Source organism: Culex pipiens, chromosome 3, assembly GCF_016801865.2.
Source record: "Culex pipiens pallens isolate TS chromosome 3, TS_CPP_V2, whole genome shotgun sequence".
NCBI classification, from domain to species: Eukaryota; Metazoa; Arthropoda; class Insecta; order Diptera; family Culicidae; genus Culex; species Culex pipiens.
In genome coordinates this window covers 78,647,904-78,763,251 of record NC_068939.1, presented here as the reverse complement: position 1 = coordinate 78,763,251, position 115,348 = coordinate 78,647,904, and the positions used below count along the sequence as shown (strand labels likewise).

The 115,348-nt window shown below is 37.4% G+C and overlaps 11 protein-coding genes and 1 long non-coding RNA gene across 16 annotated transcripts; 2 read left to right on the top strand and 10 right to left on the bottom strand.

Moving 5' to 3' along the window:
- Positions 1–2,688: 2,688 nt before the first annotated feature.
- On the bottom strand, positions 2,689–4,245 carry LOC120424803 (clavesin-1-like). The gene is made up of 2 exons (XM_039589017.2): positions 3,062–4,245; positions 2,689–3,005 (listed from the first exon to the last, which is right to left on the bottom strand). The coding sequence occupies exons 1-2, from the start codon at positions 3,788–3,790 to the stop codon at positions 2,751–2,753; spliced, it is 984 nt and encodes a 327-aa protein (XP_039444951.1). The 5' UTR covers positions 3,791–4,245; the 3' UTR covers positions 2,689–2,750.
- A 5,153-nt stretch (positions 4,246–9,398) lies between these two features.
- LOC120424809 (clavesin-1-like) lies at positions 9,399–11,107 on the bottom strand. The gene is made up of 2 exons (XM_039589026.2): positions 10,101–11,107; positions 9,399–9,966 (listed from the first exon to the last, which is right to left on the bottom strand). The coding sequence occupies exons 1-2, from the start codon at positions 10,791–10,793 to the stop codon at positions 9,709–9,711; spliced, it is 951 nt and encodes a 316-aa protein (XP_039444960.1). The 5' UTR covers positions 10,794–11,107; the 3' UTR covers positions 9,399–9,708.
- Positions 11,108–22,429: 11,322 nt separating this feature from the next.
- Positions 22,430–35,869, bottom strand: LOC120424802 (alpha-tocopherol transfer protein-like). Its single transcript, XM_039589016.2, has 2 exons — positions 35,076–35,869; positions 22,430–22,875 (listed from the first exon to the last, which is right to left on the bottom strand). The coding sequence occupies exons 1-2, from the start codon at positions 35,856–35,858 to the stop codon at positions 22,591–22,593; spliced, it is 1,068 nt and encodes a 355-aa protein (XP_039444950.1). The 5' UTR covers positions 35,859–35,869; the 3' UTR covers positions 22,430–22,590.
- Positions 35,870–44,886: 9,017 nt separating this feature from the next.
- On the bottom strand, positions 44,887–63,963 carry LOC120424793 (clavesin-2-like). 3 transcript variants are annotated; one of them, XM_039589002.2, is made up of 2 exons: positions 63,055–63,963; positions 44,887–45,286 (listed from the first exon to the last, which is right to left on the bottom strand). In XM_039589002.2, exons 1-2 carry the CDS (start codon positions 63,760–63,762, stop codon positions 45,020–45,022), a joined length of 975 nt encoding a protein of 324 aa, XP_039444936.1. In that variant the 5' UTR covers positions 63,763–63,963; the 3' UTR covers positions 44,887–45,019. The 3 variants fall into 3 exon arrangements, with proteins under 3 accessions (XP_039444936.1, XP_039444937.1, XP_039444935.1); XM_039589003.2 differs by lacking the exon at positions 63,055–63,963 and adding an exon at positions 57,790–58,597; XM_039589001.2 differs by lacking the exon at positions 63,055–63,963 and adding an exon at positions 50,736–51,580.
- On the bottom strand, positions 63,799–66,201 carry LOC120424786 (clavesin-2-like). Its single transcript, XM_039588993.2, has 2 exons — positions 65,489–66,201; positions 63,799–63,822 (listed from the first exon to the last, which is right to left on the bottom strand). Exons 1-2 carry the CDS (start codon positions 66,188–66,190, stop codon positions 63,799–63,801), a joined length of 726 nt encoding a protein of 241 aa, XP_039444927.2. The 5' UTR covers positions 66,191–66,201.
- A 25-nt stretch (positions 66,202–66,226) lies between these two features.
- Positions 66,227–67,444, bottom strand: LOC120424787 (clavesin-1-like). The gene is made up of 2 exons (XM_039588994.1): positions 66,743–67,444; positions 66,227–66,244 (listed from the first exon to the last, which is right to left on the bottom strand). The coding sequence occupies exons 1-2, from the start codon at positions 67,442–67,444 to the stop codon at positions 66,227–66,229; spliced, it is 720 nt and encodes a 239-aa protein (XP_039444928.1).
- An 86-nt stretch (positions 67,445–67,530) lies between these two features.
- LOC120424788 (clavesin-1-like) lies at positions 67,531–75,366 on the bottom strand. The gene is made up of 2 exons (XM_039588995.1): positions 74,734–75,366; positions 67,531–67,551 (listed from the first exon to the last, which is right to left on the bottom strand). The coding sequence occupies exons 1-2, from the start codon at positions 75,364–75,366 to the stop codon at positions 67,531–67,533; spliced, it is 654 nt and encodes a 217-aa protein (XP_039444929.1).
- A 165-nt stretch (positions 75,367–75,531) lies between these two features.
- On the bottom strand, positions 75,532–76,433 carry LOC120424789 (clavesin-1-like). Its single transcript, XM_039588996.1, has one exon. The coding sequence runs from the start codon at positions 76,303–76,305 to the stop codon at positions 75,532–75,534; it is 774 nt and encodes a 257-aa protein (XP_039444930.1). The 5' UTR covers positions 76,306–76,433.
- A 1,970-nt stretch (positions 76,434–78,403) lies between these two features.
- LOC120424790 (retinaldehyde-binding protein 1-like) lies at positions 78,404–79,150 on the bottom strand. The gene has a single exon (XM_039588998.1). It carries the CDS (start codon positions 79,148–79,150, stop codon positions 78,404–78,406), a length of 747 nt encoding a protein of 248 aa, XP_039444932.1.
- A 2,634-nt stretch (positions 79,151–81,784) lies between these two features.
- Positions 81,785–112,200, bottom strand: LOC120424799 (retinaldehyde-binding protein 1-like). Of its 2 annotated transcripts, none has more exons than XM_039589012.2 (2): positions 84,282–85,151; positions 81,785–82,345 (listed from the first exon to the last, which is right to left on the bottom strand). In XM_039589012.2, exons 1-2 carry the CDS (start codon positions 84,975–84,977, stop codon positions 82,088–82,090), a joined length of 954 nt encoding a protein of 317 aa, XP_039444946.1. In that variant the 5' UTR covers positions 84,978–85,151; the 3' UTR covers positions 81,785–82,087. The 2 variants fall into 2 exon arrangements, with proteins under 2 accessions (XP_039444946.1, XP_039444945.1); XM_039589011.2 differs by lacking the exon at positions 84,282–85,151 and adding an exon at positions 111,347–112,200 and having other exon boundaries at positions 81,798–82,345.
- On the top strand, positions 92,518–93,420 carry LOC120424801 (uncharacterized). Its single transcript, XR_005606432.2, has 3 exons — positions 92,518–92,753; positions 92,815–93,093; positions 93,157–93,420. It is a non-coding gene; the product is annotated as an uncharacterized LOC120424801 (long non-coding RNA).
- Positions 93,458–94,940, top strand: LOC120424800 (uncharacterized). 2 transcript variants are annotated; one of them, XM_039589014.2, is made up of 4 exons: positions 93,458–93,785; positions 93,842–94,040; positions 94,103–94,234; positions 94,292–94,940. In XM_039589014.2, the coding sequence occupies exons 2-4, from the start codon at positions 93,908–93,910 to the stop codon at positions 94,399–94,401; spliced, it is 375 nt and encodes a 124-aa protein (XP_039444948.1). In that variant the 5' UTR covers positions 93,458–93,785; positions 93,842–93,907; the 3' UTR covers positions 94,402–94,940. The 2 variants fall into 2 exon arrangements, with proteins under 2 accessions (XP_039444948.1, XP_039444949.1); XM_039589015.2 differs by having other exon boundaries at positions 93,842–94,031; positions 94,292–94,939.
- Positions 112,201–115,348: the final 3,148 nt, after the last annotated feature.

Genomic DNA, 115,348 nt, shown 5'->3' with positions numbered 1-115,348 from the left:
ATGCTTCAAAACATTAAATCAGCACTTTTCCCTTGAGAAATATTTCAAGTGGCGCACAGTGATGGTCCCGCCCGTGTGGATCAATCGGACCGCGCACTGGACTCACAACCCAGAGGTCGCCGGTTCGAATCCCGCGGCGGGCGCTCTAAAATTCTTTGTGTAAATATGGGTATTCGGCGCCGTCGCTCCGTGCCATACTTTCATACACTTAGAAGCCCAGGGCGGCGAAGTCCTTGTAGATAAAAGGAAGACACTAGTGGTTGGTACTAGCAATGGTGGCCGACAGCTATAAAGTCAACTTCGCACAGTGATGCTGATTCAATGCCTCACTGGCTGGGGGAAAAAAAGGACAACTAGCTGCTCCACACACTTGGTGGTGGGCCTCCTTTGTTTTTTTTTCTCCTGTTGCGTGTCATGTGTGAGTGTGACACTTTGATGTTATTCTTGCATTTTTCTCGTCGATCTCCAGGATGCGCGCCAGCCAACTGAGGTATTCTGAAATAAGTGTTTGTTTTGAAAGTTTTAATCGATGTGGTTGATGCATTCATCGTTGAACATTAAGGAAGACTTTCTTTCTGCTGTTTCGAGTTTCTGGTTCATGAGAGAAACCCGTTGTCATTGCGTTGAACGAAAATTATTGACGAATCACTCAGCAAATTGCGGCCATCCAGTCAAGTACAGTACAATCAATTACGGAAGGCTTGGGGTTAATAGGGACAAGTACTGGCTAACGGCTAACGTAAACTAGTTGGTGGTCTACGGTTGGCAAAATTTCACAATGTGTATTAGACTTCCGGAAAGCAGCTTATTGCTTGTAAGAAAAGTCATTCAATTTACCAGAGAACTTTTGATAATGTCCTTTGTCCTTTGGACATATGTCTTGAAAAATTTGGCTTAATTACAGGCTGCAGTTTTCCACAAAAAAAAACAAAAAAAAAACACTTCAATCGGCGGGAATTGAACCCAGTTCACGCAAAATTAAAACTTATGCACACTGGGGGAACTGCGCCTTAGCCCGCTCGCTTATTAGAACGGTATGAAGGGAGGAGGATCAAAGTCAATAAGAGCATGTCTGGCTGTAATGTTTCCCGTATCGATGGGTTACTTTGTTGATAAACATCAAATGCTTTGAAGCTCATTTTCAAGGTCGTAAATGGTGATTTAATGCCAGTTGTAATGCTGCAAAGTTTTGGTACTATGAGGCATTCGCAAAGCTTATTTACTACTTCAAAACATTCGAGTGCTGATTTAGTACTGAATTAATACTTCAATTTAGTGCTTGTGGTAACTTGGGAGTACCTCTAGCCAGTTTGTGACAACTTTGAACTTCTGATAACTTCGTTTAGTTAGTTTTTATTAAAAATTGGTTTGAATTTAGTTTTTTAAGTAAAACTTATCAAAACATTAGTTTATAAGCAACTATTTTTATAAAATTGCTATTTTATGTTGTAAGAGTCTCTATTGAAAAAGTTTCAACAATATTTATTCAAAATATACATTGTTTTCATCTTTTTTATTGATATTTTTCGACCAAAAATACTGTTTCAGAACAATACCGTTAAACAATCCGGATTGTCTTGGAACCGGTTTAACCTCTCGGGGGGAAATTTTGTGGTGGTCAGATAGAGGACAAAAAACCCACCTCTTGCAATTTGAAGCATCCAATTTCGTCCAGTATAACCCGATTACGAGTCCCTAGTCTAAAATTTGAAATTTTCACTTTTCGTGCTGAGAATTTCTGTACCGTCCTGGGTCAGAATGTTTTGCTTGGGGAATTGGGTCCTAAAATGAAGCTTAGATTGCTGATATTATTCTTTACAACGATAAAGCTTATTTTTCTGAGTAAAATAACCCTTTGAGAGTTTAAAATGGATTTTTAAATCAATTTTGAAAAATTAACCTCGCGGTCCTTCTTGACAGAAAAGGTCCTACTTGATAGCTCGTTCCAAGGGGACCATAGTTGATCCATCGAAAAAATGTTGCATAAAAATAAAAAAAAGTGATCAGAAATGGTTTTTAATCGTGTTTTTTACCGTTGTACATAAAAATTTACATAGGGTTTTAGTACCCAATTTGAAAATTTCAAATTTCAGACTAGGGACTCGTAATCGGGCTTTAGTGGACGAAATTTGGTGCTTCAAATTGCAAGAGGTAGTTTTTTTTTGTATTTTTGGTCAAAAAATGTCAATAAAAAAGATGAAAACTATGTATATTTTGAACACATATTGATGAAACTTGTTCAGTAGAGATTCTTACAAAATAAAATAGCAATTTTATAAAAATAGTTGATACGGACAAATATTTGACTCACTGTAGTTTTGAAGCTGGATCTCGAGCGTGTAACGGAAAAATATCAATGGTCAATTTAAGCCAATCCAATCATTTTTGGTGTTATTTGAAATAGAAAATTCATAAATTGTCTTATTCAAATATTATGTGTTGAAATCTTACTGAACTAATCACTCCAAAATTTAGATTTGTATTACCCCGATTGGGTCCAAACATTAGGTTTAAATTGTTGTTTTATTGTTCAGAACGATAAACCTTATTTTTCTGATCGTAATATGTTGTCCCGCGAATTATTTATTTTCATATTTTTTTTTTTAAAGCTGTCGCCCTTTTGAAAATTTACTCCGGAAGTATTTTCTCACAAATAATCTCAGAATCACAGGTTGAGAACAATCCATCTAACATTTGATGATCTTTATTCTCCACTGCAATCATTACCACGCACCCTCAAATCGATCCCCCTAATCAACCTGCAGCTTTCTGAACGACCCAATCGCACCCGATTCCAGCTCGAGGTCCGACGACTCCTGCCAGTACTCGGAATCCTTCGTCACTTCCAGCTCCATTTCGTCGTTCGCCAAAAGCTGCGGACGCAACTCCCGGCAGCGATCCTTGAAGTCCGCCACCAACTTTTCCATTGGAACGCTTCCACCGTACTCCTTCGGCAGCAGGCTCTTGTCCACCCTGGCGTACAGCTCGTCCCAGCTTTGATGGAACTGTGGGAAAAGTGAGTTATTTAGGGAGTCTAAGGGTGGAATGTAAGGGCACTTACGAAGATTCGATTCCTTAGCTTTTCGCTGGTCAGCTTCATCACCAAGTTGATGGCCGTGGTCAGCAGGGATGGGGCGTTTATAAAGTGCATCTCCTGAGCCCGCACGGGAGTGGCGTTGGCCGAAACGTTCACCTGCAGCCGGATGTCGTTGACGCCCACCAGGTTCACGTGGGCCATTGTAAGTCCGCTGAAGTCGAGCACCGACACGAACCCACCGCACTGAAACTCGTTCGAATCGTTGAGGACTTCCATTAGCAGGAAGTGAGCCCGGGACAGTTGATGCACGGTGAACCGTTCCGCGTCCACGTCTTTGGCCGTGGAGAAGATCACCGTGCGTCCCTTGGCGTCCCGTTCAGGCATGGGGACCAGAAATCCCGATCCAATTAGCGCTCCAAATTCCGGATCTTCCACGTCCAGCCGCTCGAAGTACTTTCGGTGCAGCATTCGAACCGCCAGGTAGCGTTCCAGCTGCTTGGAAGCGTTGATGAAGTTGTACTTTTTCGTCCGCAGGAAGCGCAACAGGAACGGAGCGTCCGTACGTACTCGCCGGATGTGGGGATGTTTGGCGATCCAATCGCGGAGTTGGGCCAACGACTGCTGGCGCAGGTCGGGCGTTTCTCGGATGTACTTTTCGGCGAGACCACGGAAGAAGTCGTCCATTTCGGCCAGATCGTCGTCGTACTTTGCGGGGGCTTTGTCCAGCCAGGAGGTCGGAAGTTCCTTCGGCATGGTTGCGGTGTGGTTCTGTTCTGATGCTCGACACTGACTGAGGTGCAGTGTGAGGAGCTTGTGGCTATTTAAAAACGTAAAGTTGGCGAAGATGTGAGCCCTTTTTACAGACGTTATTTGGTCGAGTCATGATCTGGAATTTCTTGTTAGAGTTGTAAAGTTTTATAGGCTTGGGTGCTGCACCGATATTGTGTAATTTTGGAGTTTCAAAATAATAAAAACACTAATTACAATATTTCATTTTCCAAACGAAGAAGATACGTACTCCACTTTTGCACAGAAGAATTTTAGATGTTTAATAAAAATGTACACAAATTATCAAAAAATACAGCCAAACATGAGTCGGTTAACTTCTAGTAAGAGCATCAGCTTCCTATATCTGAAAAATACTTATATTAAATTATCTGGATATACAGAATCACAGCTTAAACCTAATTTTCTTATGACAAATTAAAAAATGTTTGTTTTTTTTTTTCACGTAAACTTCGTCTAGTATTTCAGGGTTGAGGCTACAAAAGCGTGCAGAGAGACTGTAAAAAAGATTAAAGATATCTACTGCTGCTGTGTTTCCCCTTCTTTTTACGCTATCACGAGAAGCACTAAAAGTTAGCTGAACTGTTCTAGTAGTCCTTTTTTGTTGATTGTTTAATCTTGTGTATATAAAGTAGCCGGTTTTAGTCTACTTCAATGTCAGAGAAAAAAAACGTTTCCGTCGAGATCCTTGTAGCTGTTAATTTCCTATTCCGTTAGTTTTAATTCATTCAAGCTATTTGAAATTTTTGTTTTTGCAGATTTGCAAAACATTTTTTGCTGAAGTTTTTTTTTAATTAAGTACCAGTATTTGTTCCAAGAATGGATGACACCATCTAGGCCCTTAATAACTTGAGCTACTGTACTGGTCAAACGTTTATGACATTGGACGATTTCTTCCACCTCACTCAACGTTCAATTGGCTGGCGTTCGCTGGGGATTTGACCAAATCCTTTGAAATGTTAAGCATAAGTAGTCTGGAAATCTACTATCAAATGTCTTTTGAAAAACTTTGGTCAGCTTTGAATATCAGCGTTTTAAAGAAATAGTATAGTTGTTTTCCTCAACACGCTGAATTTGTGATTTTGATTTATCTAATTTTGGTTTGCTCAAGAAAGCTGATTAAAGAATATTTCTTAAATTATTTGATTAAGATTATTTTCATCTGCAGGTCCTACCCCCATTGTCCACTAGGCCGTCCCAAAAAATGAAAAGTTGTCAAATCTTCGGTGCTCACCCCTAGAATGATAGATTAGGATGTCAGGAACAATGTTTTCATACAACAAAAAATTCCCAAAAATGGTTTACAACTCGCGCGCGGAGCTTGAATGAAAAAAGTGCATTTTTCGAGTATTTTTCAGAAATGCGCGTAACAATCATACTAAAGTCATTCAAATTTGGTCGCCTTGGGCTTCAAGTGATAGTTTAATGTCCCCTGAACAAATTCCTGTATAGACACAGTCCATAAAAGCTTTCAAAAATTACTCCCCAAAACCAGCAAAAAAATGTTGCAGCTAAAACTAATGCATTCAGCTTATAGGAAATTTGACGGAGATCATTTTGCTTTTTTAACATTCAATTTATGTCCACGCAAAGTCGAGATATTTGCATTTTAGTGAACAAAAAGTGACGAATTTTCAAAATTCTTGCTATATAAGCGTTTTTAGCATAAAACATTGGCTACTATGATTACAAACGAGAAGGCATATATTTTGGATATATTTATTTTGTTCGCTCAAAAACGATATTTGTTAAAAAAAATTCATGAAAAAACATAAGATTTTCTCACAATGTGACGTAAACGACATCTTTAAAAGTACTGCTATGTGCGCTTCTAGATATGAACAAATAAAGCTCTAATGGGTAACTTTTTTTGAAAAATAAGTTTTTGATAAATGAATTTGTTTCATTCGAATGTACATACATAAAAAAATCACGTTCACAGCATGGAGAAATGAACTTTAATAAAATTAATTTTGATTTATGATTATGTGTCGTTTACGTCACATTGTGAGAAAATCTCATGTTTTTTCATGAAATTTTATTAACAAATATCGTTTTTGAGCGAACAAAATAAATATATCCAAAATATATGCCTTCCCGTTTGTAATTATAGTAACCAATGTTTTATGCTAAAAACGCTTATATAGCAAGAATTTTGAAAATTCGTCACTTTTTGTTCACTAAAATGCAAATATCTCGACTTTGCGTGGACATAATTGAATGTTAAAAAAGCAAAATGATCTCCGTTAAATTTCCTATAAGCTGAATGCATTAGTTTTGGCTGCAACATTTTTTGGCTGGTTTTGGGGAGTAATTTTTGAAAGCTTTTATGGACTATGTCTTCACGGAGAAAAAAGAGTTCCCAAAATCGTGAACAAGCGTTCATGAAAATGGTAACCACGAACAAAGTGTTCAAATTTCATGGTACGTTTTTCAAAATCGTACCATGGGATTTGAACACTTTGTTCGAGGTTCCCATTTTCATGAACGCTTGTTCACGATTTTGGGAACTCTTTTTTCTCCGTGTGTACAGGAATTTGTTCAGGGGACATTAAACTATCACTTGAAGCCCAAGGTGACCAAATTTGAATGACTTTAGTATGATTGTTACGCGCATTTATGAAAAATACACGGAAAATTCACTTTTTTCATTCAAGCTTCACGCGTGAGTTGTAGACCATTTTTGGGAATTTTGTGTTGTCCACGCTCCATACTATTTTTTGTTTTGACAATTCTAGAGTTTTTTTAAAGGTTCTTTATACATATGAAACACAATGGCTTATAGGATCTTTAAAAAACTGTAGAATTGTTCAAATGGTTTAATTCTAGAATAACGTGTTTTGTTACCTTGCAAGGTTTGTAGAGCAGACTAGAACAACAATTTTGATGTTAAAACATTTAGGGTTTGTTGATAAGTTATCGGAATTTACGTAAACGTTTTTACAAGTTTTTTTTAAAGGTTGTTTTGGCAGTTTTAAAATATGATTGAAGTTTTCACCCCTTCTCTCAATTGTAACGAAAAATGGCTGAAGTTTTAAATTATTAACATTATTATTTTCAGAAAAAAAAACTGTTTAAGGATTAAATCCCAATTAAACTTCAAGAACAAAGCGCTGGCTCTTATTGCATTCAATCAAGTACATATTTGAGATTAGGACTTGGTACGCCCACCGGAGTCATTTTTTTACATTTTAATAACAATGCATGAGTAATTCTCTGAGATTTCATTCATTCGATGTTTTTTTGTATTTTTTAATCCGACTGAAACTTATTTGGTGCCTTTGGTATGGCCAAAGAAGCAATTTTTCATCATTAGTTTGTCCGTATAATTTTCCATACAAATTTGGCAGCTGTCCATACAAAAATGATGAAATTCATAAATCTGCATCTTCTGAAGGAATTTTTTTATCGATTTGATGTCTTCGCATTCAATATTGCGTCTTTTTGAAGTGTTAGTCTTGAATTAAAAAAAATAGTATACTATTTTCAGAAAATTTCACGAATGTTTCATATTTTAGAATTGAAAATCGGACCATTAGTTGCAGAGATAGCGACATTAGAAATTGGCTACAGGCTTGCCACACGTACAGATATTTTTGGCACATACCAAACACTCAATCAAGTATAACTTTAAAGAAAAACTTTTTTATCAAAAACTAAACAAGTAAAAAGATGCAAAAAATGTTTATCTTTTTAGTGCAGTTTACAAAAACTACTCAAGTGTATTTTAACTGTAAAAATAACACAGTCCAACAAGATTTTGTTTCTGAGACGAGTATAAGTGTTCCTAGTAGAATTTTGCCTGCTGAATCCGAATCCGGGTCCAGAATTGCTCCAAATGGTCTGGTTTTGGCCTAAACTAACATTTCAAACGGGTGTATCTCAAAATTGGGACCATTTGGAGCAATTCTGGACCCGGATTCGGATTCAGCAGGCAAAATTCTACTAGGAACACATATACTCGTCTCAGAGACAAGAAACATTTGATTTTTTGTTGAACTGTGTAATTCGTTTGAGTGTTTGGTCTGTGCCAAAAATATCTGTACTTGTGGCAACGCTGATTGGCTTGTTGTTTGGGTGAGACTTTAGAAAACATCATTCTTTTTAAACCTTTGCATGGCAATATCCAAGCAACTAAGGGTCGTATCAACAAAGTTAAAAAAAGAAAAATGTAGACAATTTTTTCAGCTTTTGAAAAATATTTTTTTTTAAAGTGGGCAAACATGTGCACTAATTTAAAAAAATGAATAACTGCAACTATTTTCAAAAAAATCACATAAAAATGGCTGAAACATATGCGTAGAAAATTGCTCACATGCGATTAACGAGGCGCTATTAAACCTTTTTGCATACTTGCACGAATCAGTGATATACGGCTGAGAACCTCTGTTTTAAATGCGTTCATTTAGTATTAAAAAACGTGTGGACTATTGTTAGGCGTTTCAGACACCTCAAACTTGCAGATAAAACGAATTGGTAATACAAACTTTAATTTTTTATTTGAAATTGAGTAGTCTTATAAGGTAAGAATTGCTATAATTTTTGTCAATGGTCAATAATACAGCCAAATACAGTCTAATATCGATCATGCGAAGTTTTGATTATTTGATGGTTTGTATGGGACTTCGTATAATCGAATCACGAGCAAAAAAGTTTTTCCGTATATTTTTATTTCCTTGCTTTTAACATGAAACTCGCACTCTGCGATCAATTTTCAGCAAAATTTTGTTTACATTTTGAAATTAGGCGAATATCCTGCGAAATAATAGTTTAATATTTGTCCGTTTTTGGATATCTCGTGACGGAGGGGCGGTGTGGCCCCTTCCATTTTTAAACATGCGAAGAAAGGTAAAACAATACTTTGAGTCTGAAATGGTATTGAGATGGACATTTGGTATCTAAGGGACTTTTATGCAAAAATTTTTTCGTTCTAAAATTTTGTAGAACATTATTACACTCTGAAAAATAACCCTGCAAAATAAGAAAATAACACGAAATTTAAAAATGGAATATTGTGATCTAAATGAAAAACCCTACCCCACCCTACCCTTATGGGTTAGAAAATTCCATTGAATTTCCCTTAAAAGCACACGTTCCATTTTTTTAACAGTTGAGCAATGAAAAATGGCAGAGTTTTAAAAACTTGTTTTGTGTTTTTTCGATGAAAAAATACGATTTTTTTAATTCGTTTAATTTTACAAAAAGTCCTTATGTCCCTATATCTTTGAACGAATTCATTACATTCATACCCGACCTCTTTATTCTTTCGTAGGAAATTTAATAAAAATCAATGCTGTCAATTGGAGCGCGTTTAGAGAGCCCTTATTTGTAATACCTTGACGAAACCTGAAGTGTTTACTGACATCAACTCCAAAAATGTCGTGTTGTGTTATCCAAAGCGATTTTTGTAGAATCCTTCGTAAATCTAGTCCAGACTGTGCACAGAAAATCGGAACTCGTGGTGTAGTGTTAAGTGTGGCTGCCTCTCACCCAGTCGGCCTGGATTCCCTCAACAATCAAGCTTTTGGAAACCTAGTTTCGAGAAGGAATCTCGCAAACGAGAACTCCAAGGCGATGCTGTAGAACGAACAATTTATTTATTTTTATTCATCAGGTTCACATTTTTACACATTGTTTATGTAATATTAATCCAAATCGAGAATATTCAACCAAACAAATTTTCAACCTTCCCAAATTCAACTTTTTTTTCTGTGAAGGTACATAATTTTTTTTCAAAACAACCTTTTCCAAATAGGTATCACTGCTAATAATAACGCATCTCAATAGTCTGCACATTGTTCTATTTTATCAAGACAATGCTATCCAACTGATAAGATAACCCATATCACAATCTTCCGCGTGGTGCGCATAAACAAAATCTCATTCTAGTCAATTTGCAGCTTCCGAAAACTCCCTACGGCTCCAGCGTCCACAATGTCTTTTCCACTGTGGGTTTGGTCCGTAGAGGAACCTCCTCCCAGCACGATTTCCATCCGGTCCAGCGCCAGCAGCATGTCACGCTTGGTCAGCAGATACTTTTTGAAGATTTCGTTCAGCTTGGCCAGCGGAACGGTGCCACCGTATTCCTCGGGCAGCACGGTGGGTTCGATGTTTTTACGCAACTCATCGATGCTTCGATGACACTGAAAGTTGATAAGGGAACTGGGTTGAGATATTGGGTGCTGGAGTTGAGTGAATATTTTTCTAATTGTCAACAACATTTTGACCACTTTTAGGTTTTGTCGTGGTGGTCCAAAATAGGTTTGTTCCCACTTACAAATATCCTCGACTTGAGCTTTTCACTGGCATACGACAGGCAGTACTTGCTGACTTGCGCCGCAAAGCTGGGCACGTTCACAAAGTGGTTCTGCTTAAGCCGTATCGGAACGCCGTTGGCGATGCTCCGCAAATATCCGCCAATGTTCTCCAGCGTCCAGCAGGTCACGTGTGCCATAGTCATTGCACTGTTGTCAAACACGTGCGTGAAGCCGGCAATTTGGTTTGCCTCGTCGTCCAGCAGGGCTTCCGTTACGAGCATGTTAAGTCGAATCATGTCGTCGGAGCCGTGTCGGGTCGCGTCAAAGTTTCGAACCACGCCCATGACTACGATTCGACCGGAGGAGTCTCGACCAACGGGAACAAGGGCACAGTAGTCCAGCAGGGCACTTATTTCGGGATCCTGTGGGTCTAGCTTCCGGCACCACTTCGGATATGTTTGTCTCATGGTGAGATACTTTTGCAACGTTTCACAAGCCCGAACCACGGAGAACTTTTTGGTGCGCAAGAATCGCAACAGAAACGCATCGTCCGTGCGACAGTTCTTAATCCGCGGGTTCTTCGCGATCCACTCACGCATCTGTTCCAGCGATTGCTTCCGTAGCTGGTCATCTTCGCGGAGTTCCGCCCGAGCAATCCGATCTAAACAGTCCGGAAGTCCCGGGAACTCGTACAAACTACCGGCGTCACACATGGTTGATTCTCGACGCAAATTTAGCTGTGTATAAGCCTTAATTGAAATCAAGTGGTGACTGCGACCTTACGCGAGATTCACTCTTGCTCTGGAAGATGTTTGAGCACGAATGAGGTAATAAATACCCGGCCAGTGGTGCGCCGATTGTCTAAGCGAAACTGGTTGCTCCAGCAGAATAGCAACACTACAGAGCGGAGGAGACGACTTCGGGAACTCGAAAAATGTTTATCACTTTCGGTGGGAACGGTGCGAGAAGAGATGGCTGTTTAGCAGGAAATTTAAAATTTCTTATCTGTTGAAATACAATGAAATACAAATAAAAAAGGCTTACATTTTTAGAGGATCTCATTTCTCTTTTCAAGTGCAATAAAGCATATAGTGATAGTTTTTGCTTCATAGTTTTGATAATTTATATTTAAATTTAAAATGTTATTCTTTTGCTCCTCTCCTCTCCTCCTCTTTAACCTTGACCAATGTCAAGTGACATTTTTGAAAATAAACTTTAACGATCAAATTCCAAAAATCTCACTCTTCTAAAAAATCATTTATATGACGCACCGCCTTTTTTCTATCACCAGCAATTTGAGAGTCAATTACTACGTTCATTCTGCCAAACTGATAATAGTGTTCACTGTGGTGAACGTGTGTATTTTTAATATCTAGGTTTACCCTCCAACCAAGTGGGGGTGATTATCAGCACATTTCTAAAGCAAATTATATTGGTTCATCAGTGCTTCAGTTGCAGAGTGATACGATCGGTGATGATGATAATTTCCGTGCGTCACTGCATCTTAGTTTAGCTTCTAACATCAAATTTTCATTCCAAAATTTCATAACAAAAAAAAAATGTCCGGTCTTAAAGGGTAAAGGGGAATGATGGAAGTGAATGGCATGAAACTCAACTCGGTTCTGCAGAAACTCGTTTCCATCGGCTCTCTGGTCCATTCTGGAATAAAGTTTACGAGCAGAATTCAAATATTGGACAAAAAAGCTATGGCGAATTCAGTTTAGTTCAAATAAAGCAAAAAAAAATCAAACCCATGTTACTGAATGCTCTTAGCAGAGTGACGCAAAACAAAAATACAAATAGCATGTGCTGCTTTCAAACCCTCAATTTGTGTTACGAAATTAATTACTATTGCCATTTAAAGCGAACGTGGTGTGGCTTGTTGATTTTACAACGGATTAGCACAGAGTAGTCGTGAGAATTTTGCAGTCACGTGCGATGTGCAATGTTTTATTTACATTTTTTGTGAAATACTTTGTTATACTTTTACTTTCGAAAGAATTTACAAAGCAATTTTTCAGCACTCTTATACAACAATATTATTTATAATTTGAACATCAAAATCCTTATAACGTTCTAACTTCGGCAGCGAATGACCAAAAGGTTAAAGTTGCCTCAAATAAACGAACAAACAACAACAACTTTCCAACTTTATTTCAGGATTGGGTTCGGAGTGTCAAATAACGTTTAAAAAAAAATTAGAGTGGTAATGAAGTGTATGATGATGATTTATTTAAATGTAAAAGTAAAAGTACAATCCCCCGGGACGCTTCAAAACAGAGAAGTCAACGCGAGGTGGATTGTTTGCTAGTCTAAGTCTGAATGTTTAATGAACGCTAAAATAAATTCGGCTTCCTTGGTAAATTTTTCCACAATGTATTTCTTATGTACAGTCATCCCTCATATTCGGAACAGTTTACAGATCGGCCAATGTTCAAAAAATCATAGAAAATCAATGATTTAACCTCATGATTCGCTTTTACCTTCATTTGCAAGCTTTCCTTGCGATCTTTCGAATGCTGTATCGAACAACTGCAAATTTTTACTTTTATATCAAGTATTTGAAGAAAAACTTTGACCCTTGAAATCCACAAATTCGGAACACTTTTTTCTTACGGATGTAAACAAACTTTGGTTCTCTCCATGAGTACATAATTTTTACAAAATAATGACTTCAGGCACGAAACGAAACTCATGCTTAGTTATGTTATATGAATGGTCTGATAACTTTTTTGTAAAAATATCAGTTAAATTCAGGTGTTCCACAATTGTGGGAGGCACAATAACATCCCACAATTATGAAACAGGCAATTTGGAGGCAGTGTTTTGCTGCTCTGGATAAAATAGTCTTGAAAAGAGGTTTTTTGTTCAAAAAGTACTACTTTTACCAGTGAAATAGCAAGAGAATGTCCAAATGAAGGTCCTAAAAATAGTAGGGTCTACAGAAAACCTGCATTTGGCATGTTATTGACAAATTACCACAAAAGTGTTCCGAATTTGTGGGTGTTCCGAATATGTGGGATGACTGTACCGAACTGTAAAAAACTGCTCGACGGCGGGTACTCCATTGCTGACCTGGTGTTTGACAACATAGGCCGGGAGCGAGTTGCGGGTGCGGGGGCGGACGGAGAGATCTGTTGATGGTGACGATGTTGGTGGTAGAACTGGAGTCGGTGGTGGCGTAGCGCATTTCGTAACTTTAATTTTGTTTCAGATTTTTTGTTTAAAAATTAAAAAAGAGCAATTTATGTTTGTTTTATTACTTATTATATGTTAAATCGCACAAAAATAGACTTTTATGCAATATTTATGATTTCCATAATACAGTAGGGTAGAGAACTGCCGTTTTACGGCGATATGATGTATACGCCATTGAGGTGATTTTGCTGTAGACACGATTTTCTGTTTTTGTTCATTTTTTCAATTTAAAATGACTAATTTAAGGTCTGCTCTGTAGAAACTGTTAAAAAGTACAATAAAAATGTGGCCCCTACAAAATTTCTTGTTTTTTGCTATTCTCTACGATTTTAAACCACAAACATCATTTGGCCGAAAAAATAGCAATAAAAAATCACTACTTTTCCTTCCCAATGATGTATGTATACATTGCTCGATCAAAGCAGGCTATATTTTTTGTGCCAGCTATTTTGACAGCTGAGCGGATCCCTTAATGAATTGTCCACGTGGATACTTTAAGGGGGGGGGGAGGGTATTAGGGAGCGTTCGTTTATTACGTAACGCAGTTGGGGAGGAAGGGGGGGTCGGAGGCCGTGTTACGCTCCATACATTTTTTTTAAAATTTGTATGGAAATTTTGGGGAGGGGGTCTAAAAATCCGATTTTTTGCGTTACGTAATAAAAGAACGCTCCCTTAGTGATTGTCTACGCTACACACGGAGAGACTGTGCCCAGAAATTTTAACAATTAAAATTGTTGATTTTACTTTCGTACATTTTAACAAAAACGTACTAGTTACTGCCAATTTTCAGTTAAATTAACCAAAATTCAGTATTAATTTGATAACCCGTTTGTTGAAAATGCTAGAGGCAAAAAGCTAACAGATTTCCCGAACTCGAATGAACGTGCTCGACTGTTAGCTTTGGTTTTAGAAAAATCAAGAATTTTGTTGGTTGAATAGAATTAACAATTGGTTGAATATTTAAAAGATGAACTTGGGTTTGTTTACGTCTGTCATTTGAAGTCAGGATTCGAACGAGAGCGGTCGATTTGTTGAGTTTGTGTTGTTAATTGTGAAGTAAGAGGATGTGAAAGGTGAAAATCACACTATTTGGCTAAGTTGAAGTGGCAAATCGTAGTGCACACTGCTGCAACTGTGGAGGTGCAATTGGTGAGTAAGTTTGTTGATGATTTCTTTGCAGGTGATAAACTATGAAGTGCAAGACGAGGACATTCGCAATGGGGACCTCTGATGCGAGGGGACTTTATGATAATGTTTGGAGGAAAGAGAGGGGCAGTGGAAGGAAGAGGCGGGCCAACTCTTGCACGACAATACTTGCACGGGCAAATTTAACAAAATGTTGGTTAATCTAAGTAAGTATGGGTTTAATTTTACACAACATTTTATTTATTGTGATTTTAATTAGAAAACTGAATCATCAAAAACCTTCGTGCTTACGATGGATACAATTTTAATGAACCATTATTTTTTCAGAATCATCAACCATAAAATACATGGAAATGCGTACACATAATATCAAAAATTCGATGATGGGAAATGTCTAAAAAATAAAATTTATTAAAGATATACAAAAGAAAATATTAATATTTTAAAAATGCTGTTGAAAAAGACTGCTCAATAAACTGGTAAGTAAAACTCAAAATATTGTTTTCAGGAATCGGAGTACGTTGAACAAATTGAATGAAATGCAATGAAAGTGTGTTGCCAAAAATAGTTGTTAAATTATTGCAAGCTTGGTAAGTAGCATTATTGATATTTCTTGTTAATAATTACTTTTATTTACGTTCCTTTTATCAGTTTAGAGCCGAAATTATTCTTTTTATTAAATTAATAATAAATTTCATATGTCTATTTGCAGCAAAAGGTTCGCTTTGGTGTAAATTCTGTGTCCAACCACAAGAAAAATAACTAAACATGAGATCGTTGTAGATGATGACGACTTATCGGATGATTTCACAGTGATGGTAAGTGAATACAACACTTAATTGTAAACAACATAATAAAAATATAAGCTTAAAACTTGGTGAAAACTTTGCTCGGTTTTCTATCTTTAAGAAATTCACGAGAAATTAAACATCTTTTTTAAATATGTTTAACAAAATTTGTAAAATGCTTTTTTATTATAATTTTTAAAAACATTAATCAAACTTTATATTTTTTATAATAATAATAAAAAATACAAATAAGTACAAGTACAACTAATTGATTTGTGAGGCATTATTATAAAATTTACTACAAATTCAATAAAAATATTGCTAACAACAGCTAATTATCGACTACATGTACGAATATTTTTCTGTATTCAAGTAAGACATTAGTTAAAAATATAGCTAAAAATTCGGCCCAGCCTGTATCGTTAAATAATTGAAGAAAATATATATAGACACTAACATAAATTATGTTTAATTAAGAAATGTTTTGTTATAAACCACTAATAATTTGCTGCATGCAAAAATATTTCAGTTGATACAACAAAAAAAATGTCAAAAAATAGTTGAAAAATATGATTCAGCTTGCTTTTTACAGAATATTCCACAATATTTTAGCTGAAAACAAAAAAAAATGTTAATTTTCTGAAAAAAATATTCTAGCAGTCGACTGCTAGAATTTTTTTTCGGTCATTTAACCAACAAAAATGGCAATTCTAACTATTTTTTAGTTACTTTTACCTACTGGTGGTCAGCAATTTCGGGTTAACAAAATCAACAATCGATTGTTGAAAAAAAGCTGTGTAAAAAATTAACCCATACTTTTAGTTAAATTAACCAAGATTTTCTTAGATTTGCCCTGGCCGGTCTCTCCGTGCATTAACACATTTTTTGCATGAACAATTGTCCGCAAGGGAGGTGGGTCTAGAATTTTCAAAAAAGTGTCTACGTGGATGTGGATTAGGTGTCATCCATTAAGTACGTCACATTTAGTACGTCAGCCAAAATTTACTCCACCCCCCTTTGTCACGATTTCCCTATGCTTTTAACACGCAATGTCACGCTTGCTCAAAACCCCCCTCTTCCCTCAGAACGTGACGTACTTTATGGATGACGTCTAATGAACGTCCCCTTAATAATTAAGTCGAAATAATGTAATACAATATTTCCCAGTCTTGATTTGGTCCAACAATTCAACATTCAAACAGTATTGAATTTGACTTCTATCAATTCTCAATGTATACATACATCATGATCAGTAAAATTGGCGTATACATCATTGATTGTTTGCTTAATAAAATGGGCCCCAGAGCAGTTTTTTGAAAAATTCATTCGTCAGGGGGTAGATTTTAAGATTCTTTATCAGACTGTACAATAAAATTGAAAATGGCGTATACATCATATCGCCGTAAAACGGCAGAGAAGCCGTCAATGAAACACGGGGAACAGTGATTAAATGGTTGTAACAAATCGTAGTTTTATCCAATCAGGCTCATACTTGAGAGAAAGCTGTTTCTGGTTATGGGCGCTCCCTTGCAAAGTTGTTCATAAATGTTTGATTCTGGGGTGTTAAAGTAAACTATGACTAAAAATTACATTTTCACTCATAGGCTGCCATTAGCACAAAAACTACTGTTTCTCCAAATTTCTTTCGTCATTTCTTTGGGCACCCAGAATCCAAGGATGTCTCATTGTTCCCCTCTTTTTTCAGCCCATGGGTAACAATGAGACATTTTGGTTTTTCTTTATCAAAATATTCAAAATTCATGGCAATCTTTCAAAACATGCATTCGTGATGCATGCGTAATTTTTGGCACATTTATCGTGTTTCAAATTCATTTAACCAGAGATTTAAAGTTATTTGGTATAAATATAAGGTTTTTATATAATTTAAATACTTTTCAGGTTAACTTTTATTAATTGGAGTTTCAAGTTGGCAAAATTACTTTTGAATGTCCAAGACAAGTCACCTGCAATGATACAACACAAAAACATGATGTTAAGCTCGAAAAGTATTGCTTTTCGTAGAATGTCTCATTGTTCCTGCCAAGTGCGTCAACAATGAGACGGTTGAATAACTTTGGTTGTAGAGGTCAGATCAATCTCATATTTTGGTAAATGTTAGAAACCTTTGATAGAATGGAGATGCAACAAAAAGCTCATTATAATATGATGATGAAAAAATACATAAATCATTGAATGTCGAGTCCTGCGTGATTTTGTCTAATTTATCGTTTTAAGCTAATTCGTTGTGTAAACTCCTTTAGGTAGGCAAGATACTGAGAATCAATAAAAGTTGCATACGCACAGGCGGTAACAAAGTCGAATAGCCTGAAAATAATATGATATAGCTATTTTCAACAGCTTATTCGGGTATAGAGTTATCTACGTGCGCATGTATTGCGTGTACGTACACGAAAAAAAGTGAGGTTAAATTTAGTACCCGCCAGCAAAATAAATGGCGTGCTAGTGTGCGTGAGATCGTACCTAGATAACTCTATTGAGACAGCTGTTTTAGCCTTGTTACTGTATGATATTTGGATATTTTTTATTGGTTTCGGATAGAACAAACACAAATTAAAAAAATAGTCCTTCGATTTCCAAATTTCAGGCTTATAAGTGCTCTTAAACCTGCTGCCCCTTTTCAGACTGTAGTCCTGACGGTACCATTAAGGTGATTTTTGTTGGTGGAAATCATCAGTATGCAAACTGAAAAACTAAATTAATCCCCCAATGTGATTGGTGCCTTCCTCACTCTTTACCAACAATTAATGATTCGATGGGTTCGGACACAAATTTCAACTAGTAGTTTTTCTTAAAATTCGCTATAAAAAAGTACACAATTATCAAGGGAATGATGGAAAGAGAGGAATCACAAATCCGTATAAATAATTTCAAGATTGTTCAGGTGTAAACCGAAAACGCGATCAAAAATTAAAGTGGAAGAATAAGGCTTTTAACTGCTTATTTAATTGTCGGTGTACAGGACGCCGCACTGTTTAATCATTTTCTGGCGTACATTCAATTTTGCAGTCCAAAACCAGTCATTGAATTGGAAAAATAAAATTCTTTTTCAAATTTTATTTTCTTGATTTGTGTGCACCTACGTCGAAGACCAAGATTGTTTACTTTTTGCTCTTTGGTCTGACAGTCTTGGTCTGACAGATTTGGTCTGACAGCTTTATCATGGATTTTGGTCTGGTCTAGGCGAGGGATAGGACACAGCACCTTCCTGACAAATATCAAATAAATAGGCATAACACGAGATTGCCAGATCTTCAATGTTTTGGACTCGTTGGAAAGGTTTTTCGATTATCTAACCAACATGATGGTATGGTATCTAACATCCGGATGTATACAAAAAACACATTTTTATACCGTCACCTGGGCAAATCGGGACTACAGTCTGAATAGGGACAGCAGTTTTTAGAGCACTTAAAATCTTGAAATTTGGAAAACGATGCAATTTTTTAGATGTTCTGTGTCCGTTCTATCCGAAACTTATCAAAAATATCCAAATATTGTACAGTAAAAAGGCTAAAACAGCTGCCCAATTCGCTCCAACTACTTATTGAAACTTTATAAAAATCAATAGGTACGTATGGGACCTTAAACCAAATCGAATCCAACTGGTTTGACAAAAATTGGTTCAGCAAGTAGTGCAAACTTGTGGTACGTCGCTTTTTGACGTTTCGAGAAAACGAGTGTTAATGTTTGACCTTGAATAAACAAAAACAAGAGCACGCAATGTAAACAATAAAAAACACGTTTTGTGTGGTTGACCATTATATGCATTATCCTGAAGTTTGGTTGAATTTAGTTGTTGGAGTCCCGAGTTATAACTGAAAATGTTTACGGTAGTCGAGCTCGTTCCTGTGTCAAACGCAATCTGACCTGAAATCCCTTTGGCCAATTGTCGCAATTAATTTTCAGGCTGTGTCAAGATAGCACGACAAGATTGAAACTTCTTTCATATGAAAAGTGACTAAAATGCATGGATTTTTTTTCGGTTTTTATTGAATATCTGAGAATTGAAATCGAATTTTGGGGATCTGTGAAGGTCGAAAGGTGAGGCATTGTGAACTGCACAAAATGGCGCTCTTAACTCAATTTGGTCCAAAATCGACATACGACAAGTTAGCACGACAGCGACCAAGTGCTGAGAAAAATCAGGGAGAATTATTGTCTTATACACATACACACACATACACACACACACAGCCATTTCTTCAGTTTCTGTGAAAAGTTCATTTTTAGAACTAGATTATAGCCTTACCTCAGTGAGGAAGGCAAAAGGGCAACTATCGTAATTTAGTGAAAGGTTAACATTTCATTCCTTTAAAATTATCTTTCTATTGTTACCGTTGGTTCCAATCCTGACGAATATAAGCTTCGCCACAACACTTTATTTCCCATATTCACCACATTACACTCTACGCCAGTTGCGAAGGGGCGAAGCTTATAGTGTGAACGAGGCTGATGCCCATCAATTTCCTGTGGGGTAGCATGGCGGCGCCCACTTACGTCAAACGGAAATTGGTGGGAAATCATGGACTCGGGAATCAACAAGAGAGCGCGATTTGGGGAAAATCGGCCTCTTTTAATCAGGCGTCCGAGCAGTTCGGATGTGCTCCAGCGGAGGGTAGCCAATCGCCCTCGCCATCGTCGGAACCCGGAGGTTCCGAGAGCACCCGCTCCGTCTCGGATTGGTCGGCCTAGGCTTTGTAAGTCGCGTTGCGCATCTGCCTACGTCTAAACGTAACAGGACCCCAACCCGTCGTCTGGCGCCTCCCCGCGCCATAATTATCAAGGACGACCACCCTCAGGCCGCTGGCCTTCAACGTAAAGGAGGGACCCCTCTCGGCGAGCCCAAATCGGTGGACTCCGGGGCTTGCCGATTAGTCAAGGAGGGAAGACGCCTGCCCGTCGGAGCCAGCAACGCCCGCTGGTCGTCCATCAACCCAGAACCGGCACAAAGCCGTAGAATCGAGCCGCCTACGAAGGTCGGCGAACGAAGCTGCATCCGGCAACCGAAGGACCGGAAGAACGCAGCCAGGAACAAGCCGCCGCAGCCAGCAAACATCCCCCCCCCCCTACGGGGGCGTCGCCGCAGAGTCGAGGCTGGAAGCCACTCTGCCGGCCCGAACGTCGCCGGCGCGCGATCATCAGCTGAGTTTGCGCGGTAAGAACAACCCCTGAACGACCCACACTGACATACCCACACACCACTTCCAACTTCCCAAAGATCCCGCAATAAAGTGCTGTGAAAAAGTTTAAATTCGTGGTTTTCCTGATTGTCCGTCACCTCCCCTGAATCACCGAGTAGCAATGCCGACCCTGGGACTACTCGGTCTGAGTCTCTTGCTCTGTGCTGGCCAAGCCAATAGTTTCACTATACTGGTTAGAAGTTCGGTGTAAAACGAGTCACCTATAGTTACCGGTTGAATGCTCAAACGGTTCTTAAGCCCACAGTAATTTGGAACCCCGCGTTGAACTTGAAGTCCTGTACGACCGGGGTTTCAAATGAATTTGGTCTTAAGAACGAGTCCACGAGCAAAGCATACCCATCTCGCATTGACCTCAACAATCTGCCTAAAATTTTGTCTGTTTGTACATATAAAACTTACATCTGGCCAAAATATGAGCACTTTAGGTCAATTGGGACAAATCGGGACACAATGTTTTATAGTTCAAAAACGTCAAAAATCTTAAAAAGGCAAAACACAATGAAAATTCAAAATTCATAGTACATCTGAAAAGGCTTAAAAGTGAAGCATCCCAATTGGTAAAATCTAAAGAAAGTAATTGGCATTTTAGTGAAAAAATAGCAAAATTTCAAACTCAAATAAAACAAACAACAAGATGGATGATGACTTTTTTGTTGGAGGGATTAAATTTGCCATAAGTGGGGATTGAGATATGTTATTAGCTAAATTAGGTTATTTTTATTAACTAGATTTAATAAGATTTATCTGAATAAGATTCAACTCGGAGGCTAGCAATGGGAAATAATGTTTTTGCCTTTCTTACTAATTATTTAATTTGCCTTAACTTGTATTTGAAAACAATGACGATTGTGTTGGGTTGACCCATTTATCGAAATTTCAAAAACAAGTCTTTTATTTTCATATTTTCATTTTCATATTTTCGATGCATAGCGACGCTTGAAATCAGAAGCTATCGGTATCGAAATGGTATGTAAAGCATCGATGTTGTAACTAATTCGTCAGCTGTGTGCTATCTTGTGACATAGACCATTTTGGTCGAAAATGAGTTAATGATGACGTTTTGCTATACTTAACAAACACTACAAGATGCTTAAACCCGATTTTGGGAACTCGCTTCCGTTTCCCGGATATCGCAATACACACTTGTGACATAGACCAATTTATCATCAAAATGATCGTGCACACTTGTGACACGTCTTACATGTTGCTGGAAAATGTGGAAAATTTTTCTTGTTTTTCACAAATTTATGTACACACACACTTTCTAAAGGCAATGCAATCTTTTGTTTTTGAAAATATACTGATTAAGTCGGTTAAACTATTAATTTAAGTCCATTTCAGTTTGTATGGGAATTCTGTGCACACTTGTGACACGTAGTACAATTTTACTTTCTAAACATACTTGTGACACGTGCTTTTCAGATTTTTGATTACATTATTTACTGTATCTTTTAACTGGTGTAACCAAATTAGTTGAAACTTGGAGCGTTTGTTAAGCGATAGTATACGAACCGATTGATTCAAAAAGTTTGGCTCTATCATTCATAGTTTTAAAAGTATTTCTCATCAAACTTTAAAAATCGATTTTCTCGAATAGTACTAAATGGTCGTTGTCACAAGATAGCACACAGCTGACGAATTGATATCTGATGAACTTTTTTTTTCTTTCTGAAGGACGAATCATGTTTATAATTGTTTTTTCGAATGTTTTCTTTATTTTATACACCTAAATGTATACAAACTTGAAATATTTCACACGTGCTTTCTTCACATCGCCAATAAAAAATCTTTCAAATCTTAAATTCTAATTCAGTTAAAAATTCGTAAGCTGTTCCACGATTCCAACTCGGGCGCGTGCGTCCACTTTCACATAAGCCGGTTGAATTCTGGTTTTTCCTGACCTTCCTCCTACTAAACGTTGCGCTTGCAAAACCACATCTTGTGCCGAGGCGTCGTCTTCTGCGAGCTATTTCGACCGGTTTCGAAATTTCGTCGGTTCACTAACCGCATGTGCGTAATGCTCTTTCGAAACTTGTTCAAAAAACGCCCCTAATTAATCATACCTAAGCCTAGATTGATGTGAAAATTCTGAACACACACAAACTTACTGCTAATACCATGAAAATCACAACACTTCCCACTTCCAAGCGGGGTCTCTAATCGATGTTCAGCTTCCGAAAGCTGCCCACCATCCCGCTGTCGATTTCGCTGGCCTTTCCGCAGCCCCCGGCGGCACTGGCCACGTGGTTCTGGTTCCACATGGCCGAGTACTTGGTCACGTCAATCTCCATCTGGTCGAGCAGGGCCAGCTCGGCCTGGGCCGCAAACACCTTCTTGTGGTACGCCTCCGACAGCTCCATCGAGTCGTTCGTGCCGTTGTACTCCGATGGCAGCAGCGACTTGTCCAGGTGCTTCTTGGCGTCGATCATCGTCTTGTGGAACTGGACAGTTAAGATAAAGAGATGAAGACAATAATCAATATTTGTTTTTGGAGGTAATGCACGATCATTAAGGCGGTGTTTGCTTGAGGCATTTTTGTTTTGCTTTTTTATGATTGAAGCAGACAAAAAGTGAGCGATCAATTTTGTTAGCTTTGGTTGCTCATATTTGACTTCGAGATTGTCAGCGATTACATGTTGGTCAACGTGTTAATTTGTTTGTTTTTGGATGATACGAGCCAAATGACAAATATGAAAAAAATGTTTTATGACTATATGAGCCGTTCTCCATAGAATACTCTTGTGTAATTGGAATCCAAATTTTGACCTACCGTCAGTGGAGGTGACATTGGATTACGGATTTTACCATTCCTATGTTTCCACTCACTGAAACTAAATTCTGTTAAAAGGGTTGTGTAGGGTTGTTTTTGGCAAAAAATTACCTCTCGAAAAATCACTTTTTTAATATTTTTGTTAGAATTGCTCGAAAAGTACCCAACTGTTTGAAAATCTCTATTTAAAACATTGTAGCATGTCAATACGATTCCCACGAACAAGAAACACTGTTGGATGACTTGTTTTTACCCTATCTTTGTAATTGAGCATCATTTCAGTTTCGTTTGACCCAATGTCATCCCTTCCAAGGGGTCAAGTTAATAATTTTTTGTTTGAAAACATGAAAATTCTTATGTTATATTGTTTTTCTTCTATTCTGATTATTTTAAATTAATTTATTTTATTCAATCTCATTACAATTTTCAATTATTATATCTGATCTATTCAGTGTTTTTATTTTTTTCATCACGAAGGCTAATGCAAATACTTTTTCAAGTTTATGCCTCTTTTAAACTTGGGTGAAAAAAGTAATGGTAATTAAAAAATAGACTTAAAATTATCAGTGAAAATAAAACTCATTCAATAGTTTGAAAGAAGCAAAGATCTAGCAATATTTACCTAAATAAGCAAATTCGGTTATGGTCACATTTTAAAGTTTACGATCAAAATCTTATTTTTCCTTCGGCGTTTATCATTAGTTCTGTTTAACAAAACAAAAAATAATAACAATTAGTTTAGTTTATTAGTTGATCCATCAAGAATAATTTTTTTTTAATATATGTAACAACATAATTTACCAAAAAAAATCATATAACATGAAAACTGTTCACTTTTTCAAAAATAGTATGAGGTCATTTTCGATTGCATTTAAAAAATGATTTTCTGAATAATTTTGTATGAAATTATGTTGATTTCCAAAAATCAAAATTTTACAAAAAATCGTCTCCAGTATCAGATTTCGCACTGAAGCGCACTTAGTTCCATAAGGTCCCTCTAAAATCGGCCTGAAAAATCAGGAGGCGGAAAAAATATTTTTTAAATGCTTCAAAATTTAAAACAAAATTAAAATGTAATTAGCTAAAATCAATTTGAAATGCATTCCCCTCCTTTAGAACCGTTTTAAGCATGTTCGAATTTATAATAAAAAGAATGTTGATGAATTTGTAATGCAAAGTAAAAAGTAAAATTATGAAATTCTGGTATGTAGTTTCAAAATTTATATTAAAGCCAGAGCCGAAAGACGAAAACTTTAAAAATTTGAATCGACTTAAAAAGGTTAAACCACAATAAACAAATTAAAATTGAAAAAAATATGGAACTATTACTGAAAAAAGGGCAATAAAAATCTCGAAAAATATTGATGAAATAGAGAATTACACTCCATACAAAACATATTTTTTGTATGAAAATTGTCCACATGGTAAGAGGGGTGGCAATTGTTTTTTTTTTAAATAATAAATCGTCTATAGCTTGCTCAAATCATCTAATATCAGATGAAACTTTCAAACAGGATAAATAGATCAATTTACAGTCAAGTGAAATGATTAAAGAAACTTTGTTTAAAAAACTTCAACCCTTTAAAACTAAATGAATTCAAATAACAATGTTAGATTTTTATACCAAACCAAGGGTGGTATAAAAATATTTGTGTATGTCATGGAAAAGCATTGCAACTTTTGCATACAAAATCATTAAGAGCATTTCATTTAACGGCGTAATTTAACCATAACCTATGCCACAACCCCGAAAACGAGACAATTATTCACGAACCGCCTGCGTCACAGTCTGGCCACCATCCACTATACATCCCGAGGAGCCAGCCAGCCAGCCAGGTCAAGGCCGGGACAGCAACAGCGGTACCACTGACGAAACCTGTCTTCAAAAGCAATTGCAGCAAGTACCCGAACAAGCGGGTAATTTTCGCCCACAGGTGGTTTCGTTGCAGAACCCGTCCGTCCATGCATTACGTAACGCTCTGCGCGCCGCGTAATGTTTTCATGACCGCTTTGGACCTGCGAGATTGAGAAGACTCTCAACACTGCCACTAGTGGCCAGCGGGGATCTTACACATCGGGGCTCATTAGAAGAGTCTGGTTGGCCGCTGGCCAAATTTAATTTTCAAGTGCCCAACAAGTGCCACACGCAACAACAACAACAAACGCCGATGCTGGCCAATCGATTGGTCTTGTTGGGGTTGTATTTTGAGGGGGGGCCCGACATTGACCCACATTCCTACACAATACGGTGGTGCGAGAAAAGAGTGACAGATTTCAATCTGGGCGGACGAGCCACGCCAAAGACTGCCCAGCAATGGTCATTCATCCCAAATGGCAGAGCATTTGCAACAAAAGAAAACCACCTCAATTCGAAACGGCTTCTACTGGCGGTCAACTTCCACCAAAACTGATTGACTCAAGGGAATACGCCTCACGTAAGCGCGTCCGCGCTTGCACATAATAAAATCTCTAGTTGCAATACTGCCGCTGTTCGCATAAATGTCCCATATGAACTTTCGTCACTTTTGAGTTAATGATGCAGTTTTGTTCAAAATCCCGTGCTCTTTCAGAAAAGCCCAAAACAGTACTTGCTATTTTGCATTGCAGGTTTGGTCATCAAGTCTCCAATTTTGGCAGCTATCCAAACAAAGAGCCTATATCATATTTTTTTGTAATTCCGCTGTCAACTTTTCCTGTCCTTCTGGAGAAACGAAACGGCCTACTTTTCCCTACCAAAAATAACAGAATGGAAAATAAATATCTCGTCAGTTGTGTGCTATCTTGTGACAACGACCATTTAGTACCTTTGAGAAAATCGATTTTTAAAGTTTGTTGGCAAATAATTTCAAAACTATGAATGATAGAGCCAAACCTTTTGAAGAAATCGGTTTGTATACTATCGCTTAACAAACGCTCCAAGTTTCAACTAATTTGGTTACACCAGTTAAAAGATACAGTAAATAATGTAATCAAAAATCTGAAAAGCACGTGTCACAAGTGTGTTTAGAAAGTAAAATTGTACTACGTGTCACAAGTGTGCACAGAATACCCATACAAACTAAAATAAGCTTAAATCAATAGTTTAACCGACTTAATCAGTATATTTTCAAAAACAAAAGGTTGCATTGCCTTTAGAAAGTAGGGGAGTGTGGGGTAATTTGGACACCCTAAGGAAATTGCTCTGTTACGGGCTGTATGGATATTTTAAAGGAATGTGGATGACACCAGAGGATAATAGAGACCATATTTGATGGAAAAATGTCATTCATTTCGATAAATTTTGATGAAAAACCCATTTTTATCGCAAAACTTAAAAGGTGTCCAAATAACCCCCACATTTTTGTGTGGGGGTAATATGAACACCCCTATGGGGTAATTTGGACATGCCTTGTGGGGTAATTTGGACATGCCTTGTTGGGTAATATGGACATACCTTGTGGGGTAATATGAACACCTTTTGTGGGGTAATTTGGACACATGTTGAAGAATAAGTTTAACATTTGATTTTTTGAGCATGTTTTTTATCCTTCAACCTGGTTTTGTAATTGCTTTATATTTTGAAGTGTTGCTCACAATATTTCATCAAAGGTTTAAATAATGATTTTGTGATAGAACTATAATTCAATAGGAAGATAACAAATAGTTCAGTGTAGTATACATAATTTAATCATTAATACTGAAATGATTTAAACATTGATTCTGGATCAGGCACACTATACTTGCTTTTAGTGATTAAGGTATCGTTTATGTTTATATAAATCAATCTTTATATAGAATGTATTAGCCTGAAAATATCATATTTTTTTTAATTTTACATTCTGTACCCCTTCAAATTTAAATATTATTGTAAACCAGCATAGAAATTAGAAATGTCAAAGAAATTAATTAGGAGCAATCAACATTAGAGTCTTGTTGAACGCCAAATGTACAGTAATCAGATTTTCATCAATTCGAATATTGGAATAAATTTATCTAAATTAAAAAATAGGGGTTTTGTGAAAGTTCTCATTGCTCACATTCATTTTTGATTGTTTTGACATATTAAATCCCTCTAAATTTATCTAAATCCCTTTAAAAACTCATCCAACCATGAAAGTTACTTTTTTGTTGCCTGACAGGTAGACCTTCAGGTATGTCCAAATTACCCCACAAGCCATGTCAAAATTGCCCCCATAGCATATTCTATCATAAATTGCGATTTTTGATGATGAAAATGGATAAAATGCATAATTTTTATACGTACATATCTCAGGCATCGTCCAAGCATCCCCCTTAAACAAAAAATGTCCACTTTTTTGCCATATAACTCCTGCAAAACCTTATTTCCTAACCTTCAAATATTAGAATTTAAGGCAGTGCCAACCGGCCTTTGGAAACTTTTACATATTATACCAAAACTACTTAACCTATTCCAACTTTTTTGGTTTGTCCATACTCCTAGGCCATTACTAGTACTAGCCTTATAACTTAAATTGCCGTTTTCACTTTATATCCGAAGAAAACGTGATTTTTAATGGGGTGTCCAAATTACCCCCACTGTCCATATTACCCCAAACTCCCCTATGTGTGTACATAAATTTGTGAAAAACAAGAAAAATTTTCCACATTTTCCAACAACATGTATGACGTGTCACAAGTGTGCACGATCATTTTGATGATAAATTGGCCTATGTCACAAGTGTGTATTGCGATATCCGGGAAACGGAAGCGAGTTTCTTAAATCGGGTTAAAGCATCTTGATGTGCTTGTTAAGTATAGCAAAACGTCATCATTAACTCATTTTCGACCAAAATGGTCTATGTCACAAGATAGCACACAGCTGACGATCTTTCAATAGCCGTGCTAAAAAGTTTTACTTTTTTCGAAAATCTAAAAAAAAAGAATTTTGGGAAATTGAGTTTTTGTGGAAAAAAAGTTAATAAAAAATCGAAAATTTTTAACTCAGTACCTATTTCTTTCTGGATATTCCTCAACAATAAACATAAACAATGATCAGAAAATTCATTCAAAAGTTACAGATTTTCGAATATTTACGTACCATTTTTGTATGGACAGCTGCTAAAATTGTATGGAGACTTGTATGGGTGAACCAATGACACAACATAGCTTCTGGTCATAGGGAAGGCCCCCAAAAAGTTTGAGCCAAATCAAAAAATACAAAACATAAAAATGGTCGAAACCGGCCGATTTCGTAGAGAATCGCTCATGTTTGAAGTTTTCTTCTGCCGTCGTGGGCCGGATGATATAGCTCAACGGGCCGAAGGTTGGGTTGCCCTGCCCTAACCCTAACCTAAAAGAACGCTCCCTTGATAACTTTTTCCTAATTTTCACTTTTGGGTATGATGTAAGTAAAACACCAAAAAAAATCATCTTTTGAGGAATAACAGAAAAAAAACATTTTCCAAAAATCTCAAAGGCATAATTTTTGGAAAATGATGCACAATTTTTGTCATTCTGCTTCTGTTCTATCCAAAACTATTACAAAAAAAAAAAAAAAAAACAAATATCCGGCAGTAACATCCTTAAACAGCTGCCCCAAGTGTGCTGATTTGCCCCAGATGACGGTACTTGTCCGATAAAATGAGACATTTTCAATCCAATTGTACACCTCTAAATTCACACGATTTTTTAACTGGGTACATAGGTTTTCTACAAAGTTTTGATGGTTAGAGGGCAGTGCAGAATATAGAATGCACAGCAAAAAAAAAAGTTTAATTTTGGAATGTTGAAAATTTGGTTGGTTGAATATTACTCATTTTTTGAGTAATATTACTCATTTTTTGAGTAATATTACTCAAAAAATGTGAACCTGATGAATATTGCCTGATGTAATATTACACTTTTTTTTGCCACAAAATCTGTCACCATTTCCTGATGAATATTACCATATTTTTTTTTTCTGTGTGCGCATGAAAAATTTCTAACTTCCCGTTAAATAAATTTTCAAAATTGGGAAAATTTGCAGTAAAGAGTTGGTCACATTAACAATTGATTTTTGCAATCAGCCTGCACAAATCAAATGTGGAGCCTCTATGTATTTTTCGGAAAATCTGTAAACCCTAAACCTCCCTCATTTTGAGCAACTTTTGTATTTCGATAAACTTTACTTCTCTTGTTTAGTGTTTTTCTTGTTTTATTTTTAGTATCGTATCGTTACCTTTAGCCTATTTGGCCTATTTAGTTTTTTCATGTTTTTACAGCCAAGTTCGCATGTTTTTCATTTTTTTCATTAAAGAATGATACCATTATCATTTGATTTGTTTAAACATGTGCAGAAACATAGTCTGGGACATTAAAAAAATTATTATTTATTTTTACATATAATATAGAAAATGTTAGTGAAAAACACAAAGTTGACCCCAGAAAAACATGGACTGCAAAAAAATTGGCAAAATCTGATAAAACAGGTCAAGATTTTCTTAAATTTCTTTTTCCTATGGTTTTTTTTTCTTTCCAATGCTTTTTAATGATCAAAGATATTTGAATAAAGGGGTTGTTGGTGATTTTTTAGATCGAAGTAAGGTTGGGTCGTAGAGGGTTGATGAATAAAACAAAACAAAACTTTTTTGCTCAATATATGATCATATACTTCATTATAAGTCAACGTAAAAGACATTGATCTGCATAAACTATTTCAAAAAATTCATAACAAGAAGTGTTTTTAATATCCAAATAAGAGTGAAGTCATCCGGTTTGAGGGTCACTCAAATTTTCAACGGTGTTCAAGATGAACCATACAAGTCAGCTGAAGGTCAGCACAGCACAGTTTGGCAACAATGAGCTTGATTTATTTTGTGTCAGTACTCCGTGTAAAGTAATGAACGAGCTGTTTTTGAAGCGTGATGTACCGCCGTATGGAGGGGGTCAGAATGTTGTTTGATCTTTTTGCGATTTGGGTTCGTGTAGGCGACACTCATTGAAGTTGGTTTGAAGAGAGGGGTTCACTTGTTTTTTTAAAAGGTATGTGAGGGGTGTGAGGTTTAAGTTCAAGGAGGAGTCGCGAATGGTTTGACTCAGCCATGAAGTTAGAAGAGTATAATGAAGGCTGGCTTGTTAAATGTCTTTTGAAAAATCTTTGGTGACGCAAAACAAAACTAGTCCTAATTGAATTATATGCACCAAACTAATTCCATTTTATAGACCTCCCGAAGTAACAATGAAAGGGCTCGTTTTGATAGTTTGAATGATTTTATTTTATCGCGGACTACGGCTCTCTTAACGAAGGGTGCACTAAAAAGCTGCCTTTTGAAACAAATATAGCTTAGTATCTAACACTAAACTGGTTTGTAAAAGCACTCAAAAATATTGCGCAAACAGTAAGAGGAACCACGAACATACTTTACGCAAGAAAATGCTACGTATTCCAGTGAATGTTTGAATTAAATGCTGTTAAAGCTCAGCAACAACTATACACTTTGCCGAAAATAACCAACCAATCAGCATTTCCTCATTCAGACCTTTTCCTGATGTCCGTTGGATGGAAACATGATGAATGCATTCTATTTTTAAGTTTGCCTCGATATGCCAGGAATTTTGCATAAATTATTATCTCGTTATCAGTTTTTTATTGCCCAAGCGATTCTTCTCAAAACGAAATGTTCCTGGAACACATCTCATCATCTGTTAATTGCTGCGCCTTATGCTTGAAAAATATGTTTTGGGATGGTTTTATAGCGTACCAAAATTAATTTGGAAGCTTTTTTTTTATTTTCATCCCGGGCAAACGGTAATAACAAAATTCATGCCATTTCAATAACAAATACTGTTAAATTAACAGAAAGTGTTAAGGAATCTTCGTGAAAAATCCATTTTTGCATAAGAGTTTAATAACAGTTTATGTTATCATAACAAAATTTGTTATTGTTCTGATATTGGTTGAAAGCCAAAACAACTTTGGAATAAAAAAATTTGTTATGGAAGAATACCTCCAACTGTTATTGGGATGATCGGATTAGTTGTTAAAATAACAAAAAATAATAACAAAGATTTGTTCGAAGAACAACTAAAAGTGTTATTAGTCTGTTATTACAATAACAATCCAATAACAAAAAAAATCATAACGACGAATAAAAAATCTTGTTATAAAAAAACATAAAATGTTATTGGCTTGGTATTTTCAAATATCAAAAAATGTTATTTCCAAGTTATTTCCGTCTGATCGGGATGCCTTCCCAAGTAACATTTTTTTCCAAGAGTTCTACAAGAGCTCTTCAAGATAGCTACAGCATAGCAGTTTGGACCGCGGTAGGATAAAATTCTCTTCAAAACTTCTTCAAGAGTTTGGAAGAGTACTTGAAGAGAGTTTTATCCTACCACGGTCCAAACTGCTATGCTGTAGCTATCTTGAAGAGCTCTTGTAGAACTCCTGGAAAAAAATGTTGCTTGGGTTATGACACTACCATCAACTGGGGCCAATCGAGACTACAGTCAGAATAGGGACAGCGGTTTCGTAGCGCTTAAAAGCTTGAAATTTGGAAAAAGATGCACTATTGTTGTTGTTCTGTGTCGCTCTTCTAGAAACAAATAAAAAATATCAAAATGTCCCGATTTCCATAGTAAAATAATATTTATAGTTTAACAAATCAAATTATCACTGAACATTTTTGAGATCTTTGCTACAAGTAGAGGGTGACGAGCGGGAATTCCCGGGAAAAAATTCCCGGGAAATCGACCATTTTTTGATTTCTCGTTTCCCGGGAAATTTGGTCGGGACTCCCGGGAAATTTTAAACTTATGAATATCGAAGCAAAATTTTATAAACTAATCAGAAAAACAATTGAAAATTTAAATGTTTTCTTACATAACAAAAATCTATTAACAAGTTCATGCAAAAAGTTTGTGCAATTTGAACTTGAAAAATCACTCAGTGCGAATTAAGATTCTTTAACCATTTTAAACTACAATTACAACACATAGGTGGAACTCAATTTCAAAAAGTGAGACACGTACAGAACTGCCTCTAGCGGTGGAGAGCTGCAACAATTAGACAAGATTTTCTGCCAGATGAGATCGAGGAGTTTCAAAACCGTAATTTTTTCGTTTTTACCAGTATAAAACATTCGGATTTCAAAATCCATACCCCTCGTATACTGCTGCCCGGTGAAACTCTGGTATAAACCTGTCAAAACACAATCAAAGTTAATCCATGGCTGAAACTAGGACAGTAAATCAAAACAATTGTCAATCTAATCTAATCTAATCTAATCTAACCCTATCGCAGCCAGTCTTTCGAGGGCATCCTGGAGAATGCCTTAAGTTGATTGACGCCTAGCATCTTCTTGTCATTATCAACATTTGCAGTGCGCCATTGCATTAGAATGCATTGAAACATCACAAACGTCGAAGCCGCCAGGCCAACTGCGTAAAGTTAACCGCAAAGATGATTCGTTAAAATGTATTGCGTTTGAGCACGAATGTTCAAACAACAAAACATTTAATGAATCTACAGGGGAGGAAGAAACGTGGGGATCCCCCGCTCACGTTCCTGGTTATTAAAGCAATGAATCGTTGGGAGCACCACGCTAAGAAGTTTTGGTGCCCCGGGACCTTCGAGGATGGGACACTGTATTTCCACAGATGCCCTGGCCCTTTTTGCCGTGGTTATAGCGCCACAACTCGCTCACTGTGGGTAGGTAAACATAGATGAGTATAAATTATAAATACAATTAAACATTCTAGGAAAATTTCTTAGACAGTATAGAGCAAGAAAGTAATGCTTAGAATCAGATCAAATCAGATTAAAAAAATAAAATAAATAAATACAATGCCAACATACCTTTTAATATTTACAGTTGAGTGTGCGCTCAAACTTACCTGAAAACAGAAAGAGCTTACCTCAAGTGTGATGCCCTTTGACCCTCTCTGCATCTTGCAAGGTTCATTTCAAAGATCGACTGTCAAAGTCAAGCTGGTGAACTCCGCGAAACTTTTGAATATTTTTGATCTATTTATTTTTTTCCCCAAAGAACCAAAACAAATTGTCAAAATAAAAAAGAAATTTTCTATCTGGTAAAATGAAATTTCTTTGGTCAAAGGATGCCATGATAATGTCGTGGACAAAATCCTGATTATACCACTAGCTAAATCTTTCCCGACCGACTTTTTTAGCGCAAATTTGTACGGAGTTCCACGTATGTGATTACAAGTCACAAAAAGCTCAAGAAACGATCTTGTATTTGAAGATTCAGAAAAAAATTAAAAGGTAGGCAATTCCCGAAAATAATGAGGCTACTAATTAACGTTTCATTTAATAAGAATGAATCAATTGTAACAGAATTCATGGAAAAGAAACACCTGTATTACTTTTATTTATAAATTATTGGATCTATTGGCATAGTTAAAAAAAAACTCCCGGGTCCCGGGAATTCCCGGGAAATTGCAAAATTCAACTCTCGATTCCCGGGAAATTGAAAATCTCGAGAATCGTCACCCTCTAGCTACAAGTTTCAAAAAAAAAAAATTAGATTAAATCAAATTCATATAAGAGAAATCAAATTTTAGCCAGGTTTTCAACCTTCAAATTTTTAAATGAATAGATATCCTGGATAGCATGTCCCAATCGGTTTAAAACATTGAGGGACTTCGAAATAAAGGATATGCATTTGTTTAATTTTTCAAAAAAGATAAATAAATGACGCTATCAGTTTGCATTAAATTCGTTGTAAACTACATACATTTCCTGTCATTCTTGAAAGCTTTTCATCGCAAAAAATAACAGTACTGAAATTAAATTTTTAGCATCCATTCGATTGTATCGAAAAGTAAAAAATGTCTATGCTGTATAGGAGTTCTGACACTTTTACTGAAAACAACGTAGATGTTTTCTACACAGTAAAAAAAACATGGTAATAATACATCAGGGAAGGGGTACATCTTTCATGTCACGAAAATGTGTAATTTTACCTCTAAAAATGTGTAATTTTGTACTTTTCTGGTGTAATGTCACATTTCCATTCAAAATTGAGGTGAAATTACATCATAAAAGAGATAATAATAAATCTTCTAAAATTACACCTTCCAAATTTAAACAATTTTTGTGTATATTTTTGCAAAAATGTTGTGATCAACTTGTTGCTAAATTTAATAATAAAATTATTATTGCCACCTGCTTAAAAAAACTTCTAAAAACCCTTCTTCCTGGACTTTTAAATAATTATGTAATTCCTATGCATCCTCTTCAATTCGATTCGTCAATCTGTTTAAAGATGACGCATTGAGTTGAAAACAACAATTTGTTTCTACTCGTCCTAAATGACGTCAAACTTTAGAGGAAGATAAATCAATCAATAAACCACTAATAAAGTCACATAGTTTAAGCTCTTCTCTATCTACCAGGTAGATCATTTTATTGTTCTGTACTTAAGGGTCACCCAAGGTTTTAGCAAACAAAAAAAGGTTGAAATATTCACGAAAACAATTATTTCTGTTAGGGACCATCCACAAACCACGTGGACACTTTTTAGAAATCTCAGACCCCGTGGTTTATGGATGATTCCTTATCAATTTGAAATTAGCTATACGGTCGTTAGGAACAACACCAAACTTTCTTCTGGAAAGAATTAGCACAAATTGAAGTTTGTAGCTTATTTCTTTTAAGATAATTAAAAAAAAATGCAAAATACAAAATAAATATAATGGGAGTTTGTTTGGGAATCCAAAGAGATACATAAACTACACGTAATAAATAATTGTGCTAACCTAGTAACCTTCTGAACATTGCACATGATTGTCCCCAACAATCCTTACGGCAATAAATCTTGTCCTTTTCTTGCACACGACCCCCTTTGTGCGTATCGCACTGACCTTTTGGCCAGGGCTTGACGACCCCATTTCAGTGGACAATAAAACTGGTGACACGGTATGGTTACTTACGAAGAACCGTTGCTTCAGCTTGGGACTGATGAAGGTGAGCAGGATATCCACCAGGGTGACGCTCATCTTGGGCAGTCGAATCACGTGGATCTCCTTGCAGCGGACCGGGATCAGGTGGTTAATGTACGGCATCATGTTCTTCATGTCGGACAGGTTGAAAAGGGTAAAGTGCATCATGGTGGTGTTGAAGCAGTCCACGACCAGGACGATTCCCGCGACCTGGATGCGCTCGTCGCTGGCCATAATTTCGGCGTACATGTGCAAATAGCGCATCAGGTGAATCAGCGTGAACCGTTCCACGTTGAAGTTCTTGGCCTTGATCAGGATCACGATGCGTCCCTTTTCGTCGAATCCTAGCACTTGGAAGACATCGTTCGAACCGAGCTCCTTCAAATCCTCCTCATACGGGTCCAAGTTCTGGAACCACTGGGGAAACGTCTGACGCATGGCCAAGTAGCGCTCCAACATTTCGCACGCCACCGGAATCGAAAACTTGCGCTGCCTCAAGAACCTCAACAAGAACAACGAGTCCGTCCGGCACCGCCGGATGTACGGATGTTTGGCGATCCAGGCCCGCATCGCCTCCAGCGCCTGCTCCCGCAGCGTGTCATCCTCCCGCAGCTGCTCCAGTGCCAACGCCCGATACTTGTCGGACAACGAGCACCGGTACTCATCAAACCGCGCCGGACACTTTTCCACACCGTAGGTCACAGTCATCTTGACGGGGCAACGCGCGAAACTCAACTGGCCACCAGCGATCGATACCGTTTCCCAGCAGCGCATAAAATCGGCAAAGAAGTGACCCCCACCACCACCACGTTGAGACGGGACGGCGGATGTGGTAACGCCGTCGTCACTTTCGGACCGAACTGAACAATCAAAGCAAATTTGGCTAAAGAGAGTAAAGAGCTGTGCGCGGGGTTCGTTTCTTGTTTGGCGGCATTCAAGTCTACTATAGTCTAGTTGCTGCGGGGATGAGTTCGTTGAGAATAGCTTGAAGTTGGAGGTAAGTACTTGCTGGTGCACTGTTGAATTGAGCAGCTTTGGGATGTTTGCAAAGGCAGTTACACCGGTTAGCTTTCACCGATCGGGAAACTTGTTAAATAACTATGATATATAATAGAACTTGCAGTAATTCTTCCAAAATAAATTATTTCAAATTATTTCCAATGAAACAAATGTTTACCTTCTCATGTTTTTTCAAAGTCAGTCTAAATTTTAATTTAACTTCCAATTACCAAAAAACTAATCTGTTCAGGAATACAGTTCCATCTCGATTATCCGAAGCTCTTCATAGAAACCTCTGATAATCAATTATTGGAAAATACATTTTTGCTTCTTTTTTAATTCTTATTTTGTAAAGGTAAATTCGAGTTCAGTAAGATTCGAGTGATTGATAACCTCAAGTCATCAAATAAATATTCTCAATAGTCCTTGCATCCATTTTGGATCAGATAGTCGTATCACTTAAAAGCACTTTTTGAGTCAAAAAAAATAAATAAAATAAATAACAAAATAGACAGCTAAAATTTATTTTTTAGTGGTTCGTGGTTCAAAATTCAATTTTCGGGATGACTTTGGATAATCTAGCCTGAACGAGTGCGATCGGCCATCTTTTCGTTTAAAATTTCTATTTTGGTTCGAAAAGATAGAAGAATAAAATGCCCTGAAAAAAGATTAAAAGCAACACAAAAGCCTTTGACAAATTGGTATAAACTTATGCAAAATTGGACGAGCTTTCGTGTAAATATATTGGACTTACGACAATGGTCAATATGGAGAATTTTGGGATTTTTGTATTTTTTTAGGAGAGACATTCAACATCTTAGGCTATTTTAACAAAACAAAAAAACCTTCAAATATGACATTTAAACTACGTTTTTTTTCTTTCAGTGTATTTTTTTCAGAAAGCTCGTCAAATTTCATACAAGATTGTCTTTGACCACATTTTTATACGATGCACAAAATTATTTAAATAACTATCGCCTTTCTCAAATGTCACATTCGAGTGTCACTGGCTCCATATAAACACAATAATGGCTCATACAAGCGTAGGATAACATGTCTACAAAGTATCATTGATATCTGAGAGGGTCGAGTACAAAAGTACCTGAAAAAAACCTGCTTTGGGCTGGATTGCTATATATCAATATCACTTAAGGGGTAAAATACATGTAAATCGACAAAAATGTAAGAGGTTGGTGTGAGCACACACTTAATTTATTTCAAAATCTGTTTTCAGGGCATTAAAATATACATTTTCATCTATTATCAAAACAAATTTGAAGACATTTGGTTGTATCATTGCCAAGATATAGCTATTTGAAGTTAGCAGTTTCAAAAAACGGGTGCCACGATATCTCAACACTGCCTTGACCAAATCGGCTCAAAATTTCGGTGAAGACTCGTTAAACCAGTCTTGTGTGCATGACGAAGGCCGATTTTCAAAAAAAATATTTCAACAAAAGATAAAAATAATTTTGTGTTTTTCATGTAAAAATTAGTCAGTTTTTGATTTTTGATTTTTTTAAAAAGCAAAATTTCAAAATCGGACTTCGTCATGCACACGGGATATGTTTTGGGAGTCTTCACCCCGAATTTCAGCCAATTTGGCCCATCCCATCTCGAGATATCGTGGCACCCGTAAATCAACTCGGTGTTTCGAGAAAACACTCAGAAAGTTTGACAGTCCGCTTTGCGCACGGCAAATGTTGAGCTTAAAATCGTCTCTAACTCAGTTTAATCATGGAATATCTTCATGAATGTTTCAGGAGTGATTGAAAATCATCTTTTTGCAATTCCGTCGTGAAACTTCTTATTTTTCCTGTCATTCTCAAACGATGAAACAGCCTACTTTTCTGTACCAAAAATACCAGAATCGAATAGTTACCCTTTTCAAAATAAATACTGAAAAGTTCTACTTTTCAGCACTGAAATGGGTGCTGAAAAGTTGAACTTTTCAGCACTTGTTTCGAAAAGTAACACTTTTCAACACTATTTTGATTTAAACGATTTATTGAAAAAATACATGAAAATTTTACTTAAAATTTCACTCAATGGGTGTTTTTACGGAATTGCAAAAAATGTTGTATGGAACTCGTTGCAAAACTTGATTTTTTCAGCACTCTTCGTATTTATCCAACTCGGTGAACCTCGTTGGATAAATGTACGACTCGTGCTGAAAAAATCCTCTTTTTGCAACTTGTTGCATAAACTACTATTTTAGTGGATTCAATAAATTTTCTGTGATATGAAATTTTGTGATTTTCTACATGTATGTAACCCCTTAAGGCCGTTGCAAATATTTTTTGAAGTTTATGTCCCTCGACTCTGGTCGAGATCGAGAGGGGGCAAAAAATAAATAAAAATAAAAATGAAATAACAAGCATAAACTTTGAAACATATTTGCTACGGCCTAAGTGGGCAAATCTTGAGACAAGGAGACAGAATACTTTCAGACGCTTTTTAAAGGTCTTTACTTTTTTATAATTTCTGGCCACTTATGTAACATTCGGGATTATGCGAAAACGCATTTTGATAGATAACTTTTTAACTTTTTAAAGAAATTTCAAACAATTCAATGACGATGTATGGATTTGTATAGCGATTTCTTCGATGAACAAACCTACAAATAGATTAACTGGACATAATTTCATTCAAGGGGGGAAAAACAATCAAACATAAAGGCAGATTTTTATTAGTAAAATGTTAGCTAATTGCTCCGCCGGTAGTTTAGTCATTCAGCAAGATAAAATTAATAAATAAAACGACATAAATGAATGCATGTGACATTTTATAAACTATCAAAAACATTAAATAAAGCAATCACCCTTTTGTCGTCTAACACTCTCTTTCGCAATGACGAAATGGCGATCTCACATCGAACTGCGACTGTTACTTTTTTTCCAAACCGACCTGTGCCTGTCATCTGTCGCGAATTTCTATTGCCAAAAGTGCTCTAAACTGCCAAAAGCTTGGCGTCGTGGGGTTAGCACTCTGAGAGATGCCCAGATGACAGTGGTTTACCTTGAGCTACTAAAATTTCCGAAAACTGTCCATTTTTTGTTTCAGGGGGTTTTTGGTTTTTTTTACAGCTTTGTTTATTTCTGGCGATACACCAAATTCCGTTAGAATTTGGTCGGTTATTGATGCGTCAGTTTGCGGACAACTTGTTTGTATTTGTTATATAATTATTGGAATTAAATCCTTCGATTAGCAAGATCTTCAATGGTATTAGGAAATTAAAAATTCAGTTAGCAATTTGGAAGACGATTGAAAACTTATTTAAAATTTAAAATTATTTCGTGTTCAAAGATCACCGAAAATATTCTGATTTTTGGCGACTCACCGCGAAGGTCAATGGTTTCAAACTGTTGTGTAACAGCCCATGTGCGATTTGAAAGCCGGCTGTTTTATCTGAATGGCCAAAACTTGCTGAATTAATTAGTCAACGGCGGGAAGATCGGCCAAGCCTCCTTGAAAACGCATGAGATGTTTGGTGAATCTTTGCTGTCAAACCGGTTGTTTCGCGACTCAAATTTGGTTATTTTTGGTTAGTTTCTGCCGTGAGAGATCGAGATCAATACCGACATCGAGAGCCAACATCCGGACAATGGGGTGACTAATTTGGGGTTTGAATAGTGAAAGTTTTCCCCACGATTTTTATGATCTTGTCACAGAAAAAAGTGTTAGACAGAAGTAGTATCAAACATAACGATACGAAAATGTACTGCCCTAAAAATATAGGGGCAATCAAATATATTTAAAAAAAACATAAAAAAAATTAATGGAATTAGCCGCGCAATCAGCTGAAATCAATTAAATTTGCATTTTTCTCCATTCACAATAATATGTATTTAGCATTCTTGAACCAGTTTAAAAAATCGTTTATATCGATGCCTCTGTGCTCTCTTATGCTAACTAAATAGGAAAACCAACAAGCTTAGAACAAGAGAGCACAAAGGCATCAATATGCGAAAATCAAAAATTATTTTTTTCTGAAAAATTGGTTTCTTCAAATCATTTTTTTTGTAAGCTGATGATTGTAAGCCAGATTTTCTTGAGCTCAGGCATGTGTTTAAAAATTTAAATTTTCTGTTTTTGGCCCTCCCCTTTCGACTTCGATCACAATCAAGAAACGTCAATTTCGAAAAATACTGGCATCCTCCTGAGGCGTTATTCACTAAAAGATAAGTTCGTTTATTACATTTTCAGTTTTTTTTGTATTATTTCATAAAAAAAGAAAAGTAAAAACATTTCAATAAGTAAATTTTAATAACAGTCCAGACATAATTATCCAAATTCGATTATCCGAATGTTTGTATGGGATTCAGATAATCGAATCATGGAAAAAATCGTTTCGTATTTTATTATTTTCTAACTAACTTTCTAAATACTAAGTGTTTTTTTTTCTCAATATTCCATCACCGCCAATTAGGCTGTCATCTTGGATTTTAAAATTCTATACCCTTTTATCTACTAGGTTTAGAGCTCGATAATCAAACATAAGACAATGAAGGCCTTCGGATCATTCAGTCTTGACTGTACTGAGTAATTCGTTACGTTGTTTCGACTTTTCTTTGTACTCACATTGTATACACATTTAAAAATGTCAAAATTAAGTGTTTATTAGAAAAAAAGCAAAATAAAAGACAAACCAAACATTCAAAACAAAAAAAGGATTTTTACGTTTTCCTATTTATTTCCTGAAATGACATTTTTTTTTCTTTTTTTTTCATAAAATTATTTCCTGAAATGACCTTGGATAATTCTCCGCCAACTCACACAGCAGTTGCCCCGACCCCTCTTCGATTTGCGTGAAACTTTATCCTAAGGGTTAACTTTTGTCCCTGATTAAAATCTCAGAAAAATCAGCCATTTTCCGTTACTAAACAGTAAATTTTTTAGGAACATGTCATCACTGACGAACTGACGTGCCACCAGGAACAAATTTGTCGATCATTTTTGACCGCACACTGTTTCTTTTTCTTTGTACTATTCTCTTCTTCGGCGATTGTCAGAATTCGAGTTTGACGTTTTGTCACATCAGCTGCTTCCTTGCTGTGAAGAATTCTGGAACAACATGTGAAAATGGCGGATAAGAGTTGAAATGAAATGTGAGGAAAGTCTAAAACAAGCCTGATTTGGAAGTTTAACGCAATTTGTTGCCTCATTTCCCATTACAAAATGCAAGATTTGCAAAATATTCACTGTTAAGTTCGGAATTCGCAAACGCTTTTAGGTTCCAATATTTTCCCCCCATTTTCATTTGTTGTTCCAGAAAATTTCTCAGCGACTGCAGATGCGCATCTGTCAAATCGTCTGTTTGACAATCGCTGATCACTGAGGGTGAGTGAGAAGGAAGATAGAAAAGTGCGGTCAAGTTTGAATTCGGGGTGGCACGTCAGTTCGTCAGTGATGTCATTTTAAGGGAAATTTTATGTACTTTTTGTATCTACATTAACCCAGAAGGGTAATTTTTTCAATTAGAAAAAAAATTTTGCATTTTAAAATTTCGTGTTTTTTCTAACTTTGCAGGGTTATTTTTTAGAGTGTAACAATGTTCTACAAAGTTGTAGAGCAGAAAATTATATAAAAACACAAGGGGATTGCTTATAAACATCACGAGTTATCGCGATTTTACGAAAAACAAAGTTTTCAAATAGTTGCGACAGACACGGACGACGAAACAAAGAGAAACGCAAAATGTAACTTTTTCAAAACTTTTTTTCGTTAAATTGCGATAACTCGTGATGTTTATAAGCAAACCCTTTACGTTTTTATATCAAATTTTTGTAATTGTCTGCTCTACAACTTTGTAGACCATCAATACACTCTAAAAAATAACCCGGCAAATTTAGAAAAACAGAAATTTTAAAATGGAAAAATTTGGTTTCAAATGAAAAAAATACCTTTCTGAGTTAATGTAGATTCTAGAAGTACATAAAATTTTCATTAATATGACTTGTTCCAAAAAAAACTTATAGTTGAGTAACGGAAAATGGCAGGGTTTTTTAAACTTTTTTAGTGTTTTTTTTCGATGAAAAATTTGTTTTTTTTTCGGATTTTTAAGGACGCCATCAAATCGGGCGTCCAGTTTTACATAAAAGTCCCTTTGGCCCAAATTTCTATCTCATCACCGTTTCAGGCTGCAAATTATTGAAAAATACCTCTTTTTTCGCATGTTCAAAAATGGAAGGGGTCGTACCGCCCTTCGTCACGCGATATCAAAAAACGGATTCGTGTTCAGGGACAAAAGTTACCCCTTAGGACAAAGTTTCACGCAAATCGAAGAGGGGTCGGGGCAATTTTTTCCCGATTTCGTGTGAGATGGTGAAGAATTTCCCCCTTTCTATAACCTACAACTTTGTAGGAGATACCAAATCTCGGCAAAGTTTGCGAATTCCTAGAGAATTGCTCTACTGCAACTTTTTTCACGAATTGGATTCCACAAAGCTGTTCCAATCTGCATCAGTTACTGTCAACATACAAGGGCAATTTTAGATCACGAAACCAGGACTCATTTTTCGATATCTCGTGACGTAAGGATAGTTTCGTCACTCAACTGTAGCGACTTGTTATTTTATGAGAAATTTTAATGAATTTTTCGAAAAAGAGCATCGTCATTAGGGTTGGCATTGGGTTCGGGAGTGAATTTGGGTCATACAAATTTCTGCATTTTTGTATGACCCAATCTCACCCCCCATACCCAATGTCACCCCTGTCGACAGTACTAAAACATCACCCATTTGAATTTAACTTGGGAGAAACTTTCATCTATCGATGTCTAACAAATTCGTTAAAAAAACGTTTCCCTTCAATTTTTGTTCAAATCGAGAAATGTTGAGTCCAGAATTGTACTCAGTTGACATGTAAATATATGTAATAGGGTGGGTACGGATTTTGAAAAGTTCTCAGATCAAGTTCTGGTGTGGTTCCCCTTGTAGGGAATACCCATAGGGACTCTCACGCCAAATTTCAGATCATTTGGTTGAAAACTGGCTTGTCTCAAGCGGGTTCAAGTTTACATGGAAATTACTATGGGAAATTTTGAATTTTCGTTCATTCGCTCCTACAGGCCTGCGAAAAAAATGTAGAAACTTCTAGGATGGCCAGAAATGAGCGGAATCGTCTGGAGAACAACTTTTCCTAAGAGACCAGGTCGATTCGTTCAACCCTCATCGAGCTCAACGGCAATACATCCGGGGTTTTCGGAACCAACCGTTTTCCCCAGAAAAGCATCAAATTTTCCTTAGCATGCAAGGTTGAAAAAAATCTCTTCGAGCGAATAATGATTGTCTGAAGAAAGGCCCTCTGAGTATGCTTTGATCTCGTTTTTCCTGACTGCTACTTGATCGCTGGGTGTGGCAGAGACGAATAAAAATTTGAATGATTGGGTTTAGTCATCAACTTGCTGCGATCAAGATCCAATCCTGCCCCTTTACTGCCAGCAGTCATGGGTTGTTACAATCATCGACAGCACTTTTGACGAATGACAGCTAGTCGTGGCAATTTGAGAATAAAGATTATTCTCAGCAGTCTTATTCGTGGGGTGTAACAGGCAGCGATTATTCGCAAAATTAATCATAGTCGCCAGATTTTCAACACTGTTAGCATGCTATGAATGATTGATGAACACCGTGACGCCACATGTCAAACAGCTACCACGTGATTGTAAAATTTGCACCATAACATTTTTTTCTTATTTGGAGGTTTAGAATACAACTAAATAGTATCAGGATAACCAATAATTGTAATTCTATAGTTCAAAAAATATTTTTTTATTTGCGATGCTAGTCCACGTGGTAGCTGTTTGACATGTGGCGTCGCGGTGTTCATCAATCATTCATAGCATGCTAAGGAAAATTTGATGCTTTTCTGGGGAAAACGGTTGGTTCCGAAAACCCCGGATGTATTGCCGTTGAGCTCGATGGGGGTTGAACGAATCGACCTGGTCTCTTAGGGAAAGTTGTTCTCCAGACGATTCCGCTTATTTCTGGCCATCCTAGAAGTTTCTACATGTTTTCCCCAGGCCTGTAGGAGCGAATGAACGAAAATTCAAAATTTCCCATAGTAATTTCCATGTAAACTTGAACCCGCTTGAGACAAGCCAGTTTCCAACCAAATGAGCTGAAATTTGGCGTGAGAGTCCCTATGGGTATGCCCTACAAGGGGAACCACACCAGAACTTGATCTGAGAACTTTTCAAAATCCGTACCCACCCTAATATGTAATCAATGGAGTTGCTTGCATTCATATCGAGTCATCATAATTTAACGAAAAGTGGTATGTAGAACTGTTTTTTTTACCAGTTTTCAGGGTATTGGTATTTTAAAACTAAAACAACATTTATTTCTTTGTCTTACTGTTATTTATAAATGTTGAAAAAAAAAACTTCCACTGGGTATTGTGTTTGTTGACATTGATTTTTATCAAATGACAACGGTATATATCAATGGAATTTAGAACAATACTTATGCATACTACTCACCATAACCAGTTGATATATTAATTATTGCAGAAACGTTCTAAAAAATGATCTAATCATTTCAGTCGTGCAAAATAAACTAGATTTTCTGAAACGGTGTTGTTTCCAAATATATGTTTTTTTTTCTGGTGCTTAGGGTTGCATGAATTGTTTACAAAATGTCGGAGAAAACTATGCTTTCTCATCTGAATATCAAAATATGACAAAGTTATCATTGGAATTTTGGATTTGGTTTCCTCTTTCCTTGTGCATCATGTTTTTTTTCTGCTGTGGTAATTATTCGTACGATCTATCACAATCTTTTTTAGCATGTTTGAACCATAGTTTGAAATTTAACAAAACTTTATTAAGAACCAAGGTTGCAACGTTCTTCCTATCACAGCACGTTTTAGCCATGAATCCTCCTCTCATTCTCTCTGTCCTGTTGACATTCAAAGTTCTCACTGCCCTCTCTCAATCAATCCACGTTCAGCTTCCGGAAGCTGCCGATGACGGACTCGTCGGCGACGCTACTCTGGAGGGCCGCGTTGGCATTCTTCGCGTTCGGCGCCGGAATCGACAGGTCGATGTACATCTCGGCCTGCTTCAGGAATCGGTCCCGCTGGGACAGCGCTAGCTTGTGGAACTTTTCGTTGGCCTCCTCCAGCGACTGCTTGCCGCCGTAGATCGTCGGCAGCACCTCCGGGTCGATGTCGTCCTTGAGCGTGTCCAGCGTCTTGTGGAACTGTTTCGAGAAAAAGAGAGGGAGAGAGAGAGGAGAAAAAATGAATGAAAACAAATAATTAAAACGGCTGCTTGCAGTTTAATTATCAACAATAGACTCAATTCACACAGGCACACACTTTGGCGTAAGGTTTAATTAGTGTGACTGCCGTGAGCCGGCAAGCCGGCAGTAGCAGCTGCAGCCGGGTGTTACTTCTATGCTGGCGTGAAGGCCTTGCCATGGACTTGACCGTCAACGGAATGGTGGTAGCTAATCGTTTTCCCTCTAAAATGCACACCTCTTAGTTCAAGGTAACTTACTAAACTATAACTCCCTGCTAAACTGTCTAACTCGCTACAGATTGGCGTGGATGACGTTCAGATCTAGCAAGTTGGTGAGAAACATCAGTAGTGCGTAAAGCCTTCCGGGTTTGATTTGTAATTTTTGATGTCAATCGGAAATCTGATGACCTATGTTGCAAGAGTAAAATATTAAACCAATCAAGAATAAAGAATTCTGCGTAAGGATTCGTTACCAAATTTGAGAAATATCTATGTTTAACCAAGCATTATTGATTACTGAGTGGTCCAGAGAGCAAACTCGCTTAGCAGCTCTTTAATCGCCCCAGCAATATATCTTCGCTGTGAAATGCTAAGCCGTTGTAAATCGTCATGTTCAAGCTATCTTGTCATACGGCTCAATTAAGTTAAAGATGCCATTAAATGCAACATTCAATTCCTCACTGAGGCATTGCCTCACTCCCTAGCAACATTTTTAAACACACAGATTGGTTCTGAAAACCCCCATGCAACCTAAATAGGCTTTTAATGGCCTGCTTAAAACCAAAAATGTTACAAGGGTTTTTTGACCTCCATGATCTATGGAACTCGTCAGAACTCAATTCAATTCGAAGATTTCAATCAACAACCATAAAAATCCCGTACTTGCTGCTTTCATTTAGAACAGAAGTATTTATTTTAAAATATCGTGTTTATTTATACTTTGCAAGGTTATTTGTGCAGGTTAGAGTTTATAATTGTTCTAAAAAGCTGTACAACGTCAAAAAATAAAAAAAATAACTCGTAATAGTTTCAAGTATACCCCACACGTAAAAATAAAAATCTTGTATGCGCCATCAAATCGGGCGAGTAAATGATGCAGTCTGATTCAAAAGCATGCAAACATTAAGGAAAAAACACAAAGAGCTAAACAAATCATTCTGGAAAACTCGTTAAAACCCATCTCCTTTCACAAAATTTTACACAGTAAAAAATTGTGTAAATTTGAGAAGGGTAAAATTATTATCTCTTTGATTATATAATATTACCATAAATTTAGTTTTTTCACATCTTTTCTGAACTATTTAAGCAAAAAAAAAACTGTAATACGTAGTCGGCTGTGTATTGCTCCATCTGCCAATTAATTCCAGCCAAACATTTCATTAGGGCTCAAAAACAAAAAAACCGCGATTGGAGAAAATCACTGGCAAAAGGTTGAAGATTTGTTTTCATTCCTGTTTAAAAAAGAAGCTTGACTGATGTATTTTTTTTTTCGATCATACGATAAAACACATCATTATCCTCAACTCTGCTTTAATGTTTCTTAATTTATGTTGATTTTCGCAATAAAATATATATTTTTTTTAAAAAAGGTCGTTATTAGGCCCTTTTATTAATCAACTGTTGTTCATAATGGGCCCTTTCTGAATGCAATTTCGAAGAGAGCTGAAAGGGCACTAAAGCGCTGTCACCTGATTGCTGTTTTGATTGATGTTTATGGGCCATTTCATTTAGTTAGAAACAATGAGGAATTCAGTGGAAATTTTGATAATTTGTGAAGTTTTGTGATAGAATGTCGTAGATAAGGTATGTGTACAGAACACCAGCCGCGGAAGCAAATAAAATTGTGTAGTTCGACGAAGTTTTTTTTTGCAGAAATTATTTATGAAAAGTAAACCAAACTTTGTTTTGAAGTGAATTAGTGTTAAGAATGTTTAAAAGTTCACTTTATAACACAAAATGTTCCTCAACTACGAAAACCTAACGAAAAAGAAAAGGGCACAATTGAACTTATTTTTTTTGGTTGGTGTGAACATTATGAACCTTTTGTGTTTTCGATTATTTCAATAGGAAATTGTTTGCTATCAATCTGCTTCTTGGAGGGTATGTAGGGAGTGTACTAATGAATGGATTAGTGGAATGATCCCGAATGTTTACGTTTTGGTTTTGTGCCCTAATGAAATGTTTGGCTCGAATTTTTCAGTCCCTTCAAATAGCATGCTTTGATTTATCGTTCTATAATTGGATACCTCTCGCTCTCGACGGTCCCTTCAATATCGACACAGAAAAAGTTCACTGTATTGTAAATTTTTGTCTATATTTACCTCATATAATATGTAATTTTTTCCCACTATTATTAAGGTTATATCACATCATGAAAGAAGTGAGTAATTCTCGCTGAAAGTGGACCACTATTTACACAAGGTGCTCAAAAATCAAAAACAATGTACTTTTCCAATAGCCCCCACCAAGTTATGAACGAAACCATGTTTGGTTGGTTTAATTTGTCCTCACCTCGGCGCCACGAAGCTAAAACATTTTTTTAATTTGGTAATTTTTTGTCTTAGGCGCGTCTACAAATTTGCTAATAACTTTGCCAAACTTCAACGAACCCTTGATGTTTATGGGTGTTTTGGAAAGGAAATGGGCAGAGCTTTCGAATGCACTTGTCAGAAAAATACCGTTCCATACATTTTTTAGCCACAATACACCAATGTATTTTTAAAAGTCATTTTTGAAGGCCGGCGCCCCGCTTTATCGAAAAACTGACAAATCCATTCGAAAGCTGAGACGATTTCACATAAAGGACCAATAAATCTAAGGTGTATGTTCCTCCTATCTTTTTTAATCTAATTTTGATTCTGCGAGCGCAGCGCTCCGTTCGAATTTCGGGCGCCCAAAATGTTGAAATTTGCTTGCCCCATTTTAAGGTTTTGTCAAAAAATATAGGTGCTCACTTTTTAAATGATAGTTTATTGTCCAAGGATCAAAATGTACTTTCGATAATTGACCAATATTTATGTTTTTGGGTTCTTCCAGGCAGTTCAGTGTCGTAAAATTGTTTTTTTTTTTTACTATTTTTGTAAAATGCACACTTACAATTGGGTGGACTTTTTTTCAGTAAAACTAACGAATGTAGCATGTAGGAAACCTCACCACGAACATTTTTCTCTAAGAGAAAACGTAATTTCGATACTCCAGTGCCAAGATATTTTAATTTTAGTGAGAAAAAAAAGTGCCAATTTTACAAATTTCTCAGAATTAACAAGCACGGCCTATTATTTACATACTGCATATGTTTTGGAGGCCAGAGTATGGTTTCTTATAGTTGTTTTGGTCGCTGAATTCGGATCTGGAATCAAATTTCAGATAACCAGTTAAATTTGGAGCCACGCCCAAAAGTTATTTGCGATAATATGCTGTACTTTTAATCGCTAGTGAATTCGGTCATATTTCATCTTTCGCTCACCTTTAATTGATATTTCACCCACGGATTTTTTTATGGAGAATGTTTTTTTCAACTTCTGATTGTGTTGAGAGGCCTCGTGGCGCGGTTGTTAGCGGCTTCGGCTGCCGATCCCTAAGTGGCTATGGGGAATATACGCAAATAATATTTGAGCGTGACTATAATATCACTGTTCACTGTTTATCTGAAATTTGATTCCAGATCCGAATTCAGCGACCAAAACAACTATAAGAAACCATACTCTGGCCTCCAAAACATATGCAGTATGTAAATAATAGGCCGTGCTTGTTAATTCCGTGCAATTTGTAAAATTGGCACTTTTTTTCTCACTAAAACTCAAATATCTTGTTGTTGGAGTATCGAAATCACGTTTTCTCTTAGAGAAAAATGTTCGTGGTGAGGTTTCCTACATGCTACATTCGTTAGTTTTACTGAAAAAAACGTCCACCCAATTGTAAGTGTGCATTTTACAAAAATAGTAAAAAAAAACCAATTTTACGACACTGAACTGCCTGGAAGAACCCAAAAACATAAATAATGGTCAATTATCGAAAGTACATTTTGATCCTTGGACAATAAACTATCATTTAAAAAGTGAGCACCTATATTTTTTGACAAAACCTTAAAATGGGGCAAGCAAATTTCAACATTTTGGGCGCCCGAAATTCGAACGGAGCGCTGCGCTCGCAGAATCAAAATTAGATTAAAAAAGATAGGAGGAACATACACCTTAGATTTATTGGTCCTTTATGTGAAATCGTCTCAGCTTTCGAATGGATTTGTCAGTCTTTCGATAAAGCGGGGCGCCGGCCTTCAAAAATGACTTTTAAAAATACATTGGTGTATTGTGGCTAAAAAATGTATGGAACGGTATTTTTCTGACAAGTGCATTCGAAAGCTCTGCCCATTTCCTTTCCAAAACACCCATAAACATCAAGGGTTCGTTGAAGTTTGGCAAAGTTATTAGCAAATTTGTAAACGCGCCTAAGTCAAAAAATTACCAAATTAAAAAAATGTTTTAGCTTCGTGGCGCCGAGGTGAGGACAAATTAAACCAACCAAACATGGTTTCGTTCATAACTTGGTGGGGGCTATTGGAAAAGTACATTGTTTTTGATTTTTGAGCACCTTGTGTAAATAGTGGTCCACTTTCAGCGAGAATTACTCAAGTGATATTAAACCTTCCAATTTTACACCTCAATATTTAGTTTTTTTTAATGTGATAAAATATTTAAATTTTTTAAACCTGTGTGAAAAAAATATCTCACAGTTTTTTCTCAGCACTGACTGAACCGATTTCAACTTTTGCAATTGCAGTATTTTTGACTTGGTTTAGGGTCCCGGACCAGAAATCGTCTCAAATACCATCATAAATAATTGGATATACTGTAAAAAATCTTGGTTTATTACATCTATTATCGTCTTGTGAACAGATTTTTGGCAGACAAATGTGTGATTTTGCCTCTAAAAACGTGTAACAGAATAAAACATACATTTTATTTAAAAGTGACGCATTATGCGTGGGAAAAAAAACTCTGGACACTTCTGCTTCGAATTCCGGACACTAGTTTTTGCTTATGAATTAAATCAAAACCATTACCTTTGAAATATTACAGTGAAATGTTTCACTTGTTTTGTAAACATATATTTTTATTTTATTTAATTTTTTTGGCATTTACTACAGCGTCCAAACAAATTTTAAATGAAAGTTGGTTTTAGAATTCATCAAATAACACAATTTTGACATTTATTATGCGAACTTATATCCGAAGCGTCCGGGAATTCGAAGTGTGACGTTAGAGATACACGTAATACATTCAAAAGACAGTTGCAGAAACCTAAGTGGGTTGATGTGGAAAATAAAATAGTAACTAATGTTACACCCATAGTCGAGAGAATCGGTAAGAAAATCTTGGACATTTCATGTGAAGTGGACCACCCCTTACCCTGATCCGCTGCTGCAACTTGGGCGACAGTGCCGCAATGCAAAAGTCCGCCACCATGGCGGCAAACTTGGGCAGCTGCACCAGGTGAATCTCCTTGACGCGAAATGCCAGAATGTCGTCGGTGGCGGACATAACCAGCTTCAGCTTGGGCAGCGTCCAGATTCCAAAGTGTGCCATCGTGGCGGCCAGAAAGTCCACGATAAGGACGATTCCGTTCACCTGGAAGCGTTCCTGGTCCAGGTGCGTTTCCATAACGGTGGCAATCAGCTGGGACAGTTGTTCCGCGGTGGTCGTTTTTGGATCGAACTCACCGAACCGGATCGTGACCAGCAGCCGACCCTGCTGATCTTGACCCAGTGGAACCATTACACGGTCGCGGATTAGGGGCGCGAGGGTTTGCGGGTCAAGCTTGCCGAAGAAGTCGGATGCTGTTTGCAGGGTTTCCAGGTACCGTTCGAGCATTTCACAAGCTGCCAGCACGTTGAACTTGTGACGGCGAAGGAATCTCAGCAGAAACAGTGAATCCGTGCGGCAGCGTACGATCTGGGGATGTTTGGCGATAAACTCTCGGAACTGGGCCAGCGCAGGCTCCCGCGTGTGGTCATCTTCGTGGAGTTCCTGGCGAGCCACGGCCAAACATTTTGCGTCCAGCGTGGTTTTGTACGAGTCGTACGACGCGGGACGTTTCTCGACACCTGGAACGGACACCATGCTGAACTGATTAAAGTTAAGTCGTGCGACGAACTAACTGGTCCAGTGTCCAGTGCACGTTATTCGCAAGTGCCAGTAGGTAGCAGTCGTAACTCATCTTGGCCGTGCACTAAATGACTGTTCTGTATCTGGTAGAGAACGAGAACGGAGCCGGGCCCGGCCTTAGAACGCGCTACATCAAATCTTGTGCGTTTGTGTGTGTGTGTGATGAATAAATTCGATCGACGCCAGGCGATACAACAGGTACTTTTCCGTTGATATGCAGGTACAGCGTAGTTTTGTGCCCATTGCACAACACACGGTACACTCAGTTACTTTGGAAAGACAAAAATTAATCAATTTGACAAAACGGTTGTATGTACTATACAGTTGCTGTTTTTGCACGTTGAATTTAAAGTTATAAATCATTTTGCAATTTATTCGAATATTAGAGAAGTGTTGGCAAGATTTTAAAGATGAATCTGGATAACGGAGCTCTGTACAGGTCCTCAAAGTTATACTTTTTTAAAACGGTCACGATCGTGGCGTCGAATGGACAGTGGTCTGTCTTTGTTGTTTTTTGCCGAATTGCCATTTTGAAAAAATCTAGAAGCTTTAATGTTGAAAAATGAAAATTAATCGTTAAAAATCTGATCTACACATTTCTTCAACAAAAAGTATAAGTACAAATTCAAGTTCAACAAGAAATTGTTCAATTCAATTTAAAATGTTCAGCTTTTAAATGGGGTGGAGTGTAGTGACCATATTTATAGATTAAAGTTGCCCTCTGGACAGTGAACAGTAGCAACGCAGTTATCAACCCATCAAGCGCCAAAGTAACGTTTTAATGAACGTCAGAGAAATTCCTAATTCATATTATCCAATCTAACAATGATAGTGGCATTGAATGATCGCTAATGTAGCTGGTCAACTTCGTAACATCATAATACACCTCCAATAGGCTTAATTACCTCTGACATCATAAAGCGTTTAAGTAAATCACTCGGCACTTCGTAACGCGAGTAAACAAACTACTTGGTTATTCCTCGTGAAGGTTCACCATTTGGAGACAACTCCGCCGCAGCAACAATCCAACAGGGTCATCTGGGGGAAACTGGTTTTGAGGAAATGCATTTGCACGCACGAGTACTCTGGGGTGGAATATCTTGATTTGGAAGCAATTTATAGCAATAAAAATGCTGCCCAAGTGCGTCCAGTATTAAAACGCGAGGGATGTAGTGGAGATTAACGAAAAAAAACTATTCGCGGAAAGGGTTTATAGTTCTCATCATCATCTTATGATTGATGTGACATGCAGTGCGTGCGATTAATTTGTACACGAACTTGTAGGAAAATTATGCACAATATCCTATCGACTGTTTATATCAATCAAATAATGGAAATTTTTAACACTTTCTCACTGTAATTACACATTCTGGAGTCTTAGTTTGCTATCAAGCTTCCATACATTGTGAGGGAGCTGCACTTATCTTTTATAATATCGACGTGATCATGTTATCTTGTCGCACGTCGCTTTTTGTCGTTTCGAGAAAAACGCGTTTTGATGTTTCTCCTTGAATAAACAAAAAATAGAGCACGCAATGCAAACAACAACAAACACGTTTTGTTTGGCTTACCGTTCTGAGCATTGCCCCGAAATTTGGTTGAATTTAGTAGCCGAGGTCCCGAGTCATAATTAAAAATGTTAACGATAGTCGGGCATTTCGGTCTGTCAAACGCGTTCTGACTAAAATACCTTTGGCCATTTGTCACACTAACAGCAATTTGCAGGGTGTTTCAAGATAGCACGATCAGATCGAAACATTTTTCATATGAAGAATGACAACAATGCACGGAGTTTTTTTCGGTTTTTGTTGAATATCTCAGGATTGAAATCAAATGTTGGGCATCTGTGAAGATCAAAAGGAGAGGCATTGAGAGCTGCACAAAATGGCGTTCTTAGCTCAATTTGGCCCAAGATGCACGTGCGACAAGAGGTTTGAAAATTTACTCTAGAATTATATCATATATGAATGTCTGTGGCTGTTATTTCAACTAAACACTGATACAAATCTTAATGACACGGTTCTCATCAATTGATATCAATGCCCTAGTGATTTTCCATGGCCTGTGTTCACTCCCGAGCACCATTTTTAAATGAATGGGAAGAACTAGAGCAAGTCGGCCTATTTCTGAAGCATTATTTTTAGTTTTTTTTCTTAACTTGGTAATCAAAGGCCGCCAAATAATCATAAATCAAAATGAATTAGATCAAAATTCACATTTCAATCTGTAAATTTATTTAGCAAATACATTTAAATAAAATAAATCATTGAAAAAAATGAAGTAAAATTAATTGTTTCAAAACTTATGATAAAATTTCACTTTAGTTTTAGTCATTTTGCGGAGTGATTTTTGGCATTTTTTCATTTAAAAATACATTTTTCTTCTCCCTTAAATGCTCTGCCATGCCCAAAAACAATCTTTCGTGGAATATGTCTGTACAGGAATTTGTTCAGGGGACATCAAACTATAACTTGAAGTTAGAGCGTTCAATTTCCTGTCCCGGGGAAAAAAATCCCGGGAATTCCCGGGTTTTCCCGGAAAAAAATATTTCGCGTGTCCCGGGAAAATTGTAGATTTCCCGGGAGTTCCCGATTTTAAAGCGAATGTTTACATTATTTAAACCTCTTGGTACATTTTTGTTTAAATTTACAAAAAGAAAGAAAAAACTTAATTGAATTTTGTTTAGTTCAATGCGCTATTCTTATAAAACTTATCTGATTGTCTAGAATTTCATATCAAGGTATTTCTCAGATAATATTAGTTTCTGTAGCTTTTGCAATTGGGAATAGATCTTGTTTATTTGTTAAGCAACACATATTACGATATTATTATTAAATTGTTGTTATATCATTTGAAAATATGGTACTGCTTTCCGCAAAGATCAAAAGTAAGTTATTTTTACGTTTTTGTTTACCATCGAAGTTGATTTTTTTAAAAACAGCAGTGCTGCCAGTGCACCTAATTTGTATTCAATTTTCCTCATATTGTTAATTACAACATCAACTTGAAATTCCAAAGAATACAATTAAACAAACAATCCAACATTAGACAAAAAAGAATAAAATAAAATTAGGCAGTGCTGCCAGCTTTCATGAAAAATTTAATTCTAATGAATTATTTTATAAAAAAACAAGTGCCTTGTGAAATTGAAAAAAAATATTTTTTTTTCAAAAACAGTGCTACTAGTTTTCATGATTTTTTTTAATTCTTGTGTTAAATACATCTTTAAATTCAATTCGGTTTTATTGGTGAATAATCAAGATACAATCAGTTCTTTTGCAGTTCATAACAGAGTTTTGGAGTTCCTTTCAGCTGTGTGTTGCACCATAATCCATTTTGGAACAATTATTTCTATAACTATGTCACTGACAAGAGCAAGAAAAATTAAAAAAAAACTTGCTAAAATTGCAAAGGAAAGGGGAAAGAAAGAGAAAAAGCTTATAACTAAATCACAGTATTTTATCCTATGTAGATGTGCTTGATCATCAGCTCCCCAAGGGCTAGAAATTGCTCCGCCTTGTTACGGCAGGTCCGAAACCTCGACATCATCTCCCCCGCGAGAGCAATGAACTCTGGCAGGGTGAAGAGATCTTCCCCGGTGACTTCTTGCTGGGCCGCATTGCCGCTACCGGCAGCAACCACGCTGGCAAACGATCGCCCCCAGCCAGGGGGGAATGCTGAGTTGTCCGCGGGAACCGTACGCTGACCAGCAGCCGGCACGTTTACGCTCGTACTTCGCTGAGAAGGGTGGGACGCTGCTGCTTTCTTCTTCCTCTTTTCCTGCTCCTCGAGGTAATTTTTTCGTGCACTGCATCCACGGTAGTTGCTGGTATGGTTACCTCCACAGTTGGCGCACTTGATGCGCGCCTTGGTTTGCTCTGCCTTGTCCCCCAGGTCCGCCTTGCACGGCAGTGCACACGCCTCAGAGAGGTGTGACTCACCGCAATTCACACAGCGGGGCGGAAGGTTGCAGTTCCGCGAGCCGTGGCCGAATTTCTGGCAACGGTGGCATTGTGCTGCGTCCGACGGGTTCTTTGAGTAGAACCGCCAGTTTACCCAAAACCCGTCCAACGCCTTAGTTCGTCGCAGGTCTTGAATCTTGACGGTGCCGCGGTCGAAGTACAACAGGTACAGTGTGTGTGTACCTGTGACTGTTGTCTTCCGCGAGAGGACTTTTATGTCACGCGGCGTTATTCCAGCACCCGAGAGATCCTTCTTGAGGTCGGAGATCGGGCGGTCTTGGTACCCCTGCAAGACGACCTTAACGGCTGTCTTCTGCACGGAGTCGAATGTGTAGAACTTGAAGTTTTTACCCTTCAATTTCTCCACAACCAGGTCGAAGTTCTTGTTGTCAAATGTGTAGACTTGCACTGACGACTTACCGATTTTCAGACAATATCCGAGGCCTTCCAGCAAATCGTCAATATCGTCCACCAACGTATCCAAAACAAAAATTGGAGGTGGTCTACGTTCCTTTGGAGAATTGTTCGTTTTTGGCGTCGGCACTTTTTTCCGTGCACGACGATCGTCATCGTCGTCGTTGGTAGTGCTGCTACCGTCGGTGTTGTTGTTGTTGTTTTCTTCGTCGTCGCTCAGCATCTGGAACTCGTTCCTGATGGGAATGTTGGCGGATGTTGACGTGTTGGTCGTGGCACCGGAACATATCCGGGATGTAGCAACTTTTTGTCGATGCCTTCTGCGCTCACGCTCCCCTGCGCGATGGCGGTCGACACGGCGTTGGTTTGTTTACCTTTTTGCACACGGCCGGTAGACGAACTTCGCGGGTTTTTCGAGGCCGCACTCGAACTGCCACGGCCACGGCCGGCCTTTGGCATGCTGCAGGAGCAAACTCGCGGGTAATCACGGTAATTTACGGCGAAAAAAATCGAAAAAACGATGGAGCACTGAGCACTTGACTGCTGCTTGCTCTCGTGCTTACACGGAGGTGATCTTTAAATAAAAAATAATAATTGAAACCACACGACAAAAAACATTTTGGAAATGGAAATGAATGAAAATTGAAAAAATAGCATTAAATGTCTCAAAAGGGTTGGGTAAATTTAGTTAATTTGTTTCAAAGTGTATGAGAAATTACAATTTTGAGTTTAGAGTTTTTACAACACTTGATCTAACAAGAGCGTAAGAAGTTTTAAAAAGAAAAGGTTCTAAATTACTTTTATTGCTATGGAGATTCTGTTGGCCGAAGTCATTTGCTAAGCTGAAACATTTAAAAATCATTTAAAAAATCTTCGTATTATAAAGAAGGTGTCCAAAACATTAAAAAAACATGTTTCAAAATCTCGCTCCAAATATTTGAAAACTTTAAGTTGTGATTTCATAAAAATTACATTTCATGCAGATTTTAAAGGTAAATTTAATCCTCATCTATTTATTTATATGCTCAAGTTGATTGGAAAAAAGATTTGTCATTAAAAACATATTTTTCTCACGATTTTTTTTTCGCTTTACTATGTTAATATTCTTCTTTATCATATTCTCTCAAACTGTTCACAGAGCCATATTTAATAGCAATTTTATGGTTTTGAAGCATGAATATATTTTACTCGATGTCCAGAAAAAATATACTTCTTATCAAAGAATACTAATGATGATTTTTTTATATATATATTTATTTTTTATTGTAGTTTTATTACAGGCAGTTAAGGCAATAACTGACCCTCATACTTATTTTGATGATTTAGGTAACTATTTTATACAATTTTGTTGCAAAATATTAATCGGAACCAGGATCAGAACAATTTTCAATAAATTTCAAATTTCCCGGGAATTCCCGGGAAATTTGCTGAAAATTTTCCGTTTCCCGGGAAATTTATAACCCCGGGAAATTGGACGCTCTAAAATAAGCTGAAAGGACACGTTGGTTGTGATATTTACTTAAGTTTTGCAAATAATATATTCAGAATTTCTAACAAACGTCTAACAATTGAAATGATAATTTGGTATAGAATTTTCTCAGCTGTTTGAAAGTTTTTTTTTTCATAAACCAAAATGGCAACTATTTAAGAATCGGATAAAGATTTTTTTTCCGAAAAAAAGAGTTAAATTTTTATAACTCGAAAACGGAGCCCTTTATAAAAAAATACTTATGTAATTATCCGTTGGAAATTCTATTTTATTTCCAAATATTATTTTTGGATTTTTCGAGTTTTTATTCCAAAATTTCGAAAAATCCATATTAACCGAAAGTTGTCATTTATAGCCAAGGCCAGACAACATTTTTGAGGAACATTTATGATCCTTACTGGTAAAAAGGATCAAACCCTCATCCGGCTCCTACCTTGAATCTCTGCTGCAGCTTCCTTGGCATAATCGAGATCCACAGTTCCGCCAGCTTGGCCCCCACCGAGGGAACCCTCAGCACGTGCACTTTCTTCACGCGGATCATTTTCATTTCCCCGTTGGTGGCTTTGATAACGCGAAACTTGGGCAACGTTATGGCCCCGATATGAGCCATAGAAAGCCCAAAATAGTCGATCACATAAACTAGCCCGGTCACGTGGTACTGCTCGTGGTCGAAGTATGTTTCGATCGCCAGCGAAATCAAACTGATTTGTTGCTCCGGAGTGTGCTGCTGGGCGTTGAACTGACCATACCGGATCAGCAACACCAGCCGACCATAAGCATCTTCGCCGAGAGGGACCACCAGGCGTTCCTTGATGAGCTGTTCCGAGTGGTGGGGGTCGATGTCGAAATACTCGGGTGAATGTGCGATAATCGTCAGGTATCTCACAACTGCATCGCAGGCTGCTTGCACGTTGAACTTTCGATTTCGTAGAAATCTCAGCAAAAACACTGAATCCATTCTACAGTTCTTGATTTGTGGGTGTTTTGCGATAAATTCTCGCATCTTAGCCAGCGCAGCATCCCGGCTGAACTCGTCCTCGTGGAGTTCATCCCGAGCAATGATTTGATACTTTGGTTCCAGCGAGGTTCGGTACACTTCTTGGGAGAATATACTCCTCTGACCGTTAAGAACCGGAGACATCGCGAACTTCTTCACTGCACGAACTGCCAACTCAAACTGGCAAGTTCTCGAGCTCCCTAATTCGAAAAAATTACCATGACCAGAGTAGGTAAGATTAGGTGAGAAGTGTTTCGGCAGACATCCGCTTCCGAATATTGATAGCCTTCGCGTTTTAAGGAGAACGCACTGATTAAATTTATCCCTTAGTGCGTCAAAACGGCTTAGATGTTGGTTACTTTGCGTTGTCTTAATTTATTCATAATATCTTATCAACAATATGACAGTGTTTTTTTTTTCGAAAGATACCAGCTTTACAGATATGATGTTAAACAAATTTGAAAACTTTATTTTTTTCAGTTAATGAAAATGTTTTCAGCTATAAAAATAAATCAAGTCAAACCCCAGCCATTTGCCGAACGATACCGAAATAGACGTTATCGGAAAGCGTCAGCTGAAAGATCATAATTTTGGCTTTGTTCTTCGAACGTGACAGGAATATTTAAAATTCTGGAATCGAGCAAACTCGAGGAATTTAAAACAAATCCGCTAGCAAGGGCCTTCATTAATATGAATCGCGCCCATATCATTTGCATAAATTGGGCACGTGGATTTATATTTAGCTCAGAACTTTTGACCCTGCACAATCTGGCCACACCTTACCGATTGGGGATCGTTAGAAAATGTTGCTCATATTTTGCCAGCAGACTTCAGGTATGGAGTAAGTTCAGAGGGCCATCCAAAATATTTGATTACGCGTGGATCGTAGATAACCTGTTGTGAATTTATGAATTTGCCAAATAGTTTGCTCTACACAGTAGAACATTAAAATACCGTCAGTTGGGGTAACTATGGGTCAAAAAACGATACACCTCTCGTAATTTCTGATAATCTGTTAACGTATAATTGTTCTTAGATAGTTTACTATCATTTTCTCAAAATATGGTGGAATTTGATGAACTCTACCTTATATGCATTGGGGTGACATTGAAATTAATTATTCATCCCGTTCACTTAAGTGAATGTTTTCACGACTTTAATATCTTCGAAAAAGTAACAATAACTGGCATGTTTAAGGACCTTACAGCAAGTGAAAAAATCTCAAAAAATTTGAGCAGCTCATTTTCTGAAACATATAATATTATAATAATAGGGTGACCACTCAAATCCCATTTTGAAATTCCAGAATCTCAAATAATGGGCATTTCTTATCTAAAAAATGATTTCAAACAAAAAACTCTTTGTAAAAAGTCAACATCAACTATCAAAAAAATCTAACTGAATTTTAAAAAAAAAACTACTGACAATATTCGTAAAAAATAAATTTAACAACAAAACTTTAAAAAATGGAAGCACTCATTGTTTTGATTCAAATTAGAAACATACACAAATTATAATTTCAATGCTTATTTTTAAATTGTCAAAAGTATAGTTTTTGATACTTCGTTTTAACTGGAAATGACAAAAAGTTAAAGATAACTGAATTTAAAATTTTATTCTAAATTTAAAACATGTTTGCTGTTATTATTCTTTCAATGATTTTAGAAAGTATCTAGGAATTCGTTAAAAAATGTTTTTACTAAGTTTCCTTTTTAATTTTGTTATTGAATTTTTGAATCAATGTTAAATTATCTAGTTGTCAGTATTTAACTGCTTTAAATTTTTTTTCAATGAAAAAAAAACAGTTTGCCAGGATTCTATGTTTTAACACTTATTTTATGTAAAATGTTTGAAAGAAAAAAATCTTTAAACATATTTGTAATAACTTCAATTTTTTAAACAAAAATTGGTTTGATTTGTTATTTTGCAAATTTAATATTTTTTCATGTTTTCAAAACTTAAAAAAAGTATTTAATTTTTTTCATTCAGAACGAAAAACGTATGGATTTTTACTATTTAAGTTTTCCGATAACTGAAAATTAAGCTTTATGTAAAGTAATTTACCCAAACTCACAAAAAAGTTTAAGCGAATCATTTGGGAAAAAATATTTGAAATGAGATAACGAATTCAGTTCATTTACAACAACCAAAAAACATTGCCAAACTCAAGTTGGAATCTTTTTTTCAAATATTTAATCGATGTGATAAAATGAAACAGAACCCTACGTTTATGCTAGCCATAGTCGTTAAAATTAAGCTCAGTTTTTCATAAACTTTGTTGTTGTTTTAAGTTAGAGTAAGAATAAGGGGTAATGTTTGATGAACAAAAACAAATTAAAAAAACTTTTGATTCATAAAATAATATTATAAAAATATGTGTAAAATCTATAAAAAAAACTAACTTAATCCACCTATGTGGTTGGTGCCTTCCTCACTCTTTTCCAACAATGGGTGATATGTGATATGATGGGTTTGGACACAAATTTCGTCTAATTTCGTTAAGTTCCGGATTACAAAAAACACACATATCACTCAAGGGCTCATAAGTGGCATCATAAGTGGTCATAGCTTGAGACAGGGTTGCCAGATCTTCAATGTTTTAGACTCGTTGGAAAGGTCTTTCGATTACCTTACCAACGATGGGTCGGATGATGGATCCGGACATTGTTTACATGCATTTAAGTGAGATCCGGCTACAAAAAAAGTACATAAATATCACTTAAGTGGTCAGAACTCGAGACAGGGTTGCCAGATCTTCAATGTTTTAGACTCGTTGGAAAGGTCTTTCAATTACCTAACTAACGATGTGTAACATGATGATGTTTGGTTCATTTTACTGCCATTTATTCAACTTCCGAAAATATGTGAAAACACATTTTTATATATAACTTTTGAACTACTTATCGAAACTTCAAACAATTCAATAGCACCGTATGGGACCCTAAACCAAGACGAATGCGACTGGTTTGGTCAAAATCGGTTCAGCCAGTGCTGACAAAACTGAGTGACATTATTGGTCACATACACACACACATACCCACACACATACACACACACATACACACAGACATTTGTTCAGTTTTCGATTCTGAGTCGATATGTATACATCAAGGTGGGTTTTCGAGCTTTAAATAAAAAGTTCAATTTTAGAGCAGGATTATAGCCTTACCTCAGTGAGGAAGGCAAAACCTTCTCATTCTCAAATAGGAAAGGAACCCTAAATTCAAATTAAGTTACTAAAGAAGAGTGGAGTGAATTTTATTTGAAAATTGTACAGTATAAAAAAATGCGACATGTGCTTTTTTTCACAGAAAAGTGGTTCCATTCTAAAATGTATTTAACAAACTGATTTTTTTATGTATCATAGTGTTAGTTTAGTATGTTTTGAAGATATTTTCATGACAGTTTTTTGCAGTTCGCCAAAATTGGGTATTGGCGGGCTACGATAATGGATGTATTTTTGGTACAAAATTTACCTTAATTTCATACCTTATATCTTAAAAACGGAACAGTTTAAAATATCCAACCCTGTGCCAAAAGCATCGTTAGAAGTCCCTCTTAAATACGCCCAATCGAAAAAGTTCATAAATTTTGATAGAATTAGTCATTTTTGAGAAACATGCCATTTGGGTTATCATCTTGAGTAATTCGGTCTAAATAAATTAATAACTTAAAACCTATGGTGATGGCTCTAAAGGGTGCCCAACGGCTCCATACTGTTAAAAGTCATATCAGGGCATCTGTTAGAGTCAATTACCATCATTTGTTGCATTATTTTTTCCATTGAATCATTGCAGGCTCGAAAAACTCCTAAAAATTTAAGCATTTTCAGAATCGGGATATTTTTAAAAAGTTCACTGTTTTAGTATAACTGGTTAATAGAATGCGTAAAATTCGATGAAATTAATTGTTACACGTCTCAAAAACAGTAACCTTGAAGGCTGTTTACTTTTTAATCCATACAAAAATTCATAAGTGGCTCTTCAGATCGACCAACATAGAAAAGTCATTTTTCCTTTATATGGCCTGGGCTGGGAGCAAATTGGAGAATATTTAGTTTAAATGTGCTGTGACATTTTTTAAAGCTAACGAAAAGGTTTTCAATGCATTATTTGTTTATTTGGAACCTATTTAACATGTACACATGCTACATACATTGTAAATAGTCAAAACAGGCCCGATTTCCACCTTATAACAATGTCGCATTTTTTTATGGGCCATACTGTACAAAACTATTCAAAAAATAGTTTTTATTCAAGAAGGTATTCTCGACTTTTCACGACTTTCTGACAAAAAATTAAATTTTTTTGACTTTTTCCGTTTTTTTGGCGGATTTTAGCGAATTCCCGACTTTTTCCGGATTTCCGACTTGAGTGGACATTCTATATGATATTAATTTATTGAATATTATATAGAATGTCAACCATCAAATTATTTGCAATCAATCGTAAAGCTAACCATTTCAATTTGTAATAACTCTTCCAAAGACACCAATGCTCCAATACTACAACATAGTTGCATAATCATATTTCAACATTATTTTGCGAACTGGTCTACTCTGCTTTGGTTCAATATTTTAACTTCCGCCAACAATTAATAGTCATAAATAATTTTTTGAAGGGTATTACAAAAAAACTATGCACATTAAAAAATAATCACACCAGAAACTTACTGATTTCTGATTCATCACCAATTTATTACCTTCATCCTCTGCTGCAGTTTCGCTGGGGTAGTCGAGATCCAAAATTCCGCCAGCTTGGCCGCCAACGAGGGAACTCTCAGCAAGTGTACTTTCTTAATTCGAACCATTTTCATTTCACCGGTAATCGTGGTCATAACTTTAAGCTTGGGCACCGTCAACACAGCCAGGTGGGCCAACGAAATCCCGAGCATATCAATCACCACCACAATGCCCGTCACCTGGTACTGCTCGTTGTCGAAGTGGGTCTCGATGGCCAGTCCAATCATGTTGACTTGCCGTTCCGGGGAATGCTCCTCGGGATTGAACTGACCGTACCGGATCAGCAGCACCAGCCGACCTTCGGCGTCTTGCCCCAGAGGCACCACCAGGTGCTCGCCAATGAGCTTGTTCAAATGAAGTGGGTCAAAGTTGAAAAACTCCGGATGCAGTGTCTTCATGGTCAGGTATCTCACAATCGCATCACACGCCGCCGTCACATTGAACTTTCGGTTGCGTAGGAATCTCAGCAAGAACGCGGAATCCATTCTACACTGCTTAATCTGGGGATGTTTGACGATGAACTCTCTCAGCTGAGCCAGCGCAGGTTCCCGGCTGTATTCGTTCTCGTGAAGCTCATCCCGGGCAATCAGTTGGTACTTTGGTTCCAGCGAGGTTTGATACACTTCTTCCCGCGCAGGTTTTTTCTCAACTCTAAGAATCGGAGCCATCACACCCAACTACACTTATCGAGTACTCAATTTGAACTAGCCGTACTGCAAGTTCTTGAGCTGGATCAACACAGAGGTGATAAGTGCCCGGACATACATCTTCGGACCAAAAGTTGTTTACCTTCTCTTTTTTTTATTATTCTGGGTGGACGTACTGCAAGCAATAGGCTTAACAAGATCGAACCATTGATGAAGTAAAAGTTGCTCTTGCTTTATTTTGCCCCGAAAGAACGTCGAGTGATAGTGTAACCCTGAGCAGTGGCACCAAAATTGCAAATTAATTTTGCTTTTGGAAACATAGGGTATTTTAACCATTAGTGGACCCCCTAGTAGAGCCGAAGCAAATTTTTCACAAATTTTCAATATTTTAAGCACTTTTTCATAACCCTTTGTACAAAACAATGAAATCTGAAGTCTTTTGAACAATTTTGACTATTTGTTTCATCAGTTATTTGTTTTTGAGCAGAAAAATCGCCATTTAAAAAAAAGTTGTTTTGCCTTGTTATGGACCCCCTTTTCCTATAGTGTACCCGGGTCCATAATCCGATTGTGGACCCGGGTCCACTATAGGCAAAATGTTATTTTGATACCAAATTTAACCGATATTTGATGTTTTGATGCATGGTGTAGGTCTAATGATAGATATAATGAATAAAAATGGATTTTGCTCACTTTTCATTATATACAAATATGTTTTGTTTTACAAATTTGGCTTTAAACAACAAAAAACCTAACAGACATTTAAACACATTTATTTCCGAAAAAGATCAGAGAGATCAGAGAAAACGTTTCAAAAACCGCTATAAACATAAAAATACTTAAAAAAAAGTAATCTTGATGCAATTTTTTCCATATTAGTTACATAAATGGTTGACTGAAACTAAATAATAGATTTGTTTACAGTTGCTGATAAAACCACGCATATTTATTTAAAAAAATGTTTTGTTATTGATTTATTATTATAAAATATCATTTCAAACTGCAATTATGATGCTTCAGTTAAGTACAATTAACTATAGTTTTGATTAATTATAAATTCTTACGGCTTCAGCATTTTTGGTACTTTTAACATGAAAACAGCTATATTTATACTCATAATTGAAAAAATGTGCGTTTAGGTTGATAACAACAAGCATTTATTGTATGTTTTAGAGAAACTTTTGCTTGAATACACAGTTATCTTCATTTTTGAAGGTTAAATTAACAGGGGTCCACTTTTGGAAAAGTTTGGATTTTCGTTGTCGTACATTGGACCCCCCTTATTTTTGCTCGAAAATGGCAGTTCTTCGCTTTATTTTAGTAAAGATCCTTAAACTTACATTATTTAGACTTGCTGAAGTTAAATAATCAGTCAAAAAATGATTGGATGGTTAACTCAATCATAAAATATAAATGCAGTTTTGTTGTGAAAATGCTAGTGGCCATGGTCGATTTCAGATGTCGAACTCAAAACACTTATTTTGGTGAAAAGGACAATTCAATGTCAGTCAACATTGTTTTAAATGATGCTGAACATGCCAAATAAATGATTTGTAGACAACAACACGCTTGAAATTGTGATTTTATTGAATTTTTCATCAAAAACCCTTCAGAGGGTCCACTATAGGAAATGGGTCCACTAATGGATAACGTACCCTACCTTAATATGTTCACAATATAAATTAAATCCAAATTTCAGCAATTCCAATCAAACTGAAAATTAAGAATTAAACTTTGCACGTCTTACCTTCACTCTTTGCTGCAGCTTGATCGGCAGTGCCTTGAGACACAACTCCACCACGGGAGTGGCCAATTTGGGCAGATGAACAATGTGAATCTTTTTGATTCGCGCTCCCATAAATTGGTTTACTGCATCCATCATAATTTTCAGTTTTGGCAACGTAACCGCCCCAACGTGACCCAAAGTCGTGCCGAGGAGATCGATCACGGGCGTAACTCCAGTCACTTGGTAAACTTCTAGATTCCCGTACGTTTCCAGCGCAATCATATTTAAACTCACTACCTCCTCCGGCAGGAATGTTGCCGGATCGACGGATCCTAGTCGCATCAGAAAGACCAAACTGCCATCGCGCTTTGGTCCGAGTGGAACACACAGGCACTCCTTGATAATTGGATTGTCGAGATCTACGTTAAAAAACTCCCGTGACACTTGCAACGCCGTAAGGTACTTTTCGAGCGCTTCACAAGCGGCCTCCACGTTGAACTTCCGGTAACGGAGGAACCTCAGCAGGAAGATGGTATCCGTACGACATCGCTGGATTTGCGGGTGTTTTGCGATGAACTCACGCATCCGGGCTATCGCGGGTTCTCTTCGGAAACTCTCCTCATTGATTTCTATACGAGCCCGTTCCAGATACCTCGGTTCCAGCGTGGTTTGGTACTGGTCATACGTGGCAGGGATTTTCTCAACACTAAGAATCGGAGCCATCACACCCAACTGCACTTGATAAGTACTCAATTAGAACTAGCTGTACCGCAATTTCTGGTGGGCTCTTGAGCGGGATCATCGTGGAGATACCTGGATAGATTCACCTCTCCTTTTTTCCAGGGCAACATGTAAAAAGTCTGCAAGGTTGAATTTTTGAAGTAAAAGTTGCTTTAGTTTTACCTTAAAGAACGCCGATCAATCTTGGCAGTTTTACTGAAAAAGGCGATCGAATGTCGCCTTTGTTTATCAGTTATAGGCCCAAACTGTGGTGGTTGTTCCTTCAAGTCGCACTTAGGGTTTGATGTTTCAAAAAATTCATTTCATTCATTCAAAAAAATATTTTTTCGTATTGCATAAACGATACAGTTTTTTACATGATAATTCAAAACATTTGCCAAAACTTGCACATTTATGTGTGGCAAACCCATTCTGACAGAACAAAATATCAAATGAATTGACAAGGTTTTTGTTAAATATGAAACTCTAGTTTCGAGTATCTGAAAGAGCCATGGCATGAAGAACAGTGAGCGTAAAACCACGACGATATCTTACCTTCACTCTTTGCTGTAGCTTGGACGGCAGTGCTTTGACACACAAATCCACCACCGCTGTGGCAAACTTGGGCAGTTGAGCAACGTGAATCATTTTAATGCGTGCTCCCAAATAATGAGCAGTTGCATCCATCAACAATTTGATTTTAGGAAACGTCAACGCCGCGACGTGCGCCATCGCCGTTTTGGAATGATCAAACACGATCGTACCTCCGGTCACTTGTAGCACTTCATTATATCCGTACGTTTCTAGCGCAAGAAAATTCAGTGAAATCAACTGTTCCAGTTTGAACGACTCCGGATTGAAATGTCCGGTACGAATCAGAAACACCATGCTTCCGTCAGTGTTTGGGCCCAGTGGAACGCAGAGACACTCCTTGATCAACGGATCTTGGAGATCTACAGAAAAAAACTCCCGTGACACTTGCAACGCCGTAAGGTACTTCTCCAGCGCTTCACACGCGTCCATCACGTTGAACTTCCGGTATCGGAGGAACCTCAGCAGGAAGACGGCATCTGTGCGGTAACGTTGGATTCGTGGATGTTTCGCGATGAACTCGCGCATTTGGGCTATCGCGGATTCTCTACGGTAATCTTCCTCGTTGAGTTCTAAACGAGCCCGTTCCAAATACTTTGATTCCAACGTGCATTCGTACACGTCATACGTTACAGGCTTCTTGGCGATACTAGGAACCGGTTCCATGATGAACTACACGAGATGGAAGTGCAAATTGAACTGATACGATGGATCTTTCTCAAAATACGAAAAACCAATTGAACAAATAGTCCTTAGTACGATTGTTTGCTTATCTGTTGAATAAGAGATTTCAGCTGAATTCGATGAAACAACTTCATCAACTAGCAAACTTTGACGCATTATGAAACACGATGAATTAAATCTCCCAATATTCTCAAAGGTACATCTAAGAGAACTATATTTTCATGAATCGTCTGCGGACAGCCCTTTTTAAATGACGTCTGACGTTTAAAAATAAGAATTGTCGTAATCGTGCCACCTTGTTGCTCGTGCATTTTTGTGCAGCTCTCCCTTACCTTTTAAGGGGTTACATACATGTAAATCGGCAAAAATGTCAGAGGTTGATTGAGCACACATTTGCACTTTTTTTTTAAATCTGTTTTAAGGGCATTAAAATATACATTTTCATCTACTAACAAAACAAATTTGAAGCCTTTTGGTTGAACCGTTGCCGAGATATTGCTATTTGAAGTTAGCAGTTTCGAAAAACGGGTGCCACGATATCTCAACACTGCTCTGACCAAACCGGCTAAAAATTTTGGTGAAGACTCGTCACACTACTCCCGTGTGCATGACGAAGGCCGATTTTCAAAAAGTTTATTTAAAAAAAAGATAAAAATACTTTTATGTTTTTCATATAAAAAATCGTCAGTATTTGATTTTTGTATTTTTCAAAAAAGCAAAATTTCAAAATCGGGCTTCGTCATGCACACGGGATATGTCTTGAGAGTCTTCACCTCAAATTTCAGCCAATTTTGTTAATCCCATCTCGAGATATCGTGGCACCCGTTAATCAACTCGGTGTTTAGAGAAAAACGCTCACAAAATTTGACAGTCCGCTTTGCGCATGGCAAAATTTTGATCTTAAATCGAGTCTTACTCAGTTTAATCATGTAATATCTTCATAAAACTTTTAGGAGTGATTGAAAATCATATTTTTAGTTGATTCATTAAATTTTCTGCATTATGAAATTTTGTGATTTTCTACATGTATGTAGCCCCTTAAACTTCACGGAGCCCCAAAACTCAATTTGAATCCTGAGATATTCATCAAAAACCGTAGAAACTCAAAATCTTTGACACTCTTCATATGCAATGTAGTTCCGATCAATCGTGCCTTGTATTTTGCCATAGCCAACATTTGCGACAACTGGACAAAAAGAATTTTAGTAAGATACAGTTTGACACTTTGGCATGCACGTCTACTATTTACATCGGCAATCAAATTCAACCAACTTTCAAGACAATGCACAACCTGAAGAGGCGATAACTGTTTTAGCCTTGTTACTGTACAATATTTTGATATTTTTGATTGGTTTCGGATAGAACAGAAAATAGTGCATTGTTTTCCAAATGTCAAGCTTCTAAGTGCTCTAAAACTGCTGTCTTTATTTAGACTGTAGTCCTAATTCACCCCAGATGATGGTAACCGATGTACTACTTTTGATGTTCTGTGTCTGTTCTAAATTAACCAATTGAAAAAAGAACTAAATATTGTGCAAACTCATGGTTAAATCAACATGGTTAATGAGATCTTGGGAGCTTGGGAGAATGGTCAGCTAAACAATACGTGCTATAGTAGGGTAGAGGAACCAGAAATCGCCCACCAGAATCTCACTGGGAATCTAAGAAATTTGACGAGAATTTAATGACAGTTTATGGTTTTCGGTTCTATTTGTTGTAGAACGTTGACAAACTATTTGCTTTTAAGTTTTCACAAGGTTTTTATCATTTACTAGTTCATTTTTGTAGAATTTTTGCGTTTTAATAAAGTGCTCTGAAGTGCCTATTTTCGCCCCCCTAAATCCTATTTTCGCCCACCCTTGGAACCAGTTCTGACCCACGAAAAAAATCAAGAAACCAAATGAAACTATGGCACAAAGCTAAGCAAATATGGTCTCCTATTGATACACAACGGATGTGCGACAAAAGGTCGAAAGACATAAGGTCGAATGGACAAAAGGTCGAATGCCAAAAGGTCGAAAGACATAAGGTCGAATGGACATAAGGTCGAAAGTGGACAAAACGTCGAATGGACAAAACGTCGAAAGGACAAAAGGTCGAATGTGAAAAAATGAAACAAATAATTATAATTATAAACATTAAAAAAATTCTTCAAAAAAAAATTGTTACATATTGCGCCTTGCAGCAATTCCTAGAGTTTTGTGTCAATCGTGCTAGGCCTAGATTTTTTCTTCACACTGCTTTGCAGGACTGAGAACTGTCAACTTTGCGCACTTTGCACCTCAGTAGAGTGCTGCTGGATAATTTTCATCACAGTTGGCAAACCGAATTTCCATCACACCATCAAACAAAACAAGTGTAATTCATCGACATCTGACCACAATCTAGTCACCAAGCTGTGGTAGCCGAGGCAGTAAAGTCATTGAGATGGTCTGTTAAAGGTTTCTGGCTCGATTCTCGTAGCTGGAAATTTTGAGTTTTTTTGACGGGTTATCTTTTTCTAATGAGCTCGAAGGCATAATTGGCAAGATACCAGGTGTAAGAAGACAATTACGACTGCTTGTTCCGGCTGTGGAATTCTAGTCTTAGGTGCCGGGGTTTAGCTATGTTTGTGGCGGCATCTTAGCTTACGACGGTTCCTCGTCAGCTTGCCGGACAGATGATGGAAAACTGGCGAGATGGATGGATGCTCGGAATTTCGTCGTTGAAGAGAAACTGATTCTTTCGTCCACAATCTATTGTTTTTTTTCCAGAATATTGTTGAGTTTACAGCCAATTCCACGTAATTTTAATAAACCATCATCATCGAGCCGTGAGAATAATGGTACCGTTTATGGACTCAGCGAACACAGCTCGAAGTGGCCGATAGAATTATGCCTTCGAGCTCAATAGAAAAAGATAACCCGTCAAAAAAACTCAAAATTTCCAGCTACGAGAATCGAGCCAGAAACCTTTAACAGACCATCTCAATGACTTTACTGCCTCGGCTACCACAGCTTGGTGACTAGATTGTGGTCAGAAGTCGATGAATTACACTTGTTTTGTTTGATGGTGTGATGGAAATTCGGTTTGCCAACTGTGATGAAAATTATCCCGCAGCACTCTACTGAGGTGCAAAGTGCGCAAAGTTGACAGTTCTCAGTCCTGCAAAGCAGTGTGATGAAAAAATCTAGGCCTAGCACGATTGACACAAAACTCTAGGAATTGCTGCAAGGCGCAATACAAATCTGATTTTTTTTCCGTGAGTTTATCCTTGGTTTATCCATCCATCCTAGTAAGGGACCATCCACAAACCACGTGGACACTTTTTTGGAAAACTCAACCCCCCCCCCCCCTCGTGGACAATAGTCCATACAAAAAAAACTTTTTTTCTATGGAGCGTGGACAATCGCCATACCCCCCCCCCCCCCTAAAGTGTCCACGTGGTTTATGGATGGTCCCTAATGATTATTTTCTTAAATAAACAGAATTACTTCCAAACCATTTTAAAATGAGCAGTTCTTCCAAAATAAGTTCGACTTCTAAAATATTTTTCAAGTATTTATTTTTAAAAACAACCTTTTCTTGTTTGTCGTAATATTTCTGTGAGTTTTTCCATTCTTTCAAACATGAGCAGTTCTTTGAAAAAAAGTTCGACTTCTTAAATATTTTTAAGAGGCAGTATTTGTAAATATTGCTCGGTTTGTTCTAGAGGTCGTATCGAGGTGCTCCGATTTGGATGAAACTTTCAGCGTTTGTTTGTTTATAGGGGAGAGTGGGGAGACTTGATCCCCTTTTTTTGTATCGCACATAACTCTGTCAATTTCTCACAAAACTATAAACTTTTTGCATGAATTAAAAGCTTAAACATTCATCTATGTTTGGCTAATAAGGGTATTTCATCAGATGAACTCTTCGAATCATGCCAAGCGTTTTAAAAAAATATTTTAAACCGGCATTTTAAAAATGTTAAGGGTAACTTGATCCCCCTTTCAACATTTTGAAGAAATCTTAAGCAAAATGTTTCTTATTCATCCAAACTTTTAATTTTCTATAAGTTACAGCAATTTCACATAAAACCTGTACGTTTGTGTTCAAAATATAACAAGTTTAGTATGTAAAATATTTAAAAACATAAAATATTAATTTTAAGACCAAAGTTAAGCATGTTTACAAAAGCTGGAAATTTTTGTTTTCAAAACTTTTGAAAAAATGTTCAAACTGCAGTAAGTTATGTACAACTATACTAAAGGAAACTATGTATGAAAACCCAGCCCAATTAATTAATCTTGAGGCTGATTCCAGTGACTGTAAAAATGTAGGGAACAAGTCTCCCTAAACGCACTTTTTTAAACAATTGATTGTAAAAATAGTATGACGATAAATTTAATATCAAATGCGTAAGGGTTTTGGAGTTGATAAGTTTATCAAACAATTCATATATAAAACATATTTTTTTGAATAATTTTTGAGTGTTTTCTATGCATATCAAAAAAAGAAAAAAAGATCTATTGGAAGTTTTTTGCAGCTCGTTTTAGAAAAATGTGTGTAACTCAATCTAAACATTTTTTTATTTTTTTCTTTGTTTTCTACAATGAGTTTTGGTTAATTTCGCACAAATTTCTAGAACAATGCTAATTGTTTTACCCACATGGTGACGAGATACAGGCTTGGGATCAAGTGTCTCCGGGAATCAAGTCTCCCCACTCTCTCTCCCCTACATGAGATGAACTCATGCCAAATATGAGCCCTCTACGACAAAGGGAAGTGGGGTAAAACGGGCTTTGAAGTTTGAGGTCCAAAACACATGAAAAATCTTAAAATTGCTCGCATTTTCGTAAAACTTCATCAATTCAAATTCTCTTAGATGCATTCGAATGGTCTTTCGAAGCCCTTCAAAATGTGCTATAGACATCCAGGAATGGTTTGACTTTTTCTCATAGCTTTTGCAAACTGCTGTTAAAAATGTTTTTTTTTAAAACCTTAATATCTTTTTGCAACAGTCTCCAACACCCATACTCCCATAGGTCAAAAGTTAGGGAATTTCATGGACTATAAGCCTACGGTATTAACTTTTTGGCCAATCGCAGTTTTTCTCATAGTTTTACGATTTTTTTAGAACAAACATTTTACAACGTTAGTTTTTGCCCTGTAGGCCAAGAAGACGGCACTTTTTGGTCTCAATTTTGTCATATTCGGAATCCTCAGTCAATTTCACGTAAGTTAGTAGTATGGGAGTAGACCTATGGGAGTATGGGTGTTGGAGGCTGTTGCAAAAAGATATTAAGGTTTTGAAAAAATCAATTTTTGGCAGTAATTTGCAAAAGCTAAGAGAAAAAGTCAAACCATTCCTGGATGTCTATAGCACATTTTGAAGGGCTTCGAAAGACCATTCGAATGCATCTAAGAGAATTTGAATTGATGAAGTTTTACGGAAATGCGAGCAATTTTAAGATTTTTCATGTGTTTTGGACCTCAAACTTCAAAGCCCGTTTTACCCCACTTCCCTTTGTCGTAGAGGGCTCATATTTGGCATGAGTTCATCTCATGTATAGACAAACAAACGCTGAAAGTTTCATCCAAATCAGAGCACCTCGATACGACCTGTTACACATTGGTAAAAAACTCGCTCTTAAGTTTTTATTTTATTTTTAAAAACAACATTTTCTTGTTTGTCGTAATATTTTTGTGAGTTTTTCCATTATTTCAAACATGAGCATAAGTTCGTTGGAGAAAAAAAGTTCGACTTCTAAAATATTTTGAAGGTTTATTTTTATTTTTAAAAACAACCTATTTTTGATTGACAAAATATCAAAATAAAAAAAGGTCAGCTTCTAAAATATTTTTAAATCAATCTTTCATGGTCAAAATAGAAAATAAAAAAAATATGACTTCAAAACCATAGCTGTATGTATAAAACAAAATCGATCGTATTTATTTATATTTTTTAAGATAAACCCCCTCTAACCACCCCCCTCCCCTCTTTTTCAAAAAGTCTCCAACAATCCGGGGCAAGTTTTTATTCAGAAGACTTCTAAATTTTTAAGAATATAGAAGTGAAATTAAAGAAAAACGTTCAAATCACCTTTCCATAGCTGCTTTTCAATATTTGTGTATTTAGGCTCACATCAAAAGTTTTGTTTTGTAAAATGTTTTTTTTTAATTCGACCTTTTGTCCTTTCGACGTTTTGTCCATTCGACCATTTGTCCATTCGACCTTTTGGCATTCGACCTTTTGTCCATTCGACCTTATGTCTTTCGACCTTTTGTCATACATTCCCCTAGGAGTTTTTTTTTAACAGATATCCCACTAATTTTGAGGTTCTAACTAAAACCAAAACATGTTCTCACTCATAAAAAATATGACTAAATTAAAATTCCTGATAGAACTCATGTGTTCCTATTCATCCAAGATAAGGGCACACAAGTACAATTAGCCCCATGTTGTTGTTGATTTTATTAGGGGAACTTTAACCCTATGGGTCATTCGCTCCCGAATTGACTCAATAGAAAACTTCAAGTACCTCTTAAATAAAAATATTAAAGCACATATGTGCTGTTTTGAAGGATATCGTGTAACTACTTTTCCCTCCTTTGCTCAATTTGTTCTACAGTAAAATCTTACCACGAGTTTAGGTTAATTTTTGAACTGAAGTTTTTACCAAAACACTCAAATGAAAGAAATAAAATAAAATTAATAATTAACCTTTAAAAATAATCTGGAATGAACCAAATATATTTTCAAGCACATTTCGCTGCGATTGGATAAGTTTTTTATGGTAAATGCAAACTGGTTCTAGATAAAATCTGAAAACACAATACTAGAAAATTGGATCTCATGGTTTTTCATGACCCCAGAAATCGCCCACTTGATTTTATTGAAATAACCTTTGGTAAACTTTTAAAACAGGTAAATCACTATATTTTCATGAAATTCCGACATGCAGTGAAGCAATAAATTATTCATATACATTATTTTCGGACAAAATGAGTTGTTTTCCCTCATTACCATTATTACCCGCTGTAGTTGAAATTGACAAAAATATGGCGGCTGCAATAAGGCTTTTTTTAAATGCTTATAAAAACTTAACAAACAATACAAATTCACTAGGAAAGTTTTAATTAGAGCTAGAAATATATGAATATGTAAACCTGCATAATAAATTCAACCAAAAAATGGTTAGCTAAATACAGATTAAACCAGTAGGTGGGCGAAAACTGGAGCAGGGCGAAAATTGGGTCCTCTACCCTATTGTTTTTTAAGGTAATTAATTGTGTTTAAGCTACCCTACCTTAATCCTTCGCTGCAGCTTGGACGACAGTGCCTTGGAAAAAATTGTAACTACCGTGCCGGCAATCTTGGGTAGCTGAATCAGGTGTATCCTTTTAATTCGCGCTCCCAATATATTGTTCATAGCATTCGTCATTATTTTAATTTTGGTCAGCGTCATAGCCCCAACGTGACCCATCGTCATTCCGTGAAGGTCAACCACAACCGTAAATCCGGTCACTTGATAAACTTCTTCGTACGCGTACATGTCCACTGTAAGAGTGCACAAACGCACTATCTGTTCCGGTTCGAACGTGTCCGGATCAAAAGAACCCAATCGAATCAGACACACCAAGCTTCCATCACTATTCTGTCCAAGTGGGACACACGTGCATCGCTCGATCATTGGATTGTCGAGATCCACGTTGAACTTTTTGTATCGAAGGAACCTCAACAGGAAGATGGCATCCGTGCGACATCGCTGGATTCGAGGATGCTTTGCGATGAACTCGCGCATCCGAGCTATCGCGGGTTCTCTGCGGTAATCCTCTTCGTTGAGTTCTATGCGAGCCTGATCCAGGTACTTTGGTTCCAGCGTGGTTTGGAACTCGTCATACGTTGCAGGCTTCTTCTCAACACTTGGAACCAGTGCCATGATTAACTACACGTGGCGGATGCTTGAGTTGAACTGATACGACGGAGACAACTTGAAATTGAACTAACATTCTCATATGTTTGTTTTGCTTTGGATAAACTTCAGTTTAGTTTGGAGAAACACCTGTACTATCAAGTCTCAAGGACAAATTATGATTCGTAGTAGCTAGTTATGAGACATCCTTGAGGGTGTCAATGTAATCCATTTGGAATCTTTTCCAGCGATGGGATTTCTTACCTTAATCCGCTGCTGCAACTTGGGCGACAGTGCCTTGGAAATTAAATCAACTACCGTTGCGGCAATCTTGGGCAGTCGGACGAGATGAATCCGTTGGATGCGGACTCCCAGGTAATTGTGCGTTGAATCCATTATGACACTCAATTTAGGCAACGTGATAGCACCAGCGTGGGCCAGCGTCATTCCGTGAAGATCAATCACGGCCGTAATTCCGGTCACTTGATACACTTCATCGTACACGTACGTTTCTAGCGCAAGCATGTTCAAGCGCACTACCTGTTCCGGCTCGAACGTGGCCGGATCGAAGGATCCCACTCGAATCAGAAACACCATGCTCCCGTCACTATTCTGCCCAAGTGGGACACACATGCATCGCTCGATCATTGGATTTTCGAGATCTAACGTGAAAAACTCTGGCGATACTTGCAACGCCGTTAGACACCGCTCCAGCACTTCACACGCGGCATCCACGTTGAACTTCCGGTACCGAAGGAACCTCAACAGAAATATGGCATCCGTACGACATCGTTGGATTCGTGGGTGCTTTGCGATGAACTCTCGCATCCGGGCTATCGCCGGTTCTATTCGGAAACTCTCCTCGTTGAGTTCTAACCGAGCCCGTTCTTGGTACTTTGGTTCCAGCGTGCTTTCGTACACGTCATACGTGGCGGGTTTCTTCTCGACACTGGGAACCGGAGGCATACTGAACCGAACGCAACGGACGTATCAAAGGAAATGTCGTGCGGATAAAGAGTTTGGAAATTTATAACCATTTAGACAAGTTGCCTTGTGATTCGATGCATCAACGCCAATCAAGCCGAACCGCAATATAAAAACAATCTCAAAATTGTTTTTAGAAGACTTCAAGTTTCGGCAAATTTTTAAGGTTTCATTGGACAAAACCTACTAGCTTTTGATTTGATGAGTTTTTAAAAAAACGCTCTTTTTTTTACAAAATTAACGTTTCAGCAAATCGATGCCTCTGTGCTCTTATTCCTAACTGGATAGGAATCATAACAAGCTTAGAACAAGAGAGCACAGTGGCATCGAAATTGCAAATATTTCAAATCAAGACACCTGGTTCTTCAGGGATTTCATAATTTTAATGGAAACAGAAGTCTAATCAATTGAAAATAGTTTGAAATACATTTAGGTCATTTCACCTCAACTGTACACAAAAAAGTGCAAATTTAAAATTGACTTTTTCTGATCAAGCTCAAATTTTGTGAAGCTATTAATACTATCAAAAAATGTAAGAAACCCGATTTTGAACCAAATTGGACCACCTTTTTTTTTGGCATAGCCCCAATATTTGCGATTTTCGTATTTTTTTTTTTTTTCAAAAAACCTCTTTTTTCAAATGGTCATACCTCGAAACAAAAAATTATAGAGCAAAACTTTACAGTTATTTTTTGGCAAAATGCATCGCGTGGTACTTAAAAATGACGCCATTAAATCAGCGTTCAATTTCCTTTATAAATAACTGTAAAGTTTTGCTCCATCATTTTTTGTTTCCGAGATATGGCCATTAAAAAAAAGGTTTTTTGCAAAAATGACAAAAAACGCAAAACTTTGGGGGTGGTACAATTTGGTTCAAAATCGGGATTCTTACATGTTTTGATTTGAGCTTTGACTGGACTAATGGCTTGTTAAATCAATTTTTAGTTAGGGTATTTGTCCCTATCTTGGGCCTAGAACCTATTTAGGGTCTACCAAACTTAATTCAACGAAATTGAGCATTTCACCAAATCTGGCAGGGATCTGCCACTTGAGAATGATTCGTGCTGTCATTATCTTCATTTTGGTGGGCAAGAATAATTCAATCTTTCCTCTTAAATTAGAAATAATGCAATAAATATATCACTCTTCACATTTTTCTTAGCAAATTGCCACTTGCCCATTAGGTCCAACATTTTCACCACTTTTGCTTACCGCTTCTTGTCACTCAGCGTCAAGGCGTTCATCACTCAGCACACGAAAGAGAGCTCTCCCCCGAATCTCCAACCACCGGCAATATGTTTTTATTGGTGGGTTGTACAATCCCGTTGCAAAAACAATCACTTAATTGCCTCCAAATCATTACAATAACTGATTAAAGTCTCTCAAAGAGAATAGCTCAATTTTCAGACCATTTGACCCTTCTACAAATTGTGACAGTGTGTGTGCGCTTTTCACAAGCTACAGTCATTCTTGCATATTACGGGCTTGTTGTTTGGCTACGCAAGAATTGTTTAATTATGTTTAAAACTCGTAAAGAATGATATAAATTATGTCAAAGCTAATTATTCACGTAATGCAAGTGAAATCAATCATTCTAATGTTTATTTGTGGCTTAAAACATCACAATGATTTAGCATATTTGTCGACCGAATTTATGCGGCTGTACTGTACGAGCTGGGGCTGAACCGTACGTCAAAAAAGTTCGCCACGTGCTTCGAGATTTCAACCAATCAGAAGGTAAGCCGAAAATATGCACAAAGAAGGTCGTAAGCTAGACGCAATATCCCCAAAATAGGGGCAAAAAGTGTTTTAGTTTTTCGTGCTTTTACAGCGATATAGGTTTTTTTTTTAATCAAAATGTTGATATTGTACGAGCGTAAGCATTAAAAAACCAACTTATTCATGTAAAACAAACTAGGCTGCCAATAGAACCTTTGAGAATATATCAAATTAAAAGTGCGCTCTGCTTAGTAGGCCCAAAATAGGGACAAATACCCTATTTTTTCAAAATGCACATGCCTCAAGAACACGAACAAAACGACCTAAAGACTTGCACAGGGGGTACCCCTACGAACCCCTTTCAACCTTTAAGCCCCATAAACTGGAAATCTCCTCTTACCTTTAACCTTTGCTGCAGCTTTGTCGAGAGGGCCGCTATGCAAAAGTCCGCCACCACGGCCGCATACTTGGGCAGCTGGACGACGTGGATCTGCTTGACGCGCGCCGCCAGGATATCGTTCGTGGCGGTCATCATGATCTTCAGCTTGGGCAGCGTCATCGCGCCAAAGTGGGCCATCGTGGCGCCGGCGCAATCGACCACCACCACCAGCCCGGTCACCTGGTACAGTTCTTCGTAGATGTACGTTTCCATGAGAAGGGACGCCAAACTGGACAAGTGTTCTGGGGTTATGGTTTTGGGGTCGGACTGACCGAACCGGATCGTGGCCACGAGATTTCCCTGGCGATTCCGTCCCAGTGGTACGATGAGGCGCTGCTTGATGAGATGCTCTTGGGCTTCAGGGTCCACTTGGAAAAACGGCCGAGCCACTTGCGTTACCATCAGGAATCTCTCCAGTGTTTCACAGGCTGCTACAACGTTGAACTTCCGGAATCGGAGGAACCTCAGCAGAAAGATGGCGTCCGTACGGCAACGCACGATTTGCGGATGTTTTGCGATGAACTCACGCATCTGAGCTAGCGCCGGTTCGCGGGTGTAATCGTCCTCGTGCAGCTCATCGCGGGCCATGGTCCGATACTTTGGCTCCAGCGAGGATCGGTACTCGTCGTAGCACGAAGGTCGTTTCTCCAACCCGGGAACGGAATCCATGGCGAACCGTAGGACCCAAAGTCACACTTTAAACTAACAACCGGTGTGATGAATAAAACATCACGGTCCTTACTGCCATCACCAACCAACGTCAGAACTCGTCGGAGCGATGCAAACTGCAACCTGCACTCGAGAGAAAGAGTGGGAACTCGACGACGTCGAGTAGCAGGTGTAATTGCATAGTCGCAGTGCCTAAGTAATTGCTACAGCCAAGATGATGTAAAACGTACTAGCCACCACCGCACCGTCTGCGGTTGACTTCCCAGGTAGATTGAGCTAACGCGTTGAGAGACTGATTAGCCTAAACAACTGATCCACCGTGACCCCCAGCTGCAGCAGCCGCACTCACTGGCCAGGGAACCTCGTCGTGTGCACGCGCTCAGATTACATCTTTGGGAATAAATTACAAACTTATCTCATCGCGGCGAGACAATTTAAACCTGGAACGCGCAGTTGTCACAGAAATGCAAGTCTGTAGGGGAGAGTTGGGAAAAGTTTCACATTATTTTAAACATCTTCAGTCTGTTTGGCGATATTAGCATAAATACCCTCATGATAAACTATGCAGTTTCTGAAAATATTTGAAATTACATAATCGAACAAACCGTTGCGATCGTTCATCACTTCCAGAAAAGTTGTTTCCTCGTTAATTATTGCATTTTCTAGAAAACAATCACACACAAAAATCGGTTGCATGTCGGGTGCCATTAGCTACCGTGCCTGGCACGTAAGGAAAGTTTTAAACAAATCAACAGAAGTAATTTGTTTTGAGGTTTCAAGGAAGATTGTCAAATTGTTTACAGTAGTTAAATAATATAAGATGTCTTGTGGAGATTACTTCTTGTTTGTAATATTAAGATGGGAATTCATTTTAAAAAAGTTACTTAATCTATCATTAGGAAGTTGGTGCCTTTCTTAAATTCATATAAAACCTTTATTCATAAAAGCATCATTGACCCATTTTTTGCATACCTTTTTTTCGAAATGCCCTTATTAACTTTTTTGCTCAAGACATCAAATCGACCAGAAAATCTCTTCCTAAGGTACTGATTTTCGAACATTTACAAACAATTTTGTATTGTCAGCTATCAAAATAATAATGGACGAACCAATGATGCAAAATTGATGTTTTAGTTATATGGAAGCTATCGACAAAGTTTAAGCCAGATTCAAAATATTAAATTCATTTCCGATTTTTTGTGAATAGTTAGTCATGAGTGTTGCTCAACCCTTGTGTGCTGAGTCAATAAAATCATTTATTGATTCATAAACAACGTCCACATAACTCGGTAATGAAACTGAGAATTGCGTCAACAAATTAAGTTCTAATCAACCTTCAAATTTTGGAAATTCAGCCGCTCGATCGTTTCTTCTAACTCAACGAATGTGTAAGACAACCAACCGTTCTCTACCGAGCTTTCGAAACATTCAAGCCGTCTATAGGCACTGCCAATGACGACGCAGCCAGATCAACCGATTGAACGATGATGGCGATGATGGCCTATTGCCACATGCGATGAACGGTTCAGCACTGGATCGGATTTGTTTGTCTTTGAGTCGAGCAGCAGCTTCTGTTTGAAGAGTTTGGATTTGTTTTCTTGTTTTGTTTTTGGTAACCAACGGCACAAGACTTGCCCAAGATGCCATGGAAACTTCATTAATGGACCAATGTCTCAACGAGAACACTTTTTTCTTGTGAAATATCTGCTGGCTGCTTATTTGAACGAAAATGGACGAGATTTTTGTTAAGCACATGAAAAAGTTTTTTTGTAAACATTTGTAATTTTTTAATAATAATTTATTGACAAAAACTTTGCGGGAACATTAAATTTATAACTAAAACTGTCTATTTTGTTTCGTTTTTAAATATCAAAGAAAACCAAGTCTAACAGATTATTTAAAAATAAGCATCTCTCTTAAAATTATAAAAAAATATTTTCAAAAGATTTTTCATGGTTTAAAAATAAACCAATTTTTTTAAAAAAATATTTTATTTGAAGATTTTCAAAAAAATAAAGATGTTTAACATCCTACAACTTATTTATATTATTAACTTCAAGATACGGTACAAGCAGACTGATCTGTGCGATGTTTAAACGCAGTATGTCTACATCTGGGCGCATACATATCGATGTGGAGGTTATTAAATGGCTCAAAATTTATATTAAATAAAATTTTTTTTAAATAGGTCTATGATGTAGTTTAAGCTGATTATTTTTTTTCTGTTTAAGTTTAATGTTCTTTTTCTTCAAAGGAAATCCCTCCTGGCAAAACACCGGTTCAGGGATCAAATCTCGGTCGGTATCTTTGAAATCAGACATTTGGACTTTGAATATGAAAAAAAAACGGAAATGAATCAGGTGGTATTCGAACTCACAACTTTGGATTGATGGTTTGAGACTGAAGGTTATAGAAAATGTTGACGAATGACATTTTACTTTTCTCTATCATCCACGATCATCCTACCGCAACAACGTTTAACCACAAAACCAATTGGGTCCTAAAATTGAGCTTAAATTTGTAATATTTTTGGCTCTTTTGTTGTAATAAAAACAGGTTTTATTTTTTGTCCCGCCCGTGTGGATCAATCGGACCGCGCACTGGACTCACAACTCAGAGGTCGCCGGTTCGAATCCCGCGGTGGGCGCTCTTAAATTCTTTGTGTAAATATGGGTATTCGGCGCCGTCGCTCCGTGCCATACTTTCATACACTTAGGAGCCCAGGGCGGCGAAGTCCTTGTAGATAAAAGGAAGACACTAGTGGTTGGTACTAGCAATGGTGGCTGACAGCTATAAAGTCAACTTCGTTTTTTTCGTTTATTTTTTTTATCATGAAGCAAACACTTTAATTTACCGCAACCAACACGTTAATTCTACCTTAATTTTAAAAGTGTCACATAAATAATAAACTAAAACAATTTTAGCCAACTTCCGTCCCTAGTCAACGTTCAGCTTCTTGAAGCTTCCGGCCACTCCGGACTCGATGCTGCCGTCGGTGGTCTGGTGCCACAGCGACTTATACCGGGTGGCGTCGATTTCCATTTCGTCCAGCAGCAGCAACTCCTGACGTTTGTCCTGAGCCCGTTTGATAAACTTTCGCTTCAGCTCTTCCGGATCCTGGGTGCCACCGGGATAGTCCGTGGTCAGCATCGATACCTCCAGGTGCTTGGTGGCATCCTCCATCGATTTGTGGCACTGGAATGAGGGAAAGAAAATGCATAGAATGGTCAACCAAACCAAACGTGTTTGTTATTGTTTTTATTGCGTGCTTAATTTTTTTTATTCATGGTCAAACATTGTAGAGTTGTTGATAACCAGCGTCGTGTTGGAAGTCATCTTGGATTATAAATTCACAAATTACTTTTGCTCATATCGATGTTCGATGACCTCAAATTAAATGCTGGTTCATCATTTTAGACACCATCTCGATTATTTCAATATCCTAAGACTCTTTGATTCCGACGTTAGCCTTAGAAAAGGCAGCTAACAAGAAACGTCAAGCTATTTCCCCCTGAAGAAGGCGCCAATCAGCGCCGAAACGTCGGACACAGCATAAACAGCGTTTCACTTTGCCCAGACTAAGTAGCCGATCAAACTCAAAATATTACACAATAATAATGCAAAATTTATTTTATACCCAGGCCTTTTACACGCAGCTGGATTACCATAAACAGGGGTGACTTTGATAGGATTTCAATTTGTTTTTGAAATATTTTCCAACAGGTAAGGTTTTTCTCATGATTATTATTTTTAAAACATGTACTGGCGTAGGCCACACAAAGTCCATGCACTACTTTGGAAAAAAAGTTTTTTCAATAGTGTTTAGAAAAATAGTTACGTTAAAAATTCTTAGTTTAAATTCCGGGGTGACTTTGATAGTCATATTTTTTCTTGTTAAAATCATATTTAAGATGTTTAAACTTTATTTCTACGTTAAATGTAGCATCACTAAGGTTGCTGATACAGTTTTTAAGAAAAAAAATCACTGTTTATAATTAGTTAACTAAGTTTATAAGCTTTTTAACAAAATACATATAAATTTAAGGTAAAATTGTTAAAAAGTCGGAATTTTGGTATGAAATTTGTTGAAACTAGTTTTGTTTATAAAATTATCGATTTATATTGCATTTTATATGAATTCAAAACACAAATCACAAGTTTTCACATTTGACATGAAATTTTTTCAACTGAAATTGCCTATAAATTTTGAGATTTTTTTAAGCTGTGTTATCAAAAACACATATTATTTATTATTTAAAAAGTTATTAAACCTTCTCCTAGTGGAAAATTGTCCAAAGAATCCGAAAAGTAGTTGATAGTGTCCCAACCAATGATTTGCACCTATTATAAAGTATGATTTAACTTTTGGTTATTTTTGTTGAGAGCTTTTAACAAATCTTGTTCAGGTGGGGCAAGTGTATCATATGGATTTTTAGTATGGTAAAAAATACGAATTGTTGCAACAACATATTTTATTGGGAAACAAATATATAAAAGTTCTTAAAAATTGATAAACAATTGTTAAAAAAATGTCCATACAAAATAAAGTGATATTATGAAAATTTACTATTTATCAACTAAGTAATTATTTTTTTCATAAAAACGATCAAATTTTTAGTAAAAGATTATTATTAAATCTTAAAATGAAAGAAACGTTTCAAATACATTCTAATCTGATGTTTCAAAGTGATAGCAGTTCAATTGTTAGCAAATTAACATGTTGTTTCATGCATTGTTCCTCTTGCCCCAACGGGTTGTTCGTCTTTCCCCACTAGTTGAGTAGAAAGTACGGAAATCAAAATTTCTAAAATCAATTTTTTACATTGAAAAACAGGATTTTTTTTAAATTTGTTCTATCAAAGTCTTAGTCAAGACCTGAAATAAGATGATTATGAAAAAATCCGACAGATGTTTTAACGTTTTTAATGGATTTTAACGAGCATTTCCTTAGCTTGTTACACTTGCCCCACTTTCCCCTACGCCATTCAATGATGACCAAACTACAGGCCTCCATCGTCTGCTCTTCAGCAAACAATGACAGATTTACCAAAGGGAGTGTAAGAAAGCGATCGAAACATCCGAATTATTTGACTCTGCTTGCGGAAAAAAATGTCAACAGCTATCCACTTACAAACAATCGCTCCTTCAATTTTTGGCTGAGACAAGAAATGGCTAAATCGCCAATCATGACCGCCAGCTTAGGAAATCCGGCCACGTGCACCTCCTTGATTCTCATCGGGAGCGATTTATTCACGCACTCTATCGCGTTGCGCACCTCGGTCAAGGACCACAACGCCAACAACTGCATCGAAATGTCCGCGTAGTCCAAAACGACAACATAACCTCCGATCTGCGTTTCCTCGTCGTCGGCGAGGGTTTCCAAAAACAGAAACATGTTGCGAGCCATTTGGACTGAATTGAACCGATCCAGGTTGAAGTTTTTGTGCCGTGCCATAATCACTGTCCGCCCCCTGGAGTCACGCCCCCAAAACTGAAACATGTGATCGTCCAGTAGTTGCTTCATGTCCTTCCGGTCTGGATCTAACTTGGCGAACCACTGCGGAAAGGTTTGTCTCATCGCCAGGTAACGCTCGAGTGTTTCCTGAGCCCGTGGGACGGAGAACTTGCGCATCCTTAGAAACCGTAGCAAAAACACCGAATCCGTGCGACACTTTCTAATCAACGGATGTTTGGCGATCCACTCGCGCATTTGCGCCAACGATTGTTTACGATTTTCGTCCGTTTCCTGGAGATCATCTCGAGCGATTTTGGCGTAAAGTTCTTCCAAAGGATTGTTTTTCTTGTTTTCTAAGCCAAAGGTAGCCATACTGAACAAGAAATTAACGTCTGTCTCGGATAGGAACTCTAAACTCACTAATCGAAAGAATTTTATTCACCAGCGACTTGGAGAGCATAATATACTTCAATCTAATGGAGTTCGACTTGAAGTTACCTCTCCCACAGCAATTGATGAAGGACATCAGGTTCGAGCCGTATTTTAGCAACTTTATTTCAATTTGAAAATACAAGCTGACCAATGGCAATAGACTATTAACCCTCTACAACCTAACCCCGCCTTTAGACGGGTTTCGATTCAAAAAATCTCCAAAAATCAATTTTCCAGCCGATTTTTGATCTTTAAAAAGCATTGGAAAGAAGAACTCTTAAAATTTTAGAAAATTTCAGGGTTGGAAGTTTAACTTGTTTTATGTGACTTTGCCAATGTTTTTAAAAATGTAAATTTTCCGGGGTCAACTTTGGCTGTGTTTTTTACTAACATTTCCTATATTTTCAGTAAAAAGAAGTATGCAGTAATTTTTGTAGTGTCCCAGACTATGCCTCTACGCATTTTTTTTGCAATTTAAATGATGATGGTGCCATTCTATAGCAGAAAATGTGAAAAACATACAAAAATTGAAAAAGTGACTGTAAAAACGTGAAAAAATTAGATAGGCAAAATGTATTTATATTAGGTGGTAGAATAGGCCAAATACTACTAAAAACAAACATACACTAAACAAGATAAATGCAAATTGAAATACTAAAAATAAATCAAGAAAAACATAAAACAAGAGAAGTAAAGCTTTTCGTAGAACAAAAGTTGCTCAAAATGACCTCCTGAACACGGGAAAAATAAATATTTTCGAAAAAAAAAATTGGGCGGTAGAGGGTTAAGCGAATGAAAATACAATCAAATCAAAAAAAATACATATATAAAAGAAAATACAATCTAGACTCGATTATCCGAAGGCCTCGGAAAAATTTCACTTCGGATAATTGAATCACGAAAAAAAAAAATTTCGCTGTCTAATTTTAAATTGTCGAGCTAAGGCATGACTTCTAGACTACACTAAAATGATTTAGAATTTTTAAATCCAAGATGGTGGCTTAAATAGCGGTAATGTAATAATTAGAAAATGTATTTTATTTTTTAATAGGCTATCAACAACTCAAATTTGACAAAAATGTGGTCGAAGAACTCAATTTTTTTTTGCTAAAAGTAAGAAAATTAAAAAATACGAAAAAAAATTCTTTGTTCGTGATTCGATTATCCGAAGTCCCATACAAACCTTCGAATAATCGAGGCTTCGGATAATCGAGTCTGGACTGTATTTGCAAAAATTTTATTACAATTTGACGAGTTGACCCATATAATAATCTATGAGATGATTGCATGCTGAGCCCGTGGGGCGGTGAACTTTCGCATCCTTAGAAACCGTAACAAAAACAACGAAACCGTGCCGTGTAAATAGAGCGTCCAGTTTCCCGTCCCGGGAATTCCCGGGATTTCCCGAAAAAAAAAATTTCCCGTTTCCCGGGAAATTTGTAAATTTCCCGGGAATTCCCGGAATTCAAACGGAAGTTTTTTCTTTAATTTCTTTCTTTTTTCTTAAATTTTTGGAATAATTTTTTGAAAATGCTCTGAAAAAATAATAAATGAACAAACTCAACATAATTTTGTTCAATTAAATGTATTGTTTGGTTTATATATAAGTATTCATATTATCAGAAATTATGATATCAGAATTATTTCTGATAATATTAATTTTTGAAGCAATTGGGAATAGATCTTGCTGAATGATTATTAAATTATTACAATTAGGTAAGCTTTTACAGAGAGATGTTATTTCATCAAAACAATCTTAACTCCTTACCAAATTAAAATTGAGATTCTTTTACGTTTTTGTTCACCATGATCAAATGAGATGAAGGTGTTAGAGGGTTAAATGTGAAAAAATAGATGACTTTTTGTGGAATGATGTTAATTTATCGTATAATGTAAATCATGTTGCATAATAATACAAAAAAAATCATTGAAAAATAACTTTCTATTGTTTGTTCTCAAAAAAATGCAAAAATATATTCAAAGCTTGCTTCAAATATTTGAAAACATTGGGTTGTTTGGAGTAAAACCAACATTAAAAAGCTTTACCATTTGTTCAAGAGCTGAAACCAGTATTTGTCATGAAAAACATAATTTCTGCATGTTTTATTTTTTTCTCATTTCAATAAACTGTTCACAGAGTCAAGTTTAAAATTTCTCATCAAAAAATACCAAAATACATTTTCTTGTAGTTGAATGATTTTATACATGCAGTCAAGCTGTTAATTGATCTTCACACTTATTTAAACCATTAATGTTGATGTCTTATACTATTTTGTTGCATAATATTAATTATAACCAAGATCATAACAATTTTTAATAAATTTTAAATTTCCCGGGAATTCCCGGGAAATTGGCTGAAAATTTCCCATTTCCCGGGAAATGTGTAACCCCGGGAAATTGGACGCTCTACGTGTAAACAGTGAAAAAAATTTCAACTGGAAACATCATCTTCTGATCATCTCATTACCTCAGTACCGCGTTATGGGGTCAAAAATGAATTGCCAGTTTACCCTCTCATTTCGGTTCTGCCTGTAGTCTGTTTTTTCCTAAGTCTAACATCCAGAATATTAAGCTAAATCATCGTAGTATTTTGTCTGTGGTAAAATATTTATTATTTTCATAATAACACATTTATGCGTGATGGGCGTTATAGGTTATTTTTTTTCAATTCAATCTAATTATTCATTGTAATAAATTTGGGTAACATATGGCAGAAACGCAACGTAAAATATTATTTAGATATTTCTGCTTGGTCGTTCAGAAGTTCAAAACGAGACTTCTATTAAACTGTATTGACGAAACAATGTGAAATTTGACCTTAATACACACATAACAAATGTGGGTAAAGCAAAGCAGGGAAGATATTCTGGTCAGCATCTCATTTGAGGATATGTTAATCAACAGGATGTATGAGAGCAATATGTACACGACGAACAAATTGTTAACTCTTTCAGGCCTGATGGGTCATGTTTGACCCAAAAATAAAGAAAAACATCAAAACTAGCCTATAATTTTTGTATGCTCATAAGAATAAGATTATCCCATCACCAACTAAAAAAAAAATCAGAAAATTCAGGCCTGAAAGAGTTAAAAAGATTGCAAAAATATTGTATTAAATTTGAGATGTAGACGAAAACAAGTACTAAACAGCAAATAAATAAACCATCAGCCTCTAGATTTATCTCTGTCAGCAGCTCACTTGCCTCCATCTGTCTTGACAGGTTTACTCTGTAAGTATTGTGAGAAGTTCCGATACAAGTTTTTAAAGCTATTGTCGTTCAGTATCGAGTTGAAAACCTGGCAAGACGGAATGGCTGCGCCAAAGTTTTGTGTGGATAAAAAACCGTCAAATTTTGAACCCTACCGGTTTACGTTGTCCGCCAAGTTTGAGCAGCTGGCGCGGGATGAGCTGCGTGAAGAACCAGAAATTCGGGAACAATCGGTGACCCAATTGCGTGAGTGGATCGCGAAGCACCCGTACATACGCAAGTGTCGAACCGACGCGGTGTTTCTGCTGCGATTTTTGAGATTCCGAAAGTTTTCCGTCCCTCAAGCGCAGGCCGCTATCGAGAGGTACCTGGCCATGCGGCAGACATTTCCCGACTGGTTCCAAAAGTTGGACTCTACAGACGGTCAGATGTTGGAAACCGTCGACGAAGAACTGATGACGGTCGCTGGACGGGACGAGGCCGGCCGCACGCTGGTTTGGATTCGATTTGGGAGGGTTAACGTGGAGAGGCTTAACCCAATCGCCATACTTCGATATCTGATGATATTCCTTGAAGTGCTGCTGGACGACGAAGAGGTTCAAGTAGGAGGTTTCCGCGTCTGGGTCGACTACACGGATAGCACGCTGAAGCAATACGGAATGTGGGGCATTTCGGACTTCAAACTGCTGATGGATGCCGTCAACAGGTCGATGCCGATTAGAATTCGGGAAATACACGCAGTCAAGCTTCCCAGGTTCGCCGTTGCCATCGCAAATGTTATGCTTTCTTTTGCCACTCCAAAGTTCAAGGAAAGAATTTTTGTAAGTTTATTTATTTTCATTCTTTTTGCCTTCCTCACTGAGGAAACCCACCTTGATGTATACATACACCCAACTGGCAGTCGCATGATTGTGATGCATGGCGGCATGAAAGTATATCAGAATCTGCATGAAATCTGTCCTCATGCATTTTTTGCGATATAGGAGTATGACATTTTTGCCCGTTACCGACAATTATCGACATTACCGACGGCTTTTTGGTTGTATTTCACAAAAAAAACACTTAGCAGAACGAGGATTGAACCACCAACTTCTTGGTTATTGATCCGACACGCTACCACCGCGCCATGGACGCTTGATGAAAATAGAGTGAAAGAGCACCAACATATGCTTCTCTTTGGAGTGCTGCTCGGAGCCGGGCCAGCATTATATGTGTTGGTAAGAACTGCAGATCTCTGATTTTTTTACACGCGGGCAAAAATGATCTACGGGCTTGCTGAAAAAAATGTTATAAAATATGACATTTTCTGCAGCAAATCCAATGTTGCAGATTTTGAGATATATTTTTACTTTGGGTGTATAGACTCAGAATCGAAAACTGAACAAATGTCTGTGTGTATGCGTGTGTGCATGTGACCAATAATGCCATTAGTTTTCTCAGCACTGGCTGAACCGATTTTGACCGAACCAGTCGCATTTGACTTGGTTTAGGGTCCCATACGGTGTTATTGAATTGTTTGAAGTTTCGTTAAGAAGTTCAAAAGTTATGTATAAAAATGTGTTTCATCATGTTATACATCGTTTGATTTGGAATCGAAATACTTTTCAAACGTGTACAACATTAATGATCTGGCAACCTTGTCTCGAGTTATGGAAACTTAACTGATATTTATGTACTTAATTAATCCGATCTAAAAAAAACATGAAATTTGTGTCCAAACCCATCTTATTACCCATTGTTGGTAAAGAGTGAGGAAGGCATCAACCACATAGGTTTTTATTAGTATACTTTTATCATATGTATCAATGTAATAACCAAACATTTCTCAACTTTCATGTTTCACCAGTGTCACTCGACGGTTCTGGAATCCAAATCTCACTTCGATGAGTCCCTTTGGCCAAAACAGTACGGAGGGCCGCAGGATTCCTTCGAGTTGAATCGTGCGCTTCGGAAGCTGTTTTGTGAGAAAAGGGATGCCCTCTTGGCGTTGGACGATATGGACATCGACGTGGAACACTACTCGTCCCTGTGGAGTCAAAGTGGTCCCAACAACAGTGATATCGACGGTGGAATTGCTGGGTGTTTTAGAAAGCTGAACGTTGATTAAAAGGTTAGGGTGGAATCGAGTTAAATGGGAAAGTTGAATTGATACAAATCCAATCAGCAACACTTTTTTGGGTTTCTGTTAAGGGTCCCAAACAACCTCCCAAAATTGGAGTGGTTGCATGGCTATTGCACCCACAAATATATGTTTCCGATATTCTAAAGGCGCCATATTGGCCGCCATCTTGGATTTCTGGATTTCTGAATACTTTGGAGTTTTCTTAGTGTCATATTCGTGTTCAGCGACCCCAAATTAGTAGAATTTGAGTGGTTGAATGGCTATTACACTAGCGTGGCTCACGGATATATGAAAAAGACAAAAGTGTTCAATTTCGAACGCCTCAACCGGAATTTTGTAGCAATATGGCCCCAAAACATAGCCTGAAATTTTGAGCGCATTTGGTTAAGGTTTAGAACTTCCACCATTGACCTGAAGTTCAATAAATTTAATTTATTTATTTTCAACTTTTTAACTTTTCTTCGAGTATATTTTCCTATGCCCTATGAATTTTTCTCAAAGTAGTGGTTTCTTATAGGTTTCGATCCGGGGAACAACTTTGTAGAACATCACAAAGCGCTAGGAATTAATCCCGGAAAGATACAGGCAAATTTTTAGAGCACGTTAAAAAAAAAATCCTAGCTCCAAAAAATATCCTGTATCTTTTCAGGATCAATTCCTAGCGCTTTGCGATGTTCTACAAAGTTGTTCCCCGGATCAAAACCTATAAGAAACTTGAGAATAAGAAAATTTGATTGGGTTTTGGGAAACTTTATCTAAGAAGAGGTTAAAAGTGAAAATTTCCCATAGTAAATCTTTAAAAGTTCCATACTAACTTCAGGTCAATGGTGGAAGTACTAAACCTTAACCAAATGCGCTCAAAGTTTCAGGCTATGTTCTGGGGCCATATTGCTACAAAAATCCGGTCGAGGCGTTTGGAATTGAACACTTTTGTCTTTTTCATATATCCGTGAGCCACGCTACTATTACACCCTAAAATGTATGTTCGTGCTATTCTACAGGCGCCATATTGGCCACCATCTTTGATTTTCGGATTTTTTAATACTTTGGGATATTCTAAGTGTCATATTCGTGTTCAGCGACCCCAAATTAGTTTGATTTGAGTGGTTGAATGGCTATTAAACCCTAAAATGCATGTTCGCGCTATTCTACACACGGAGAATCAGCATTACACTTTTTGCAGTTCGATTTTACACCACCGACTAGTTTCAACCCTCGAACTGAAAAAGTTGTAAAATGCGAACTGCAAAAAGTGTAAAAGTTACACCTTTACCAGTTCAGGGGTCCGAACTGAAAAAGGTGTAACTTTTGGACTTAGAATAATTTCGAGATTTTTGCCCGCTGTCAAATCGGAACTTAGTTTTATTTTGAAGCTGGTGGTTAGAGGAGTTGAAATGGTAAGTGCGAAATGAGACAGGTGCCGGAAAGTGCAAGATTTCGGTTCCCCAAGACCAGAAAACCAACAATTACAGGCCAGTGAATGTGTTTGTGGCCGGATTTGGTTGATTTCTTGGTTCTTCGGTCTGGGGGAAGCGACATTCTATCTTCCGGCAGGAACTTTTACGAATCCGTCGGTTGCGGCCGGAAAGTGCAAGTTTTCGGTTCCCCCAGACCGGAAAACCAAGAATTCCAGGCCAGTAAATGTGTTTGTGGCCGGATTTGGTTGATTTCTTGGTTCTTCGGTCTGGGGTAAGCGACATTCTATCTTCCGGCAGGAACTTATACGGATCCGTCGGTTGCGGCCGGAAAGTGCAAGTTTTCGGTTCCCCCAGACCGGAAAACCAAGAATTACAGGCCAGTGAATGTGTTCGAGCCGGATTTGGTTGATTTCTTGGTTCTTCGGTCTGGGGGAAGCGACATTCTATCTTCCGGCAGGAACTTATACGGATCTGTCGGTTGCGGCCGGAAAGTGCAAGTTTGCGGTTCCCCTATACCATAAAACTAAGAATTACATACCAGCGCATGTGTTTGTGACCGGATTCGGTTGGTTTCTTGGTCCTTCGGTCTGGGGGAAGTAAAATTATATCTTCCGGTAATTGCTGAATGCTGTTCTGGAGGAAGTGCAAATCTATCTTCCGGCTGAATTTTCGAGCTTTAAACTAACCTTAAATTATCTGTGTTTTTTTTTTTATAATTAGGTGCTACTGGTCAATCTCTTTCCGACAACGTGCTACCATAGATGAAGGAAATGTCCCGGGATATTATCCGGGTGTGGTAGACTAAAGTGGATTAAGTTTGTGGCGTACTAAATACGGATAGGAACACGATTGAGAATCGAGAACAAGTAACCTGGAGAGTCCGACGAGTAAGAGCAAAAGCAGCTTCCGGGAAACCAGCTCGTTAGTCGGATGACGCTTGTCCGGTCGCTGCACCAGATCTGGTTCCGTAAGCTGCCGATCCGACAGTCGTACCAGCTCGGTAATTCCCGTTCTTGCTCTTTTTCCAGATACGGTTCTCCTGCTCCTGTCGCCAAAGCCGAAACCGCAGTCACAGTAAATCGGACCGTTCGATCCGTACCGGCCGCAACCGGATGCCTTTCTCTTGTTCACCCCAACATGTTGTGACAACTACATATTATGTTTCGGAGCCGCTCGAATCTTTTCTTGGTTTGTCCCCCTGGTCTACCCGGACATTCCACAGCCCTCGATCCGGAGAAACAAAGTCCGACTCCGGTGCGCCCTCGTCCGGCGGATCGATTCCATAGTTCGTGGCCGGATGCACCAAAGTAAGGTGCTAGAGTTAAGTTGCAGAGAGAAAGTTTTATTTAACATTTGTGATTATCTTCCAGTTCTTTGTCGGTCTTCCGGAAATGACGCTTGCTGTCAGACGCGGAAGTTCTGATCGGTCGCACGAGGCAGAAATCATCCAGTTGAATCGCCAGCATCAGCAGATTATGGCCTTCCACGAGAACGAACAGGGCGAGTGCGATCACTGAATAGCGTAAGCTACAATATTTCATGAATAAATGAAAGTTGCTTGTATTTAAAATTGAGGTGAAAAGTCATCGATTGTGATTGGACACTCAATAATATTTTAACTGAATGAATGTACATGGAAGAGAAAATCAAAATGAATATTAAAAAAAAAGGGCGAGTGCGATGGCTCGACGATGAAAATACTTGCGATCGAAAAAGAGCACCGGATACTGCAGGACAAGATTGCCCAAAGAGTAGACAGGAACGCATCGCGGTGTCCAAACTGCTGCAGGGCAAAATTAGTTGCCGGTGTCGATGTACAGCTGTGTTCGCTGCTCCATGGCGACTTGGCCAACGATTGACTCACCAAAGAGTTCCGGATGTTCCGCGATCAGTCGATCTGGAAGCCCCTTTCGATATTTTTTTACACCCAGGGAATGCCCGAGGCGCTGCTGGTGGATCTGGAAGGCATCTACTGCAACAAGGACAATCTTTCGGTGGCGTAAGTCGTTTCACTCTGGTCAAGCTTCAATAATTCAATTCCATTTTGAAACACAGCCAACGTGACCGCCTTGAGCACCTAAACCGCCATCTGACGCCGAACGCCAAAAGATCGGCGGCGCGATGATCCTCTGCATCGACCACGCCGATGCGGTCGAGATTAGCGATTGCATCGCGGAATCGCTGTTCAACGAAACCATGGTCAAGCTACCAGATCTCGGACATTCTGCACAACTCCAGCATAAAGGTGTCCAACGCGAGTTTCTTCCGGAAATCGTAATGGAGAAGAACCTGCTAAAAATCTTCTATCATCTGCAGTTGGACAGCCGTCTCAAGACCGAGGGCCTCAAATAGCGCGTGAAGAACGTGTTCAAAGCCTAGGAAGAATGGACCGTCTACCCGAAGGTCTTTTTGCTCAGGTTGCAGCACACCTGCCTAGGGATTCCGATTGTGAGTAGATTTTCTAATTGGTTTAATAATTGGTTCTAAAATACAATCTCTCAACAGGTCGAAAAGCAATCGTGTGGACAGTGGACATCGAGGATGGCGTTCCGTTGGACGGTGCCGCCCTGCTAAAGAGCGCCACGCTAGATCGTCCAGTTTCAGGACCAGTTTGAGTCCGCAACGAGGCAGGTGCGCGTCGACTGCGGTGCCCTCGGCGAAGAAATCGCTCACTACCAGCGAAAGCTGCTCAAGAACATAGTCAGCAGCAGCAGCAACTGCAAGTCCAAGATGACAGCGATGAATATGACAACGACACGAACGAGTACGAGCGATGTTCCAGCTCACGGAAAGTGTCCAAATGTTCCGTCTCACCGGAAGTCCCCAGCCCAAGCCCCAGCCGCAAGCACAAATAGTGTCGCCGATCCTCGCCGTCGGATTACGTTCGCGAAACCACGAGCAAGTCGTTCCGCCGGCACCGTTCCCCTTCTACTCCAGCAGAAGCCGCAGCAAGCGCGAAGCGTCCCTTTCATCGGTCCAAACCAGCAGCAAGTCCACCCGTCGGTGAGGACTCCGGTCGGAAACATTGATTATTATTTTGGTATTGTGAAATCAGTATTTTTTCCTTAATTTATTTGATTGTATGAAATTCAGAAAAAATAAACACATTGTTTAATATAATAGCTTCATTGAAATTAAATTGCTCTTCATAAGAATCCCAAAGAAAATCCAAAAACGCCCAAATGTAGGCAATATGCCATTTTCACCCGGTGAAACGTTTCAATTTCGATTTTACACGATTTTCAGTTCGACCCCTCTTACACGAAAGTATGTAATCGTACTTGAACTGAATTTCGTGTAATCGAACTCGATTTCGTGTAATGCCTATCCTCCGTGCAGGCGCCATATTGGTCGCCATCTTGGATTTCTGAATACTTTGGAATATACCAAGTGTATGATCTGAAGGGATGTCAAGTGAAGAGTAAGCGAGTCTTGTGGTCAAAAACAATTCGGCCTGTTTTCCGCGTTTTGAGCTCTGAGTTATCCAAAAAGTTGTGAAACCTGACCGCGAGTTTCGGCTAAATCGGAACAACATCGAGTTTGCCTTCAGCCTGTGTTTTAAAGCCAACTAACTGAAAAAAACTAAGTTGTTTTTGCACGTTGTCACAAAATCAATCAAGTACACCCTTCAGTATCGTCTTATCGGTCGCTGCTTTCTCTCCGTTCTTCGCCGTCTTTTGACAACTCTCGGCGTCAAAGTGGTGTGTACGATGTCAAACAAAACAAAGACTCGTTCTGCAACTGGCGGCACCGCAACAACGGTTGACGAAGATGGACAAGCCTTGAAACGCTCCAGGGAGGATCTGAACACTCTTGAGTTTCCAGACGAGGTGGAGAATATGAACGATCTATGGCGTAACATGAAAAAGCTGCTGTTCCACTCAAATTCGCGTTTGGAATCCAAAATCGATGCGTGCAAAACGAGTATCGACGATCTTGAGGATGAGTTTGTCGCTCTGAGAAAGGAATGCGGAGAACAAATGGAAACCATGAATCGCCAGGTGATTGCCGTCGAGTTCGGGCTGCAACAAACTGCCGAGGAAGTCGCTAGGCTGGAACGGGCGTCGGAGTTGGTAATTTCCGGGATACCTTATCAACAGACTGAGGATCTTGGTCACTTCTTTCGGAACATCGCCACGGTGCTCGGTTACGCCCATACTCCGATTGTTGACGTGCAGCGTCTGGCTAAGCTGCCGATCGTAGCTGGATCAGCACCACCAATTCTTTGTCAGTTTGCCCTCCGTAACGTGCGAAACGACTTTTACCGGCGCTATATGACTAATCGGAGCCTGTCGCTGCGGCACATCGGTTTTGATGCTGACAAAAGAATTTTTATCAACGAAAACCTTACGAAACTGGCCAGGGAAATTCGTAGTGAAGCACTGAAGATGACGAAAGCTGGAGTTTTCACCCAGGTGTTTACCAGGAATGGCGCGGTCTACGTGAAGCGCCAAGGCCAGTCTTCGTCAGAATTGGTGCAGTATGCTGAACAACTGGCGCGACAAAAGTGAACCCTTTCCCCGAAATTACTCTTTTCCTTCCCACGTTCATCCTATGATTCCAACTCCTTTTTTCCCTTGATTCCAACCCCTCCTAAAAGTCAAAATTTACCCTTCCAACAAGTTTATCTTTCTTCCTTCCACGTTCATCCTTTGACTCCGTTCCTTATCAATCCTGTGACTCCTTCCTTCCTAAAAGTAATGCTGCTGATGGATTATGCTGTAAAGTCAACATTTACCTTTCCAACAAGTTTTTCTTTCTTCCTTCCACGTTCATCCTTTGACTCCTTTCCTTATCAATCCTATGACTCCTTCCTTCCTAAAAGTTTTGCTGCTGATGGACTATGCTGGACATTTTACCACCAACATGTGCTGTTTCGACACCGGGGTTGCTGCTCTGTTGCTGTTACAAGAACGATGCTGTTGCTGTTGCTGGGAGCTGGGGACGGTTTTCCACGTATGAGCTTTGTTTTTTTGTGTGTTCAAATTGAATTTTTTTTTTCGCCAGCCGATATTAGTTTTTGATCAGTAATCTATTTTTTTTTAATATGCCTCGATCTATATCTTTTTCAAATGATTTTTTGGTTAGTTTTAAGTCATGGTTCTCTTTTATTAATAATGGTTTAGTTAATGATGGTTTGGTATGCGGATTTCGCTTGAATATAAGTGCTCCCTTTATTTACTATGTTTGATTCTGATAATAATGATGTCTCTGCAAATTTTCTGATACCTAGAGCTGTAATGAATGCCTGTTTAATTGATGATAAATTGAATATATGCCACATTAATGTTCAAAGTCTTTGTGCCCGTCGTTTATCTAAATTTGAAGAACTTAAACAAAATTTCATTGATAGTAAAGTGGATATTATCTGCTTCACTGAAACTTGGTTAGATGATTCTGTAACTGACTCAACTATCGCTATTCATGGTTATAACTTAATTCGTCAAAACCGTAATAGACATGGTGGGGGCGTTTGTGTTTATCTAAGGCAAAATATAAGATGTAAAATTCTTAAGAAATCTCTTAGTGGTGTTTCCACAAATGGACGGTTTGAATCCGATTTTCTGATACTAGAATTGCACTGTAATGGAAATCGTATATTGTTGGCTATTTACTACAACCCTCCTCCAAACGATTGTTCCTACTTGTTACGGACACATATCGAAGAATTTTGTTTGAAATATGATCATTCTTTTTTTATTGGTGATTTTAATACCGACTTAAGAAAACAATCTAGGAAATCAATTGAATTTATGGATACAATTTCAAGTATGTCTTTTACTTGCATTAATACCGAGCCAACTTTTTTCTATAATAATGGTTGCTCGCTTTTAGATTTATTTTTAACTAATTCACCTGATCTAGTATTGAGATGTAATCAAGTTTCTATGCCTGGAATATCTTCTCATGATTTATTATTTGCTACTTTAAACCTCGAGAAGTGCACTGACCCAAACGGTTATTGGTATCGTGATTACATTCACTATGATAATCATGCACTCGTAGAAGCAATTTCGCGTCTTGATATCAATGATTTTTTGTGCATTAATGATTCCGACATGCTTCTCAATATCTTAGATAATCATTTATTCATAATACACGAACAAGTTTTTCCTTTACAATTTAAAAAGACGAGATTTGCACGTAATTGGTTCAATACCGACATCGAAAGAGCTATTATTAATAGGAATTTGGCCTACAATACTTGGAAAAGTTCAAAAAATACTTTTGATCATAGTAAATATAAAAGATTAAGAAACATTGTGAATTCCTTAATTAAAACAGCAAAGTGTAACTATGATAAACAACGCATTAACTTAAATATTCCGGGCAAACAGTTGTGGAAAAATATAAAAAATCTAGGTGTTTCAAAAAGTAAAAACAATAATATCTGCAGTCCAAATTCAGCTGAGGAGGTTAATAATTATTTTGCTTCTAATTACAGCGAATGTGTTCCATGTAATATTCAATATTCTCATTTACAAAATTGCTTTCAATTTCAACAAATTAATGCTTATGAAATAGTGACTGCCATCAACTCAATCAAATCTAACGCTGCTGGACTTGATAATCTCCCAATTATCTTTATTAAAATTATTTTTCCTTTTCTTATGCCATTCTTTGTACATCTTTTCAATACTATCATAACAACTTCTAAGTTCCCACTGAACTGGAAACGTGTTAAAGTGATTCCAATCACTAAAAAGAGCGGATCATCTGAAATTTCAAATCTTAGACCAATAAGCCTCTTGTGTACGCTTTCTAAAGTTTTCGAAAGGATAATCAAAGATCAAATTTCTCAATATATTTCTGACATGAACTTTTTACACCCTTTTCAATCCGGTTTTAGAAAAAATCACAGCACTGAAACCGCACTTATGAAAGTTCACGATGATATAGCGTTTACTGTTGACAAAAAGGGAATTGCAATTCTATTACTTATTGATTTCGCTAAAGCGTTCGATCGGGTCTCTCATGTAAAACTTGTGAATAAACTTATTTCTGCTTACAATTTTTCTGATCCTGCAGCTAAATTATTAAACAGTTACTTATCTGATCGTTATCAAGCAGTTTTCTTAAACGGAATCATGTCATCCTTTTATTTTATGCGAGTCTGGAGTTCCACAAGGATCTATTCTTGGACCGTTACTGTTTTCCTTGTTCATCAATGATTTGCCTGGTGTCCTAAAATACTGTTCAGTACATTTATTTGCTGATGACGTACAAATATATTTCTGCTCAAGTGAAAACTTTAGCATACCTGATATAAGCCATAAAATTAATTTTGATTTAAATCAGATTAATTCTTGGTCCGAATCTAATTTATTATCTATAAATCCTACTAAAACAAAAGCATTATTAATCAGTAAATTGAGAATACCACCTGATTTTCCGAACTTGAATCTGAATGGTTCACAAATTTCTTTTGTTACAGAAGCAAATAATCTGGGACTCATTTTTAAAAATAATTTAGAATGGGATCTTCAAATTAAATCTCAGTGCAAGAAAATTTACATTGCTTTAAAACAGCTTACTTTGACAACTAAACACCTTGATGTTGAAACTAAGCTTTGTTTATTCAAATCACTTATTTTTCCACACTTCATTTATACTGATTTTATATATTCTAATGCTTCTGGTATGCACGTGGATAGATTACGTATTGCATTAAACGCATGCGTAAGATATGTTTTCAATTTAAATCGATATTCTCATGTTTCACATTTACAAAAACGACTAATTGGATGTAATTTTTCTAATTTTTATAAATATCGTTCATGTATGGTATTGCATAGGATCATCAACTCCAAGAAACCCAATTACCTATTTGAAAAGTTATTACGTTTTCGAAACACCAGAACATTAAGCTTTCTTATACCTCATCATAGCTCGTTTTATTATAGTCAATCGTTTTTTGCAAGAGGCATCGCAAATTGGAATAGTCTACCTGTAACGTTAAAACAAACTCCTTCCAAAAATATTTTCAAGCGTGATCTGCTTATCAACCTCAATCTAAACCATTAGTTAATTAAGAGAACCTAAGTTAGTTTTAGTTCATTAAAGTAAATTGAATTCAAGCAGAACACACAATGTAACATTAAAAAAGACAATGTCTTAAGTTACGATACGGAATAAATAAATAAATATTCGTGTTTAGCGACCCCAAATTAGTTAGATTTGAGTGGTTGAATGGCTATTACACCCTAAAATGTATGTTCGCGCTATTCTACAGGCGCCATATTGGCCACCATCTTTGATTTTCGGATTTTTTAATACTTTGGGATATTCTAAGTGTCATATTCGTGTTCAGTGACCCCAAATTAGTTAGATTTGAGTGGTTGAATGGCTATTACACCCTAAAATGCATGTTCGCGCTATTCTACAGGCGCCATATTGGTCGCCATCTTGGATTTCTGAATACTTTGGAATATACCAAGTGTTATATTCGTGTTTAGCGACCCCAAATTAGTTAGATTTGAGTGGTTGAATGGCTATTACACCCTAAAATGTATGTTCACGCTGTTCTACAGGCGCCATATTGGACGCCATTTTTGATTTTCGGATTTTTTAATACTTTGGGATATTCTAAGTGTCATATTCATGTTGAGCGATCTCAAGTTAGTTAGATTTGAGTGGTTGAATCACTATTACAACCTCAAATAAATATTCCCAATATACTACAGGCGCCATATTGGTCGCCTTCTTGGATTTCTGAATACTTTGGAATATACCAAGTGTTATATTCGTGTTTAGCGACCCCAAATTAGTTAGATTTGAGTGGTTGAATGGCTATTACACCCTAAAATGTATGTTCACGCTATTCTACAGGCGCCATATTTGCCGCCATCTTTGATTTTCGGATTTTTTAATATTTTGGGATATTCTAAGTGTCATATTCGTGTTCAGCGACCTCAAGTTAGTTAGATTTGAGTGGTTGAATCACTATTACAACCTCAAATAAATATTCCCAATATACTACAGGCACCATATTGGTCGCCATCTTGGATTTCTGAATACTTTGGAATATACCAAGTGTTTTATTCGTGTTCAGTGACCCCAAATTAGTAGAATTTGAGTGGTTGAATGGCTATTTTACCCTAAAATGTATGTTTCCGCTATTCTACAGGCGTCATATTGGCCGCCATCTTTTCAATTTCTGAATACTTTGGGATATTCTAAGTGTCATATTCGTGTTCAGCGACCCCATATTAGTTAAATTTGAATGGTTGATTTCAAATTTTAATGCTTTCTTGTTGATTTGGCCATGGTGTGTTCCCTAAAACGAGCGTCTAAAAAGAGTTGCTCCGACGAATTTAGTCGATGTTACTAGCAGGTTAGTCGGATCAAGTTAGTTCTCCTACCGGTTCGAATGCTGCAAGAACGATCATGCGGGATGCTGTCCGTTAGTTTTTTTTTCGCGTCGATCGTATAACGATGTTGCATGACAAGTTTCAAGCACTGTTTGCGGGAAAGCTATTTCAAACAGGTAGGGGAAAGTGGGGCAAGTGTAACAAGCTAAGGAAATGATCGTTGTAACCCATTAAAAACGTAAAAAATCTGTCAGATTTTATAATAATCATATTATTCCAGGTCTTGACTAAGACTTTGATAGAACAAGTTTTCAAAAAATCCTGTTTTTTAATGCAAAAAAATGATTTTAATTTTTTTTATTTTCCGTATGTTCTACTCAACTAGTGGGGCAAGACGAACAACCCGTTGGGGCAAGAGGAACAATGCATGAAAAAACATGTTAATTTGCTGACAATTGAACTGTTATCACTTAGATACATCAGATTAGGATGTATATGAAACGTTTCTTTCATTTTTCGATTAAAGAATATTATTTTACTAAAAATTTGATCGTTTTTACGAAAAAGATTATTACTTAGATGAAAAAAAGGAAATTTTCATAATATCACTATATTTTGTATGGACATTTTTTTAAACAATTGTTTATCAGTTATTAAGTACGTTTATTTATTTATTTCCCAATAAAATATGTTGTTGCAGCAATTCGTATTTTTTTCCATGCTAAAAATCCATATGGTACACTTGCCCCACCTGGACAATTTTTTTTTAAAGCTCTCAACAAATACAACCAAAAGTTAAATCATACTTTATAATAGGTGCAAGTCATTGGTAGGGACACTACTGATCTAGGAAAAATTGCATTTTGATGAAATGAGCCTTAAAACGAACCCAAAGTCTTATTTTGTACTTTCCAAATATTATAAGAAAATAAAGGTTTGTAAAAAAGCTTCATTAAATCTTATGCTCCGTGGCGTTTACGTCATTTTGGCGGTTATGTGGTAGTAGAATCAGCTAATTGCATTGCTTGCAACATTTCCTCATACTGGAAATAATCAAAATTGTAAAAATTACGGCCGTACGAGCGATTGTTCCTCTTGCCCCATATGGTCGTCTTGCCCCACCTTCCCCTACTTCACATTTTTGAACGCCTTCCCACACTCGACGCATTTTAACATCAAATTATTTCAGGTCCTCGCAGTTGTCTCTCGTGAGTGAATCTGAAGGTTCGTGGAATCCGAAAACAATGTTCGGCATTTAGAACAGAACGGATTATTGCTGCAATATTTTCCACTGGATATCATGGGACCTGGATTTGAACATCGACGTTGTATAGTAGGGACAAGTGCGGCAGTCTATCTATAAAACACAACGCTTTTGAAAGTAACCAATCCTTCCTGGACGTTCCCGATTGCCAGACGATGCACGTTTACCTACTCATTATTCAACAATTCAACATTATTCATAAAGAATAAGATTTCGCCAATCTCACACGCTAGTTGTTTCGAATGTTGAATTTCGAACTCTATATCACATTCCACAACATATGCCCATACACTCAATTCATAAATGTGTATGTTTTTGTGAGGTTTTCGATTCATACGATTAATTGCAGACTTTTTGTCAAGAAAATACACACCGTCTTTGAAGAAAATGGCAAGACAAATAGCTGCATTAAATTTTCACAATACTTCATAATCATTACATTTGACTTACCTTTCACTTGTTCCACCAAGGGAACATTCTCCGCAGTTTCTTCGCACTGGGTTTCTGCGACTTTGAAGTTTGATTCAGTTGTATGCAATTCTGTTGGATTGTTTTTATTAAATTACAGGTATAGCCTAAACCCTTTAAAAACAAGGGAAGTGTTGTTATGAGTGGGAGGGGGAAGCGAAGGCCGTGTTACGCTCGATACAAAATAATTGATAAATATAAAATGATAATATAACAGAACACTTCCTAACGTCACGGTACTCTAAGAGCTGACAAAGCGTTTTTTTAAAGAAACTCGCGCTAGTTCCGCACGATTTTTGCCGCCATTCTGAAACTGAACTCTGATTGTTTTACGGTTTCATGCGAATTTTGTATGGAGCGTGGACAATCGCAACACGTGGTTTATGGATGGTACCTTCATAACTGTCAACGGTCAACCGTTCTAGTTGAACGACCACGTCCAAACCACGTGTGGTTTTATTATTATTGCCATCTGTACACGCGATGAAGGAATCTGTAAAAATAGGAATTATATTGAGGTTTTTATTAAATCACAGAGGCAAAAATCCTTAAGTAAAAAGTGGAGTGTCTTTTAATACGTAACGCAGTTAAAGGGAAAGGGGTGGGGGTCCAGGCGGTGTTACGCTCAATACAAAATCTTTGAAATTAGCATGTCAATTTTGCTACGAGGTTGGAAGGGGTTCAATAATCAAGGTTTTACATTACGTAATTAAACAACTCTCCCGAACGTCACGGTAGAATGTGTCTAAGACAAATGGCTGCCGTCAGCTTAAATTTTCACAATGCTTCAAAAATATTACATTTTACTTACCGTTCATGTCGCGCAAACTTTTATGTTCTTCAAATAGAGCGGAATAATGTTCTGAATTGATTTTAAATGACGAAAATGATATTTTTTTGTATCCGAAGCAAGAGCTGAAGCACGTCCTACTTGCTTGAAAAAACGAAGTAAAAGAAAATTAGTTATACGGAGAATCGGAATTGCAATATTTAGAGTTCGTTTACACAAAATGGAGTTTAAGTTTGATTACACACTTTTGTGTAATAAAACGTGTAATATTGTGAGGCGTTTTGCGCTGCGGGATTATTAATTGCACTTCACTTTTTGACCCTCTGAACACTTTTTCCAAAATTCCAAAAACTTTTCTCGATTTAATTTTTCTTCGCAATTACTGCACTTTGACCCACTGCGCATTTTGCGATACGACGCGCCTTTGTATCGAGCACGCGGGCAGCTTTTGTTTCGATTATTGGCCCGTAACTGGACGCAGATTCGCGACAAAAAGAATCACAATTTGTGCTAATTATCGTCCACCAGGCATGCAAACTTCATGAGACCGGGCCACTACAAGTTCCAGTTCGGGTATAGACGGGAACTTCAAGACGCGACGATCCGGTTTACGCGGGATATTTAAAAACAATCGCAGCACCGGTCGAAAACAGTACAGCACACCGGTGCACGCACAAAAACCAACTAAAGAACAAAATAGAATTGAATAAACATTAGTAAGACACTAACTAGACCTTTATTTATAAATGTTCATCATTTCACTTGTACTCACGTTTTTCCCTTGATACCTAATGGTTTTAGAGAAATATTCTTCAAACAATTTTATCCCTGTTGCTTGCTGGACTCCTTTTAAACATTTCAAACATTTGTCTTTCGTTAGCCCTTCCTTTGGCTTTTTGTTTTCGATTATCCAGCATTTAATTTCAAAACTCTCCTCAGAACCTACTACATTGCAAGCTGCAATCGCTTTCCAATAACATAATGGAATTGTGATTCCTTTGTTAACAAAGTACTTTACATATGTAATGTTAGTTTCGTCTGTTATGATAATTCTCATCTTTCCTTTCATTACAATGACATAACTTGAGTAAAAAGCAATACGAAGAACCTCTTTCTCAATTGCTAAACCAATTCCTCTGTTCTGTTCTGTTCCTCTGTAAATATTCTTAATCACTTTAGAGTTGTTTAAGGGTCATATTGAAGCTCATCGATCAAAAATAAAACGCGCAGTGGGTCGAAGTGCAGTGATTGCGAATATCGGTGAGCAGAAGTTGTAAAATCTTGACTTTTTTTTGATAAGGTCCTATAAACAAAAGTAAACATTGAGTGTATCCCTTTCACACCTTATGTCAAAGTCCATCGGAGTAAGCGGGATACACTCAATGTTTACTTTTGTTTATCGGACCTTATCAAAAAAAAGTCAAGAAATGTATAAACGCTGGAAATTTTTAATTGCTCAAATTAATGGATGGAATACATATTTAATCATTCTAAACGGAATTTTATAATAAAATGACTCTTTTATAAGCCCTCTTATTGATAAACTTAACTTTTAACGATTTTTGTATTTTTTTCATCAGCATGTTTTAATGAGCTTTTTGTTGCATTTTCTTTCTTTTAATGTGTTCTAACATTGACCAAAATATGAGATCGATCCGACCTCTAAAGCCAGAGCTATCCAACTGTCTCATTGTAGACGCACTTGGCAGGAACAATGAGACAGGTGGGGAACAATGAGACACTCTACGAAAATCAATATTTTTCTAGTAAAACATCATGTTTTTGTATTGTTCTATTGCAGGTGACTTACCTTGAACATTTTAAAGCAATTTTGCCAACTTGAAACTTTCATTAAAAAAAGTTATACTAAAAAGTATTTAAATTGCTAAATGAAGTCAAAACTCAATAAATATGCCAAAAATCGCTTCCAATTAATGTTTTGAAGGATTTCCCTAGATTTTGAAAAGTTTAATGAAGAAAAATCAAAGTGTCTCATTGTTACCCATAGGCTGAAAAGAGTGGGGAACAATGAGACAGCCCTGGATTCTGGGTATATTCTTAATTTTGGTCAATTCTAATGAAAGGCCATCGTAGCCCAACTCATGCCCTATGAAATGACGAAAGAAGTTTGGAGAAATTTTAGTTTTTTGTATTATTGGCAGTGTTGGGTCTGAGGGATCCGATGCGGTGGATCCCGGTTCCAAGGTAGACGCCAAGGTGGACTGTATTTCCAAGAGGCTGGCCGGGTGAACAGCCCAGTTCCCCAAGCGGAACTGGACGTCTCCCTGCAGGAAGAAACCCCTATCACCAGGGGCCTCCTGCCTGTTGACGGTTTTGGCCAGAAGGAAGTCCCAATGACTTCCTCTTCAAAGGTGGGGGTGCGACAGGGGCAAGATACTCACTCAATCTTCAGGGGTAGACGCTCCGGTTTGAGCGTTGGGCCGACTTGTGCGGCAGAATCAGGGGCAAATTCGTGGACGGCAGGCTCGGCGGGCGGAAAACGGAAACACTTTGCGTTCAAATCACTCCATCTTTAATCACGGTTTTTCTCTTCGGTGGCTATTTACACTGTACACTGTTGCTCCTTTCGTCCACGGTCGCCTTGTTGACCGGAACTGGTGGAACCGCTCTCTTGTCCTCGGTCGCCGGGTTGACCAGGACGCAGTGGACCGCGCTCTTGTCCGTGGTCGCCAGGATGACCAGGACTTCGCCGCGTTCGGTCACGAACGGCGTGTCCTTCTCCGCGAGCTGCTATCGGCGGAGGCGCAGGCCGATTCCGGCTGGCTGCGTGATGACGGAGGCTGCTACTGCTGCTAACTTCTGCTACCACTGGAATGACTTGCTTCCAGGTTTGTACTGTACTGCTTCGACGGTATGGAATAATGCTCCAGAAAACTTGTAAGATGATGCGCACCGATCACGAGCGCTGACTCCATGCGCACGCGACCAGCTCCGTTTGCGATTGCTAGCATGCGCGCGCAAACGACGGACGTACGATCGTAAGCGATGGACACGATTGGCGCGCGCAACGTTGTCGTGTTTGACAGCTCACAACGACGCGCAAACACGACGCGCGCGGCTGGACCATAGACTCAATTATGTGAAGACTGTTCTGCGCAGACGGCGCAGACAGAATTTTGAACTTCGGTCCGTGAGGCGGACTGAACAGCCCAGTCACGACGTTCTAGCAGGATTCTAGCAGAGTTCTCACAGAGCTGGATATTCTTACAGCATTCTAGCAAAAATGTTCCACCGTTCTAGCAGGATTCTGGCAGAACCAGCTCTGCTAGAATATTTCGTGACTGGGAGGCAGCCTATAAGCGAAAATGTAATTTTCAGTCATAATTTACTTTTACACCCCAAAATCAAACATTTATGAATAATTTTGCAAGGGAGCGTCCATAACCAAAGCCACTATTATGGCAGACGTGTACTGCCGCTCTAATCGTGTCCGTCCCATATGTAAAAACAGCAAGCCGAGAAAAACGCGTGTCAAAGTTGTCCCGCCCATAAGGCTACGTGTTAGAATTTCACGAAAAAGTGGATTTTATCTGGCTTTCTAGAACAAAGTACTACATTTTATTGGTTTTTCTGATAGTTTACATGATTTTGGACCAAACTGCATCATTACCTCAAAATTGACGAAATTACATATGGGACGGACTAGCTTCGAGCGGCAGTGTATCCAGTAGATACACCTTTCCCCAAAATATGAGCCTGATTGGTTGAAACTACGACTTGTGAGAGCCATTTTATCATTGTTCCCCGTGTCTCATTGATGACTACTCTACCCTATATGGAAGCGTTGTCCCGTCACGAAAAATTACAATTGGGTACTAAAGCCCTATGTCAATTTTTATGTACAACGGTAAAAAACACGATTAAAAACCATTTCTGATCACTTTTTTTCATTTTAATGCAAAAAAAAATATTGACAAGACAACATTTTTTCGATGGAATAACTATGGTCCCCTTGGAACGAGCTGTCAAGTAGGAACTTTTCTGTCAAGAAGGACCGCGAGGTTAATTTTTCCAAATTGATTTAAAAATCCATTTTAAACTCTTCGTGGTCGTACAAAGGGTCATTGTACTCAGAAAAATAAGCTTTATCGCTGTAAACAATAATATCAGCAATCTAAGCTTTATTTTAGGACCCAATTGTTTAGTTTGCAATGGTTCGTGAAATCGGATTTGCATCATATTTCGGATTCTCTTCGTATTCAAAAAACCCTTTAAAATGCTTTTTAGAAATCGAAAATTGGTCAAAAGGAACCAGAGTTACGACTGACGCAAGTTTGCGTTGTCCCGTCACGCCAATTTTTTGGTCAAGGCACGAATTCAAAAAAAGGTGCTCATTTGTCGTGTCTAGAAGCAAATCCTGTAACAGGCCAGTTTTTGATCGATCTAGACTAAATCGACCCTCCTGAATCCAAATTTGCCTGTTGATTTTCCTGAGTCTCAAAGGGAAGCGAGATAAACAAGATGGCGTCTAATATGGCGGCTGAATGGAAAATCACCATAAAAGGATTTTTAAGTTCAATCAACTAGTCAAATTTAACAAATTTGGGGTCGGTGAACTCGAATATGAGCCATATAATACTCCAAAGTACTCAGGGAATGTGCAATCCAAGATGGCGGCCAAGATGGCAACCTAGAATATTGGAAATTGTTATACAGAAATGTAACAGGTAGTCACAGGTCAAATTTAATTAATTTGCTGATGCTGATATGAGCTTTTTAGGTTGAAATTAAGTATTTGAATGGCTGGGGCGCATCTTTGCCCCGTGTGCACTATTGCCTTGTACTACTCTATGTAACACCACACACACACACACACACACACACACACACACACACACACACACACACACAAAATCATAGTAGCCCTTCGTGTAACTTTATGTTCAATGTTTGTATTCTTTCTTAAATTCGTACCCTTTTTTTGTGCAATAAAGTCTTCCCGAAATTACCGTGACTTTTCAGTTAGCTTACCGGATCACAATGTTCTCTACCAATACACAGGACCAATGCTTGAAATGGGATCAATCACTGAACGGGACTGCTCGATATTCGATAGAACTTTCTGTCAGCGATCATTTCCCAAAACGATATTTGATCGCTGACACACAACGCCTATCATGACCGTCATTGCTTGGCGACGGTCGATGAACGTAAACACGAAGACGAAACGAACGAAAAATTCCTCAAGCTCAAGCTGCCGCCCGAACGAGACAACGTGCTCTTTCTCTTTCTTTCGTTTTTGTCTCCCTCTTCCTAATGTATGCTGCATTGGTGACAGGAGTCATATGATTGCTATCATTGGAGAGATTATCGGAATCTCGGTAGAATGTCAAACGACCGCTCTCGAAGCGGTTTCCCTGGAGGGAAGTCAATGATTGTGTGAGTGACTTTGCGTAGCACTCATTCCTTTGTATGTGAAACGAACGAAAGTAGAATGTAAAAATCAGGTTGTCGTGGTGAAGACGATTGGAGTGTTCTGTCAGCTATCACAAACAAAGTCGAAATTTCGCAAGCCCTGCACAGGACCACATCCACTCCGATGTGCGGTAACAGTAAGTGTTTTGCATTGCGTATGCCACAGGTAAATTCCCAGATGTAATATTACCGTGATTTTTTTTTACTGTGTAGAATTGTGTTCAAGCGATTTGACCCATAAACCAGCACAGTTTGCAAAATATTATGCAAAACGAACCAATCTGCCTCCAAATTAATCGAACAGAATGAAATTTAGAATTTCCTAAACTAACCGCACGGTGGGTACGAAGAGGATTATTATGCAACTTGCATGCACCTCGCAAATTCCTTCTGGAGGTTGTTGGGGGGACTATTCTGAGTCAGAAAAATCAATTCCCAAAATATTCTGTCGGTGAAAACTGGTTTTATCTCGATTTGAAGTTAAAAAACCTAATATATCACCTAAAACCTCAAAAATACGTCTAAAATCACGGTCTAACTCTGGACAAAGATGCACAATTTCATCAAATATCAATTCTTAGTTCCCAAAATATATTCCTGACATAGTACACCTTAAATCTATCCATTATTTGAGTCCCAGCGTCATCAGGAGGTGTAAAATAGTGTTATTTCTAAAAAAATATTTTCAATTTGCTCTGGTAAATAAACTGTCATGTCTGAATTCAAAAACTAATGTTGTTGCATTATTGCAAACAAAATGAAGAACAATTTTGCAGAAAAAAGAAAGAAATTTTATCCATTTTCATTAAAGTTATGGAAAATTGCTGCCAATTTTCAAAATTCTTCGATATCTAACTCATTTCTGTTATTAACAGCTACTACGATCATACTCAGTAGGATGTAACAAAAATTACATTTTGGCGGTCATTCTGGGGCTTGTTACGGAGGGCAAACTGACCTGAAATCCCAAATATGAGCTTGATTGAACTCAACAGGAGCATGCTTTTTGCACTTAAATTTTTAATAAGATTTAACCCGTAATTTTTTTTTGTAAAGATGTAGATTTTGTAGTCATTGCGCATATTTTGCTATTATAATATTGAATTGAAGCACTCTGAAGCTCTGTACAGGTCTTCAAAGTTTTGATTTTTTTTCTTTAAAAAACGATCCAGCAGAAAAGATAGGCGTCGCGCCATTTCAGTTTGCTCAAAACTACAATGTTATATTTACCAAAACATGCGCAAGGATCTGTCCTACACGCCAATGATGTTGAAAATAAACGCTCCAGTGGCCAAAATGACTACAAAATGTACATCTTTAAAAAAAAAATTACGGGTTAAATCTTATTAAAAATTTAAATGCAAAAAGCATGCTCCTGTTGAGTTCAATCAAGCTCACATTTGGGATTTCAGCTCAGTATGCCCTCCGTAACAAGCCCCAGAATGACCGCCAAAATGTAATTTTTGTTACATCCTACTGAGTATGATCGTAGTAGCTGTTAATAACAGAAATGAGTTAGATATCGAAGAATTTTGAAAATTGGCAGCAATTTTCCCACTAAAATAGACATAACTTAATGAAAATGGATAAAATTTCTTTCTTTTTTCTGCAAAATTGTTCTTCATTTTGTTTGCAATAATGCAACAACATTAGTTTTTGAATGCAGACATGACAGTTTATTTACCAGAGCAAATTAAAAATATTTTTTTTTAGAAATAACACTATTTTACACCTCCTGATGACGCTGGGACTCAAGTAATGGATCGATTTTAGGTGTACTATGTCAGGAATATATTTTGGGAACTAAGAATTGATATTTGATGAAATTGTGCATCTTTGTCCAGAGTTAGACCGTGATTTTAGACGTATTTTTGAGGTTTTAGGTGATATATTAGGTTTTTTAACTTCAAATCGAGATAAAACCAGTTTTCACCGACAGAATATTTTGGGAATCGATTTTTCTGACTCAGAATAGTCCCCCCAACAACCTCCAGAAGGAATTTCCGAGGTGCATGCAAGTTGCATAATAATCCTCTTCGTACCCACCGTGAACCGTTTTGTAATTTATTTGCTGTTGATACAAACTGAGTCTGCCACCAGTAGTACGTTCTTTACTCACTCCTAACCAAAGATGGGTCTCATGAAGGATCAGGAAAGGGGTGGGGGGGGGGAGGGGTGGTGTTTGGTGAATAAGATTGTCCAAAAAAGTGTCCACGTAGTTTATGGATGGTCTCATATCATTTTTATCATTAAATTTCTATCAGATGATTGCATGCTGTTGAACTACTTACAAACACCCTGTCCTTCAGCTTCTGGCTCAAGCAGGACAACGCCAGCTCGGCGATCACGACCGCAAACTTTGGCAACCGCACGCCATGCACCTCCTTAATGCTGACCGGCAGCGAGTGGTTGACGCAGTTCATGAAGTTCTTCACGTCCATCAGCGACCAAACCGCCACCAAACGCATCGAAATGTCCGCGTAGTCCAGAATGGCAACGTAACCACCGATTTGCGACTCTTCCTCATCGAAAATAGTTTCCAAAAACAACATCATGGCCCGAGCCTGGTGGGCCGAGTTGAACTTTTCCGCGTTAAAGTTTTTGAGCCGAATCAGCACCACCGTACGGCCCTTGGAGTCTCGACCCAGCAGCTGGAACTGATTGTCGTCCAGCAGTTCTGCCATGTCCGGTTCGTTCGGGTCCAACGTTTGAAACCACTGCGGGAAGGTTTGTCTCATCGCCAGGTAACGCTCGATCGTTTCTTGCGCCCTTGGGACGGAGAACTTGCGCATCCTTAGAAACCGTAGCAAAAACAACGAATCCGTGCGACACTTTCGGATGTACGGATGCTTGGCGATCCACTCACGCATTTGCGCCAACGATTGCTCTCGAGATTCGACCGTTTCCTGGAGATTTTCCTGAGCGATTTTGAGATATTGCTTGTCCAGCGTAAAACTATACTCCTCGTATCGGCCCGGACACTTTTCAACACTAAGCGAACTCATCTTGAGCTACAGCGAAATACATCCGACCTGGAACGTGGTCCAAAAGATACTGATGGCGTGGTCACAGAGTCAACAAAAACGCAGTTAATCTGTCTGGCGATGGGCACGCATCGTTTGGACTTATGTTAGTTAAAGTATGTTGTTTTTACCATGTCTAACATCTAGAACTTTTTCCTAAAACAACTATTTAGACTTTTTTAAACCCTTTTTTTTAGTTTTAGTTCGATTCATATCGTCATTGGTAAGAAATTGGCCATGTAACGAAAAATTATAAATAGATTTTCGCTTGGCCGTTCCGGAGTTAAACACGAGATTAATATAGATCTTTATTGACGGAACTATTTAAAATTTTACTTCAACACAATAATTAGGCTAAACCCAAGCACGTGGGAGATTACGTAGGTGAAACGAAGCAAAAACAGGGAAGATACGCCTATTCTGGTCAGCTTCTTATTTAAGGTAATGTAAATCAACAGGATTTATGAGAGCGATTTGCACACGATAATCATTGTTTTTAAACATTGTGAAAACATTGTATGCATTTAGAAATATAGACAAAATACAACCCTACCCGAGCAGACGGAAATAACTTGGGAAGGTCAGTTTTTGATATTGTGAGAAGATCGAAATATGTTATTGGGATGATCGAATTAGTTGTTAAAATAACAAAAATCAATAACAAAGATTTGTTCGAAGAATAACTTAAACTGTTATTATGTTGTTATTGCAATAACAAACCAATAACACAGAAGGAATCATGAAGGAATAACAAGATTTGTTATTTTGTGCGAAGAGGTGGAGCAGCATAATAACAAAAATTGTTATTAAACTTGTATGTCTCCATAACAAAAAAAGTTATTGTGTTGGTTTATTTGCCATTTGCAAATAAACCTGCAGTTGCCATAAATCTTCAGTACTAGTCAGGGCTGCAGAGTCGGGTTCCTTCAAGCGAATTTGAATCCATACTTTGAAGACAACTCCGACTCTGGATGCAGGATATGACGTCAACGCCGACATCAGCTCTCCAAAAATACCCGACTTCACAGATTCCGACTCCAAGTGAAAGTTGCTGAAAATTAGCTGAATCCGATGCCGACTCCGAGGCCTCACTCCAGCTCGAACTTCAACGTCAGCTCCGACTTCCTCGCTCTGTAAAAATAATAACAGTTTTGTTATTCACATTTCAAAAGTTCTCAATAAATAAATCAATTCCCTTAGAGAATATAACAAACTAAAAAAAAACTTTCAAAAGTTAATTTTATCAGATTAATTTAAGCTAAGGGACCCCATTTCATGATCAAATAAATGACCACGATTAAATTGGCCAAAATTATTCCATAGTTCTAGCCAATTTTAGTAAAGTCTTTTAGGGGGAATATCAAATAATTTAAAAAATCAACTTTAAAAATTTCAACTTTTTAGAATAATTTTAGCTTAAGGACCCCTTTTCATGGCCAAAATAATGACCCCGACGAAAATGGTCAAAATTATCCCATAGTTCTAGCTAATTTTAGCAAAGTCTTTTAGGGGGAATATCAAATAATTAAAAAAATCAACTTTCAAATTTTCAACTTTTTAGAATAATTTTAGCTCCATTTTAGGACTCCATTTCATTGCCAAAATAATGACCCCGACGAAATTGAACAAAATTATACCAAAGATCTAAACATATTTAACAAAAGAAAAATATTAACAGATTGTGTTATGGAGACTTAAAAACTTTTCCATTTGTGCGATTTATTGTAATTTTATTTCATAGTCAGAATACCAAACGAATAACAAATCTTGTTATTAGGAGAGTTTTTGAAATGTATAACATTTCCTCTTATTAGCGTGTTAATAAACATTTTCAGTATAATATCACTTCAATACGAAATCTTGTTATTTTATCAGAAACTGTTATTATTTTTTCTTCTTGAAGTTGAAGTTCAGGATAAAATAATAACACTTTTTGTTATTTTAACAGGATTTGTTATTGTTGTTATTACCGTCTGCCCGGGATATTCAAGCTTAACCACCACTATATCTCTGGTTAGTTTGCAATACGTTGTATCCGCCATCGTGACCTCCAACACTTATTTGATTTTTTCTCTGAAACAAATTCAATTTTTATTAGTTTTAAGTAAAGAGCATTTCAAGGACGTGTAGATGAACAATTTCAAACATTTTTGAATTTGATAACTTGTAAATTGATCGAAAAACGATCGAAAAACGGCTTTGTTTACAACTGGCGCATAGGACCTTTTGAAAACTAATCCGAGATATGTTGTTCTGAGTCATGAGAAAATGTTGTGAAATAATTACGCTAATTTTCTCATTGGATACTCACAGATATTAAACGAGATAAAACAATCTCTGTAAACAGCAATATATCAAATCATTTACAGCCAATGCAAATTTAAAGTTTTCTCAGTCAACTTGGTTTAGGGTCTCATACTGCACTATTGAATTGTTTGAAGTTACGATAAGAAGTTCATTATTTAGTTTTTAGTTTTTAGTTTTTAGTTTTTAGTTTTTAGTTTTTAGTTTTTAGTTTTTAGTTTTTAGTTTTTAGTTTTTAGTTTTTAGTTTTTAGTTTTTAGTTTTTAGTTTTTAGTTTTTAGTTTTTAGTTTTTAGTTTTTAGTTTTTAGTTTTTAGTTTTTAGTTTTTAGTTTTTAGTTTTTAGTTTTTAGTTTTTAGTTTTTAGTTTTTAGTTTTTAGTTTTTAGTTTTTAGTTTTTAGTTTTTAGTTTTTAGTTTTTAGTTTTTAGTTTTTAGTTTTTAGTTTTTAGTTTTTAGTTTTTAGTTTTTAGTTTTTAGTTTTTAGTTTTTAGTTTTTAGTTTTTAGTTTTTAGTTTTTAGTTTTTAGTTTTTAGTTTTTAGTTTTTAGTTTTTAGTTTTTAGTTTTTAGTTTTTAGTTTTTAGTTTTTAGTTTTTAGTTTTTAGTTTTTAGTTTTTAGTTTTTAGTTTTTAGTTTTTAGTTTTTAGTTTTTAGTTTTTAGTTTTTAGTTTTTAGTTTTTAGTTTTTAGTTTTTAGTTTTTAGTTTTTAGTTTTTAGTTTTTAGTTTTTAGTTTTTAGTTTTTAGTTTTTAGTTTTTAGTTTTTAGTTTTTAGTTTTTAGTTTTTAGTTTTTAGTTTTTAGTTTTTAGTTTTTAGTTTTTAGTTTTTAGTTTTTAGTTTTTAGTTTTTAGTTTTTAGTTTTTAGTTTTTAGTTTTTAGTTTTTAGTTTTTAGTTTTTAGTTTTTAGTTTTTAGTTTTTAGTTTTTAGTTTATTCACGATAATATCTTTCCGTCTTTCTTTATTCTATA

Coding starts and splice junctions, on each gene's coding strand:
- LOC120424802 (XM_039589016.2), bottom strand. CDS start 35,858: ATGCGCTGCTGGGAAACGGTATCGATCGCTGGTGGCCAGTTGAGTTTC. Junction 22,876..35,075: donor AGCTGAAGCAACGGTTCTTC/GTAAGTAACCAT, acceptor TTAACTGTCCAG/TTCCACAAGACGATGATCGA.
- LOC120424788 (XM_039588995.1), bottom strand. CDS start 75,366: ATGGCACTGGTTCCAAGTGTTGAGAAGAAGCCTGCAACGTATGACGAG. Junction 67,552..74,733: donor AGCTGCAGCGAAGGATTAAG/GTAGGGTAGCTT, acceptor CTTATTCAACAG/ATAAGCAAACAATCGTACTA.
- LOC120424800 (XM_039589014.2), top strand. CDS start 93,908: ATGATCCTCTGCATCGACCACGCCGATGCGGTCGAGATTAGCGATTGC. Junction 94,041..94,102: donor CCAGCATAAAGGTGTCCAAC/GCGAGTTTCTTC, acceptor TATCATCTGCAG/TTGGACAGCCGTCTCAAGAC. Junction 94,235..94,291: donor CCTGCCTAGGGATTCCGATT/GTGAGTAGATTT, acceptor ATCTCTCAACAG/GTCGAAAAGCAATCGTGTGG.
- LOC120424786 (XM_039588993.2), bottom strand. CDS start 66,190: ATGGCTCCGATTCTTAGTGTTGAGAAAATCCCTGCCACGTATGACCAG. Junction 63,823..65,488: donor AGCTGCAGCAAAGAGTGAAG/GTAAGACGTGCA, acceptor GTGTTGATCCAG/CTCAAGAACTTGCAGTACGG.
- LOC120424799 (XM_039589011.2), bottom strand. CDS start 112,060: ATGAGTTCGCTTAGTGTTGAAAAGTGTCCGGGCCGATACGAGGAGTAT. Junction 82,346..111,346: donor AGCTGAAGGACAGGGTGTTT/GTAAGTAGTTCA, acceptor CCCTCATTCCAG/TGCCACAAATCGATGGAGGA.
- LOC120424789 (XM_039588996.1), bottom strand. CDS start 76,305: ATGCCTCCGGTTCCCAGTGTCGAGAAGAAACCCGCCACGTATGACGTG.
- LOC120424787 (XM_039588994.1), bottom strand. CDS start 67,444: ATGGAACCGGTTCCTAGTATCGCCAAGAAGCCTGTAACGTATGACGTG.
- LOC120424790 (XM_039588998.1), bottom strand. CDS start 79,150: ATGGATTCCGTTCCCGGGTTGGAGAAACGACCTTCGTGCTACGACGAG.
- LOC120424793 (XM_039589001.2), bottom strand. CDS start 51,446: ATGGTGTCCGTTCCAGGTGTCGAGAAACGTCCCGCGTCGTACGACTCG. Junction 45,287..50,735: donor AGTTGCAGCAGCGGATCAGG/GTAAGGGGTGGT, acceptor TTCTCGAAACAG/TTCCACAAGACGCTGGACAC.
- LOC120424809 (XM_039589026.2), bottom strand. CDS start 10,793: ATGTGTGACGCCGGTAGTTTGTACGAGTTCCCGGGACTTCCGGACTGT. Junction 9,967..10,100: donor AGCTCAAGTCGAGGATATTT/GTAAGTGGGAAC, acceptor ATCAACTTTCAG/TGTCATCGAAGCATCGATGA.
- LOC120424803 (XM_039589017.2), bottom strand. CDS start 3,790: ATGCCGAAGGAACTTCCGACCTCCTGGCTGGACAAAGCCCCCGCAAAG. Junction 3,006..3,061: donor AGCTAAGGAATCGAATCTTC/GTAAGTGCCCTT, acceptor CTTTTCCCACAG/TTCCATCAAAGCTGGGACGA.